Source organism: Corella eumyota, chromosome 5, assembly GCF_963082875.1.
Source record: "Corella eumyota chromosome 5, kaCorEumy4.1, whole genome shotgun sequence".
Classification (NCBI taxonomy): Eukaryota; Metazoa; Chordata; class Ascidiacea; order Phlebobranchia; family Corellidae; genus Corella; species Corella eumyota.
Genome location: NC_137494.1, coordinates 2,491,864 through 2,602,723, shown reverse-complemented (window position 1 = coordinate 2,602,723; position 110,860 = coordinate 2,491,864). Strand labels below are relative to the sequence as shown.

The window sequence follows — 110,860 nt, the reverse complement described above, 5'->3', positions numbered from 1 at the left end:
TTTTAAATTTTTTTAGAACTGTTTTGGTATAACTAATGCTCAAGATAAAGAAATTTTCGAAAATAATTAAAAGAACAAAAAAACATTTTTTTATTTCGCGTACATTGAATTGTTCGCGTGACCTTTTGACCAAATTAAACCCAAAATAAAAATTACCTCAAACTTTTGTTTTACTGAAAATTTTCGCGAAATGTTTTATCTTAAAAGTTAGTTAGGCCAATGCGCGTCTAATAAAGTACAAAATTTTAGGTTTTAAGATTTCATAAATTTTTAATAAAAGTTTCATAACTTTTATGAATATTAATATTTTCGAAAAATATTTTGTAAACACGGTAATTGGACCTGTGCGGTTCTAACACAACAATTATTTTTCAATTTAAAATTTTTTATTTTTTTAAAAAAATTTGTATGCAATATCATTTGGCCAAAAATATCACGTGACCTAATTAAACCCAAAATAAAAATTACCTCAAACTTTTGTTCTACTTAAAATTTTTGCAAAATGTTTTATCTTGAATGTTAGTTAGGCCAATGCGCGCCTAATTAAATATAAAATTTCGGATTTTGAGATTTTATAAATTTTTAATAAAAGTTTCATAACTTTTATGAATATTAATATTTTCGAAAAATATTTTGTAAACACGGTAATTGGACCTATGCGGTTCTAACACAACAATTATTTTTCGATTTAAAATTTTTTTCAAAAAATTTGTATGCAATAATATCATTGGCCAAAAATATCACGTGACCTAATTAAACCCGAAATAAAAATTACCTCAAACTTTTGTTTTACTAAAAATTTTCGCAAAATGTTTTATCTTGAATGTTAGTTAGGCCAATGCGCGCCTAATTAAAAATAAAATTTCAGATTTCGAGATTTCATAAATTTTTAATAAAAGTTTTATAACTTTTATGAATATTAATATTTTCTATAAATATTTTGTAAACACGGTAATTGGACCTGTGCGGTTCTAACACAAAAAAAAATATTTTGTAAACACGGTAATTGGACCTGTGTGGTTCTAACACAACAATTATTTTTTGATTTAAAATTTTTTATTTTTTTTCAAAAAATTTGTATGCAATATCATTGGCCAAAAATATCACGTGACCTAATTAAACCCGAAATAAAAATTACCTCAAACTTTTGTTTTACTAAAATTTTTTGCGAAATGTTTTATCTTGAATGTTAGTTAGGCCAATGCGCGTCTAATAAAATACAAAATTTTAGGTTTTAAAATTTCATAAATTTTTAATAAAAGTTTCATAACTTTTATGAATATTAATATTTTTGAAAAATATTTTGTAAACACGGTAATTGGACCTGTGCGGTTCTAACACAACAATTATTTTTCGATTTAAAATTTTTTATTTTTTTTCAAAAAATTTGTATGCAATATCATTGGCCAAAAATATCACGTGACCTAATAAAAACCAAAATAAAAATTACCTCAAACTTTTGTTTTACTCAAAGTTTTCGCGAAATGTTTTATCTTGAAAGTTAGTTAGGCCAATGCGCGTCTAATAAAATACAAAATTTTAGGTTTTGAGATTTCTAAATTTTTAATTAAAGTGTCATAACTTTTATGAATATTAATATTTTCGAAAAATATTTTGTAAACACGGTAATTGGACCTGTGCAGTTCTAACACAACAATTATTTTTTGATTTAAAATTTTTTATTTTTTTTCAAAAAATTTGTATGCAATATCATTGGCCAAAAATATCACGTGACCTAATTAAACCCGAAATAAAAATTACCTCAAACTTTTGTTCTACTAAAAATTTTTGCAAAATGTTTCATCTTGAATGTTAGTTAGGCCAATGCGCGTCTAATAAAATACAAAATTTTAGGTTTGGAGATTTCATAAATTTTTAATAAAAGTGTCATAACTTTTATGAATATTAATATTTTTGAAAAATATTATGTAAACACGGTAATTGGACCTGTGCGGTTCTAACACAACAATTAGTTTTCGATTTAAAATTTTTTATTTTTTTTCAAAAAATTTGTATGCAATATCATTGGCCAAAAATATCACGTGACCTAATTAAACCCGAAATAAAAATTACCTCAAACTTTTGTTTTACTAAAAATTTTCGCGAAATGTTTTATCTTGAATGTTAGTTAGGCCAATGCGCGTCTAATAAAATACAAAATTTTAGGTTTTGAGATTTCATAAATTTTTAATAAAAGTGTCATAACTTTTATGAATATTAATATTTTTGAAAAATATTTTGTAAACACGGTAATTGGACCTGTGCGGTTCTAACAGAACAATTATTTTTCGATTTAAAATTTTTTAATTTTTTTCAAAAAATTTGTATGCAATATCATTGGCCAAAAATATCACGTGACCTAATTAAACCCAAAATAAAAATTATCTCAAACTTTTGTTCTACTCAAAATTTTTGCAAAATGTTTTATCTTGAATGTTAGTTAGGCCAATGCGCGCCTAATTTAATACAAAATTTTAGGTTTTGAGATTTCATAAATTTTTAATAAAAGTGTCATAACTTTTATGAATATTAATATTTTTGAAAAATATTATGTAAACACGGTAATTGGACCTGTGCGGTTCTAACACAACAATTATTTTTCGATTTAAAATTTTTTATTTTTTTTTAAAATTTGTATGCAATATCATTGGCCAAAAATATCACGTGACCTAATTAAACCCAAAATAAAAATTACCTCAAACTTTTGTTTTACTGAAAATTTTTGCGAAATGTTTTATCTTGAATGTTAGTTAGGCCAATGCGCGTCTAATAAAATACAAAATTTTAGGTTTTAAGATTTCATAAATTTTTAATAAAAGTTTCATAACTTTTATGAATATTAATATTTTCGAAAAATATTTTGTAAACACGGTAATTGGACTTGTGCAGCTCTAACACAACAATTATTTTTCGATTTAAAATTTTTTATTTTTTTTTTAAATTTGTATACAATATCATTGGCCAAAAATATCACGTGACCTAATTAAACCCAAAATAAAAATTACCTCAAACTTTTGTTTTACTGAAAATTTTCGCGAAATGTTTTATCTTGAATGTTAGTTAGGCCAATGCGCTTCTAATAAAATACAAAATTTTAGGTTTTGAGATTTCTAAATTTTTAATTAAAGTTTCATAACTTTTATGAATATTAATATTTTCGAAAAATATTTTGTAAACACGGTAATTGAACCTGTGCGGTTCTAACAGAACAATTATTTTTCGATTTAAAATTTTTTAATTTTTTTCAAAAAATTTGTATGCAATATCATTGGCCAAAAATATCACGTGACCTAATTAAACCCAAAATAAAAATTATCTCAAACTTTTGTTCTACTCAAAATTTTTGCAAAATGTTTTATCTTGAATGTTAGTTAGGCCAATGCGCGCCTAATTTAATACAAAATTTTAGGTTTTGAGATTTCATAAATTTTTAATAAAAGTGTCATAACTTTTATGAATATTAATATTTTTGAAAAATATTATGTAAACACGGTAATTGGACCTGTGCGGTTCTAACACAACAATTATTTTTCGATTTAAAATTTTTTATTTTTTTTTAAAATTTGTATGCAATATCATTGGCCAAAAATATCACGTGACCTAATTAAACCCAAAATAAAAATTACCTCAAACTTTTGTTTTACTGAAAATTTTTGCGAAATGTTTTATCTTGAATGTTAGTTAGGCCAATGCGCGTCTAATAAAATACAAAATTTTAGGTTTTAAGATTTCATAAATTTTTAATAAAAGTTTCATAACTTTTATGAATATTAATATTTTCGAAAAATATTTTGTAAACACGGTAATTGGACTTGTGCAGCTCTAACACAACAATTATTTTTCGATTTAAAATTTTTTATTTTTTTTTTAAATTTGTATACAATATCATTGGCCAAAAATATCACGTGACCTAATTAAACCCGAAATAAAAATTACCTCAAACTTTTGTTTTACTGAAAATTTTCGCGAAATGTTTTATCTTGAATGTTAGTTAGGCCAATGCGCTTCTAATAAAATACAAAATTTTAGGTTTTGAGATTTCTAAATTTTTAATTAAAGTTTCATAACTTTTATGAATATTAATATTTTCGAAAAATATTTTGTAAACACGGTAATTGAACCTGTGCGGTTCTAACACAACAATTATTTTTTGATTTAAAATTTTTTATTTTTTTTCAAAAAATTTGTATGCAATATCATTGGCCAAAAATATCACGTGACCTAATTAAACCCGAAATAAAAATTACCTCAAACTTTTGTTTTACTAAAAATTTTCGCGAAATGTTTTATCTTGAATGTTAGTTAGGCCAATGCGCGTCTAATAAAATACAAAATTTTAGGTTTTGAGATTTCATAAATTTTTAATAAAAGTGTCATAACTTTTATAAATATTAATATTTTTGAAAAATATTTTGTAAACACGGTAATTGGACCTGTGCGGTTCTAACAGAACACTTATTTTTCGATTTAAAATTTTTTAATTTTTTTCGAAAAATTTGTATGCAATATCATTGGCCAAAAATATCACGTGACCTAATTAAACCCAAAATAAAAATTATCTCAAACTTTTGTTCTACTCAAAATTTTTGCAAAATGTTTTATCTTGAACGTTAGTTAGGCCAATGCGCGCCTAATTTAATACAAAATTTTAGGTTTTGAGATTTCATAAATTTTTAATAAAAGTGTCATAACTTTTATGAATATTAATATTTTTGAAAAATATTATGTAAACACGGTAATTGGACCTGTGCGGTTCTAACACAACAATTATTTTTCGATTTAAAATTTTTTATTTTTTTTTTTAAATTTGTATGCAATATAATTGGCCAAAAATATCACATGACCTAATTAAACCCAAAATAAAAATTACCTCAAACTTTTGTTTTACTGAAAATTTTTGCGAAATGTTTTATCTTGAATGTTAGTTAGGCCAATGTGCGTCTAATAAAATACAAAATTTTAGGTTTTGAGATTTCATAAATTTTTAATAAAAGTTTCATAACTTTTATGAATATTAATATTTTCGAAAAATATTTTGTAAACACGGTAATTGGACCTGTGCAGTTCTAACACAACAATTATTTTCCGATTTAAAATTTTTTATTTTTTTTTTAAATTTGTATGCAATATCATTGGCCAAAAATATCACGTGACCTAATTAAACCCAAAATAAAAATTATCTCAAACTTTTGTTCTACTAAGAATTTTCGCGAAATGTTTTATCTTGAATGTTAGTTAGGCCAATGCGCGTCTAATAAAATACAAAATTTTAGGTTTTGAGATTTCATAAATTTTTAATAAAAGTGTCATAACTTTTATGAATATTAATATTTTTGAAAAATATTTTGTAAACACGGTAATTGGACCTGTGCGGTTCTAACAGAACAATTATTTTTCGATTTAAAATTTTTTAATTTTTTTCAAAAAATTTGTATGCAATATCATTGGCCAAAAATATCACGTGACCTAATTAAACCCAAAATAAAAATTATCTCAAACTTTTGTTCTACTCAAAATTTTTGCAAAATGTTTTATCTTGAATGTTAGTTAGGCCAATGCGCGCCTTATTTAATACAAAATTTTAGGTTTTGAGATTTCATAAATTTTTAATAAAAGTGTCATAACTTTTATGAATATTAATATTTTTGAAAAATATTATGTAAACACGGTAATTGGACCTGTGCGGTTCTAACACAACAATTATTTTTCGATTTAAAATTTTTTATTTTTTTTTTAAATTTGTATGCAATATCATTGGCCAAAAATATCACGTGACCTAATTAAACCCAAAATAAAAATTACCTCAAACTTTTGTTTTACTGAAAATTTTTGCGAAATGTTTTATCTTGAATGTTAGTTAGGCCAATGCGCGTCTAATAAAATACAAAATTTTAGGTTTTGAGATTTCATAAATTTTTAATAAAAGTTTCATAACTTTTATGAATATTAATATTTTTGAAAAATATTTTGTAAACACGGTAATTGGACCTGTGCGGTTCTAACACAACAATTATTTTTCGATTTAAAATTTTTTATTTTTTTTCAAAAAATTTGTATGCAATATCATTGGCCAAAAATATCACGTGACCTAATAAAAACCAAAATAAAAATTACCTCAAACTTTTGTTTTACTGAAAGTTTTCGCGAAATGTTTTATCTTGTAAGTTAGTTAGGCCAATGCGCGTCTAATAAAATACAAAATTTTAGGTTTTAAGATTTCATAAATTTTTAATAAAAGTTTCATAACTTTTATGAATATTAATATTTTCGAAAAATATTTTGTAAACACGGTAATTGGACTTGTGCAGCTCTAACACAACAATTATTTTTCGATTTAAAATTTTTTATTTTTTTTTAAAATTTGTATACAATATCATTGGCCAAAAATATCACGTGACCTAATTAAACCCAAAATAAAAATTACCTCAAACTTTTGTTTTACTGAAAATTTTCGCGAAATGTTTTATCTTGAATGTTAGTTAGGCCAATGCGCTTCTAATAAAATACAAAATTTTAGGTTTTGAGATTTCTAAATTTTTAATTAAAGTTTCATAACTTTTATGAATATTAATATTTTCGAAAAATATTTTGTAAACACGGTAATTGGACCTGTGCAGTTCTAACACAACAATTATTTTCCGATTTAAAATTTTTTATTTTTTTTTTAAATTTGTATGCAATATCATTGGCCAAAAATATCACGTGACCTAATTAAACCCAAAATAAAAATTATCTCAAACTTTTGTTCTACTAAGAATTTTCGCGAAATGTTTTATCTTGAATGTTAGTTAGGCCAATGCGCGTCTAATAAAATACAAAATTTTAGGTTTTGAGATTTCATAAATTTTTAATAAAAGTGTCATAACTTTTATGAATATTAATATTTTTGAAAAATATTTTGTAAACACGGTAATTGGACCTGTGCGGTTCTAACAGAACAATTATTTTTCGATTTAAAATTTTTTAATTTTTTTCAAAAAATTTGTATGCAATATCATTGGCCAAAAATATCACGTGACCTAATTAAACCCAAAATAAAAATTATCTCAAACTTTTGTTCTACTCAAAATTTTTGCAAAATGTTTTATCTTGAATGTTAGTTAGGCCAATGCGCGCCTAATTTAATACAAAATTTTAGGTTTTGAGATTTCATAAATTTTTAATAAAAGTGTCATAACTTTTATGAATATTAATATTTTTGAAAAATATTATGTAAACACGGTAATTGGACCTGTGCGGTTCTAACACAACAATTATTTTCCGATTTAAAATTTTTTATTTTTTTTTTAAATTTGTATGCAATATCATTGGCCAAAAATATCACGTGACCTAATTAAACCCAAAATAAAAATTATCTCAAACTTTTGTTCTACTAAGAATTTTCGCGAAATGTTTTATCTTGAATGTTAGTTAGGCCAATGCGCGTCTAATAAAATACAAAATTTTAGGTTTTGAGATTTCATAAATTTTTAATAAAAGTGTCATAACTTTTATGAATATTAATATTTTTGAAAAATATTTTGTAAACACGGTAATTGGACCTGTGCGGTTCTAACAGAACAATTATTTTTCGATTTAAAATTTTTTAATTTTTTTCAAAAAATTTGTATGCAATATCATTGGCCAAAAATATCACGTGACCTAATTAAACCCAAAATAAAAATTATCTCAAACTTTTGTTCTACTCAAAATTTTTGCAAAATGTTTTATCTTGAATGTTAGTTAGGCCAATGCGCGCCTAATTTAATACAAAATTTTAGGTTTTGAGATTTCATAAATTTTTAATAAAAGTGTCATAACTTTTATGAATATTAATATTTTTGAAAAATATTATGTAAACACGGTAATTGGACCTGTGCGGTTCTAACACAACAATTATTTTTCGATTTAAAATTTTTTATTTTTTTTTTAAATTTGTATGCAATATCATTGGCCAAAAATATCACGTGACCTAATAAAAACCAAAATAAAAATTACCTCAAACTTTTGTTTTACTGAAAGTTTTCGCGAAATGTTTTATCTTGTAAGTTAGTTAGGCCAATGCGCGTCTAATAAAATACAAAATTTTAGGTTTTAAGATTTCATAAATTTTTAATAAAAGTTTCATAACTTTTATGAATATTAATATTTTCGAAAAATATTTTGTAAACACGGTAATTGGACTTGTGCAGCTCTAACACAACAATTATTTTTCGATTTAAAATTTTTTATTTTTTTTTAAATTTGTATACAATATCATTGGCCAAAAATATCACGTGACCTAATTAAACCCAAAATAAAAATTACCTCAAACTTTTGTTTTACTGAAAATTTTCGCGAAATGTTTTATCTTGAATGTTAGTTAGGCCAATGCGCTTCTAATAAAATACAAAATTTTAGGTTTTGAGATTTCTAAATTTTTAATTAAAGTTTCATAACTTTTATGAATATTAATATTTTCGAAAAATATTTTGTAAACACGGTAATTGAACCTGTGCGGTTCTAACACAACAATTATTTTTTGATTTAAAATTTTTTATTTTTTTTCAAAAAATTTGTATGCAATATCATTGGCCAAAAATATCACGTGACCTAATTAAACCCGAAATAAAAATTACCTCAAACTTTTGTTTTACTAAAAATTTTCGCGAAATGTTTTATCTTGAATGTTAGTTAGGCCAATGCGCGTCTAATAAAATACAAAATTTTAGGTTTTGAGATTTCATAAATTTTTAATAAAAGTGTCATAACTTTTATAAATATTAATATTTTTGAAAAATATTTTGTAAACACCGTAATTGGACCTGTGCGGTTCTAACAGAACACTTATTTTTCGATTTAAAATTTTTTAATTTTTTTCGAAAAATTTGTATGCAATATCATTGGCCAAAAATATCACGTGACCTAATTAAACCCAAAATAAAAATTATCTCAAACTTTTGTTCTACTCAAAATTTTTGCAAAATGTTTTATCTTGAACGTTAGTTAGGCCAATGCGCGCCTAATTTAATACAAAATTTTAGGTTTTGAGATTTCATAAATTTTTAATAAAAGTGTCATAACTTTTATGAATATTAATATTTTTGAAAAATATTATGTAAACACGGTAATTGGACCTGTGCGGTTCTAACACAACAATTATTTTTCGATTTAAAATTTTTTATTTTTTTTTTTAAATTTGTATGCAATATCATTGGCCAAAAATATCACATGACCTAATTAAACCCAAAATAAAAATTACCTCAAACTTTTGTTTTACTGAAAATTTTTGCGAAATGTTTTATCTTGAATGTTAGTTAGGACAATGTGCGTCTAATAAAATACAAAATTTTAGGTTTTGAGATTTCATAAATTTTTAATAAAAGTTTCATAACTTTTATGAATATTAATATTTTCGAAAAATATTTTGTAAACACGGTAATTGGACCTGTGCAGTTCTAACACAACAATTATTTTCCGATTTAAAATTTTTTATTTTTTTTTAAAATTTGTATGCAATATCATTGGCCAAAAATATCACGTGACCTAATTAAACCCAAAATAAAAATTATCTCAAACTTTTGTTCTACTAAGAATTTTCGCGAAATGTTTTATCTTGAATGTTAGTTAGGCCAATGCGCGTCTAATAAAATACAAAATTTTAGGTTTTGAGATTTCATAAATTTTTAATAAAAGTTTCATAACTTTTATGAATATTAATATTTTTGAAAAATTTTCTGTAAACACGGTAATTGGACCTGTGCGGTTCTAACACAACAATTATTTTTCGATTTAAAATTTTTTATTTTTTTTAAAAAAATTTGTATGCAATATAATTGGCCAAAAATATCACGTGACCTAATTAAACCCAAAATAAAAATTATCTCAAACTTTTGTTCTATTCAAAATTTTTGCGAAATGTTTTATCTTGAATGTTAGTTAGGCCAATGCGCGCCTAATTAAAAATAAAATTTCAGATTTTGAGATTTCATAAATTTTTAATCAAAGTTTCATAACTTTTATGAATATTAATATTTTCGAAAAATATTTTGTAAACACGGTAATTGGACCTGTCCGGTTCTAACACAACAATTATTTTTCGATTTAAAATTTTTTATTTTAAATTTGTATGCAATATCATTGGCCAAAAATATCACGTGACCTAATTAAACCCAAAATAAAAATTACCTCAAACTTTTGTTTTACTGAAAATTTTCGCGAAATGTTTCATCTTGAATGTTAGTTAGGCCAATGCGCGTCTAATAAAATACAAAATTTTAGGTTTTAAGATTTCATAAATTTTTAATAAAAGTTTCATAACTTTTATAAATATTAATATTTTCGAAAAATATTTTGTAAACACGGTAATTGGACCTGTGCGGTTCTAACACAACAATTATTTTTCGATTTAAAATTTTTAATTTTTTTTCAAAAAATTTGTATGCAATATTATTGGCCAAAAATATCACGTGACCTAATTAAACCCAAAATAAAAATTACCTCAAACTTTTGTTTTACTGAAAATTTTCGCGAAATGTTTTATCTTGAATGTTAGTTAGGCCAATGTGCGTCTAATAAAATACAAAATTTTAGGTTTTGAGATTTCATAAATTTTTAATAAAAGTTTCATAACTTTTATGAATATTAATATTTTTGAAAAATATTTTGTAAACACGGTAATTGGACCTGTGCGGTTTTAACACAATAATTATTTTTCGATTTAAAATTTTTTATTTTTTTTCAAAAAATTTGTATGCAATATCATTGGCCAAAAATATCACGTGACCTAATTAAACCCAAAATAAAAATTACCTCAAACTTTTGTTTTACTGAAAATTTTCGCGAAATGTTTTATCTTGAATGTTAGTTAAGCCAATGCGCGCCTAATTAAAAATAAAATTTCAGATTTTGAAATTTCATAAATTTTTAATCAAAGTTTCATAACTTTTATGAATATTAATATTTTCGAAAAATATTTTGTAAACACGGTAATTGGACCTGTCCGGTTCTAACACAACAATTATTTTTCGATTTAAAATTTTTTATTTTAAATTTATATGCAATATCATTGGCCAAAAATATCACGTGACCTAATTAAACCCAAAATAAAAATTACCTCAAACTTTTGTTTTACTGAAAATTTTCGCGAAATGTTTTATCTTGAATGTTAGTTAGGCCAATGCGCGTCTAATAAAATACAAAATTTTAGGTTTTAAGATTTCATAAATTTTTAATAAAAGTTTCATAACTTTTATAAATATTAATATTTTCGAAAAATATTTTGTAAACACGGTAATTGGACCTGTGCGGTTCTAACACAACAATTATTTTTCGATTTAAAATTTTTAATTTTTTTTCAAAAAATTTGTATGCAATATTATTGGCCAAAAATATCACGTGACCTAATTAAACCCAAAATAAAAATTACCTCAAACTTTTGTTTTACTGAAAATTTTCGCGAAATGTTTTATCTTGAATGTTAGTTAGGCCAATGTGCGTCTAATAAAATACAAAATTTTAGGTTTTGAGATTTCATAAATTTTTAATAAAAGTTTCATAACTTTTATGAATATTAATATTTTTGAAAAATATTTTGTAAACACGGTAATTGGACCTGTGCGGTTCTAACACAATAATTATTTTTCGATTTAAAATTTTTTATTTTTTTTCAAAAAATTTGTATGCAATATCATTGGCCAAAAATATCACGTGACCTAATTAAACCCAAAATAAAAATTACCTCAAACTTTTGTTTTACTGAAAATTTTCGCGAAATGTTTTATCTTGAATGTTAGTTAAGCCAATGCGCGCCTAATTAAAAATAAAATTTCAGATTTTGAAATTTCATAAATTTTTAATCAAAGTTTCATAACTTTTATGAATATTAATATTTTCGAAAAATATTTTGTAAACACGGTAATTGGACCTGTCTGGTTCTAACACAACAATTATTTTTCGATTTAAAATTTTTTATTTTAAATTTGTATGCAATATCATTGGCCAAAAATATCACGTGACCTAATTAAACCCAAAATAAAAATTACCTCAAACTTTTGTTTTACTGAAAATTTTCGCGAAATGTTTTATCTTGAATGTTAGTTAGGCCAATGCGCGTCTAATAAAATACAAAATTTTAGGTTTTAAGATTTCATAAATTTTTAATAAAAGTTTCATAACTTTTATAAATATTAATATTTTCGAAAAATATTTTGTAAACACGGTAATTGGACCTGTGCGGTTCTAACACAACAATTATTTTTCGATTTAAAATTTTTAATTTTTTTTCAAAAAATTTGTATGCAATATTATTGGCCAAAAATATCACGTGACCTAATTAAACCCAAAATAAAAATTACCTCAAACTTTTGTTTTACTGAAAATTTTCGCGAAATGTTTTATCTTGAATGTTAGTTAGGCCAATGTGCGTCTAATAAAATACAAAATTTTAGGTTTTGAGATTTCATAAATTTTTAATAAAAGTTTCATAACTTTTATGAATATTAATATTTTTGAAAAATATTTTGTAAACACGGTAATTGGACCTGTGCGGTTCTAACACAATAATTATTTTTCGATTTAAAATTTTTTATTTTTTTTCAAAAAATTTGTATGCAATATCATTGGCCAAAAATATCACGTGACCTAATTAAACCCAAAATAAAAATTACCTCAAACTTTTGTTTTACTAAAAATTTTCGCGAAATGTTTTATCTTGAATGTTAGTTAGGCCAATGCGCTTCTAATAAAATACAAAATTTTAGGTTTTGAGATTTCATAAATTTTTAATAAAAGTTTCATAACTTTTATGAATATTAATATTTTCGAAAAATATTTTGTAAACACGGTAATTGGACCTGTGCGGTTCTAACACAACAATTATTTTTCGATTTAAAATTTTTTATTTTTTTTTAAAATTTATATGCAATATCATTGGCCAAAAATATCACGTGACCTAATTAAACCCAAAATAAAAATTACCTCAAACTTTTGTTTTACTGAAAATTTTCGCGAAATGTTTTATCTTGAATGTTAGTTAGGCCAATGTGCGTCTAATAAAATACAAAAATTTAGGTTTTGAGATTTCATAAATTTTTAATAAAAGTTTCATAACTTTTATAAATATTAATATTTTTGAAAAATATTTTGTAAACACGGTAATTGGACCTGTGCGGTTCTAACACAACAATTATTTTTCGATTTAAAATTTTTTATTTTTTTTTTTAAATTTATATGCAATATCATTGGCCAAAAATATCACGTGACCTAATTAAACCCAAAATAAAAATTACCTCAAACTTTTGTTTTACTAAAAATTTTCGCGAAATGTTTTATCTTGAATGTTAGTTAGGCCAATGTGCGTCTAATAAAATACAAAATTTTAGGTTTTGAGATTTCATAAATTTTTAATAAAAGTATCATAACTTTTATGAACATTAATATTTTCGAAAAATATTATGTAAACTCGGTAATCGGGCCTGTGCGGTTCTAACACAACAATTATTTTTCGATTTAAATTTTTTTATTTTTTTTCAAAAAATTTGTATGCAATATCATTGGCCAAAAATATCACGTGACCTAATTAAACCCAAAATAAAAATTACCTCAAACTTTTGTATAACTGAAAATATTTGCGAAATGTTTAATCTTGAATTTTAGTTAGGCCAATGCGCGTCCAATTAAATATAAAATTTTAAGTTTTGAGATTTTGTCAATTTTTAATAAAAGTGTCATAACTTTTATGAATATTAATATTTTCTAAAAATATTATGTAAACATTATAATAAGACCTACGGTTCTAACAGAACAATTATTTTTTTATTTAAAATTTTTTTTTTTTTAATTTGTATGCAATATTATTGGCCAAAAATATCACGTGACCTAATTAAACCCAAAATAAAAATTACCTCAAACTTTTGTTTTACTGAAAATTTTCGCGAAATGTTTTATCTTGAATGTTAGTTAGGCCAATGCGCTTCTAATAAAATACAAAATTTTAGGTTTTGAGATTTCATAAATTTTTAATAAAAGTTTCATAACTTTTATGAATATTAATATTTTCGAAAAATATTTTGTAAACACGGTAATTGGACCTGTGCGGTTCTAACACAACAATTATTTTTCGATTTAAAATTTTTTATTTTTTTTTAAAATTTATATGCAATATCATTGGCCAAAAATATCACGTGACCTAATTAAACCCAAAATAAAAATTACCTCAAACTTTTGTATAACTGAAAATATTTGCGAAATGTTTAATCTTGAATTTTAGTTAGGCCAATGCGCGTCCAATTAAATATAAAATTTTAAGTTTTGAGATTTTGTCAATTTTTAATAAAAGTGTCATAACTTTTATGAATATTAATATTTTCTAAAAATATTATGTAAACATTATAATAAGACCTACGGTTCTAACAGAACAATTATTTTTTTATTTAAAATTTTTTTTTTTTTAATTTGTATGCAATATTATTGGCCAAAAATATCACGTGACCTAATTAAACCCAAGAAATTTACGAAAATTTAAAAAACAAAAATAAGAACATTTTTTTATTTCACGTACATAGAATCGTTCGCGTGACCTTTTGACCTATCAAAACTGTATACTTAGCTCGACCAATGATCATACAAGGGTTGTATGATCATTGGCTCGACCAAAAAGAATTTTTTGTCGCAAAACTTAAAATTTTATAGTTAATTAGAATTGTAATGACTTTACTAAGATTCAAGATAAAGAAAGTTTTTCAAAAAGTCAAAAGAACAAAAATTTGAGCACTTTTTTTTGCGTATTCATAACATAAATTTTTTTTTATATTACAGGTCGTGACTATAGCTATGCGTGAAAAAAAAAAAAAAAAAAAAAATTTTCAATGGGGAAGCTGGGTTTCGAACCTTAGATTTTGCTACTTACAACGTATAGCATTATGCGTTGAGCTACCGGACTCAATATATAAGCGTTACTTATTTATATACATATGTTTGCAAGAGACTTTCGATAATAAAAAAATATTATGATCAATTTTATTAAACAAAAATGATTTGATAAAGTTGAACAACCGATGTTGTTATGTGTTGTAATGATCAATACTGCCTGTAAAACAAAAAATATATTTAATAAAATATTACAACGTAATTTGAAAACTTAAATTACACGCGATATATGAATATAAACTGTATACGTAATATAAAAATGATGTAATTTTTGTTCTGTTCAATATTTTTTGAATTTTTTTTATTTTAGGTGTTGTTTTGAGTGTTTTAACATAAATATAATCTCAAGTTAAAGTAACGACATCCAACTATTTTGAAGTACTTTAAAAATAAAATTTAACTATGATTGTTTAAGCCAAACACATTTTAAAAGTTAAAGCAAACGAGCCTAAAACCTAAAAGTAATCAACAAATTAAATTTATTTAAACTTGATAAACGCAGAATTGAAGTTTTGTAATCGTCAGTAGAGATATAACAATATTAGAGATATAACAAGACACTTTGGCACGAAGAAATACTTTTGTAAACAGTTAATATTAATAACATGTTAAACTATGAATTTAACTTCGTCATTTTTAGGTTGCACTTGATGAACTTCTTTTGTTAACCTTCCAACTATTTACGCGAAAGCGAGAAAAACCTAATCAAAAAGAAAAAAAAAATTACAATTTTCTTCAAGACGCTTCGGGGAACTCCCCGATTTCTGTTTTTATTTATGATGTAAATTGCTTTATCCTCGATTATATAATATTTCATGTTAATTAATATTTTACATTTTTAAATATAAATTGAATCACAATGTATGTAACAAATTTTTTTTCTTAATAAGTTATTATTTTTTTGTCTTAATCAAAAAATTTTAACTGTAAAACAATTTTAATTTAACTGTAAAACAATTTTTTAATTTAATTATTTTTTTATTTTAATTTACTATTGAACCCTTATTATGGTTCGAAATCTTAGATTTTGAAACATATTGTTATTGTCATTATCATTATTATTAATATTATTAATCTTTTCCAGTGTCTTGTAAGCTGTAAATTTTGAGTTAACATAACTTTTGTTTGTAAACATTTACAGTTTTAAAATTTTAGTATGTTGTTTATTATCAGATTGTGTTATCATTCTCCTATTTACAACATTTAATTATCACTAATTACTAATCAATAGGTGTTTATTTATTAAAATTTGAAGTTTGTTATTTATTTTTTAAATCTTGGCCAATTGTATATCATGATATTGGTAACTCAAAAATAAATAAAAATTTTAATTTTTTGCACTAATTACTAATTAATAGGTGTTTATTAAATAAAATTTAAAGATTGTTATTTATTTTTTAAATCTTGATCCATTGTATATCATGATATTGGTAACTCAAAAATAGTTAAAAAATTTAATTTTTGTTTGTTTATTATATTTAAATTATTGTTTATTTATTTAAAATTAAAGTTTGACATTAAGTACTCAAAATTTAATATAATGTATTTTATAACATAAGTAGCTAAAAAACATATTTGAAAAATAATTTTCGTTTATTTATCATATTTAAATGCTTGTTTATTTAATAAAAATCAAAAATCAATTTTGGGAATTTAAAATTTACTATAATTTATATTCTAATATTACCAACTTAAAACTTGGTTAAAATATTAGTTTTTGTTTGCATAATATATATAAATGCTTGTTTGTTTATTAAAAATCAAAGGTATGTAATATACTTACTCTTAGTTAATGTTTATGCATCTGTTTTTATTTATAAAAATTTATGTTAAAAGTAATCAAATAATTTCGAACCATATTTTATTTAACAAATAAATCTAGTTATTATTATGGTTCGAAATCTTAGATTTCGAAACATATTGTTATTGTCAGTGTATTTATTATTATTATTATGGTTCGAAATCTTGGATTTTGAAACATATTGTTATTGTCATTATACTTATTATTATTATTTTTATTATTTTTATTCTTTCTAGTCCCAATTTTGAAAGAAGATATCTTTAGTTCCTTAGAAGTTAAAAATCTGAAATTTCAGTATGTTGTTTATTATCAGATTATGTTTTCATTCTCCTATTTACAACATTTAATTATCACTAATTACTAATTAATAAGTGTTTATTTATTAAAATTTAAAGGTTGTTATTAATTTTTCAAATCTTTGTCAATTGTATATCATGATATTAGTAACTCAAAGATGAATTAAAATTTTAATTTTTATCACTAATTACTAATTAAAGGGTGTTTCTTTATTAAAATTTAAAGGTTGTTATAAATTTTTCAAATCTTGGTCAATTGTATATCATGATATTAGTAACTCAAAACTGAATTAAAATTTTAATTTTTAATTACTAAATACTAATTAATAAGTGTTTGTTTATTTAAATTTAAAGGTTGTTGTTAATTTTTTAAATTTTTGTCAATTGTATATTATGATATTAGTAACTCAAAAATAAATTAAAATTTTAATTTTTGACACTAATTACTAATAAATAGGTGTTTGTTTATTTAAATTTAATGATTGTTATTAGGTTTTTAAATTTTGGTCAGTTATATGCTAGAATATTTATAACTTGAAAATGAAATAAAAATTAATTCTTGTTTGTTTATTATATTTAAATGCTTGTTTGTTGATTAAAAGTTAAAGTCCGATATTAAGCATTAAAAATTTGGTATGATGTATTTTAAAATATAAATAGTTAAAAAACATATTTGAAAAATAAGTTTCAATTGTTTATCATATTTAAATGCTTGTTTATTTAATTTAAATCAAAAATCAATTTTAGAAATTTAAAATTTGGTATAATCTATATCCTGATATAAACAACTTAAAACTGCGTTAAATATTAGTTTTTCAATTTTAGGAATTTAAAATTTGGTACAATCTATATCCTGATATAAACAACTTAAAACTGCGTTAAATATTAGTTTTTGTGTGTATAGTATATATAAATGCTTGTTTGTTTATCATATTTAAATGCTTGTTTATTTAATTTAAATCAAAAATCAATTTTAGGAATTTAAAATTTGGTATAATCTATATCCTGATATAAACAACTTAAAACTGCGTTAAATATTAGTTTTTGTGTGTATAGTATATATAAATGCTTGTTTGTTTATTCGAAAATATGTAATATTCTTAGTTAATGTTTATGCATTTTTTTTTTATTTATAAAAATTTATGTTAAAAATAATCAAATAATTTCGAACCATATTTTATTTATCAAATAAAACTAGTTATTATGGTTCAAAATCTTAGATTTCGAAACATATTGTTATTGTCATTATACTTTTTAAAATTTTAGTATGTTGTTTATTATTATATTGTGTTTCAATCCTCCTATTTTGATAATTTAAATATTATTAATTAGTAATTAATAAGTGTTTGTTTATTAAAATTTAGAGATCGTTATTAAGTTTTCAAATTTTGGTCAGTTATATATCATAATATTAAAAACTCGAAAATGGATTAAAAATTTAATTTTTGTTTGTTTATTGTATTTAAATTCTTGTTTGTTTATTAAAAATAAAAGTTTGATAATAGGGATTTAAAATTTAAGAAAATGTATTTTATAATATTTGTGATTAAATTACATGTTTAAAAAATAATTTTTAGTTGTTTATTTTATTTAAATGCTTGTTTATTTATTAAAAATCAAAAATCAATTTTAGGAATTTAAAATTTAGTATAGTGTATATCCTGATATTAACAACATAAAACTGGGTTGAAAAATTAATTTTATTTGTATAATATATTTAAATGCTTGTTTGTTCATTAAAAATCAAAGATATGTACTATTCTTAGTTAAGGTGTATGCATCTTTTTTTTTATTAATAAAAATTCATGCTAAACATAATCAAATAATTTCGAACCATATTTTATTTATCAAATAAATCTAGTTATTATTAATCTTTTCCAGTGTCTTATAAGCTGTAAATTTTGAGTTAACATAACTTTTGTTTGTGAACATTTACAGTTTTGAAATTTTAGTATGTTGTTTATTATCAGATTGTGTTTTCATTCTCCTATTTACAACATTTAATTATCACTAATTACTAATCAATAGGTGTTTATTTATTAAAATTTAAAGTTTGTTATTTATTTTTTCAATCTTGGCCATTTGTATATCATGATATTAGTAACTCAAAAATAAATTAAAATTTTAATTTTTATCACTAATTAATAAATAATAGGTGTTTATTTATTAAAATTTAAAGATTGTTTTTACTTTTTTAAATCTTAGTCTATTATATTTCATGATAGCAGTAGCTCAAAAATAGATAAAAAATTTAATTTTTGTTTGTTTATTTTATTTAAATTATTGTTTATTTATTTAAAATTAAATTTTGACATTAGGTATTTAAAATTTAATATAATGTATTTTATAATACAAGTAGTTAAAAAACATATTTGCAATTTTTTTTTGATGTTTATCATATTTAAATGCTTGTTTATTTTTTATAAATTAAAAATCAATTTTAGGAATTCAAAATTTAGTTATTGTATATCCTGATATTAACAACTTGAAAAATTTAAATATTACTAACTACTAATTAATAGGTGTTTGTTTATTGAAATTTAGAAATCGTGTTTAGGTCTTCAAATTTTGGTCAGTTATATATTATAATATTAATAACTCAAAAATGGATTAAAAATTTAATTTTTGTTTGTTTATTATACTTAAATTCTTGTTTGTTTATTAAAAATTAAAGTTTGATATTAAGCATTTAAAATTCAATATAATGTATTTTATAATATTAGTAATTAAAATACATGTTTAAAAATAATTTCTTTTTTTGTTTATTTTATTTAAATGCTTGTTTATTTATTAAAAATCAAAAATCAATTTTAGGAATTTAAAATTTAATATAATGTATATCCTGATATTACCAACAAAGAACTGGGTTGAAAAATAAATTTTATTTGTATAATATATTTAAATGCTTGTTTGTTTATTAAAAATCAAAGATAAGTAATATTCTTAGTTAAGGTGTATGCATATTTTTTTTTATTTATAAAAATTTATGCTAAAGATAATCAAATAGTTTCGAACCATATTTTATTTATCAAATAAATCTAGTTTACTTTTATATTACAATCAATGAATGCGTGTTTGTTTGTTAAAATTAGGTTTAAATATAAAAAAGTTCATATTTAAATTTATAATTTAATTAATAAACTTACTAAAGAAATTATATTTATAAAAAAGAATCAAATGATTTCGAACCATATTTTATTTATCAAATAAATCTAGTTATCGGATTGTTTTTCAAACCTTATATTTTTTAAAATTTTAAATCACTTATTATTAATTAATGAGTGTTTGTTGATTAAAACTTAAAGATTGTTATAAGGCTTTCAAAAATTGGTCAGTTATATATCATGATATTAATAACTCAAAAACGCATTAAAATTTTCATTTTTGTTTGTTTATTATAGTAAAATGCTTGTTTATATATTAAAAATTAAAATCAATTTTAAAAATTAAAAATTCAGTAAAATGTATATCATGAAATAAGTAATTTAAAATCCTATTTTAAAATATTTTTTGATTATTTTATAAAATTTTGAATAAATAATTTTTTTTTTCTTTTCAAGATTGCGTTTATTGTTTTAACATTTGTTTTAATTTAAATGTATCATATTAAAAAAACAATTAGCGTTTTGTAATAAAATAAATATACACCAAACCAAAAAAAATTCTTCATGCCTAAAATATTTATATTAACAATTTTATATGAAATATCAAAACCTACAACTTTGAATTAATACTAATTAAACAATACAGAATTGTATTATAATACAATAACATTTGTGCTTATGCATATTTAACAAAACAGTAAAAGTTTGGCGAAATCAAAAAAATATATTAGTTCATTTTAAAAGTAAACAATATAATTGCACTCTGTAAGCTGAACAACAGCAAAATAAACAATCTTTTGTAAATAAAATTCTACTTTAAGTATCGAATTATAACAAACACTAATTGCTTTAGAATAAATAGTTTAAATTAAATGTATATATGAAGTTTAAATAAGGCAACTGGGCAAGTTTAACACTAAGCTTTAAAAAAGAAACTTTTTTTTACACAACTAAAACAATCTAGCACCAACTTCTTTACATTTATAGAAAATCTAAATCATTTATCAATTTGAAGTTATTTTGAAAATTCTTAAAAAAAAAAATTAATTCTTAACCAATATATTAAACAAATTGAGTTTTTATAAAAATACGGATTAAAAAATTTAACTACCAATAAAAATTCAAAGTTTAAATTATTTAATAGAACTTCGATTTAAAATAGAGATAATCACAAAAAATTAATGATCTACTTTGGTGTTCACCAATGATCCCATGGTGGTTGATTAACAAAGGAGTCTCGAGTATAATTAACTGGAATATTTATGATAGCTGCTCTGCTGTGATGGTTTCTAACACTATCACGAATCATTCGACTAAATATAAAAATAAGTTAAATTTAGTAGATTGCATAAATAAGTTAATCAATGAATTTAAGTCAAATTGAAAAACATTTTAAATTAGATATTCAATGTTTAGTAACGCTTATACTACGAAAATATTTTGAAAACTTTATTTAAAAGCAATAACAGTTACATTGCTACAAATAATTTTAGTTTAACCTAAAATAACTATATAAATTTTATTTCTAGTAAATTTATTAGTTTCACAATGACTAAAACCTAATAAAATGGCTATCAATAGTTTAAAAGAGTTTTAAAACATTTTTTAATCTATAAAAATTTCTGTAAAAAAATTTAAAAAAAGTTCCTACCCATCTTTGCCAAGCATAAACACAGCTGGAATTCCAACCAATCGGTTTCTTCCACTCTCATCACCTACCATCTCCACCCAGTGGCTAATATCATCCTCTAAATTATCGGTAATAATTACGGCAAGAGCTCCACATAATTCTGCATTAATTGATTTTGTCAAAAATGAGCAGCCACTAAATATATTGAAACAGTTGAAGTGTCATTCACAAAACCAGTTAAAAAGGTTCTTTCAAAAATTGCTTACTTATAAAAATAGTTTTAAACCTTTTAAAAAAATTTTTAGTCCAAAAAAAAATTCTGGTCGAAAAATTTTTTCTATATATACAGGATTTTAATTAATTAGTTACAGATATTATATTTATCTAGTTGAACTTGTTAACAAAAAAACAAACATACCCTCGTTTAACTAATGCAACTTGTCCGCGAATTTCTTTGGCATTGTTAATAACACCACATCCTTCTTCTGGTTCAGCAAACACCAGACCAACGTGGTGAAATGTACTGGTGAATAAACTACCAAAATCTCGAGCTTGTCGGATCTTATAAGAGTATGCTACCTCTTCAGGGTAGACTACTTCAAACCAGAGTTGATCATTTACACCATAACCTTAACAAATTCATATTTAATTTATCATTACTATTATCGAGTACATCTGGTAATTTAAAATTTTAAATAACATTTTTTTTCATTTAAGTAGGTAAAAAAAATACTTTAATGTCTTACCTGTTATTACTTCAATAAAAGAAAGAAATAATCCAAACCAAATACCAAGAAACATTGATCAAGAAGAATAAGTTGATGACTTGGTATTCCAAATTCAAAACTTTTACAAAAAATTTAATTTAAATTTTAAAAAATCAATTTTTTTCCTAAAAAATTAACATAATCGTTAATTAATATTCTAGTAAAGACCACAACAATACCAGATCTTAAAAATTATACAATTGAATGAATAAAATATCAACCTTAAAAATACAAGAGTAGCAATCACGTTTACAGATAACAAAATACTAAAAGACAATTTTAGCCAGCACTAAATAAATAAAATGCACATCATGGCTTTGTTCTCGTGTTTAAAATGCTATAAATTAACCTATATATCATACATAATGCCACTAACCAATTATAAGTATTGAAATTAAATCGAAAAATATAACCTTATGCACAAATTTGATATTTTTATAATCAAAATAAATTTTAAAGAATAAATAATACAGAAAGTATAATTTAAATGTTAAGTTTAAAAAATTAGAATAAAAAGCACCATATTTAAATAAATGCCCAAAAGAGTTGTTGTTTGTGATATCAACATACATTAAGACAGCAAAAACAATACCACATTAACAAAAAGCAGCACTAGTGTTTTTCTGAATAAATAAAAGTTTACATTTTGACATAACCCGATTTTACCCAAGTTTTATTCTTAGCAAAAACTCTTGTTGGAGCTGGGTATTTGGGTTTGCGGGACATAAACCTCGATCTGTAACTTATCATTGGGTAAGATGGGTAAAAAGCTCTTGGTCTGTATGTAATTGGTTTGGTGGTAGCAGATTGGTCGTCTTTTTTACTGACTTTTATGATTCTTGTACAGAATGGTGTACTGTCCAGTGCCAATGCCATATCAATGGAGTTAGCTTCTTCAAATTCCAAGTACGCAAAACTAAAAATTTAATAAGATTTTAAGTTTTCAATTAAGGATCATATCTATGTTATTGTGTCATTATTAATATAAATATATATAATTAACTATATATAAATCTAAAAATTAAAACTATAACTTTAAAGAGATTTAAATTTAAAAAAAAATGTGAAAAATTGAACTTACCCTTTTGATATTCCAGTAAATGCATCTTTAATAATTGTAGTTCTAAGCACTTTTCCACAAACACTAAAATGTTCCGACAATTGTTTTTCAGTCGCAGAAAAATGAACATTGGCGACATGAATTGACTTGGTTTCAGTCTTTTGTTCATTTATGGCTGATATTGCTGCAGATTTTTTCTGGAGAACAACGAGTTGAGCTTCTTGGATTGACTTTAATTTTCTAGCTTCTTCCTGCATTTTTATCAGCTTTTCTCTCATTTGTGACAACTCTGTGTCAGCTGATTCTAATTCTTCTGCTACATTTTCAACTGTAGAATTTGAAATTAATTTTTCAGGTTGAAATGTTTGATGAGATGAGTTAGATTGTGGTGCTTCGATTTTCACTGGCACAAAAGTTTTCTTTTTATTTTCAATCCCATTTTTATCAAAATTTTTGTTTTTTGAACTTGAAACTTCGCCATCTAAAGTTACAACAAAGCAAGGGCTTACAGATCTCTCTCTTAATTTTAATTTTTTCTTTTCCGGGGTATTTACAACTATGCCAGGATTCAAGTTGCCAATATTTTTAGAGTCAATTGTGGTTTGCAGTTTTCGAGAATCAAACTGAACTTTGTTGATTTGGTTAGGCAAATTTCGGACCAATTTTCGTCTATCTTTTTCGGTATTATTTTTCATTTCCTGATCCTTACAAATTATTCTCCGACTATCACATTGGTAAATTTCAGGTTCTTTTTTATCTTGATCTGAATTCTCAGCTATGGTCTCAAATTCTTTTGACTCAGATTTAGTTTTGGGAATTTTCTCAACAGTACGTTCCATGTTTAAATGCGTTCGGATAGCACCAAGAGCTACATTTTTCGTACTTCTTTTAGAAACATTTTCTTTAAGTTTAACCCTCGATCTTTCAACTTCATGTTTGGATTCTTGTGGTTGAGAACTTTGTGTTGGATTTCGATGGAAAAGTCGGCTTTTTCTTACGCTTTTTTCAGCTTCCGAAACAGCTTTCATAAGTAGAAATTTGCTTGCTTGTTTGTTTGGTGGTAGTCGAGAATTTTGACGAATTTTGGCAACTTTACTGACAACCGACTTTGAAGGCAACTCAGTTTCACTTGCACTATCATCACTAATATAGATTGATTCCTTGTAAGGTTTAGGTAATGTGATAGTGCTACTAAGTTTTCTATGCACCACTGGTTGATGGTTGTCACTTTCACTTTGTTTTCTTTTTCGCTGGATTTTATGGCTACTTTCTTTAGGCAATGGTTGTTCTTTTTCCTTGTCACTTATAATAATTGGTTCTATTTCCTTTTTTTCACTTTTCTCTATGTCTTGTTTCCGACGTTTCAGTTTTTTCTTGTGTTTTGTTTTCGGTTCTTCCAGAGTGCTTTTTGTTTCTTCCTTAAAATTACTTTTTCTTTGGGTTAATTTGTATCCAAAAGGAACACTTTCTGTTACATTTTCATTTTCAACTTTTCTTTTTCTTGAATGTTTCTTTGATTTTTTAGTAGTTGAAGCTTCATCCGATGTTGAAACTTTTCTTACTTTTTCATTTTCTTGCGTTTTCCTTACAACATTCTCTGTATTTTTTAAATTCTTTTTAGGCTTGGTGGATACACTTTCACACTCCAAAATTTCTTGATCAAAAAAGTCATCGGTCTCATTTAAGATTTCAATTACTGCTTCATTGGAAGTTGATTTTCTAGAAACTTTTTCAATTTTTTTTGAAGTTGTTGGCTCATCAATAGATTTTTGTTTATTTTTTACATCCCATCTAGATGACTTTTTGCTCTCCAAATTTTCAGGTAGTTTCATTGAATCATCTTTTACAGGTTGTTTGGGTTTTAAAGAGTCTTTAACGATTTTCTCCTTATTATCCCCCTCTTTTAAAGACTTTAAAAGTTCATACAACCATTTTGTAAAGTCGCTAGCTTGGTCGGATAAGAACAAAGACAGAGCCTCATACATTTGTTCCTCTGGTTTTTTGTTTGCAATCATGATCATAATATAATCAGGTAATTCATCATCCACATAAGCATTCAACTCAATTAACTTGGATTTGATTGCAGCTTGAATTTTCTTGCTGATATTTGATCCAATATCCATTTTATTCACTGGTAAATTTTACAACCTATGAGCAATGATTATAAAAACCCTAAAACATGAAAAATTAAATTAACTTAATGAAGCATAATAAAGAAAAAAATGATGTACAGATATAGGCCTATTTATGACGAAATACATATATTAGGAAAAAACAAAATTAAAAAAAATTACAAATTATGATATTTCTTCATCCTTTAAAATTTTAACAGTATCTTTCTGATAAATATAGTTAATTCCAGATGCTACTGTAGTGGTTGCAGTCAAGGCCCATAGTGATTTTAAAAATAAATGATCAACAAATCCAAAAACAGGAGCAGCAATGGAAAAACAAACAAGTGAAATTTGCAAGGCTGTGTTAACCTTACTTAACATCGTGGGTGCTAGTTTCGTGTTCACCAAAGTCGGGTCAAAAAATCTTTTTAAAGTCACAGGTCTTGGGCAGGTTTTATAGCGAAGATAAAATACTCCAACAATCAAGAGCATATCTCTTGCAATAAATAACAATGTTAATGGCAACGGAATTATGTTCATGTATGTTAATGAGAGTGATATGACAGCCACCAAAATTTTGTCTGCAAGTGGGTCAAGAGCAGACCCCGCAGCTGACTGCTGTGATGGCCAAGTTCGGGCAATATAACCATCAAGTAAATCTGTAAATCCAGCAAAAAGAAATAATCCCAGAGCTAAATTATAGTTGCTGTTGACAATAAGATAACCTATGTAGGGCGTAAATGCAATTCGACTGCATGTTATAAGGTTTGGGATTGTGTAAACGTTTTCTTTTTTCACAGGAATGGATTCAATATTTTCACGCTTTTCTTTGTTGTTTAATATATCTTCCCATTTTTCGCTTTCGTTGTCATCTTTTTTGCAAATGGAACTCATTGATATCATTCTGTACTGAAAATCTGCTATTTTATCGCAGTTAACAGAATTAGCAAATAAATGAAAATTCGTAAAAATCCAGGGTTTGAAAATGAAATTTTCCTGCCGTATACACTTTCGTTTGTACACATTGTAAGTGTTATCGCACAACTTGTTTTGTAAAGCACCATTGCTGTTTCTGTGGCAAAGAAAAACGCTAATTCTTTGATATAATGATTGAGTGAAAATAGGTTTGTGGCGCAAAACGTAACCGGAAAACAACATCATTTTTTAGTTATCAACATCCTGTTCTATAGCACAATATACATTTATACTAAGACTACGTCTAAACAACACAATACGTGAACTAGTAAGACTGCATTACCATTTTATTGAACTAGTAAGACTGCATTACCATTTTTTAAAAATACAAAATAATTTGTTCACGTTGCAAGACTTGATCTTGAATGAAATGCAAGCCTCATATGGGACGAAGTCATGCGAAACCTAACGTCATAAAGTTATCCTCGATTTTCAAAACACAAAAAATCTATTTTTAATTTCTGTAATTTTTAATTACTGCTTTTAAAAAACTTATCTTATCGTTTTATTTTTATACTGGTAAAATTAATGAATTTGAATTTGTCATGTGACCGGTTTAGTATTGTTATAAGGGGCTGCCCCTATTGTTTAACAAAAACAAAGAAAACGCCCGCTTGTATAACAAATATAGAAAACTATTTTTATCACTTATGAGTATGACGTAGTCTGAATATTTGTGTCAACGTTTGTAGGTCTGATAGTTAGTCAGCAGTTGCGAAATGACCAGATAGTTATAGCTTAATATGTTCATATTAGATTGTTAAAAAAAATGTCAATACATACATACACAAAATTAAAAAAAATGATAACGTAATATATATTATTTTAATATTTTGTTTTTTTAAATTTTGTTTTAGAATGTGCTGAAAAGGTATTTTGTTAATATTAAAACCTACAATGAACAAAGCACATGGGGAACTAAATAAAGAAGAAACTTTATCACACCAAGAACTTTTAAATACAAAAACGTTAACATGTCAATGTGATACCGAAACAGTAGATAAAGAAAAATACATTCCAAAACTAAAATACAACATTTTTTACATTGTTGCTGCCATAATAATAAACGAGAATGGTGAATTCCTTTTAATTCAAGAAGCTAAATCTTCTTGTTGTGGAAAATGGTATCTTCCAGCTGGAAGAGTGGAGGAGAATGAGACTCTAATTGATGCAGCCAAAAGAGAGGTTTTAGAAGAGGCCGGGCTTATTTTTGACCCGATAAGTTTACTGTGTGTGGAAATTAGAGCCTGTTCTTGGATTCGGTTTACATTTATTGGAAATACAATTGGTGGAAAGCTTAAAACATTGGAGAACTCTGATTCTGAATCGTTACAGGCTTCATGGTTTAGCTGGCCTTTTGAAAATGTAAATTTTAGAAGCACTGATGTTTTTCATTTAATAGATAAAGGACAAAAGTTTGGGAAAATAAACCAAAAATTAAAAATACTACCAGTTGAGATACAACATCACTGTTTGGTTGTGCGGCTTATTCTTACATGTATATACAATGAAAATGAATTTGTTTTAAAAGTAAAGAGTAATGAAAATGGCATTGTATATTTACCAAGCTTTTCTTTGGTTCCAAATGGGTATATGTTAGGTAATGTTAAAAGTTTAATATCGGAATATTGCAAATGTGATATTAATAATTTAAATGTAGAAATTTGTGGTTTGATTGGTCTTGAGCATACTGGTGACAGTGAAAACTGTAAAGATGGTGTTATGTTTAGCGTTCTTGCAAAATGTGATTCTGAACAAAGTTTGCCTGAATTAAATGAGAAAGCTTTTTGGCAAACTTGTAATAGCTTTTGTTTAAACTCTGGTTCTGTGGATTATAATGTCGTTCCTTTGGGAGAATTGTAATGCACACTGTTAGACCTTATTCTCTAACAAAAAGTGCTATAATTTTCGCCTTGGTGGTTATATCATTAAAAACATTCCTTAAAATTTTCTCAAAAAATTTTAAGAATATGCAAATGTACTCCCATTTTACATATACTGTAGTTATATATTTATTAGCCTTACCTAATTCTGTATTAATGTAAGTGTAGTTTAATATATTAGAGTTATATTGGTAATTTTATTTCATTAGAAAATTTATTTGTTGCTTTTTTTTCTAGATTTACTTTATTTAAAACCTATATTTATTTAAATCTTGTGGACAAGAAAAACAATAATCATGTGTATACCTTGTCTTGTAGGCCAGGTAATAGAAAATGATATTTATTTAAAATAATAATTTAAAAAATAGCAAAAGCTGTAACCTTGTAACATATAAATATATAAAAGTTATAAATCCATACTGTTAAAGTTTTAATTCTATAAGTTTAACATTGGCTTCATGATTTATTCGTAGATTGCCTCAACAAAAATAAAATACAATTTCTAAATGACCAAAAATGTTTATTTTTAGCTTGCTTGTTGCTGTGGTTCAGCAGCTTGTTCATTATGCTGCTCATGTTTACCAAGTATTAAGACATCTACAGGTACAAGGCTAATGTACATGTTCTTCTTGGTGTTATCTACTGCTGTGAGCTGCGTAATGCTGTCAGAAACTGTTCAGCAAAGCCTGCAAAGTGTAAGAAAAAATTAATGCAAAAAAATATGTTTAAACAAATGTAATAATGGATTTAAAAAATACCTTTCTGTTTTTTAGCTTTGGTTTTACAGCGACCTATGTCAAGCTATAAATGCCCAAGCAAACTGTTCCAGAATAGTTGGGGCAGAAGCAGTTTATAAATTAAACTTTGGTACTGCTTGTTTTTATTTTTTGTTAATGATTTTAACCATCGGGGTTAACAGCACTCAAGACTGCAGAGCTGGAATTCAAAATGGGTAAAAACATTTCTTAAAAATTTAAATCAACAAAATAATCTTAACACTTTAATTTTGTAAAAAAAAGAGCACTATTTGAACTATATATATTGATTTTTTTTTTAATTTTTAATCCGTTTTTAGATTTTGGTTCTTAAAGTTTTTAGCTTTAGCAGGGTTGTGTACGGGAGCATTTTTTATTCCAGACTCAACCACTTTCGTTCAGGTAAATTTTATAATAAATAAAGATAAATTTTTGGCACCCCTAATAATATTTTATTTAAAAAAAAATATATTAAATTGCTTTTAAACAGCTATCAACATAAGGAAGTGTAAAAATAAAATTTAAATAAAATAGATATTGTAGAATACAGTTTCAGTTTTGTTTTTAGTTTTTGTTAATAATAATTTGTATTACTTATTAGGTTTGGTTATATTTTGGGATGGCTGGAGGAATATTGTTTATTATTCTTCAGTTAATTTTATTGATTGATTTTGCCCATACATGGAATGCTAATTGGTTATCAGGGGTAGAGGGTAATAAGGGGTGGTTAGTGGGTAAGTGTAAAAAAAAACTTAAATTTCGAAAAATTTTAAATTAATGACTGGGGTTTGCACTGAAAAAATTGTTATGCCTATATTTCATGTTAATTTAATCTATAACTAAAATAACCAAAATAAAGTTAAGCACTTTTAAAATGTATTTATAACAACAATTTCCTTTATATTATACTAACTGGGTCAATGTGATTTTTTCACACGAAATTTTTTAGAAAGCTAATATTTAGTTATTTTACAGCATTAGGTACATGTACTTTGCTCATGTTTTCAGCAACAATAGCTGGGTTTGTTCTTATGATGGTTTTTTACACTGATTCAGATGGTTGTACCTTAAACAAGGTGTTTATTGGGGTAAACTTTTGCCTTATTGTATTGGTGTCTGCATTGGCCATTTCACCAAAAGTACAAAAGCGTAAGTCCAATGGAATTAAACAAGAGTGTTCCTTTTAAATTTTACTAGCCATAAGCCCTATAGTATGCATTTTAATTTTCATAATGTGGTTTCAATTCTCAACTGATAATTGCCTTTGTTAATTTACCCCCACACCACAAGCGACATACATAATTGTAGTGTATTATTATTAAAAAACAATTAAATAATAATTCTAATTTAGGGCAAAAACTGTAATGCGATTAGAAAAATAACTACAAAAAATATTTTACCTTTTTTTTATTTGTTATTAGATCAACCTCGTTCAGGATTGTTACAGTCATCAGTCGTAGCTCTTTATGTTTGTTTTTTGACCTACTCGGCAATTGCTAGCAGCCCTCCTGAAACAAGTAAATAAAAACATGTTTATTTATATTAATTTGTCATTTAATATATACAAAAACAGAATTACATTTGTATATTTAAAATACAACTTGTTTGGTAAGTCACATTATATATATATGTACTTTTTTATATATATTTTTACAGGAATTGTAACTGTGAATGGAGTAGCAATGGCTAGAGGAGTTTCTTGTTTCCAAGGGCAACAGGACAGTACTTCAGACACAATTGCAATTGTTTCTGGACTGATATTTGTGTTCATTGTGGTCATTTATGTATCGTAAGTTAATTTAAAGATTCAAATTTTGTGCATTTTTTTCATGCTTGTTTACAAATATATTTTTTACTGTAAATTGTTCTTCGTATATATAGAAAATGTATTCGTAACAAAAACAACTAGGGGTATTTTAAAATGAAATTTTAACTCACAGTTTACGAACAACATCATCATCAGAACAAGATAGGTTAACAGTCCGAGCAGCTAATGTTGAACCAGATGAACCAAATTGTTGTTGTTGCTGTATGGCTGGTGGAGAAGATTTTGGGGAAGGTAAACTTTTAACATGACTTTAGATGTAACACTGAAGTTATGTTATAAGTAGGTTTTTGTACCCTGTTTTCTAGACTTAGTTTTATTTTACCATTTGAAATCATTATAGTTGGTCATTTACACATAATCAACATTAGTGGACAGTATGTATTTACATATATGTATGTCCAATGTATTGATTGGTCTTTAAAATAAATAAAACTGCCATTTGTGGTAGGTGAGTTTAATTATCACAGGCAAATATTAGTTTCGTGTTGCTACCCTATTTTAAAAGCTAAAAAGCTGATCGTTGGGTGGGCTATCAACTAGTTACTAATAATGCTCATTAACCCCATCGTGACTGTTAACTCCTTTATTAAGCCTTTTTTTATGCTTTGATATTTTTATTTACATGTGTTACCTGACTGTACAGTTTCGTTTTATTAATGCACATTTTTACTTCACATTTTGTTGGTATAGCATGGGTATAAATCTTCTTTTTATAAAACAAAGCACAAATAGTTTTGCATTTCACTTTCACTTGATAAGTTTAAGTTGCCATGACTATTTATTTTTTGCTAGCTTTATTTGATGGTGTCATTAAATGTTTAGTTTATTATACACAGCATGATTGCATGTAGCTTCAGTTATATTCTCGCTATTATAATTCAAAGTTGTAGGTGACGGGAAAGACCAAGGACAGAATGTGGTTGATGACGAGCAGGAATCTTGCTCGTATTCTTACGCTTTCTTTCACTTTATTTTCTTTCTTACTACCTTGTATGTTATGATGACACTCACCAACTGGTTCTCGTAAGTTTAAGACTTTCAAGTTAATTTTTTTCTAGGTAAATTAAAACTGATTTTAAATATATTTTTTGTTAATAAATCTACTGTAAAACAAATTTGAATACCTGTACTACAAATAGCTTATATACATTTCGCCGCTTGGTTAAAAGTTACAAATATTATTTAACTAAATGTTTTTATTAATAAAAAAAGTGAAATTAATTCAAAACTTACACATTTTTGCAGTCCGGTCAACGCTGTTTCTCTTGAAAGCTCATTTGTGAGTGGAAACAATGCCACAAGATGGGTGAAAATAAGTACATCATGGGCAGCATTGATTATTTACTTGTGGACCCTTATAGCTCCTGCTTGCTTTCCGAATAGAGAATTTGGTTAAAAATATAAAAATTGTACAAATAGTACACCCAAAATGATATTGCAATTTTTTTTTTGTACTTAATGCTATTTTTTTATTGAATAATTGTAATTAATCAAAAACTATTAAATGTAATAATTAATGATATTAAAAGCTTAACCATAAAATTAATTTTTTATTTTATCATATTAAAAGTATTTAAAAAGCATAAAAATTAACAAAATAACAATTTTTATATACTACATTAGGTTGGATAACTACATAAATCATATCCATTTTGTGGTTATTGTGTATGTTGAGTTTATATACATAACGTAAATAAAAGTTACATTTTTAAAATCAATTTTTTATTTCAAAAAAATCATGTTTATATTTCAAATTTCAACAATGCATCAAACTTGAATGTTAAACTTTCTTATGAATTTTAGAAACAAAATCTGCCTTTTTATGTAAAAAAAAATTAAAATTATTATTGATGTGCAGTGCCTATGTTATATAACAACCTCTTTTTATATTGTACGATATTACTCCTACTTGCATGTTATTCTATTTTACTTGTAAAACTATGTGAAATAAAAACTTAATATTATATATATACAAAAATGTTTTATTTACTTTACACAAAAAAGCAGTAGAATATCAGCAGACCCAGACAAAATGTAAATTAAATATCAAATAAATAAATATCCCCAAATTATTAAAATATTACATGCTTCGCTAGGTTAAGGGTATACACCCTGTTTGTGTTTATGTACAAGTCTGTTTTTTTTTGCACAAAAACGATTTTTGTTATGATTTTGATGATCCAGCAGCATCTTTAGCTTTTTGTTCCTCTTTGGCTTTTTGTTTTTGCCGCATTATTTCAGCGTCACTTAAAAATAATTTATGACAAACTTAACTAATTGTTTAAATTATTAAACTTATTTTAAGGATATTTTTATCAATAAAAACAAATAATTGGGAAAAGTGTTCCAGTATACGATTATTATATTCTTTATTATTATATTTAATGTAAAACTAACACGAGTGACAAAATTAACCAAATTAGGTGCTCCTACTATATATTTTTAGGGTTTGATTCCCTACTGTCCTACTAATTACCACACAGGGCCATAAAGAACAACACATTACCACACCAGGAAAAAAATAAAATGCGGAAATCGCATGGACTGTTTTTTGTATTTAGGGCAACTAAGGGCATTTTCCAGAAAAGGGTTAGGGCTGGGGTTAATAAAAAATGTCCCAGTGTCAGTATTTGCTTTTTTAATTAAATGACAGTATATATTTATAAATTACCAGTCAACGCGTCATTGGTCCGGGCGGTAAATATTCACTTTTTTGTGTGGTTCTGTGCAGCCTTATGTGGTCCTGTGTGGTAATTAGTAGGACCCCTTGAGTGGTTAAGTTAGCTGTTAAAGGGGCTTTTCTTTACCCAAAAATTCAAGTTATAGTCGAAGTCACCAATATACAATGTCAATAATATCCAAAACTGGCGAATGCAAATCAAGAACAATTATTAGTAATAAAAGTTGATTTACATTAAGCTGCGAAAACACCCTATAAGTAATTTAAATTATTATAAAAAAGGTAATTTAGAAATCAGGCCAGACTGTCAGAAATTTAAAATGATTACTAATCAGACCTTGAACAGTTAAAAACATCCAGACAAGACAAAATAATTAAATGGCAAAACAATAAAAATGTTAACAATTTTAAGCAACATTGAACTACAAATACCTTTCCATTCTCTTAGTTTTAGAAGTTCCACTTTCTTTATTCTTGTTTTTATTTTGAGCTGCCAACTTCTTTTGATTTTTCGCACGGGCTAATTCACGCTGATTTCCCCCTTTTAATGTTAATAACAATCTTATTTTAACATACATTTACACAAATAAAATATTAGTAACTTAATATTACTTACTTGTCATTGTTTTTTAGCTAAATTTTCTGATTTAAACGAAAAATACCAGCAAAATTTGGGTTTTTTAACTAAACCTCGAAATCGTAATTTAACGTGGTGTAAGAAGTTAAATATTTTACACCACGATTCCATTTGAAATGACGTCATATTATAAACTATACTGTATTTTATTGACATTTTCATCCTAAAAATAAGATGCAGTGTATATAAATACATTGCTTAATATAATATTTGGTGTTTAAGAAAACCTATTCTAACAAAAAATAAAAAAGTGAAAAAATTTGCCCCGACCCGGGATTGAACCAGGGACCTTCAGATCTTCAGTCTGACGCTCTCCCAACTGAGCTATCGAGGCAGACGAAAATTCTTGCAATTATTGCGTAGCTATGGGAAGAAGCAATTTTTAAAATTTCGATAAAACGTCATCTTTATTATTTGCGCTCCAAACGCTATTAATATCGCTTACAATTAAAAAACTTTACTATTTTTCGACATGTTTTTAAACTAAAGTTATATTTTTTGTTTTAGTTTTTTAAATTTGATTACTTTGCAATTTTAATTAAAATTTCCCCTTTCCAAATTTAACGAAACAACAAATTTTTTTTTTAAATTACACAGCAAAAATAACATCAAAAATCATGACAAGCTAAAATAAGAACAAACCCACTTGCCCATATTTAATTATAACTAATCACTGATTCGTTAAGGTCACTTCTTACCACTTATTAAGGAGATTAATGTGTTATTAGGTAGGTTATATTTAATATAAAATGTCCGCGTGTCGTGACAAAAATTAGGTGGATAACTATAATTAACAATTACTAAGTTATTATTAAAAGAACTAACATTTTATACAAATTAATACCTATAATACCTTAACGAAATTGATACTTTATCATGTTAATTAAATTGTAAAATATTTCTTCATTTTTTTTAAATATTGTTTTTTTACAAAATTAAAATTAGTATATAAAAAATAACCTATTTTTTATCGATATTTTAAGTAACAGCTGTGAATTATAAATACAAAGAAAATTGTTGTTTAAATATACAAAAACACATTTTTTAAAAAACATGATGACTCAGGAAATATAGATAAAGATAAAGCAACTATTACCTCATTTTAAAAAGATAAAATATGTAAATAAGAGGGGAGAATAATACCTAAAAAATGTTGTACTTTGTACATTTACTGAACCTTGCGTGACTTTGAATCGATTGATATTTTTTTGTGTCAGGCGTGTCACTTAAGTCGTTGTTTTCCTCATAATATCGCGTGGATTATGCCAAAACGATCATAACCACATCCTAGAATGCGAGTTCATCTGCGCACAATTTATTGCATTTATTTCGGATTGTAGCGTGACCAAAATTCACCGAAATAGGTTCTTCATTATTACGGACATTTCATTGAAACTGATTCTTGCTGGCAATAACCTCGGAGCAACCTGGCCCCAGGGCTTGCGGTTAATTTAAGAGTTATTCTCGGTAGACCAAGTAACCTCGGTCAAACACGTTTTATTTCTGAACAGACTTAAATTTAGACACTTCAGATTTCTAAATTTGAGCGGCTAAAATTAGTTTGAAATAACCAAAATATTTCGCGCATAGCAACCTGCAGGATTTCGTGCAAAATTTTGCGTATTTTTAAACTAATTGTTTAGGGGTCGAAGCATATTTCAAACAAATTGCAAAACCTTGCGTGTCAAAGGTTTAAGAATAGATTAAAATGAAATGCCGGTAATTTTGCTGCAATTAAGGCATGTTAGTGCAAAATGCTTTTATACAATAATTTTAAATATAAAGCACCTTGTAGATATATTATTTGTCGAGTAATTAAATCGCCTTTCCTGACATTTAGCTTGGACTTACCATAAAGTTACGCTTTTGGGTTTTACTTAGACTTAATTTTTTATCGCCTTGGAAAACACGCAAGATCAAACGTAAGATCAACTTTGGCTGGTACGGAACAAAAATAAAATCTGCGTGCTTTTTCCTATTGACTTTATCAGCAGTATTTGTAAAAAATTATTGTGGTTTATCAAATAAAAACAAACAATTTTTTAATTTCCGAAAAAAATTTCAAAACTTAATTGATATCTGCAAAAAATAATAACAAAAAAAAATTTTTTTGAAACAAAATTGAAAAACATTTTCACACAAAGTTTCTCAAAAACTTTCGTAATCTAAACCGTTCCACTTCAAGGGAAAGTAAAAATAAAAGCATTACGTTATAGTCTGTTTATCATTTTAAAAAGAAAAATACCCGTATATTATATTACATTTTCATCTTGATAATTCTGTATGTTCTACTTTTTAAATAAGGTTAAAATAGAAAATTTTAAGTAAAGTTATGGTCCACTGGGCAGTAATAATTGAGTAAGTTGACTAAAATTGGTATTTTGCATAACGTACGTTAGAAAAATTTAACGTTAAGGAATTTTTGCGTATGCCCTTTCCAAACGAAATTCTCCACAAAACCCATTCTTAAATTTCTTTTAAAAAAATATTATTTTACACTCTACCCACTAAGTTTAAATAAAATTTTCTATTTTAAGAAAATTACGTTTTGGGGGGTGATAAATTAGTAATTACCAATAAAACAAGAGTCCCAAAAATGTAATTTTGGTTTTACAGTATTTTTAAACTGCCCACGTGAATTTATAAATAGTAACTTTATTATTTATTAATAGTAAAAATCGCTATTTTTTGTTAATTAATCCAAAAATATAACAACACGTTAAGTCGTAAATACTTTTGTGATCTACAAATAAATTAATTTTCTATTTTATTACGAACAAAAATTCACGTTAATAATAACAAGCGTCGCAAAAAAATGTGCTATAATTATATTTTACATAGACCTTACATCACGGCTCGATAGCCATTGTTGTAAAATTATTTGGTTATATTATCATTTAAATTGCAAAAAATGTCGGTAAATTCCTTATTTGCAACATCTTTTTGTTAACTTTGAAAATGATCGTTGATGCAATTGCAATAAGCGGTCTAAATTTACCCGCAGCAGCTAACTAACATACCACGCTACAAATAGAACTTAGTGAGAAATGCTGGTTTGAAGCTAAACGCTTTTTTTTGAGAAAAATTTCGTAACGACCGGCCTATAAAAAGAGACTTGCTTCAACATGATGGCATCATTCACCAGAATTCAATTCAAGTAACTATCTCTTAAAAAAACAAAAACTTCAAGATGATGAAATTTACTTTGTGCCTATTTTTGTTGTGTGTTTTATATATATCGACTTGCGAGGGAAGATCAATTAGCAGACGAAGATTATTGCAATCCTTAAAATTCAAAAACAACAAAAATTTTGGGCTAAGGTAAATCATATATTATCTAAATATAAAACATTTAACAAAATAAATTTTGTAAGACAACTGTTAATGTATATAAAAATTTGAAATTTTTTTAAGATTATTTTGTCTATTAAATATATAAAAACAATTTTTTAGTCAAAGTTTTAACCTAAATATTTAATTCTTTGTAGAAAGTCAAATGGTTCAAACAAATGTGGTTCATTTCTTACCCTAGCTTGTCAAATTATGAGAGCGAATTGTGAAGTTCCCCTTATTGCGAAAAGAAGTATAACTGACGAAGGTAAATTACATTTTAAATTATTTATAAAATGGAGAAACTCTTTTTTTGGTCATTTCAATTAAACAGTATTTAATAAAACAGATGGCTTTTTTATTAAAAAAAAATTTATCTAATAACGTTTTCTTTGAAAACGCCTAAATTACGACTTATAAAATTTGCCCTTTCAGTTTCTAAGAATTATCATTACCTAAAACACATTTTTTCAAAGAAAAAAACGTATTAAGCACCAGTTAACAATTATTTAAAAAATATCGCGTGTGAAAAACTTTTAAAAAACAGAATTTAACTTTTTCTGTTTTTTCTAGATTTGAACATGCCAATAAAACAAAAAAATTCCCGTAAACGTCGGCGAGTTTACAGACGACATACCCGGTTAAGCTGTGATTTATGTGCACAAAGATGTTGGTAAAAAGAAAACCCTTAATACAACGTTGTAATATTCAACAAGGCTAAATTACATGATGGGTCTACTTGAACTAAGAGTTTCTAATAGTAAAGTGAACGGGGGAATTACAGAAAAATAAATGTGCTATTTAAATGGCTTTGATTTCTTTTAAATTTCTTTTTTCGAGTCCTTAAACTCTTGTTTTAAAATTTTAACTTATTTTTTATTTTTGTGTTTAATGGTGCCTTTTTTTCTATTTTACTTGATATTTTTCAATTGTTTATTATTCCGAATGGTGTTATACAATAGTGAATAAATTTATTTTTAAAGTCAAATTGTTTAGATCATGTAAAATAGACATATTGTAGTAAAAAAACATTGCATGCATGTTAAATACAAATACTACTCCTAAAAAATAGTTTTTATGGTGATTTGAACTATTGGAAGAAATGAAAAAATAATCACCTAAAAAAAGTTGCTAAATTGAAACAACTAGAAATTAATTTTTGACACTAAATGGCGATATGGAGCTAATGCCATATAGAAATAATGACAACGCTAAGCATGATAAAATATGCTTTAACAAACAAAAATATTTTGTTAAACAAACAATATCTTACGTCGTTATTATAGCTGAAATGTATTTATTTCAATTTAAAAAAAATTTTCTATGTAAAGTTACATCTAGACAATCGAGAAATTATTACCATAAGAACTAAGGTTAAAGCAAACTTGTACAGAAAACGTGCAAAATATAAGAAATTTGTTAACGACAATAAAACTCGAATTTTGAATAATAATTAACCAAACCACACCACTCGTGATACCTGTAACTCTCGTACCCATATTATAAGGTTTATTTAACGACTTGTCGTAGACAAAACGTTACATGAGCTGCAATGTCATACTAGAGACTGTATTTTTAAAAACGAAATATTAGATTTTAAACATTTTTTTAAATAAGAAGTATTTTTAATAACAGAGAATTGATAGGTTTATATGAATGAAATATATTTCTTGGTTATGAGATTTTTATCAATCAAGAATGCTTTAGGCCGAGATAACTCATAAATTTACATATATTTTTATAGAATAATATCTAAAATTGTCTAAATAAGGTTCAAGTTTTTATTTAAGTTTCAAAATGCAGACCCAAGTATATAACCCGGTAAGTTAACAAATGTAACTTAAACCCAATAATTCTCATTACGTGTAAATAAATCATTTTATCTACGTAAGGTTTCGATACTATTTAAACGTATTATATTGACGTTTTTATTAAATATTGACGTTTTTATATTGACGTTTTTATTAAATTAAGGCCCTTTTTTATTTAAATTATGGTATTTATTTCATACATATTTTTTTAGTCGATCCCGTATGAGATTCCTTTGCATAGCGTTCGCCCTAGCATGATGTTTACAATTAATGGGAGGCCGACTGGAAACAGGTCATCTACACTAAGTTTAAAAATATTTGACGTTTTATACAAAATTTAAACTATTTTGTTGTTTTTGCGCGCAAATTATTGGTATACAAACATCATGTTTTGAAAAAAAAAATTTAAAGAAAGTTTTTATTTTAGATTCGGAATTAATTTGAAATGCGGATCCGGTCCGCTCGCGGATCACGCGCTTCACTTTAACGTCCGCTTCGACGAACACGCGGTTGTGAGGAACAGTCGAGTAGGGAATGCGTGGCACACAGAAGAACGCGGATCACCGCAGGGTTTCCCGTTTGTTATGAATCAACCATTTCAAGCTATTGTTCTACTTGAACAAAACTCAATCAAGGTAAAAATATTAATACCGCTTTAATTTTATTTTTCTTTTAAAATAATTTGATTTAACATATAAAATAACACAGTTGAAATAAAAATTTTACTTCCAGTTTAACTAAAGTCATCGAAAAAAAACAGTTTAATTGGTGCCTAAAACAAAAATTCCTAATTTAAACTAAAAAGTAAAATACAACCTCATGTAGAAGTTTTTTAAACTCTGTTTAGACCAATGCTCCCATACAAAACACCAAAAACTAATTAACGGAACAGTCATATTAAACAATATTAAAACTGCGAGGTCTAAAAATTTAGCATTTTTTCAAGGTTGCGGTTAATGGAAAACACTTTGTCGAGTTTTTTCACCGGGTTCCACTTTCTCGCATATCGATGTTCCACATTGGTGGCAATGTGGCAATCGATCAGTTCGTGATAGGATATGAGGTAATTAAAAAAATGAGTTAACTTTTACAAAATGACCGGCAGCGTGATGTAGTGGTAAGAACACTTGCTACACCACCATGAGGTCGTGGGTTCAATCTTCACTGCTTTCATGCTGTAGCGCCCTTAAGTAAGGTGCTATAACGGTACAAACTTCTGTTGAGCCAACACCTAATCAGCAGCATAATTACCGGGCAATTATAGTCTCTATAATAACTGCCACAGGCGACTCGAGACTGGGTCGGGGTAACAAATGTTACTCTATGTTTAGGTCGCGCATTCGACCTTCCCACATCGAGGATAAAGATATATACAAAAAAAATCTGGTTGCGTAAATTAATAATGTGATAAGGTTGACTACAGGCTATACCTTAACACATATGGTTTAGACGACTTGATAACGCATAGAGTCTTTGTAAGTTTAAGATATGAATAAACTTATAATCGAGTTTGTTTTTACAGGTATCAACAATCAATAACCCGGTAAGTACTAGTTTTAATATTTTAACACAGTTCAAAAAAAAAATTATTTTAAGAAATAAAAGTGCAATTAATGATAATATTTGCTGTTCTGTTTTACTGATTTTTTTTTAACTTTAAAAGATTTTTTTTTTTTGATTTTTTTTTTACTGTTTTTTTTTTAACTTTGAAGGTAAATGATTCGCCCATTCAAATTCCAATTGGAAACATTAAAGGGCATACTATTACTGTAAATGGAACACCACAAGCCAGACCACCCAACAAGTAAAATATCATTTATTATAAACATATGTCCCTTAATCTGCATTTGTACTAATTATAAAATAAAAAAAAATATCGTAAACATATTTAATGTACAAATACACTTTAAACATACATACAGCACATAAATATAATAATTGCAAATAAAAACAAACATACATTTACACAACAACAATAACAGAAAATTTAAAGACCAATTCATACAAGCAGACTGACAAACGTGCAAAACAGGCATGAGCGATCCCACATTAACCGCTATGTAATACAATATTCACAGTGGTGAAAAGATTAAAATGTCTAACTTATAATCCTGTATTTTATTTAATGACAGATTTAACATTCAATTCTTGTGCGGTGCTCATCCTAACGCTGACATTGCCCTTATCTTATCATGCCGTTTAAATGAGGGTGTGGTTGTGCGAAATGTGAAAGCCAACAACCAATGGCAGGCTGAGGAAAGGCAACTTAACATGGGTTTCCCGTTTCAGTATAACGTGCCTTTTCAAGTAAGATAATTAAAGTAAATTTTTTAGTGTATTTAACCTAGGTTTTTAATATGTCGCATTGCGCGGATAGAGAGCTATTTTAACCGTATTATATGGCTTTTTTCTATTTTATGACTAATTCATAAGTTATAAGGTAATAAGGATTGTATAAAAATATTATTCGTTTTAAAACATTGCTTTAAATATTTATTTTTTTATCGTTTTAACTGTTATTAGTAATATGTTGATTAAGCGTTCTATAAAACGCAAAACATTGTTTGTTTTTCAGCTGACGATCGCGGTTGACCAACGTTGCTTTAGTATGAAACTCAACGGAACTCACTTATGTGAGTTTTTGCACCGTAAGCGACCACTCAATCAAATCACTCACATGAAATTTGGAGGGGCTGCACATTTTTCATCAGCTACGTTCCAATAAATAAAATACAGAATCGCAAAAAAAACGTAATTTGTAATTTGATTTGTAAACACTTTTTTTTGGGTAAACGTAATTTTTGTAAAATTAATTATTTTCTGTTAAAGAAATGTTCGTAAAGTCGTAAAAATGTGAAACTACTTTCTCGCCATTAGCTAATTATTAATTTTAATCTTGAGGTTTAGTTTCCAAGAAAAGATGTTTTAAAACAATTAAGCTAACAAATAAAAATGTGATTTATATACCGGGTTGTACAATAAAATATCATCGTCAAAGGAAAAGTGATTTTAAAATGCCAATAAATATACAATACAAAAACTCCTACTTACATTTTGTTTATCTTATAAAAGTTTAATTTGTTTTCATTTAATTACGCTTTAGACTTGCGGTTGCAACCTTATTGCTTCCATTACAACGAAAACAAGAAATATCACTGTACAACATAATGTCAAATTCAAAATAGACATCTCTGTATTTAAAATTACTTTGTTTCACAAATATGCCGCGCGCGCAAGTTTTACAATTCCAGCGTTTTTATTTTGTGCAAAGGCATGCTTAGTTTAGGCTTGCCGAGAGTTTAGGTTTTTAGCCTTTTTATTAGTTTAAATAGTTAAATAACTTGTCGTTTAGTTAAGTTTTAATAAAACACCCCAAAATTAAGACAAAATTAAATCATGGCATTAAATTTAATGTAAAAAAGGTTTTTATTCTCCCGAAAATATCTATTGTTTGCTTGGTAAGCAAAGTGAAAATAATATCATGTGTCAAGCGATACTTTAGTATCGACCTAAGAATAATTAACTAAGATACTAAATAAATACAACTCACTAGACTACGTACACATTAGGTCACTATAACAAGCATACATGTCTATTCTTGATTGATAATAAACTTTAGAATGTTTGTTAACAAAATATTTACTTTTTTAGCTTTGTTTTATGTGTTGTAAATATAAAATAAAATCGAAGTCCAGTTTGATTTTCAAGGCCTTTAATTAAAAATCAACCTTAATTTTAGATTAATTAATAGTAATAAAAAGTTGTCGAACTTTATAAATTGTGAACAATTTATTATTCTTTTGTACAGGACCACACATACATAAATTAAGTTTATTATTCTTTTGTACAGGACCACACATATATAAATTACCGTAATCAATCTTACTTAAGATCGGTTAACTTAAAGAGATAATTATAGCCAATGTGGTCAGCCTTTACGTAAGTAGTTTAATAAGCAATGATTAATCTTTGAAATAAATGTTAAAAAGATTATTGGTTTAATGATTTATCTGGGCTAACTTTTAAATTTATTAATGTTTTAGATGTATTTGTTTATGGCAAAATATTTTATTTGTTTTGCAGCAAACGAAGCAAGACGGGCAAATAAGTACGTGTTTATAAATGCAATAAATAAATACGAAAACGTTTAACAAAAAATACATATGCAGATAAAACTACCACTAGCAATATTTTGAAGAAAAAGGGGGGAGACAATAGAATAAGTTAAGTAGAATATCAAACCACATAATACTGGAAGAAGTAAAAAGGGTAATTTAAAAGAAAAATGGGCAATTTAAAAGAAAAATGGGCAAGTTTAAATATGAAGCAAATTAATATAAATGCAATTCCGATTCGTTTTCAATCCAATCGTTCGTCGTTGATTTTAATTCTTTTGGTGTACAACCGCAATTCCACGATATCTCACTACCGTCTTGAGATAAAACACAATTCGTAGATCCCGCCATGAAGCGAACACCACTATTTTGAGAAGCTTTAAAGGCCTGTACGGCCATTGGGTTGCCACCAAGTCTGAGACAAGATAAGCGCGCAAATACTACCCTGGAAAAATTTAAACCAATTTTAGTTTAAATTCTTTTCACCAGAATAAGTTTAAAGAGAACATAAACAAGAACAAAAGTAACAGATAATAAAGCAAAAGACAGATATTTTTATATCACTTTTTTGTTTTAAGAAATATCATTTAGAAATATCACCAAGTACAATTTTTAAACACAAACCTTAACTTACTTGTTCAGTCCGTCATGAAGGGCTCGAACACTTAAACTCTCTTCTGCCCCGTCGTGGCTGTCGCTAGCCCAAACTCTAACATCAAATTCCGAATTTCTGTTTTTTGTAAAGTACCCCATTGTTTCAACTTTGAATAAATTGTCGCGAAGATCAAGATATCTTAAATTAATGTTGCTTGATATGGTTGCTGGTTCCCATATATGAAGAAGATTGCCACTTAGGTCTAACGCAGTCAGACGACCGTTGCCAAGAAACTGGTATTCGCTCAGAGATTCTAAGCTGTTGTGAGCCAAAGATAAAGCCTGTAATACACAAAACATATCATTATTGACAACTTCATTTCAACATTGTTTTGTGTGTTGTTACCAGTTAAACCTTATCTAGTTTTGAGTCATAAAAAACATTAACAAGATTTAGCTTAATTCATAAACATTTACTTCATTAAAAAAATAATTTTGGACTCTTACTCATACAAATATTTATTTGAACAAAACCAGATAATAAGATTCTTAAGTTGCTTACTCAGAAATCAAGTGTATACTAAATAATAAGTTAAGTACCAAATTGTACTTGAGTTACATATTATTTATTATGTTCGTCTATAATTATAGGTATTTTTTGATTGTTCTGCTCTTGTGTGGCTAACTTCTGGGTAACATACACTTGAATGTAAGTACTTAAGAGTGCTTTAATGGATTTAACCTTTTTTATAACATAAAAAAAATTTCCATTTTTGGAGGTATTTTTAGACGGTATATAAAGGAGAATGCATGGAAACTTTCATAAATATATTTTATTGTTATTTGTGAAAAGCCGAACTTCACTATTAGTAGACCAAATGGAATGCCTTTATTTAAATTAAACTTATTGTTATTTTCTTATGTTAATTTATATATGAATAATCCTACGCAAATTACCTGCAAGTTTTTCAAATTTCGAAACAGATTAACTGGCAAAGTTGTCAGTCTATTTCCACTTAAGTCCAACACTTGAAGATTTGCCAGATAAGTGAATGCCAATGAGTCAATCTGAAACCAAAAAATAACAAAATATCACCTAAAAATCTTACATTTTTAATCAAAATAATATTAAAAAAATATGCAAAAAAATTTAAAAAATAAAGTAAAAATTTGATATATTATACTTTATTATACGGCCAAAAAAAAATTAACAAAAAATAAAGAACACATTAAGTAAATAAAGGTTTTTTAAGTTATTTTACTCTATCCATTTTATTAAAACAGTTTAAAATTCAATATTTACCGTTTGAATTTGGTTATATGAAAGGTTGAGATGAAGTAGTTGATTATTTCTAAAAATATCGTAAGGGCCAATCGACGAAATACGATTGTATGAAACATCTAAATGTTCCAATGCAGTACATTCAACAACATTCAACTCCGTTAAACTCGATAATCTGAAAAAATAAAAACCTGATAAAAAATGTTGTTTTAAAATGACTATAAACTTTATTTTCATTTATTTGACCTGTTGCATGAAAGTCTAGTAGAATATATTAAATAAAAATGGGAGATATATATTTATTTTCGGTAAGTAAATGAAGTCTAAAAATAAATTAGATAAAGTTTGGTTCTTGAAAGGTACGTACAAAGCGTTTTTGTCATATTTAAAAATATCACAGGCCGGTTTTATATCAAACTCTTTGGTTTCGTATGATCTGATAAGAAACATACCAACATACCAATACAACCTATTGACTTTTTGAAACTTAATGTAAAAGGGAGAAACTAAAACGTAGTCATGTTATGTGGGTTTTTTTACCCTGACACAATTATTCTTACATCAAACATGAATCATTTTCTTGAAGTAATTTTAGAAAAATCACATTTCAAGTAAAACAGGTAATTAAAAATTTTATTACTTCACTACATCAATCATTTAAATGTTTTATGTAGCTTAATAAGGTGAAAGAGCGTATATAAGGTGTGTGGATTGGAATTAATATGACGTAATGTCTTGTGATTGATTACTCTGGTTTGATTGCTAATAAAATTTTATGATTTTCGAAGGATTAGTAAAATTTCATAGGCCAACGTAATAACGTAACGTAAAGAGAATAAAAATTCAGTGAAAATTTTATTTTACTAACTGGTATAAAATGTGTAATTTTTAAATTTAGCTTTTAACAAAAAAAATCTATTTTTGTAATCGGACAACCCAGAATTTTGCAAAAAAGTAAAATTGGATAAACCCGTGAGATTTTCAAAATTTGATCATTTCCCAAAATTCTCCTTTTATTCCGGAAATTTAAAAATAAATTTCGCCAGAGAAATATTCATTTATGATCAACGGTAACAATTGTTGCGCAACTACAGCAGGTAAAAGAGAAAGAATAATTGTCACCGCGATTTCGACCTATTATTAACTCTTTTTTATATGACAAAAAATTGGCGTTGCTTTATAAATTTCAAAATCGAAAACCTTAAAGAGAAAATACACAATAAAAAAAATCACACCTACGACCTTACACAGGTTTATAAATAAAAATAAACCAATTATAAAACAGGGATTGTATCTTACATGCCCAATATTCAATACAAAGTTGATTTAAAGTTAACTTACTTATTATTGCTCATGTAGAGAGCTAAGAGTTTACGATTATTGGTTAGATCCAAGTGGTCGTTGCTTCCCATAAATCCGATTGCATTATCACATAAATCCAAGTTTGTTAACTCTCTGTAAAAAACATAGTTCTATGTAAATTAAATCCAAGAATTTAACTTATAAGGAAAAACAAGATTTAGTTGAATAATAAATAGAACAATTATAATATTAATTTTTATACGTTGGTTTTCTAATACTTTAAATTCGTACAAAAACATGACACCAAATTTAATTGATGCACTCAAATTGTTTTGCAGACGCGGTTTTCATCTTAGGAGGTAATTTGATTGATAATATCTTAATAAAGGGCAATAGAGATTCAAATATTTCCGAACGCCATTCCTTAGTTTTATATCTGAAATCAGTCTGCACACTCATTTTACAGACGATTTTAAAATCGATAATCAATTTTGCCATCTAATTACACTGTTTTAAACCTAATGAACTCACAGAAATTAACTTAATCTACCGTGTCTTAGACTTTATTCGTTTTTTTTTTGTTAAAAAATCAAGATATTCATAATCGGTAAAAAATGATTTCCGATTTTTATCAATTTTTTTAAATGATATCAAGATTTTCCTTTTCAACTATAACCAATGTAAGGTATACTTACGGATTTTGTTTAAAAGCGTTCATGTGGACGAAAGTGATATTATTCTGATGAATATAAAGACGCTTCAGATTCCTCAAGTAAGAGAATGTTTTCGAACCAATTGTTTTTAGTCTGTTATCAGCGAGATTTAACTGAGTGAGCTGATTATCAACCTTATTCGCAAACGAACATGACAGCCTTGTAATGCCGTTGTTTCTGTTGAAATAATCATGATGGATTATATGGCTGGTTGTGGTGTTTTGAGGTAAACATTGCAATGTCTTGAGGAGATTTACAAAACATGAGTTGATTTTTTAAATCAGTAACAAAAATGAGTAAATATCAAAAATGTATGGCACATACATTAATTATTAAATAGTAACTATTACTTGATATATTTATACAATAAAGCCAAAAATATCGCCCTAAAGTTTAAACAATGTTTTTTAATATATTTTAAACAATTTTTTTCAAGCTAAGCAAATTCTTTTTGGAATTAGTATAGCTTGATAAAAACATATCCTAACGAAACAAACCTTTTTTTAATTGAGTAATTTACCTTAAACTGGCTACTCCAAGCTTCGTATTTTTCTTAAACATATTCTTAAGTGATCCACGATATCTTCTGTCTGTTCCCAACATATTATGATCCGCTTGTAAGAATGTAAGTTCCGGGTTACCCGACAGAGGCAAACTTTTTATTTTATTATCGTGAAGATCCAAGACTTTCTAAATATAAAAAAATTGAAATTTTAAATAAAAAAATAAAACAAAAATTATAAATTCATTATATGCGGTTACAAAGTATAAAGATGCGCTTTAAAATCCAACTAGATAATAACAAATATTTATGTTAAAAAAAAATTATGATAAAATTAAGCAATATAACTTTAGTTTACTATTTATAAATGCTTGACAACGTTAATATATCTGAAAGAATCTCATTGTATTCGATAATATTTACATATAAGCGTTTTTAAGATGTTCAGAATTTCCCACTTACTAGTTTTTGGAATTGTTTCATCAGCCACGACGGAAGTTCCTCGATGTTGTTGTTTTGAATCGACATATATTCGACATTGACTCCGACTAAGTTTAAACTGAAGTGACCAACACTAGGACAGATGACGTAATTTAAAGTGTAGTCACATCTGCAAAACAAAGCCGTATAGATTACAATACAACGCAAGCATGACGTAGTAAAAATGCTAGAAATATTCTAGAAAATGTGACGTAGCGATGTTGAAAATAGTTTAGAATGTGATGTCATAGTAAAAACACACGTTTTTGTGGCGTCACCGTTATCTATGACTATCATTTTGCTATTTGATATTTTTGTTTTTGTGGCCAAAAATAAATATTTTGTTTTTCGAATTTTTATAAAAAATTTTGGGTTGAAAGCCTACGATAATTTCACAACATGGTTATTCAATTATAAACTTGAAATTATGAAGAATTTCCTTTACTTTAAGGGTCATTAGAACCTACGCAGCTTATATAATACAATTCTTAGAAAGATGGCAGAAACCAGACAAACATGTGACGTTTTTATTGAAAAAATATTAACAAACAACTTTTTAAACATTTAAAAAAATTATTTTAATCAACATTAAAAAAAAATTTATCTAATATTTATAAATTCGTATTTCTATTTTCTTTTAAAATCGTTTAAATTTATAAACCTTTTTTAATAGTTGAAAGATTTCTGAGTTACTTACATTTGTCGTGTGCTGCTTTTTAACATTGCTGGAATAACTTGACTTTCCATACTTTCATGTCCACTTACGACACAGTTTATTACCAACAAAGTTGTAACAATTATTTTATACATTTTTTACAATTTTAACGTATTTTACTTCGTAGTTTTCTGCAAAAACACAAATATTTCATGTTTTTGAATTTTATAATAGTTGTTAAAATTTCGACATATTATCGACAATTTAAAACAAAATGCGGAAACAATTTGTCAAATCAACGTCCAAAAAATATGATTTTAATCAATCAAAACCACATTTTAAATAAAATCAAAAATAAAGTTTATTGGCTAGAACTTTTGCTAATCTTGCAAGCCTATGTTCTAGGAATCTATAGCGTAAGCTTCTGGTTTATAACAGCTCGGTCCTTGCTTTATATAAGCGAGCTAGTCACACATTTTTAGAGATGTCGTCATCCGATTTTTAAATCCACGTAGAACTCTTGTTATTTTTAAACCTTATTGATATGAAAATAAACGCAAATTTACGTATAAGAAAGGCGATTACGGTTAGCACTGATGCATGATAATCTAATATATCTATTACTAAATTCATTCTGATCTTTCCAACTTAAATTTAATGTTATTTTTATCTATTTACAAACACTAACATCTACGTAGTTGTGCACATTCTCAATACCATGTAAATGGCATTCTACATGTAATGTTAAACAACTAGCAATGAATCTGTAGGCACGTGCTGGTTGCACACCCTCAGCGGAATAATCGGCAAGAAATTCCTCGTATTTAATGAAGTGTAAAACGTGTAAAGTTCAAAAAAATCAAAATTTTTTACTAATGGATTTTTCATTGAATAAAAATATCTACGTGCGTGTAAATGCATGTTCATGTATTTCTTAGTTGTTGTACCCACCTACTATGCTTCACTATTAAAAAAATCCAGCGAAAGTTTGTATGTTTTTAATATATTTATATGACATATGTCGTTTTGTTTTTAACAGTACGAAATGTGGAAAGGGTTACATGTTGTTAGACATACACCAAAAACAGTTCCAAAAATAAATGTTGTTTTGTTATTTTGATTTAAACATTCACCAAAAACACGAACTTGTAAAATTTTACAAGCGTTCCTGGTAGAAAATTCGGCGAATGTCGTTCCCAGGACCTCCCAAAATGTCAAAAGTCATCAACGTTTGCACTCCAATTCCGGTTTGTTTATTGCTTGTCGCCTTGCCCTCTAATTAATGAGAGTATTTATGACATCACTTGTAGAAAATGTCTCTTTATCAGTCAAATAGTTTGCATTCAAACCACAAATATGTACTCGGTCTGTTATTTGTTGACAAGGCAGCAGATGGTTTCGTGATATATATATAGAAAGCGCCAAATAGACGATGTAATTAACCGCTTTGGGCGTACGAAAAGGCGCCCTGCAATTTCTAGATGTTTCCATTACCAAATGATTTGTTTACGAAAAAAATGCAATTTTGATTTATTCAACCATGAAACGCAATTTGTAGGTGACGTAATTTACCTTCAACAGAATTTTAAGAGAAAATCAAGTTACATTTTCGCATTCGAATTAATCCCAGTCCAAACAGAGCGTTTTTTCACATACAAAACCTGTTGGTATAAAACATTTAAGATGGTATGTTTAATGCTTACCAAAAACTTGTTGATATTACCGGGTATTAAACCTCGAATCAGAAATTTCCTCATGTATTTTAAACGTGAAAACTTGCTCTGTTAGCCTTTGAGGCGCACCCAACCGCTATGAAAACAAGTCGGACAAGGAAACTCCTTAAAAATAATATTATTGTCATGAATTTTGAAATTAATATAATTCCTTTATTGTGTATTAAATTTTAATGTCGTGTGAAAGCATGACAACGTATCAAAATATATTTTTTACCATATCACTTCAAGGTGATGAGTTTTTGTATTTTTATTGTAAAAAGGGTGTGTTGTTGTGACGTGTTGGAGCCATCCGTGAAACGCCATCCGTGGTAATGTGGCATCAGTGTGGCTTGAACTCCAAACCTCTTTACTCAAAGTCCGATTCTATGACCACTATACCACACTACCTAACTCTTCTTGGTACTATTTGGCAAACTACCAAAAAATTTCTTGTGGTAATGTTTATTTTCTTTTAATAAACTTCAACCTACATAGACGGAAATTTTACGAATTAAATTCGAATTAAATCCATAGACACGTTTTTCTTGTTATAGTTTATGCGGTTTTGATAACACATTCAAATTTACTTTTAATAAGAATTTAGTAATTTCAGTGCTTCTTTTTATGTGTAACTTAATATGTTAATAAGAAAATGTAATTTTTAAAGTTAATTTTAATTAATAATTTTTAAGTTAAATCACTTATTGAAATAAAAAAAATTTCAAGTTTTATTAATAATTCAAATAATTAAATCAAGTTTTTCTCACGTGTTATGTATAATTTTATAAAAAAAATTTTTATTATTTTTAAAAGAAAATTTAAAATAATTTTTAAAAAGAAAATTATAAATTACAAAAGTCGGGTCAAACCAAAGTTGCCAAAAATTGTGGCAATTTTTATTAAATTGATACAAAATTAAATAAAAATTTACGAATAAGATAATAAATTATTTTTTTTTAAATAAAGATATAGTTTTTTTTTTAAACAATAAAGTCCCAAATATTATTTTTGATATAGTAATTAATAAAAAGATTTTAATTACTCAAAAACTATTTTACCCAAAAAAATCTTTCTGTTATAAAGGTTTTACTAAAATAGCTATTTTAAAATACCTTATGTCTTTTTACGAAAAGCAATTTAAAAACAATTACTTTTTATCAGTATAATTAGATTAGTGAACAGGTAGATAGGCACCGATAGCATTTTTGGTATGCATGCATAAACAACACGATAACAGTTTGAAAAATCACTACCTGCAAAAAAAAGAAATAGTTAGCGAAAATCTTGTAAACTCAGTACTATTTAAAGTGAATGTTCACTTAAAAATGTTATTGTGTTTGGTTGAAAAACCAAAGTCTTTGTATTATAGATTATAGATACTTAAAATGACGTTAAACGTAGTAGGTGTGGTATTGATTGCAATATTTTTTGTGGCAATGTTTTTATTTGGAATCCTGGTGTCTTGGAAAACAAGAAAATTTCTCAAGACCTCTAAAGCTATCATGATTGGGAATAAAGATATTGGTCTCGTGGTTGGAACGATAACAATGTCAGGTAGGTATTTTATCAACTTGGTGTACATAAAATCAAAGCAAGAAAGAGGGCTATAGATTGCCAAAAAGTGCTTTTTATATTTAAAATAATGTTAAATATCAAAGTGTATTTAAAACAAATTCACACAAAAACGCATAAAAAAGTTACTGTCTTTTGGGTATAAAAAGTTAAATAGCCTTAATTAGTAATTTAAGTTCGTAGCAGACAACATTAATAAGGATTTGTGCCAATCCTATGTTAGGTGCTCAGATAGTTTTACAGAAATATAAAACACATTTTAAATGTTTACCAAGAGTCAATGTTGTTGAACAAATTTTAAGTCGACACGGACCAAAAGTTTTTGCGTTTTTACCAAACCAATTATGGGGTATCAATAAACATAGTTTAAAAAACCCAAAAATATTTTAAAGCTACTAGTTCACTGAGTTCATGAAATTAATTTTTAGCCACTTTTATTGGAAGCCCATTAATATTTGGAATCGCTGAGGAGATTTTTACCCCGGGCTTGGGATTAGTTCAATGCCAATTGCCTTACGTTTTTCTTATCTCCAGCATAGTTTCAGCCTTGATTTTTATTCCAAAGCTCTACGATAAGGTTACTTATTAAATATTACATATAGAAACATGCTATAAAAATATTATAACTAATAGAAACGAAACACCTAGGCATTACTTTAATTACTTAAAGTTTTCTAAAAACTCTATTTCATCAAAACTGTTTTTTTTTAACTAAGCGAAATAATTTGACATTTTTTTCTTAATTGGCAGGGATTTGTAACAGTTTTGGACCCAATTCAAAATAAACTGGGAAAAGAAATAACAATTTTCTTTTACATAATTGTATTGGCTGGAGATGTTTTTTGGACAGCGGCTATTTTAATTACCTTAAGTAAGTAAAACCTTAACATTTAAATCCATATTATATTTACGTTAACTTTAAGATCTATTTTCTATTACATTTTTCACAAATTTAAAGCAATAACTAATAGGTCTAATGCATAACATTTTTTAGTACAACTTAAAAATACTTTAAAATAAATTTTCAAGGTGGCGGTATAACAGTTATAACCGGCTTGTCAAATCCTCCAGTCGTTGTTACAGTCTCTGCATGTTTCGTGGCAGTGTACACCATGCTAGGAGGCCTGTATGCTGTTGCTTATACTGATGTCCTACAATTAGTATTTCTATTATTTGGCCTGGTAAGATGTGCATTAATTATGTACTATAAGATTCTATCTAACTGTTAAACAACGCTTGTAAAATATATAAACTACCAACATAATATTTCATTCAATATGTTTTAAGTTAGTTTTTTTATTTAAAGGTACTGATAACACCTTTTGTTTTGACCAATGATGCAGTTTATGGCCTTGTAGGATCAAGTTTTAACTTAACCAACACAACTTCGGATTGGCTTGGGACATGGTATAATCAACAGACAGGATATTGGATTGACCATTTTTTGCTAATGGTAAGTAATTTGTTAGTTGACTCTGCCAAGTAATAAGTGGTTATAGGCGACATTTGGTCTACACTTGATGTTTCAATATAAAACAAAACATTTAATCTGCTTTAAAAAATTTGCAGGTTTTAGGTTTTAGTGTTACCCAGGGTTTAATGCAGCGAGTTTTTGCAATGAAAACTTTAAGAGACTCACAGATCGCATCTGTAGTTTCCAATGTAATCTTAAGTGGTGTATGCATACTTCCTATTTTGATTGGAGCTGCTGCAACTAACACAAGTAAGATATGTTTTCAACAAAGGTTTAAATGTAATGTCAATTTCCTCAACAAATGGATAAGTTAAAATATATATGACAATACACATAACTAATCATATTATATCCTTTATTTTAATTTTTGCTACTATATTTACTAGTTAACTTTATAGATTGTATGCTGTTTATCTTGCTTAAAATACCAAATCCTATCTTGCAACAACGTAATTTTTACACTTTTATAACAGATTGGACAGTGGCGGGCTACATAGACAGAACATTTAACAATAATACACCATCAGAAAACCACCAAGCCTATATGATATTTCCAATCGCCGTTAAATACTTAACACCGACTGCTGTTGGGTTCATTGGGTTGGCTGCAATTACTTCGGCTGCAATGTCAACTGCAGACTCAGCCATTCTTGCGTCTTCTAGCATGTTTACTCAAAACATCTACAAACCAATAATCAGAAAAAAGGTAATTTTAGAATTTCAAATTTTACAATAAAAATTTAATTTGTTGGAAAACTTAAAAACTTTCTACGAGGATATCACAAGAAAATACCTTTTTTTTGTTTTTGCAGGCTTCTGATAAGGAACTAATGTGGGTAACAAGGATTGCAATGTTGGTAATCACCACTGTTGGCGCTATTTTAGCATTACTGTCACCATCAATTTATGTGTTATTAATAATGTCAGGAGATATGTTATACATTATGTGTTTTCCGCAGGTAAATTTCTCTTAAAAACTGTAGCGCGTTTGTGTGCTCAAAAAATGTACACATGCAGTCAAAAGTTTACACAGCTACTTTCCATTTACAGATTGTTGCCGTTTTATTTCTTGATCCAAACAGTTATGGATCTATTATTTCCATCTTCTTGACTACCTTATTAAGAGTGCTAGCTGGAGAACCACTTCTTAACTTTCCTGGAGTTATTCAGTTTCCAGGGAACGATTATCCTAACGCCCAATTTCCAACAAAAACATTTATTATGTTGTTTGGTTTAGCTACGTTGACCTTGTTCTCTTATGTGTTTAAATACTTATTCAAAGCAGGTCTTATCCCCAAACGATACGATTTTCTTAAATGTAAGTTAGCTGATGGTGGTCGTAGTTATATGTACGCAATCAAAAAACGTGGTGTATCATATGGTGGAGATATACTGCTACCTAGCGAGCAAAAACAACTAAACAATTCTAAAGATTAAATCCGTTAAACAACGTTAATGTAAAAATACATCTCAAACAAAATGATCATGTTTAGATTAACAACGTAACTTACATTTATTAATAAATACCTAATAGTTTTTTAATTTGTTTCTGTATTCAGCTTATTATTTAATATGCATATAAGATATTTATTTATTATTTAATATGCATACAAAAGATGCAATGAAATAAACAAATAAAAAAGAATTTGCAACGGTTATAGTTCCGATTATATATGTTAGAAGTATTTTTACAAGAATAGGTAATATACGCTAAATGGTGTTTACTAACTATAATAATATAGGTAAGTCGTTTAAATAGCAATGCTGTTTGGAATACTTTTTGGGTTTAAATATATGTAGGGTATATTCATCTCCTTGTTTCGAGCATTGATTTCTACTTGCAATACTTTCAACTCTTCCTTGAAAGATTGTTGAATTTCAATCAATTCCGCTTCGTGGAAAAATCTCTCGGGAAATTGGGCCAAGAACACCTAAAAAATAAAAGTTTTTGATGTTGGTTTATTACTGAACATAAAATAAAGATGTAAGAAATAAATTTGATGTAAGAAATAAAGATGTAAGAATGTAATAAAATAAATGTAATTTATATTTAATAAATGTAAGAATGTAAGATGTAATAAAGATGTAAGAAACAAGTATGTATTTGTAAGAAAAAATTTGATTGAAGCTGAAGTATAAAAGCACCTCGTCTATCGTAAAGATAGACAGTAGAGAAATGGTCGAAATTGCTGTTACAGACATCTGGAAATCCGGCAAAGTGTTCATAATCCTTTCAAGCGTTGCCTTAAATCGAAAATCAAAATATATAATGATATTAAAATCAGTTGTTGTTTTTTTTTAGGTATTTTTAAGTTTAAGTTTAAAGTTTAACAGACTACAGTTTAACAGATACACCAATCAATAAACTTTAAATTCAATCTACACTTTAAATAAAACAACGACTTACTTCTCCTTTCTTGTGTGGTGGTAATCTAGCAGCAAACGGACAGTTTGGTACGAACTTGTAAGTATCAAACTGACCAAAGTTAACTGCTGCATGTTGTGCAGTGCTTGTAAAAATTAACCCAGTACATATTTCGATCTAGAGAAATAAATTTATTAAAAAATAAATCATTAAATTGACAATTTACTGATTTTAAGGTACCAATTGATCAATGGTGTCTAATTTTGTTGGCAATCCCTTGGTATCTCCATCCTGCCATCCGAATCCTTGTAAGGCCGTATCATTTATCCAATCTTGTAACTCAAAGTCATCAACAATATCCTTTAAAAATAATAGCTATACTGTTATTTAACTTCAATAATATATATTTTTATAAATGAAAATTAAAAAAATATACTAATTTTATTAGTCTGGGTGAAAAAATGAGTTCAGTTCCCCTTTAAAGCTTTTGAATGCAGCGAATTGTTAAGGACAAAAAATATATGGTTATTGCGATTCAAACTCGTTACTATTAGAAACGCAACCTGACTTAGCTAAAATAAAGGTTTTATGCTTCTTAATATATCATCATAATCTTTACCTTGTTTGACTTATAAAAGTAAGTTAATATGCCTGTAACGTATTTTTCGATTGCAGACCATACACGAAGAGCATCATGTCGGTAATGAAAATTGGGCAGCAAGCTCAAGTCATCAATACCTAAACACAATTATTGTTTAAAATCTCTGTTACAAATTAGCAATTTATTTGTCATAACGGTAAATTAGTGTTGTAGTTTTTCTTGCCTCTCATTTTCAATGCTTTTGGCAACATCATTTCGTCAATAGTCAAAGTCTTGTACCATTTTTTAGCAAGGGGCGCAGCAGCTAAAAATAAGCTTAAATTTTTAACAGATAAAAAGTTTCAAATATTATTGAAAAGTAGCAAAATTCTCATTATATTCCCTATATGTTTTTAATTAAAAAAAACAACCTAAAATATATTAAAATATAAGTAATTTAGTCAAGCATTTTTTTACATTAAAAACATTTTTTTGACAATATTCTTATAGATCTGGCAATACAATGTTTTCACTTTTATTTACTTACAAATCGCCATAGCAGTAGCAGCATCGGCATCAGGGGTAATCAGAGTGTTTCTTGCATCGGTGTTTATAGCAGGAATAGTTTGTAAATGAGGCCTCAACATTTTAAACACTGGATGACAAAGCGGAAAGCATCTGAACACTGACACAGAGAATGGTTCGCAGATATTATGCGTCAGCAAGAAATGGTAAATCCACTAAAATCCAAACAATTCGTATAGTAAATTTATATACAAGTAAGTGTTGAAAATTATGCAATTACAAATATACTTTAAATATAAAATCTACTTAACATACCTCGTGTGTATTGGCTTGAGCGATTCGGTAAAACATTTTTGCCAGTAACCAATCTAGTTTGTTTTCCTCCTTAGCGGTAAACAAATATTCCCTATTCCCAGGTACAAGTTGTATTACGATCGGTACAAAGTTGTCCTCAGCATTAACATAAAATAAAGCAACAGAATTCGGGCAAATGAGATCGTTCGAACGAGGCATGTCTTTCAAAAGCTCGTAGTAGTCACTGATGTATACTCGTCCGTTCTATAATAACAAAAATAAATTGATTTTTTTTAAATATAAATTAAAATCATTTTTGTTTTAGATTTTAGCTGTTTTGAAATAATTGTTGAATAAAACTTAACAAATACTATTGCATTACAACATTATCAAAACATTTTCCTACGAGTCTAGCAAATTTACTATTTTAAGAACACTTCAGTTTATTTACCAACATTTCTTCTTGCAATGTTTTTCCTTGTCTTAAAATGCCAGCAACATCTGAGTCAAAGATGTTAAAGTGATCCGGAATTCGTGTGCACTTCTCAAAACAATTTGTGGCAATTCCATTTAAAGTTTGCCAGCCCATAGTCTCATCGCTTCTCCAACTTTAATCAAAAATTATTTTTAGACCAGGCAAGTACTAAAGCGATTAAGTTATATTTAAATTTATTTTTTGTGCCTAAATCACCTACTAATTAAACTTGTGATAACGTAGCAGAAGTAAAACATTTAAATACACAGAATAAACGTTAAAGTATTGGTTTGGTTTACATGTTCTGACATTTTTTATAAGTTTACTGGCTTAAGGGGTAGAGAAAATCCAAAGTAAGGTAAAATGTAGGCCTAATGTGTTTACAACAATATTTTACTCCAAATCGACAACTTTTGAATTAATTACAAAATTATAAACAATAACATTGGTTTAAAATCCTACAGTGCTTACTTGTCTAAAAAGCGTGGCGTGTTTCTATGCATTTCCTCCCGTTCAAAGTTTTGGTAAATATCGTGATACGAGTTCAGATCAACCAACGGAAATGCACTGTCTAAAAATTTTTTTTTATTATCATAGTACATACACGTTTTTTAAAACACTTTAAAGTGTTTATTGTTTGAAAGGTGTAAGACATTATACTTAGCTTAAATGAGACATTTAACACACCAATATTGGAGCAATACTTACTGACTAATTTGTCGTGAACCTCAGATATTTTATTAGCAACGCCGATGGCCAACAAATTGACAGTCCTTCCTGTTTTACGTTGGAAAATTTTCGGCAATTCGGCCGAAGAAGTAGCGTTAACAAATCGTGGAAGACCGTAAGCTAGATCACCAGGTTTTTGTTTTGGAATCCAAACAAATCGGATGCGATGATCATTTACTTCCTGCGCTCTTGCTAACTTAACACTTTCGTCTGTTACATGCTGCGGTAGAACTGAACAAAAACAGAAGATGTGTTTAATATTAGCTTCGTACGAAATTGAAAAAAAATAGTTCAAACTGTATTACTTGTTACTAAAGGATATATTAAGTGATAGATTAATTATTAAAGTTATATTCTTACTGCATTCAGATGTGACAATTAATTGAGTTTCCACCCAATCAAAAATATAGAATCTAACTTCTTCCTGGTCACGTTTGATAGTCAGCCAATTACAATACCACAAATCAGTACCGTCCAACTCTAAAAAATTGTGATAACAAAATAATATACAAAAACATTATATTTAAAATTAAAAACACAAGTTAAAGACTATTAAATTGGAGATTTAAATTGTAAAATCAATTACAATGGTTTCAAAAAAGTACATAAATTTTAAATACTCTTAGAATTTAACAAAAATAAAAATAAAAACTTCAGCTTATATTTAAAAAAAAATAGTCTTACTTATTTCCAATATGGTTGGTATTCCAACGTCAAGAGCCACTACATCGAAAGTATCTCTTGCCCCGTTTTGAAAATCGTCTCCTAATTCGTCCAAGATAAGCCAATCAGTAGTTTTGTTGTTCCCTGAAAATCGAATTGAGATTGTGTCGTTGGTCCCCGCATCGATGCTGTAGTTGGATGTCTGTTATATCAATGAATAAATTTTCAGCAAAACAAATTCGAACTTCACCATATGTTCTTTTGGATATATCTTTGTCCCCTATATGGGAAGGTCAAATGCGTGACCTAAACATAGAGTAACATCATTTACTCTGACCCGCAGTCTCGAATTGTCTTTAGCAGTTTGGGATATTATATAGATTATATTTTCCCGGTAATAATGCTGCTAATTAAGTGCTTGCTCAGCAGAAGTTTATATCGTTTATAGCGCTTTACTCAAGGGCGCTACAGCATGGAAGCAGTGGGGGTTAAACCCATGACCTTATGGTGATGTAGCAAGTGTTCTTACCACTACACCACGCTGTCTGTAAATGTTCTATTCGTATTGTTTTTAGATTAAGTTTTTTGCAAAAATTTAGACATTTTAATTCCAGCAACTTCATTATCTTATATCAAATGAACTTAGTGTAAAACCTTCAGAAAAGTACATATATATTGGCATAACTTAATTACAATTTCAATAAACAAAAAGTTCGCGATATATAAACTACCTTCGATACAATCTTATATTTTACTTCTCCCTCTCCCGGTGTAGCTAGAGCATTTCCCATTTTGATAATTTACCTTTTTAACAAAATAAATTATATTTAATGTTAATCATATGATTACTACCTAAAATACAAGTAGGAATTTCGAATATTTTTGTAAAATTTGTATTAGCTTGTGGCTATTGTGAAGCAGTAATTATAAGCATTACCTAAAAATTTTAATTTGTATCTACTTAAAATTTAAATTTTCTGATGCAAAACTATTCTTAACATCAACGAAATTTCTCTTGTGCATGCGTTATGTGTTTACACTTACTTAAAACGTGTCTTTAATATTGCAAAGTTTCGGAATAAAAAATTGATATTGTATCCGGTATAAACAAAACAATTTTATGATTTAAGTTGCGGTATTTTTCTAGGCGGATGTCATTAATTTGTCAACTTATTTATAACGATATATATTCAATAAAAATCAGAATTAAAATTTTAACACATTTTTCTCTTAATGGTATTGTGTGTTTTTCGGTTACTATTATAACTCTTTTGACCTCTTGTTTTTGTAATGATGTACACATTAATATTTTTTTAAAAAGTATTTTTTTTATGTTTATTAAATTGATTCACTTTCGCTTATCGTAAAAAATATGATTAATTTTCCATTTTAACAGCTTATATAGCATTGGAGAATGATAATAACGACAATCAAACTATGTGTTGAAATGGAAGATCATAATAATATGAAGATAAATATTATAATTCTAAACTGCGTACCGTAAAAAAAAAAAGTTTTAAAAATTTTAAATTTAAATTTTCTGCTTGTTTTTTAACCTAGATTTCTAAAATGTTTGACATAGTTTTTGTTTTATTTGTTTCAGCACAACTAAGACGCCCAAAAAAACAATCTAAAATAGATTTCTAAAATCCTAGATTTCTAAAACGTTTGACATATTTTTTGTTGTATTTGTTTGTACTTAAGACGCCCAAACAACCTAAAATAGGTCAGCTATTCCTTTAAAATGAAACCGATTTAAGTAAAAATGTTTATATGGTATTTACTTCTTATTTTACCTTACTTGTAAGTTGAAAATGAAGTTTTTAGTTTGTTTTCTCTTTTTGCTGCAATTCGTATACGTGAATTGTCAAACAATTTACTATGGTAAGTGTAAGATTTGAAAGATAAAGCAACATTCTTTTAATATTCTAAAAAAATTGCACAGGTATTTTTACTTTACGTTAGGATAAAAGCTTTACGTTGTACTTTACAGCAAGATATAACAACTTGGGATGTTGGAATGACAAATCAACAAGAGCTATACCGACGCTTGAGGGTTCGAGTCCAATCTTAGACGGTTCTTACCAATCCAGGGCAAACTCTATTTTGAAATGTGCGCGAGTTTCAAATACAAACGGTTACGAAGTTTTTGCGATCCAGGTAAAGTTAAATTCCTAAAATTTTTAATAAAAATAGACATAATCGTTATTAACCTTGCATTTTACGTTATTAAATTACCTTTAAAACTTGCTAGCACGGGGGTTGGTGTGCTAGTTCAGTAGCGGCAGAATCAACTTACGAACAATATGGAAAATCGTCTAAATGCTCTTCTGATGGAAAGGGCGGTCCTTATGCAAATCAAGTCTACGAGCTCACGTATTTAGCTAAAGGTATTTTTTAAATAATTTTATTAAACCAACAAACGCTTTTATTTAAATTTTTAATTCAACTGTTAAATTTGCTTTACATTTAGTTGTCATTCTTTTCGAAATATTTTTTTAAAACATAATTTTTATTTTTATTTATCTGTTTAAATTGCTTAAACACACTGTAATATACTTAGCCATTTTTAACCAATATTTTGCAAATAACAGTTTAATTTTGTTCCTCGCAGTTTATTTTTGTTCCTAACAATTCAACTTTTTTATTTACAGTTTAACTTTGTTCCTAACACTTTAATTTTTATATTAACAGTTTAATTTTGTTTCTAACAGTTTAATTTTGTTATTAACAGTTTAATTTTGATTTTAAGAATTCAATTTTGTTATTAACAGTAACTCTGCAGTCGTTGGGTTGCTGGACAGACATAAGCAACCGCGCTGTTCGTACTTTGGAAGGACTTGACAGTATTTTAGATGGCAACTACCAAACTCGTGCAAACGCCATCGAGAAATGTGCAAGGGCTGCGTTAGCAAGGAGTTATAAGGTTATTGCTATACAGGATGGTGGATGGTGTGCTGGATCAAGATATGCTGTGAATACTTACAAGAAATATGGACCTTCCTCGTCATGTAACCCAGGTGGAAAAGGTGGTCCTTGGGCAAACAATGTTTACAGATTAAACACAGTCTGGGAAAAGTAAGTTTTTTTTATTTAAATGTGTGGTGATAGTTTTTAAAGATAGTAAAAAAATAAATTAATAAAAAGCAAGGTTGACCTTTACGCTATAGCTTTTTTTAACTTTAGTAAACAGATTTAACAAAATTTTCTTTTTTCAGAAAATTTCCAACACCTTAAATGAAAACCTAACTTGATCAACAAAAAACAAATCCCAGTAATTAATCAAACTTTCAGAAAAAAAAACATTTTAAATAAATGTAACCTCGATATAATTGTATTTATCAGTTTTGCATTTTAATAACTAAATTTGGGTTGAAATGTATATAGAAAATAAAAATCGAAAAGTCAAAATTTGCATTTGTTTTTATCATTTTTTAACTTTTAATCTCAAAAAGATAGGCGATAAATTTAGACATAGTTATAGCAGTCTACCGACATTAACCAATTTCAACCAAGGGACTTTCCCGGCCTTGGTTGCCGCCAAATCTAAAATATAGTTTCGATCAGTACGATCATAAACTTAACAAAGTAAATAGGTATATACTGAAAAAAACATATTTTTCAATGAGAATTGATAGTAAAATTACAACTATGAGCAGACATAAAGATCAAAATGATATAGTTTACTATCTGTTTTTTTAAAATACAATTATCCAACCATCTTTTTCTAGGTAACGATTTAGATAATTTTTCTTTAAATTAACTTGATTTTATGATTGATTGTGTTCCTAACACAAAATGGAATCTTTTCACCATAAAGAAATTAAACGATTTTTAAAACTCTCTGCCCGTGCTCACGAGAAAAATAATCTTAAAGAAGAATCCGAGTATTGCAATGCCCTTGGCAATGAATATTTACAACTAGGTGAATACGAAGAAGCTTTATCAATGCATCAAAAAGAGCTTGCGTTATGTAAAGCTCTTAATGATAAAATTGGCCAAGCTGTTGCAAATAGAAAAATAGGTGACGTTTATGGTGCGATGGATAATTATACAAATGCATTAAAACATCACTACAAGTATTTAGATTTGGCTGAAAATGATGATGTTGAACTGCAAAGAGCAACTACATCACTCGGTAAAACATTCCTAGATTATTCTAGAACAATTGAAGATCATATTCAAATTAAACAAACTTTAATTAAATCGATTGAGTTTTTAAATAAAAGCTTAAAACTGACGGAAATGATTAAAGGAAAAGTTCAAGAAAGAGAAACTTATGAGATGAAAATTCGAAGTCTTATAAACCTAGGTTTATGTCATCACCAACTTTCAGGAATTTCTGCTTCAAACGAAGAAAGATCTAAAAGCGAAACCTACTTTCAAAAAGCAATTTACCTTTCACAAAAACACAACTTTAAAGAGGACTTATTCCTTGCCTATTATGTAATTACCAGTGTCAATTTAGAACAAAAACAATACACCAGTGCACTTCGCAACTGTCAATCAGCTTTATCATTAGCAGAAAAGATTAACAACAAAAAATCAATTATCGAAGCCTTAATATTACAAGGACAAGTTGATTTATTAATGGGCAATACCCAAGGTGCAAAATCCTGTTTTTTAAGGGCTTTTAAAATGAAAAACAAACAGGATCGTGGTGTAATTGAAGAACAACTTAAATTAATTATAAAACTATGTCAATTGCAGGAACAAATAAAACTCATTACCGACAAATATATGGAATTCCGTATGCATGAAACAATGGCAGATATATTATGTAAGCTACAATGTTTCAGCCTTGCTGTAGAACATTATAAACATCAAGAAAATTTAATGAGTAATTTTGATGCAGACACGTTAAATGAAAAACAAAAACGCTCTGTATATTTTTCAATAGCCACAACCTTATTTGATATTGGGGAGTACAAAGAATCCAAAGATTATCATTTTAAGGAACTGGAAGTTACAGAAGATAAGGCAGAATGCTCTAAAACTTGGTCTTATATTGCTGCTTGTTATGAGAAATCGGGTGAAAGTTTTAATGAAATAGAAAGTGCTTACAAAAATGCAATTGAATGTGCAACCGATGCAAATGATAAGCGCCTGCAATTAAAAACCTTATCTGTATTTAACTCCGCACAATCGCGAAACCTATCCAGCAAAGAAGAGATTTCTGCGACTAGAGAAAAGATTAACAATCTTGAAAATGAGCTTGGTGTGCTGGCAGAAGACAGTGAAGATGATGAAGAAGAATTATGTGAGAATAGTTGCCCAATGGAGGATGATATTGAACTTTTACTTCAACAAGAATTAGAGAACTTTGAGATTGAAGAAAAACCCGAAGACAATGTTCAAAGGGGCTCAAGACGCAACCCAAAACTTAACAAGAAAAATGATAAAGGTGAAACATTGCTGCATAGAGCTTGTATTGAAGGGGATTTAAAAAAGGCTGAATCTTTAATAACCCAGGGTCATGAATTGAGTCCCAGAGATTATTGTGGTTGGACCCCATTACATGAAGCTTGTAATTATGGGCACTTCGATATTATTAAACTACTTGTTAACAAAGGAGCGAGGGTGAATGACAGGGGTGGTGATCTATGTCAGTCTATAACTCCGATTAATGATGCTGCAACCAACGGCCATTTTGAGATTGTTAATTTCTTATTGGACAAAGGTGCTAACCCTAACATCGCAAGCTCACAAGGAGCTACAGTTTTATCCTCTTTAAAGAATTTTTATCGCTTACATGATGATGACATGGATTTAGAAAGTAAACAAAATTACACAACGTTATGTGAGCGGCTTAAATCGTCATTTAAACAACAAGACACACCTGAAATTGGTGTATTTGAACAAGAATTACTTGAAGAAAAAAATGATCATGATTTTTCTGATATTCCCAATTTAGACGAACCAGTTTTACCAACTTTAACAAGTCGGGTTAAGGAAAATCGAAATAAAAATTCACTTATAGATTATAAAAGTCATAATTCATTATCAGATGATGTTTTGGAGTACAAACACTCTATTGCAAGTTTAGGAGGTTCAACTGCTAGATCAAATATCGATGAAACTCAAAATGTTCGCAGCCCTGCAGTTAAGCGTAGATCAAACACTGCCTTGATTCCGGAGGATCAAAACCCTGTAAATGATTGGTTAATTCCAATTGAAGATGACATTTCTCAGCCAATCAAAAAACAGCGCGTCCAAGACAAAAAGGTTAGTCAATCTACAACTAAACAAAGTACTAAAAAACGTAGAAGTTCAAAAATAACAGATTATTGCAGTACATCAAGTGAGGTTATTGATCTTGAATGCTTCAATGATGATTTTTATGTTGAGAATGATGTTGAAACAACTAAGACCAAACCAATAATGCCAACTCCCATTACAACCCAGATAATAACACAACCTGCAAATACAACTTTCAGATTAAAAGTAAAAATAGAAGAGATTACCTTTATGGTTGCTGTGACGAATAAAGGTGAAACGATCGGTGAATTAACACTTAGAGCAGCATCAAAATATGAAAAGGTCAAATCAAGGCAGCCTAATTTGTCCTTGTATACAACTGATGATTGTTTATTGTCAGATGAAGATTTAATCGTTGATGTTTTGTCCAATAATGATATGGTGATAGGGAAAGTTAATAACTGGCATGTTGTTAAGTTTTCTGAAATGTATACAAATGCATGTAAAAAGAGCAATTCTCTAGTTATACCAAGAGTCCTGCAGGCATGCCAAGATTGTGAATGCACAAAAACCCTTGAAATTAAAAACATATTTACCTACGATCTTCACCTTAAACCATTGTTTAGTATTATAGGTTTGCAAGACATACAAAAAGTTATTTTATATGGGAATAGGATTGGTCTTGAAGGTTTAAAAGCTTTTTGTACAGCAATAAGCAACTGTATAAAAACAGATTCAATTCTAAATGAGTTAAATATGGGACTAACTGATATACCAGAGGACTCTATTTCGCATTTGTCAAATTGTTCAATACTTAGAACATTAACCCATCTTAACTTATCATTTAATCCTTTAAACAACAGCAATAAACTTCTTTCAATGATTTTAAACAACTGTGGAAAATTGAAGAGTTTAAACATAAGTCATTGCGGTTTAACCTTTTTTAATTCAACATTATTACCAACTTTATCGAAATTTGATCATTTAGAAATATTGGATATTTCTGACAATTTATTTGGTTGGCAAGGTATACAATTATGGTTTAAACTTCTTAATCGTGAAGTTATAAAACATATAAACATTGGTGCAGTGTCAAATAAAAATACCAACTCAAAACTTTTAAATGCTATCCATGAATTTGTAATAACAAGCGAAACTGTTATCCATTATTTGGGTATAGAAGAAAACAGTTTAACTGCTGATCATTTAAACCAATTTACTTTATCTTCCAATTATTTCGAACAAATAAATATATCAAATAATAATCTGACATTATCTGATTTAAAATTATTTGTAAACCAATTGCCGTACTGTAGCACTAAATGGTTATATTAAATGTTTGGTTGCTTTTCTGTATCTTAAAAATATAAAAAGCAATATTGTTTATTTAACTGTAATTATCTTTAAAATTGCAAAACAATATAAATCGATTACTAAATACAACATGTTTTCTCTTCACTCAGAAATGCATTGGCATGTTGCAGCAAAAGGTTGTTGAACCCTGTTTAATAAAAATATATACAATTATTTTATTTTAAAAACAAAATGAATATTTATTACTTACCTATTATCTGTGATACACTTCATAATTCGACATTACCAAAAGGATTTTTGGTTGAGTATTTTTGTTCAACTACATTTTTCCAATTGCTAATCCATCTTTTGTGGAAGTATTCAATGTTTTTTTAAATTACAAAATTTTAATTCAGAATATCTAAGAAACACACAAATATATCATTTTAGAACACATTTAAGAAAAGAACTTTTAGTCAAATTTGTAACCAAATTAAATACTAATTAATTTATATCAGTTTATATCATACACAATAAAATTTTGAGATATCAATAAATAAAGTCAGAAATTTTGAAATTAATTTTCGGTTCTCTTCTTATAAGTTGCCGTGTTAGGATCCAAATAAATTTCCGATATTTTTCCAGAAATAGTTTCTTCGCCGGGGTAGACTGGACCTCTTTCCATAATACATGCATTTGGAATATCACGCTCTTTATTCATGTGCTTTAAGTAATAAACTATTGGAATTGCTGGTAAGAGCCCTACAAAAGCCAACCTTATTGCTCTCTGCACCTTGAATAGAAACAACTTTGGAATTTCTCTATAATCTTTTCCAGCGTAAAAATAATCCACAATATCTTTTCTTTTGAACTGCCTGCTCCAGAAGTTGGCCTCTTTTTCACGAAAACTTGACAATAAGTTGTACTTTTTGGGTGGTAACAAAGGTTCACGTTCTGTAAGACATTGATCCTTGAGCCACAGACGTCGAAGTCTTCGGAGTTGGTGATCCCGTAGTCGTTGCTCGTCCAACATATTCAGCCTTTCGCCTTTAGATCGTATTTCAGCTAGTCTGTCTAAGTCGCTACGAAGGCCCTCGGCCTCGACAAACTTAGACATGATTAACTAAGTAACAAAACTGCAGAAAAAAACAAAACCAAAAACAGTTTTTTTGCATGTAAATAACCTCAGTTTTGTCTTAACCCCTTGACCCTAGTCATAGGCATCTAAGTTTCCTCCACGCTTCATTAAATGCAATTGCCTGAAATTCTAGTTTGTTCTCATTTATTAAAATTTTAAATGTACAAAGATATAGTTTGTTATTTCCCTATAGATATCGAACTTTACTTAAGAAATGGTTGAACTATAAAATAATATCAAAAAGTCACGGCAGCGTGGTTCAATTGTCAGAACACGTCAAACTAAATAAGGTCGTGAGTTTGATCTCCATCAATTTCATGCTTTAGCGCTCTTTGCTTTAAACCGTATAAATTCCCGCTGAGAAAGCACTTTATTAGTAGCGTAATTACCGGCAATTATATTCTATAATATTCCAAACTGCCAAAGGCAGTTTGAGACTGGGTCAGGGTAACTGATATTACTCTATGTTTGGGTCGTGAAGACGACCTTTCCACATTGAGGAGAAAGGTATATATAAAAAAATGCATAAAATTTTGTAATTTTTTCGGTGACTTGAACTACAATTTTTTTAAATGCCCCAATTCAAAGAAGCAACCAACATCTCAATATTTTTAGAAAAAAAATGCTAAAAAAACACAACTTCATTTTAGAAAGCATCTTTATTTACAAGAAAACAGGAACCATTACTTTTTGGATGGTTTGAAAAATTTAAATGCAGACCAAAATTTTGTTATTAGGCACCAGATATTTAAGTAAGTTGTTGCAAATAGAGCATTTTATAACGTTAACAAAGTGCACCTGTTACTTAACATAACGTTATTTAAACAGTCGAATAATTTCATTGAATAGAAGAAGAAATAATCAAAAAACTGCATTTTAAAATTTCGAAACATTTTCCTGAAAAATCACGTGACAAAGGGCGAAATTCACAACTGCTTCACTACTCCAACGAGAGATCACTGCATTTGAATTCTCGTAAGAATTAGATAGCATAAAAGAGCGCGCTCACAAAAAAACAAACACACAAAAAAAAAACAATTTAACAATAATCACAAAACACAACAAGGAAATGCCGGGACGGCACAAAACAAGAATAAAATCCAAATAAAGGCACTGAAATAAATTTTAAGAGAACTACAATATTTTCCCTAAAATATATATCTATGTTTGGAATACTGGTTTTAAGTGTGCAAGAGTAGAAGAGCAAGGCTCTTAACGAGACACTCTTTATATGAGTAACACAACACAATAAAATCAAAGGAGAGTGCGTTATTTAAATCATATTTTAAAACAAAAACAAATTTAAAAATCTGAAAACGGTAAGTAGCAAATGTGATAACACATATACTACGTTAAAAGTTTTTTAGAATCACACATAACATTCAAACAAGAAAAATAAGAGAATCTGTGATATTTACAACGATTTATAACGGGCAACATCTAGAGACGAAACGTGTACAATGAATTAAACAAAGCGCACGCTCATTACGAAAACAAAAATAAGATTTTTTTTCTTTAAAAATTTGATCACTTAAAAAAATAAAAACAGCAATAATTTTTTTTCTCGCTGTTAAACGTTAGAAATAAGAACAGCTTTTTTTAACAAATACGTTTCTTGCACAGTAGGCGAGAAAATTTTAACTCTTTTTCTTTTAAAGTTAAAAAACGAAGCATAAATGAAAAAAAAATAAAAAATAACAAAGCGTTGTTGTCAACTAAAATAAAGATATTTAAAAATCAAAAACGCATAGCGCATTAAAATCAATTTGACATAAAAAATCAAATAAATTGTCAAATTTTGGACAACTATAATTGTATATTTTGATTTAGTATAAAATTTAAAAAGTCATGTAAACGCTTTGAAATTTAAATTTGGCATTATCATTAAGCCATAGTTCAGTTGAATAAAGTTATATCAAGCAGTGTAATAAACATCAGGTTTGGGTTAACAACAAAAATAAACAATTTTTAATTTGAACACAGTGGGAAAACAAATATATATTAGATTTCTATTTGATATTTAGAACAAACACAGAAAATTTAAAACCCGTAAATCTTTGGATTGCACAATAAGCTTAAAAAAGTCCTGCGCAATCTTGAATAAAATCTTGATTTAAAGCGACATAGAAATCTGAAAAAAAAGGCGACGAAAAACAGCAAATTGTGTAAACTTTTTTCACTTGACTGAAGCTCTGTTTTTCTCTTTCTAAGCATCACAAGAAGCAAAATCACGATAAAAACGCCATCGTCACGAAAAATACTCGACAAAATTCATAAAAAAATAAAAGTGACGTCATATCTACGTGTGACGTCATCACATAGAAGAAGGAAGATTCAGGAAGTTTTGGAGGGAATCAAAATCGTCTGCATGATTGTGCATAATATTTCTTTTAAAGGAAGACTTTATTGGGGGAATTTTTTTAAGTATTTATCTTTGTTCAGTTTTAAAGGTTTTTCTGATTTCCAATCAAAGGCGGTGATTTGTGTAAAAATCTAAAAAAAATAAACATTTTTAAAACTAGATACTTTAAATAAAATATAATTTGAAATAAAGCTATAATGCAAACCTGGAATTTATTGTTCATTGGTGGCTGGCTCTGTAGCGCTCACTGGCGGAGGCTGTTCAACGGTCACAGGTACTTCCTGCTGCATAGTGACGGTTGGTGCAGAAGTGTATTGAGGTACAAACGGTGGAGCTACGGCACTGGACACAAACTAAAATACAGATAAAGTAATGTAAGCTTAAATTTAGAGTTAAAAACTTGATGAATAAATGTTAAGGTTTTAATTAACATTCCATACACTTCACGAAAAAATTTAATTTACTAATCAGTTAAAACATCTGTGTTTACGTTTAAAGATAAGCTTGTTTAGTGTTTATTTATTTACCCTTGAATAAGCTGACTTCTATCTATTTGTTTACTTTTAGATAAGCTTGTTTAGTTTATAATTCTAAAACTATTTGCTTACCTTTATCTTTTCTGGGCCGCAATATTTATGACTCACTTACAAACTAACTAAACTTTGTCGCCCCTAACTTTTACTGTAACAAATTTTATTAAATAAAACAAATTTCATTTGAACAAAAAATTAACTGAAAAATTAACTAAAAAAACAATAAATATTTTGTGTATCAAAAATAAAGTTGGATAAATATAAAAAAAAAACTAAATTTCATTTAATTAAAAAAACAACAAAACTCAACTAAAAATAAACAACTCTCTCGGCTTGAAACTAAATCTTCAACAACCTATTTTACTTCTAATTTCATCTTGCTTAATTAGCTTGATAAGCCAAGGGTGGTGCTTGGTTTACTACCATTGCTGTGTTACATTGAGCTGACATCAGTGAACAACAGCTTAGGCAGTTGGGATCCATGTTACAAAGAAAAGGCTGGACACTTTGCTCTATAGGCTGCTGGTAAGGCTCAACTGCTGGGCAACTACAACAAGCTATACATGCATTCTGCTGGTTATTAACTGGAAAATAATTATAGCCTACAACTTGACCTGTGGTGCTATCAACAACCTGCATTGGATTTTCAACTTGGTTCTGAACCACATAACTTGTGTTTGGTGACATATCTGTGGAACTAATATCTGCTGAGCTAAACCCACTATCGACTAAGCTGTTCTGTTCATTCTGAGATCCGAGGCTACTGTCCAATTCAGTTGTATTTACCGGCATGGTAGAAGGCTGTTGTTGTTGCTGGGGTGGCTGGGCAAGATGCAATTGGTTCATTTGTGCAGCAAGTTGGCCGATTTGTGGAATAAGGCCAGGGTGAACATGGTGCATGTTGTTGTGATCAACTGTAGTAGGAATAACTCCCTAAAACAAAGCGTAAAAATTAATAAGTGGGTACTTACAGAAAGAACAGTTTACAAACCACAAATTTTTTTTTTTGATTTAAAACTTTTTCAGAAATAGTTAAACTGTATAAACAAATATAAATCTTATTTTTACTGGTGTAATAGGGGGTTGGACAACATAGCTCGGGGGTTGCACCCACATTGGGGCTCCGGGAACTTGATAAGCAGCTGGGTTGGGAATGGATTGAACCATTAATCGATTTGGGGGGACACTGTAATAATAGAGAGTTAGTAAAAATGATTTTATAATATAGTTGGTTGAATTTTTTATGTTTGTGCTTGGTATTTAAAATCCTAATAAGTTTTTTTTTAATACCTTAAAAGTGTGCCTAAAATTGACAAGATCTTTTAAGTTTTGGTACAAAGTGTTTTTTAAACTTCTTACGTTTATTTAAATATTAAAGGGTTGTTTTTTTTCCTTGCATGGGCCAGTTAAAAAACATCTTTTGCAGCTAACTGTTACATAATTTACTATTTTTAACGACCAGTAAGATCTTAAATTATAAAATAAAATGCAATTCCTGTATGCAAGGATTACCAACATTCCTAACCAGTAAATGCAAATTTGGGCGTTAAAAAAGCACCTAATCGAGGGGGTTAGGTGGAATTTCTTACATTTAAAACAACCCGCCTAAAATCGCAAACCTACCCGGCATGAAATGAAGGTACGTCATACGAAAAAGGGAGATCCCCGTCTCTCCACGTGCGACCGTTGTTCATAAACTTTTGGTGTTGTTTGTTCTTCTTGGGGCCTCCGTCGGCGAATTTGCATAAAAGGGGTTCCATTGGTGAACCTGTGTCAAATAACAATTAGGTTACAATGGTTGCTCGACAACATGAATAACAAATATGATATTGTTAACTTACAATGACAATTCTAACGAGTTAACCAAGCCCAAAAGCTTCTTATTTGTTTAAATAATTACATGATATATATATGTATATGTTTGTGTATAAAAACTCCAATGTTTAGGTTTTACTAGAATGTCAGTTTTCCTATGATAGACCATGTTGAAAACGAATATGACATTTCAATGCAATAAACAACGGTAAATTTTTAAAGGAATTAAAAAAATATTTGGACCATAAAAGCGTCGGTGTCGAAGTATTTTGTGTTCGTGGTATTTATTTGTTTAACTTTTAAATATACGAAACTTAGACGCTCGAATTAACTTCAAACTTTAACATTTCTTTTGTTCAACTTTTATGGCCGCTACGGGCATCGTTAAAAGGTCAACTTCTGGTTTGAAATACAAAGAAGTTTTAAATGGTTTCGAATGAGTGTAACGACCTTTGTTAATATTACAATCCGCCAGTGGCCTTTAAAATTCACTACAAGAGTAATGTGGGAATCGTTAAGCCAGGTAACCCTATCATGAACTTTGTTTATGTCCTTAAACTAATTAAAAATATCAAGTTTTAAACTTCACGCATTTTAAGCTGTAGACTAGCGCTCACGTAATCTATCTTCACGTTGGTAAAACATAGCGTTTTATATAGGCGTTTAAAACAACGTTTTATTATTTTAAAAACTGATTTTGTACGTCAATGACATACTAGCAGTGTTAACATCAAATTTCTATGTCTTATACTACGCAGATTCGTCTGGTTTTATCAGAGTAAACATAAAATTTTAAATCGAAAACGCTTTTTCCACACAATAAACTTTAACATTTGTTAACCTCTTAAAAAAGCAAACATTATTGGGCGGTGTTATATTTACTTGGCGGTTAGGTGTGTTTCTTATCTTTCAACTTATTAAGAGTATTATATGAATAGGATTATTTAAGAATAATACTAACGGGGAATATGGTTTTCTAAAGCGTTAGTCCAATGCACGTAAAAAGAATACGAAAATTAAAATCAGCCTAACCCATTTTAGTAGTTATTTAATAATAGTAATTCCTATACAAAATATGTTCTTTTTAGGTAAGAATATTACAAGCCTTATATAGGTTTAACAATGACACTATACTTTTAATGAGTTATTTTTGAAGTTTAGCACGGCTTTAAGTCTATATTTGTTCTTAAATATTGACAAAAAATTTCGGTTTTAAAATTCTCATTCATTTATGCGACAATATCCCATCCTTTCAAAATACAAGTGATACAACCCTTCAACGGAATTATTAATTTTAAAGGCTAAATTTCACCGGAAAAATTTTTGAATCGTGGGTTAAGAGTTACTGTATTGTTTCTGGGCGAACGATTATAGAGCCCACTCTTAATAGGAAAACCGAAAACGGAAAAACAACAAAGTTTAACTGACCAATACCAACTAGCTAGGTTTTTCAATTTCGTTTAAATTTTTGTCATAAAGTAGCCATAAAATTTACACCACTGCTCTTATAAATGTAGCGTAAACCATAAAAGTTGTTATGTTATAAATTTTCTTTAAATGGTGTCATAGTATTTACAATGACGTAATTAAAATATTTGATGACGTAATCTGTTTATTCTTACCTCCTCCGATCACGTTGTGAAGATATTTGCCGTTAAATTTCGCGATAATTTGCTCGCATTTTTCTTTGGATTCCATTCTAAAAAAAACAAAAAAAAATTATAATTTGACATAAAAAAATTAAAATTTAAAAAGTGCTGTCGGTAGGGTTCGAACCAAGTGCCACTTACCTTGCAAATCCCACCCCCTTGCTCACACCGGCATTATCACGCAAAATACGTGTTGAAATAACTTGTCCATAAGGTGAAAGCATATTCTCTAATTCATGTTCATTTACAACCCTTGGTAGATTGGATATGTATAGGTTTGTGGGGTCTTGTTCTTGTTGCTGTGAAAGAGTTAAAAATAAGGTTAAGTTAACAAGGAAAATTTAACCCTTTAAAGAATAAAGGCACATTTTTTAAATATTAATTTAGATGATAATTAAGACTGTCATTTTTTGAATATTTCGTGTTTATAAATTTTAAATTTATTTTTGAAGGCATGTTTATTATATTATTTGTCACGTACTTTAAAAGAATTTTAAAGCATCATGTGCTTGCTAAGTATTGTTGACCTACTGCATTTTTTCAATATTACTTGATACAATAAACCCGCAACAACAAGGCATTTAAATACTTATTACACTGCATACATTCGGTCTTATGCAAAGAAACCTGGGCATTTAAAACTGTTCCAAAACCACTATACATACAATGCATTAACATAAAGCAAATAAATTGGCAAGGACAGACTGAACTTTATACCGCAGCAAAAAAATGATTAATAATTATTCGTCCGCTTTTGCCTTATATAGATATACAGACAAAACGTTTTTATGCAATAAATATTATGATGTGTTAGTTGGACAATATTTTATGTGTTAAAAATTCCAGTTGTTTTGGTAAAATATCACATCAAAAATTCGTATATTTTCTCCTATATATATATGGCATTTAATATATTTTTAACTGTATGGCTACGCAATTGCATTCAAGCATTTAAAGCGTTTCTAACGCAATGTATTGAAGCATTTTTGCTTCACAAAGTATCGGGGTTTAAATTTACAGAACAGGTGCCATTGTTAGTATTGTTACGTTTACGTTTTGACAATAAAGACACCAATTCAAGTGTGACGTAATTGTCAATCGCTTGTGACAAATTACTGTAATACGCCAGCGCCAATTTCACGCAAGAGTCAGTAAGCTTTGTGCCAGTTACCTTTGCCATTTGGGCTTGAATTCCCTTGTGTTTAAGCTGCTGTACGGCAATATGTGCAGACTCAAAACGATCAAAATCAACGAATCCGTAACCTAAATAAACAAAAGTTTTTTTGTTATTAGTAGGATTGGAAATTTCGGGACCAAAACCTAAAATACCACATTATAAACAAAAAAAATGCCAGTGCTAAATAATATAAACAATAAAGTTGGTATCAAAATTGTATAAAATCCACATCACAAGAGTTAAAATAAAACTTACATAAACAAAACATATGTAAAACGGTTATACATACATCTCTAATTATAACTTATGTAAAGTAAGTATAAAAAATAAGACTGCATATTTTAAATATAACACAGAATTTTTAGCCCTTTAAACACTGGGTTTTTGTTATTTTTATATGTTCTAATTCAAATATTGCGGTCTAAGATTTAAGGAATGGTTGATAAACAAGAAGTGGAAATAAGATTTAAAGTTTGAGTTAATACAGGCACTAGAACTGACAGCCTAATAGTTAAGTATTGTTTTGATAATATCGTTAAAAGGATTTTGTGTTTTTTATCAACCAATTAGTACAAATCAAATGTAAATAACAAATCAACTAACGTTAACTTAAATATTTAACATAAATCACTGTTTGCAAAAATAAAAATGTGTTTAAAAATTTTCATAAATATTTAAAAAAAAAGAAAACGTGTTTTAGAGTCAAATGACAACAAAGCAGGCTAGACTATGAGACATGTTGCATAAGAATAAAAATTGAATTTAAATTCGTTGAAATTCTTACCTTTGCATAGATTAGTAGCCGGGTCGATAATGGCCTTTGTAGACACAATCTTGCCGTATCTAAAACAAGAAATGACGTCATTAAAAACTTTAAAACTTGACGTCATCGGCCATTATGTTTATAGGTTTTATAATGTCAACAACTATAAAATTCCAAATTGAGAGAGAATGAAAAATTTTGTTAGGAAAATAAACACGTTAAAAAGCTTTAAATGTAAAGTCAATAATATAAAGAACTCCCAATTCAATTCAAACCACATTTAATGGCAAACTTTGGTGAAGTATTTTTTAAAATTAAACAAATTCCTTTGACAGCACGGCATTTTATTTGTTTAGTTTATTTTTAACAAAATAAGCATAAATTCAAGAGGGGTTTAAATATAAATTGCAACACGGATTGTGCAATACTTATTAAAAACTCAGGTTAAAATTTTTTTTAAAGAAATTTCGAAATTTTTGAATGGGCACTTGGTATTACGTCATATTATATTGTCCAATCACAACGCCGGAAAGGAGCACAATGCACCACTAATCACGCAACGTGTCAACTTTTTTAAGCCAGACAAATGCAAGATTGCCTTTTATGGTTATGTATATGCACAAGAGGTAGTGAAAAAGAGAAAGGGCAAATCTCCTACGCGCCGGCGGAACAGTTACTCAACCTTTAACCAATAGTAAATCGCGCAGTTAAAACTACAACATCCCTCTGGGCTATATATATTGACGTTTGCTAAGCTAGCCACTAAGCCAGATTAAAATATATTGATCATGGCCAAATTACGAAATGCAAGGCGAAATCCTGCAGAAATAGGCCACTTAAGAATACAAATTAAGTGCTTAGCAAACTGGTTTAACGAAAAGATCGCGCAATTTAAAAAAAAAGCCTATTTCGATCATTTTCCAAACTTATAAACACATATTACCGGGTCATTTTAATTATATGGTTTATTTATAGACAAACTGCAGTTTTGTAATACTTGTGCTTACTTATTATCCGCTTTTAAATCAATATAAATCTCCCAAAATGACAGGAAAAATTCCAATCTAATAAATCTTGACAGTTTGATTACTTTTTTTGAACATCGATATTAATTTTAATAAACTCATGTAAACTTTGTTATTGTATTTATAATTGCTTAAATAAGTTTCTGCATATTAACTTTTCTAAACAATTTAATACTAATTATTCAAGCGTCCATTTGTCAGAATATCTATTAGTGTTTTAGCGTAAATATAAACTACATTTTTTCGTTATTTAACAAGTTTATTTATAATTTAAAATTAAAAAAAATATTTGAATTACAAAATCAATACCGTTTAATTAGGCTTTTCTTTTTAATTCGTTTTAATCTCAATTATTTTTGTGCAAAGCAATTTAAAGAAATGTTAAACATTTGGTAACCGTCACATGGGCCAATCGAGTGCATTTGAAGTAAAGTTAATTAGGAATTTGATTTTAATTTTAACTTTGTTGACAGATTGAGAATATCGAACCGCTAGTGGAATTAACACCGAGTATAATTAATTAGAAAGTGTTGTAACATATTTATTAAAAAAGCGTAGGGCTAAAGGACGAAAAAACGTGTTAAAAATCTATTTATATAAATTATATAACCCAAGCCTTTTTAAAATGCAATTTAAATTTGAGTTCAGAACCCAAAGCCTTTTAAAATGCAGCCTGTATTTAAATAAATACAACAATATCACTTTAACGCAGTTTAAAATTTAAATGCACCAATTTTTTGTTATGTTTTTCCTTTTACATTTTTGCTAATGCTTCCGCCGTCTATAGTCTGTTATAAAAACCTAACGTAATATCCGCTACTTTAAGCCTATATCCTGTTTATAGACCTATAACCAACACAAAACGTGGGCAGCTATCGTGTGAGTCTTGCTTATGCTTTTAACCCATTCCAATTGCGTAACTTGGATCATTTGATATCATAATAATAAGAATTTGAAAGTTGGGTCAGTTAAATTCGACAATTTCCGGCAATTTTGTTGCTATTTGAAGCAAAGTTACAAGAATCATTTGATATTTATTTTTATACCCTAATATCGGGATTTAACTTAAGAAAATGTTTTTTTAGGTTTCATGTAAGACTATAAGCATGTAATTGTCCGCGTTGCTATATTTATAAACTAAAAATAAAGCAGATCCACTTTGTCTAATTAGCCGTATACACACCGCGCACACCGTGTTTGCGTTTTTCGTTCAAAAACACACAACGTCGGTTGCTATGACGACCAGTTTTAAATCTAAACATTTCGCGGTCGACCTGCCTTGCGGCAATTTTTCTCAGAATTTCGGCGAAAAACGGCGAAGTTCCGTCATATTTTCCAACCAATATGCGCTCTTGTATATTTTAACGCAACGACCGGTCACGGCGATTGGTTATGTTTGTTTACATTAGCAGCATACAAAAACAATGCAATGTGTAACGAGATGTTGACCGGTATTATGCACAAAATGGTCACGATGTACATTTATTTACATATGTATATTAGGTATCTAGTATTTTGAAAAGTTACCAAAATAAACATGCCAAAAAATCCGATTTTTTGTTTATATGCAAATATTTAAAAGGTTTAGATTTGAATCTGAATAACTCTTTATTTTTTAAAGTATGAACTTACTGTTTACACAATTCGTGTAAATCTTGATCATTGGTTGTTGCAGAAAGACCTCTAATATAAAGATTGGTTCTGCTAAGTTGGTCGTTACTACCACCATTCATGTGACCATTTAAACCAGCGGTCGGGATAATTTGAGCGCCCTGCATATTAAAATAAATGTTCCTTTATTTAGAGTGTAAAATTTTCTGGGGGTTTTGATATATATCACTGTGTGATGTGAATTATGTAGGATTTAATTTACTGTGTATTTAGTGGTGATACTAAAAGGTTTTAGAAACATAAAACAGCAACAACTCTTATTTAAATTAAGTTTAACAAAAAGTATATTCATTCATACAGATTGACCACATAAATATATAACATCTATCTCTTTACACACAGCGCGAGATTTTTCAATCTAAAACCACAACTTTCTTAAATGACATGGTTTTGTACTTGACAGTAAAGTGTTTGGTCAACTTGCCAACATGTAGTACTTGGTACCGACACGACGGTGTAATTAAAATTTGTAATAAACAACAAGTAAATATGAAATATTAATAAGCTCATAGTAGAATGGATATTGGTTAGCTGATTAACTATAAGCTTGGACAAGAAAATTAATTAAAAAACTTTGGTAATATTAATAACTTTAGTTTATTAATTGTTCGACCAGGATTAGTATGATTTTATTAATTAATAAAATGTATAAAAACAATTAAAAATTAACAATCTGTATCGACCTAGTCTTAAGATATCTAACATGTAAATCCAAAAAAGCAAAAATGATTTTAAATTAAAAAAAAAATTAATTATTTTTTTAAACAAATAACTGACCTGGGATATGATGTGGTTGGGTGGCATCATCGGGATAATTGGAATATTTGGCGGACTTCCGCTTCCACTTTCACCGGCACTGTTGCTCTGATTCGACGATGAAGTGTTGCTGGCTGATGAAGGGCTGGGGGGAGGGAGACTACATTGCTGGGGAGGAGCGGTGGATGCGGGGTGTGCATAGGGCTAAAAATAAAAAAATAAATAAATTATTCAACTACAAATATAATGTAAAATGCTAAAATAAATATGCATACCGGATCTTTAAAAAAATCGTAGTTTTTTTAATAAAAACAGTACACTTAGAATAAGGAGAGTTTTACTGCTGCAGTAGATGTGCTTTCAAATATATATTAATAGCTAGGTCTGTCTGGGAATTCGTTTTCGTGGTGAGTTTAAAATATCAAAATCAAAATAAGTTGTTTTGTTTAAATCAAGTTGAACCGATCCTTATTTCTCGAAAGCCATTTCTAAAATCACTTTTATTTATAAGCGGGGATTAACGTTTTACTCACAACCTTTACCGTATTAGGTTTATTGTTTTAACCTACCACGACCAACGTAAGTAAAAGCACGTGATAATGATGACTGGCCCAAAATAAAACCAAGTCCTTGGCTTATAAATAAAACAAATCAGTTCCTGTGTATAAGTAAGTGGAATGAGTTTGCAAATTGACGAAGCGGTATAACTCGGAGAACGAAAAAAACAAAGTTGCAAGGGTACGAAAACTGCCGCGACGCTAAATTTGGAAAATTCCATTCCGGTCAAACGAATGATCGACGACGCAAAATGCAAAACGCACAAAAGTCACGAGAGTAATGACGTCATTATAGACTGTAGCTAGTAACGTCCAAATCTTGACCTTTTAAACGTCTGAATGTGGTTGTGTTGTTGTGAGATCGATAGCTTTTATGGCACATTAGAGCCGTGCAAAAGTTCAAGGAACAGATAGAGTACGTGCATTTCTGCGGTATTCGTATACGTGGGTTTGTATACTAAACTTTAAACGTGGGTTTGTATACTAAACTTTGTAGTCTCATTTAAAGCGAGAAAGTGTGGGTAAAAATATCACGCGAAACATCAATTACTTTAGGCAGAAACTCATCTAAAATGCCTGGCAGTTTTTTAAAAATATTTTTTTTTAAATTAATTGAGATTCTTTTGTTTGAGTAGAACTTGTGCTTGCTTTCACATGCTTAATAAACCTTTTATAATCTGTGGTATTTACGCCCACGCAAATACCATTTAAACACAAACACTTGACTTACCCAGTAAGGCAGAGGGTTGGTTGCCCAGATATACATGTTGTGTAGTTACAAAAGCGGGGAATATACAAGATAATTAGATCTCCAAGCTATAGGTTATATACACTATCAATTACGAGTAACTGATTTGGTTAGGTATATAATATTAGGAATTATTTTTTAAATACGGTTAAATACAAAGATACACGAATATAGGATATAGAGATATACTGCAAAATAAAACACGAACTATTACGTAACTTCCTGTTAAGATAATTATACATCAACATGTTTTAACACTGCCTTAACACATATTATATTATTCTATAGCGTACAGTTATTTTTAATATCGTCCAAACATATTTCATTCGTCGGCCTTTATTAACTAGGCGCGCCGTAAAATCTCAACTTTATTAAAAAACTCTTTGCGCTAATACTAGTGCGGTCTCTAAGTAAACAAAGAAAAGAACTCATCCATATAAAATATAGCTGTATACACGATGTAATTTTACGACCGCTGCCTTTTAGAATGTAAGCCTAAAAACCTGACTAGATTACATAAAGCTGTATATTGTACGCTACTGCATTTCGTACGTGATTCACTAACTCTCCGTTTCGTAAAAACTCGTTTTTTTGAACCAACGTACTGAACTAACCGTCGCTATGTCTATGTGATTAATAAACACATGAATTATTGTTATGGCGATCTACACTTAATGTGTGCGCTCAATACAATCACATAGATATTAAGTTACGTCGGTTTTTACTACTACAACTCGAGCAACCAACAGACGAAATTGCGAAGTGCTACGTCGGTTGAAAACTACGTTTACAAAACTTCATCGGAGAAGAACGTTTTCTGCAGACAAGAAACACCGCAACAGAAGAGAGATCTTTACGTCACCAAATGCCGGTTGCTTGCCTTTTTTTAACGAAACATTGATCTCTCTCGTTTTCTTTCAAAGAAATTCGACGCGGCGCTAACCATGTAACACACATATCGTAATCCGTATATCTACGATTCAAATCAACGAATATTTAAATTCGAGCACACATTTTTAACTTGCAAACGCACCGCCAACTTAAGCAAAAAAATAGAACAAAAATTGGCCAAAAATAGCAACCGGATGTCAATCGTATTACGTCAGCACGAAATATTGTTAATTCATCATTAGCAATTCAAATGAACAGGCCTCTGGATTAATTAAGGTTCTGGTGCGAGTTTGTTTGTATTTAAATGGAAACAGAAATGAAGTCTTCCTGTAGGCCTGCATTTAAAATCTCAAACTTAACAAATATTTAAAAAACGCGAAAAAAAATCATGGGCGCCACATCGAAAGCGGGCAAAAATTAACATTACTATATTAAAACTTTGAAAACGTAAAAAATGTTACAAACTAGCTTATTAATTTGATTTTTACTTTAATAAACCAATAAAAAAATTATAAATATGCAGCTACTCCTATCTTAAAAACTTTAAAAAATCCAACTGTACTAAATGTACTGGTATGCACATTAACCCGTACCAAGTCACTAAATGATCAAATTTTAACAAATTTTTATTGACCGTCAACTCATATGTGTCAACGTTGGTGCACCATCATTTAATCAACACCGATATTTGTTAATCATCGACTTAATAAGCTTGAAACGAAATATAGCAAATCAAAGCACACGCAACCTGTATATAAAAACCACGCGAAACTCCGAGTAGACACAAGACGATTTTTTTGAACATTACTTTTTTTAAAATTGGGTTTTATATTTTTTTAATAAGGAAATTTACCAAGGGATAAACGCGTAATAGAAAATACCAGCTTTTCACAAAACGTCTGACTACAAAAACTAAAAACTTCTATTTAGCGAATTACAACAACTACATAAAGATGGTGGTTTAAATAATGATAGTTCAATATAAAAAATAACATTTTTACACGTTTATTTTCCTTAACATCGCACCTATAAATACAAATTTTAAACATCTCTTTTTTCAAACAGCACAAATTCTCGTCATATTACTTTGTATATCTGACTAATCGCAAAAGTAGCGATGTCGAAGCTTATCTTAACATCTTCACGCTTTTACTCCACGTTCTTAATATTAAATATACACAACAAATACCATACCAACCTATCCAGTATTACTGGTTCTTACAAGCCTAAGAAATACAGATAAAGAATAAAATGTGGCACGGAAGCTTATGAATGCGTTTCGGCGCTTATTAAACGGGCTTACAATTGGCAAAATATCACTACATGTCAGTACACCACTGGTAAACGGAAAATCATTTCCGGGTGTCGCACGCCACTTTATTCTACCTACGTAGAGCAAAAAATAAAACAGCTATGGAAAATAAGAACTGTTTTATTAAATAATGTTTTATATATGTCCTGCTTTCGAAATTCTATGTTACCGTTTTTCTACACAAAACAATTTTTTAGTTCATACGTTTGTATATCTTTCTATATAACAATAGTTAAGCTGTCTATATTGTACTACATAACAATATACTGGGTAGAAATCCAAACATATTTCTTTATATATATTTTTATGTGTGTATATATAAAGTATCTTTAGTATAAATTTGAATAGATAACTTTTTTGCGTTATTTTATAGTGCGAATATAAAAAATATTAGAAAAACGCATTTTATACCATTTTAGCCGATTTGTTCAATTCTAAGTACAACAATTAAACACTAACGCCGGAACATAGTCCGAATAAATTAATGGCCATCGCATAATATCCGTAAAAATGACTGTACATACGTAACCTATATTAATAGTAAACAACACAACGTAGAATTTGCTGTATAGGTAACTTAATGGGTCAAATGATATATACTTGAGTTATCTTAGTTACCCTTTTTAGGGCTAAATTAACCCTAGTTGTTGTAAAAAAAGGCTTTTATTTCATATTTGATTTATAAATTTTTATAAATTCTACAAATTAAAAAAACTATTATATTTAAATTTTTGGAATTTTTTAAAATATAATTTAAATTTAAAAGTTATAACAATTTCCTCACAATTTAAAAAAATATTATTACGTCATTTAGCATGTTGATAAAACCTAATATTTCATAATCACGGGATTTTAGAAGAATTGAAATTTTAATATTACGAAATAAAAAATAAAAGTCGTATTTGAAATAAGTTTCTGTTATCAGTTAAATTCATCGACATTGTCGCAATAATAGGAGAAAATGACGACAAACAAACCACGAAATGATAAAATAAACTCCACATGAGTATATAAGATAACTTTAAAGTACAACGCTACAGTCAGCTATTTCCGAAAATTATTAAACTTCTTTTTTATATTTAAAAAATATTTTTAATTTAAACAAAAAAATAATTTCAATAAATTATATTTTATATTTTTAATTAACTTGATCGTGTATATAGATGTACCATGTTAATTTATTATTGACCTCGTGACAGTACGCGTTTGTTGTTATATTGGTTTTTAGTACAAACAAAATTTAGTTTCGTTACAAAACCATCAAATAAATTTATTAAGTCGACCAATTTAAATGAAATAAACTGTCTATCATTACGCCAATTTAAACCAAAACATTTTTAAATAAAAAGCACAGTCAAAGAGCTTTTAAAATGACGTTTCATTTACGCTGGCCTAACTTTTTCGACGCCTATGTTTAACCAACGGCCATTACACAAACCTTAAAAATACCATCGTACGCCCACTAAGCAAACTCTGATAAAAAACAACCCAAAAAATATCCACTCAAAATTTTCTCCATTGAAAACTTGTGCGAAATGTAAACAGTAAGAAAATTTGGCGAGGGAAACGTCAGAAATTTTATCATTTCCGGAGCCATAGGACCGTACAATGCAACACCATAGCACGCCAATTAAAAAGGACGAAGTATTGCGGAAAAAATTAAACTGCTGATTAAATTAATTACTCCAATAACCCGATCATAATATTACACAATACTGAAAGTGCCAGAGTGGTATTAACAACGCCCAGAGTCAATTTAAAAACACGTTTATACGCTTTTCAATCATAACGTAATCGAAAGTTGTTGATAATCAAGGGCGTACTAAATATACACAAACTATATATTTATAAACAGTTGTTGACACCATTTCAGATTGGTAAATAAAGACGATAAATTCGAAGTATATCTCATCATAATATGATCACATTTACGTAAATGTCGAACCGTGTGGTTAAAAAAACTTGAAATCGTCCCATGGTTAACCATGCGAATAAAGACTGAGTGCAAACTTGGAAATTTCCAAGCGAAGATAAAGCTAAAACCCTGATGGATATTATTGGATTTTCCCGTTTATATTAATAAAGTTGGATATCATTTCCGTTATTATGTTAAAAAGACTTTAACAAATTGGATTAGGATAAGACAAATTAGCATTAACTGGATCACTAAGAATAAGTACACCTTTTTTTACAAAAATTCAGTCTTTCCAAAAAATAATTAATTTTCTTTTTAATTGCAATTTTGAAATACAAATGCCTTTAAAAGGTGTAAAATTTGTCAGAACGTTACCTTTTGATGGTAGAGATGGGACGGAGCGGCGTAGTAATAAGTACCGGGCATTGAACCTTCAGATCTGATCGCTAGAGTTGCCATTATTTGGAAAACTCGATTTTCGTCAAAAATATTCAAGATAGCCTTTTTCTTTTGTGGGGTGATAATTACTCGAGTGTGACACAAGAACAATGAATATGTGTGACGTAATACTTTAGTTTTAATTTAGCGACTGTTGGAATTTTTGTAATTTAATATCACAGTTTATCACTTAAGCTAAAAAAATTCTATTTAAAACAAATAACAAAAAAGTTAAAGTTGACCCATTTTTTTACTATAGCTAACTACAACCTAATTTAACAATTTTTCCTAAATAACTTTAATTTTATTCTAAAACTTTATATTATCTCAAATCCTCTTTTTTAAATACATGATTTTTGTATGTACAACTTTGATGTTTCTACATGCTTATATCTAACAATTTACTTTCTACTTAAACAATATAACCCACCATACTACTTCACTGAATAAACAACGAAACAAAAACTATATAAACTTGGCATGTCATAAATTAAAAAGGGCGCAAGTACAGAACTTGTTTTTTGTTTAACTTTCCCTTTCGCTTGACCCGACACCGAACCAAAAAATCGCAACAAATATTCTGGTGGTTGGACTGACTAACAAATATATAAATCAACTGAAACAATAGCCGCTTAAAATAACAAAATAGGGAAATGGTTAGGCGTTTTTTACCGTACATTATACAGGTATTTTCTTTATAAAGCCAACTTTACAGTTTCCTATTATGCGAAGGCTTTAAAAAATTACAAATTATAAAACACTAAAAGAGCGCTATGAGATATACAACCGAACTAATATTATTTTAACAATATCTAAGCGACAAATTAATAAAATTTACATTTTTTATGTGATTTTAACTGGTTTACTCTCCTTAAAACCGCGTTTAAACCGTTGTGAAAAGAGTGTAGGTGCTACGCAGTTTTTCCGGTGCATACATTTTGTAATTTCCGCATTTATAGAGTGAACAGGGAATCGATGAATGACTCAAACACGGTAGAGTTATGCGAGCAAGGTTCACGAATGATTTAATGTTGTCGTCTGGTTAAAAGTCGAATTCACGAACGAACGGTTGAGTAATCTAATCCAAAATTTATTTTTTTCGTTTTTTATCAGCGTCCAAACCATGATTTTTAAACATTCCTCTATTTGCCATAATGGTAACTAAATAAAATTTATATCTTTAAAAAATCGAATTTATACTGTATTATCTAATATTAAAACGACTGAATCTATGTTAAAGTATTTTTACATTTTTCACTATTACAACGCACTAGTAATAACGCTTAATAAACGTAACTAACAACTATATGGTAATACTGAGTTTATGGCCGCCTTTTCAAGTATATTTATACAAAGAACAAAGGAGAAAATTATATAAAACAAACACCGAAACCTAACATCAAAGGGTTAACATAGGTTTCGGGACTTTATTTTAACGAAAATACAATTAAAAAAACACCTTAAACAATAACTTGAAATTTTTATACAAAAACTTAAAAATTTTCACAACGCGTTTGGGTAACGGGTATTACCGACGCGTAGGGCGTAAAGTTTGTAAAAATACCGGTAAATTGTTTCGGGTTTTAAACTTATTTTCCAATTTGTAACAATCAAAAATAAACTCGAAATAGAAAAGAATAATTTCCTGCTTTCAAAAGCACGCAATTAAAAAGTGTGGGCGTTAAGATAAAAGAAATTAAGACGAACAGCATGATGTGACTAAATATAATCCGGCATGTCAAACGATCAACTTTAAACTTTTAAGCTTTCGAAAGAATGGCAATTAAAATTAACTCAGTGTGAGTATTCTGTTTTTCAACTAGACTTTCTTTTTTTTATACGCTTACAATTACCCTTAACTTTTTACTTTTGATATATTGCCTTTACAGGTTTACTTTATATCTAAAAAGTATTTTTTATTAGGCTAACCACGATTTCTAATTAAGTCAAAGTGAAATTACTCCTTTTTTATTTAATATTAACTAACTTAGAAGAATTATGCACATTGTCTAACTTATTAAAAAGCCTTTGGTCACCGAGCAACTATCTCATTCTACTCTACAAACACATCACTGGAATATTTGCGAGGAATATTAAACTGAAAAACTCTGTCCAATATTTGATTGTTTTCGACGTAAACGGTCAACCCAACCCAACGTTCAAAAATCCGTTCAAAGCAAATCGAAGATTTTTGTTTGTATGGGTCTAAATTGATGGGCTATTGAACTAAGAATTCTTTCACTGACCTAAATCTGAAAGTTTTACGACTTGGACTAAAGTGAAACTGATAGTAACACTAACCGAAGCGCATACGGCTTCATAAACGTTACATGACGCTGATAGAGCGACTGTAATATAAACAACAAAGTTGCCGTTGTTTGTCGGTTTCAGTATAGAAAATGACTGAACGCATAATAACTATACACAAACTGACGTAATTTACCATAGACGAAACACGGCATTTTCACGTGTCTAAAAGTAACATACTTCGCTTAGATACACTTTACTGAATACAGATAGTCATTTATAACTTAGAAGCAACGTGGATTCTTTAGTAACCATGCACCTGTTTCTATAGAAAAGCCTGTTTAACGAATTATGGCACGGAAATACTTGGTGTCATAGGTTTATTTTATTAATAAATTGCTACCAAGGAATTTAAAGATACTTACAAAACAAAGACACAATTTAAACAATTCAGTTTCCTTATAATTAAACCTTATGGAGAAATATAATGACAATCTAAATCGAAAAACCAGCTTAAATAAATCGAAATAAAGCTGCATTAATTTTTAGAATAATACCATAACAATTTCTTAGTAAAAAATCCACATAATTTTTCTATGTACTAGCACTGTCTTAATTCCAGCATGTTTTAGTTGCTCAGTATATGCGTAATTAAAATACTTGGGTTTAAAACCCATTTTAAAATCCCTTAATTTGTTGAAAATAACAATTTAAAGTTTACCGTTTGCAAATTACCCTTTAAAAATTTGACCCTGTGGTTTAAAACTTAATCTCATAATGGTAACGTGTTCTTTTTTACGTTCATAATACTTCGCTAAGAACAAAACGCATCAGCATTGATATTAATAAGCGGCTTTCAAATTGAAATCCATCTTTGGAGTTCATACATGAACAAAGCCAACAATTATATTTGTTTCAATGGTAATTATTCCAAAAATGTATATAACTTATAGTTTTATATGAGCCAGTAGCATTTTTATTACATTATGTGGGAACAGTCAATATTGTTATAATGAACTTTGTTCATCCATTTCTCATAACGCTAAATAATTAAATTGTCGTTAATATTTCATCTGTTAATCATATATTAAATTAAAACACGTCAGATTTGGTGTCCATGTGTTTGTGGTGTATGGTGAAATAAGCATTATTTACTCTAAATATAGGTCAATAAAAATCATAATTTGGTTTTGATTTCAGACTAATAGAAAAAAACGTTTGTTAACTTGCATTGGTAATTTTTATAAAAATGAGTTTTGTAAAAAATTATTTAAAAAAAATAGATTTCTGGCAACAGGCTATCTTCAATAAACAATAATTTTACCAAAAAAATGCAACACCACCCTATTATAATACACATTACTAAGAAAAAAAGCCATATCTCAACAGATTGACAGGTAGATAGTTCACGTAAAACTGCGATATACGAAAGCCTGTGACATTTTTTCGCGAATAAGCGTAAAACCACAAAGATGATGATAAAGTTTTTTATACTTTTCATAATATATAAACACTGGATCATCAGTAATTTAGCTTTTTAATCAAAAATTTCGTATGCGTTTGCAATTTTTAGCTACCGCATAATCTTGAATTTTATTAAAAAAGGGATTTCGTTCCGCAAATATTACTAATTTTTTACTTGATTTTTTTAAGGCATTTATGCAAATTATGTAATTATATGTTTAGCTTTATAGTTTTAGGATAAGAAAATCGCTGAAGGCAAGGAGTTTACGCTAGTAATATACAAGGGTATATTTAGATTTATTGTGCCACTATAATGCAGAGAATAAAAATTATGCTATTTTTTAATTATATGTATATATACAATAAATAAAACACCTACACTATAATTTTTCAATAGTTTCCGAATATTTTTTTTTCTTAGTAAAGCTAAGTCAAAGGTATTTTTTTTGTAACTGACATTATTTAAAAAAGACAATTTCCATAAAAGTAGCACAAGGGCACAATCTAGCGGCCAAATGTAACTTAATGGCAGTGACTAAACCACAAAAATTGGAAAAATGTGTTAAAATTATAAGTTAAATTAAGTTTTTTAGAATATCTAATAAATTAAAATGTAAGTTTATTATCCCCCAAAAAAAATTTCAATAAAAAAAAACTTCTAAAAAAACAATAAAACATTACTTACATTAAAATGTTGAGCTACCATTGTAGTTGGCATATTAAAGTTGCTGGGTAGAAAAGCTGGCTGAAGAGTAACCTTGGGAACAAACTGTTGTTGCGTTGTAAAAATTTGATTTTGTACAGAGTCGACTTGTCCCAGTTCTGAGCTTGCTTGTAAACTTGGCATTTCGGTCGAATTTTAGTCAAAATAAGTTACAGATTCTATTTTATCTACAAACTATAAGAACTAAAAATAAAACACAATTTTAATTATTTCTCTAATTTTTTTAAATTAATATCCTATAGAATAATTTTAAATAATTCTCAATTTTTGAAATATTGTATTAACTGTCTGTGATATTTCCTGCAGTTTTCCTACTAACAATGTAATTCTAGAAGACCAATAAAACTAAAATTTTAAATATGAGCAAATGCTAAACAGCTTATAATAGAACAAAGCAAAAAATATAATACTAAAAAGCTATGTATCTGATAATTATCGTTATTTACTATTTTTTATCAATCTTTACTATGATTAGAACGGTGTCAAAAGTTTATATTTCTAAAAAATTTAATTTTCTGATATTTTAAATTATTTTTGGTATAAACATGCACACAGGAACAGACAAACAGGAAATTAATAATATTTCCTAATTCATTAAATGTTGACAGTAAGGCTGAAAGCGAAACTAACCGGCCCATATTATGTTTGTGTTTTACTGCCACAAAAACCACGAATAACTTTAAATTTTAAATTAACTGTGGTTGGTGGTATTAAGTTTATTTTATGTTTACACTTTCTAAACTGACTGTCAAAGTTAAATTTAAGTTTTTTTCTGACAGTCAGTCTGTAATGTTAGGTATACAGCTTTAAATAAAACAAATTAACTTTCCTTTTGCAATTTCTTCTTTTAGTCTGTCGTTATTTTTAAAATATAAAAAAGGTTTTAAATATTAGCCTGTCTATTTTACTCTAAATATGGTCGAATATTTAAGCCCAAGCCCTTTTAAGCATAATTTTAAACCTATTTAACTAACAATATTCACTAATTATCACGTTAAAGGTGTTTAGCTTTGTGGAGAAAGTTTTTAAATCGCCTTGTTTACTTTTTGTGCCGGCAACGCAACGGGAAATTCCAACGGTTTTTACACACACTCCAATTCAATGTTTTTAATTTGTCATTTGTTTAGACCGGTAACGTCACAACGTAGTACGGAACCGTATCCGCAACGCTTGGCAAATTAAATCGTTTATCCTCAATAGCTAAACAGTTAGAAGTAAACGAAGACATTTTTAAAAACTAATTAGACACACACCTTTGCTGCAAAATTAAATAAATAATAGCCTTAATGACAAGTTTCACTTTAAAGTTAGTAGCTGGAATTAGCCTTTTTTATTATTTTATTAAATCATAAAAAATAAAGTGAAACATGTCTAACAATATATCAATATTTTACGTCAAAATTACTTCATTTTCACTTTGAAAATACATAAATCATTTAAATATAATGTATACTTAAATACGTCGTTGTATAATGGGCATAAACACAATCCCAGACAATATAAATGAACTTTTTGTCTAATTAAAATTAGGCTAAGCACAAAATTGAGCAATAAATACAGCATACATTTAAAAAATAAACATGCAAATACACCAATTAAAAGAAACTCATAATATTGCACAAATAATATTTTAAATTAATAAATTCTACATTTTACACAGTATTTTAACAACGTTTTTAAAAAGTTTCTCTAACATTTAGAGATAGGTATATTAACCAACAATATGCATTAGCTACAATAGCTAATAAAAAATAGAAAAAATATTGAAACTCAGAAGGAAATTGTGGTTGTTGTTGTTTAATTTTCGTTATCTTCTTGGTTCAATTTTGATAGAAAGTTCGTTAAGTCTTTTTTGGTTGGTAATAACTTGAAAGTTTCGAACATAACTTCGCGTAGTATCCATCGTTTTTGTTGACTCTAGTATGTGATCTACTTCTATAATGAAAGATATTTATATTAGTTTAAAGTTAAGTTAAATCATCTTCTACAGAATTTGTGACCTACAGAATAAAATTTTAAATCTGTTCACTGTTAATAAATCGGCTTACCTATATTTTTACTACATCCTTGTACAACTGTTCGCGTACTGTTGCTTAGCATGTGCTAAAAAAAGAAAAATAACAATTATTATTAGGCTATAATAGCTTGAAATATTCCAATCAAAAAATAAAATATTTATATAAAATAGTTCCTACCATTTTTTCGAAATTAACCAGACCGTTCTTAATGGTATCATTGCCCTCATGCTGAAATGTCATATCTTTCATAACAAGAGGCAAATAAGGTATCATTGGCGGTTGTAAAGTACTTGCATGGAGTCGGTAGTTGCGATGGTTTCGAGAAGGATCCTAAACAAAAAAGTTACATATTTTAAGAATTAAATTAGGCAAAGTTTTAGTGAAGAATAAGAAAGCTTATATATAACATGTTTGTTCATATTAGAAAATTGATATATAAATTGATTTTTTACTTACCAAAATTCCTTCAAACTGTTCAACTAGTTTCTTGTATTTCGCTGGTAACTTATCCCAGGTTGTTGATAACCGACTAACAGCTTGATTGCCAATTCCAATCATAATAGCCATAAAGGCGTTCATATTTTGATACATTTTTAAGCTAAAAAAAAACAATAAAAAATACTTTTAAGCACCTTACTTGATAGTCTATTACATTGGGTCAAATTATTAAATGGTACAGATTATTATTGACTTACTGCTGAGCGATTTTGATAAATTTCCTTAAGATTTGCACTCTCTTGTTGAGATTACAACATTGAAGTATTTCGGTGGGAGCCCAATAAGCTAACTGGTTAAATCTTCGAGTCAGCATATCAAGATTTGATGTAACTTGGTTGAACTTATGAGCACCACAAATTTTGTAGAAAAATTCCATCTAAAACAAACACATGTTTTAATCATTAAAAGAATAATATAACACTTTTTGAATAATAATATAATGCCTAATCATGTTACATACTAAATCACTTTTTTTACTTTTTTCTTAAGATAGATTTTTAGTAATACTTGAAAATAAATGAAGCTATATTTACCACATGTACATTGTTGACCAACTGCCAATCATATTTGGTTACAAAATAAGCTATCTCCATCGAACTAACAAGTTCTAAATGGCTGCAACATTGCCCGACGTCTGGTAAAGGAACAGCACTCTAAAACAAAACAATAAATTTACTTTTTTATAATCACCATTACAAAGCGGATCGTACCTTTTAAAATTTCCCCTGCGCTTATATACAAAGTTATAAAAGTTTTAATTTGATTTAAGTAAATATCTTACCAATTCCTCGTGTTCTTCAGGTGTGCATATAAAAAGGCGACTGTTTAACTTAATGTGGGTAGCAACTGATGTTTGTTTCTTTGATATTGGAAAATAATCTAAAACAAAAAATAAAAAATTATTATATTCACAATATTAAACATCTTATAGGTTTTGTAGGTAGATTATTTACCTCCTGTTTCAAGTAACTCCATTAACGTTAACGAACTTGGTGACTTGTTTACTTTTTCTGCAACGTGGTTAATTATTTCGTCCACCTAAAATATAAACAGAAATTAATTTTAATTTTACTTTTATACAGAAATATTTAATTGACTATGTTTAAAATAACTTACACTAGAGGCGATAGGGAGTTTTACAGTGGTGTATGTCTTCTGTAGGTTGAAGACCTTGAGCAAGGCTTTGTCGCTTGCTTTGATCGGTTGTTGTCGATGGTCTGTAGATTGAAGTCTTTCTACAGCTTCGTTGATGTTAAGGAGGCAGTGCGAGTTTGAATCCCCGTTCGTAAAACTTTTAGTAAAAATATTATAGTTAAAGTCCATGTTTAGGTTCAAACTGTTAATTTATTTAGCGAATTATGTTTAGTATTAAATATGATTATACCAAAATAATTTTACCATATGATATTTTATAAATTCTTACATTGAATCTTCGGTGTAAAGAGAATCAAAATCATCTTTAAGTTGAGAAAAAGATTCGTTGTCCAGTGCATCTAGATGTACATCGTCCTTTAAGTCCTATAGATAATAAATTTCAAATTTATTTGAACTTGAAAAGGATCTTGTCTTTAAATAGTTATCGTTTAACTAATTTAAAAAACATTAAACAAAAAGCTAACAGACGTGTACAAAGCCAGCTTAAGTAAGCTTCTCAAGCCACAATTTAATTAAATTTGTCTAAAATCGATAACTTCACCACCAAAATATTTACCTTAACAAATTGCGTGATATGTAGATCGCCAGCGAACAAATATGTAAAAATATGGCTCCATCTTACGACAAAAAACACAACTTTTCGTTTTATAGATCGCGCAAACTCCGCAGTAGCAACTTCTTCTGATCGATAATGTTGCAATAAAAGGTCGCATAGTCTCTGTGACGTCATAAATAACACGTGACTTAAGATAAACTCTTCCATCGCTTCTTCGCGGCGACCTATGTTCCAAGGCTGAATATATTCAAGTATGTGTTCTAGAATTTTTTCTGGGGTCCCTATAAACGAAAAAAATTTTAAAAATTATAATTTAAATAAATAACATCGTAAAAGGGTTTAAATTAATATATTCTCAAGAGTAATGTGTGCGTAATTGTTTACCTGCTGAGATTGCGTATCTGTGCGATTGTCTTTTAGGCGTTGCGGCTGCGGGAAGATGTGAAATGGGTTCGATCAAAGTGTTGTTGTTCTTGATGTGTTCCTGTGTGGGTCGGGCGTGGATTTTTTGAAGAATTAAAACGTCTTCCCCATGTTCTTTTAAGCGAACCGTATTCGCTTCGACATCCTAAAAGTTACAACTGTTAATTGTGACGTCATACAACTTTTCCTTGTGACGTAATAGAAAAAATGTTCAACGTAGATTTTCAAAGACTTTAATTTTTTTAGTACCTTTAAAATTCGAACGAAATCGAATTTTTCGACTTTGAGAAAATGACAATTCTTTTCCGCGAGAACAATACTAGCTGCTCTTGGTGCATCGTTTATAATAGCAAGATTTCCAAAGTCGTCTCCTTCGCCAAGCGTGCATACGACACCCTGCAAAACAACAAATACATTTTATAAAGTCTAGGAGTACTAAATTTCGTTAGATTGCTTGGTTAAAAACTGGTAACATTTTTACATAATCTACACCGGCAGTTTAGATCCAGACCTAACTTAAATATAACGAGTTTTAAATTTCTGTTGTTTGAAGTAAATATACCTTAACTTGCTGTAGCATTTTGGGATGACACTCGCTTTTAATTAATTTTCTTCTTGGCAATGATTTTGAGCGTCTTAATTTCAAGGGTAAAATACCAGAAGTTTCGACTAACATTCTAAGCTTTCTAGTCGGCGTATTAGGCCTGGTTAAGGTCGCACATGCAACTGACACTACCATAATTTCTTTAAATATGAAACAGTGTAACGCACGCAACATATACCTAGTATTCCTAAATGCGGTTTTAACTATTATATGTAATGTGGTTTGATAGAAAAAGGTTTTTTTTAGGCGTAAGCCACATGCGTTATCGACGTGTCTTCAATTAGCATCACAGTTATTTTTAATGATCTTCCCGTAGCCACCCGTAAATTAAACGATACCGACACAGCGGCATACGTTTACTAATGATATCTAACTATCAATAAAAGGCGGCATAATTAGATTACAACAAATTGTTTTTGCAACTTATCTTTTTCAAAGCATATTCAAAGTTAATATTATTATTGCAAAGTGTGCTTTGGAGTTTTATCTTTTCTTAAAAGCGTGTACAAACAAATACCTTCAGACTACTTTTAAAAGTTTGATAATTATCGCTCAGATAGAAAATACGCTTTTCTTGTAAGTGTCGTTATTTCAAATATGGAAAACTACCACACATATTAGAAGCCGATATAAAGTTCGCGGTAACATTATGTTTGATACCTGTTTTCCTTTTTTTAAAAACACATCCAAAATTTGGATATTTTTTAATTCTTACTACAAGTGATATGCGGTATTAATATTAGCTCTATTTCAATCGTGTATGCGTAATTAGATTATAAAAGCATAGACAGTTATTAATATCTGATTCCGCAAATGTACTACGATGTAAATTTATATTTTACAAATAAATTATTATTTTTGGTTTATCACTCTTATCCATATTTATCAGAAAAAAATAACTGTTTAGCGAAATGCATTTTAATGAATATTAAAATAAATATTTTATCATTTACCTTTCCATGTATACAAACTTGAACTGAACCTCTAAAGATAATATACCAGGACCTTCCCTCGTCTCCTTGGTGGAATACTAAAAAAATAAAGTTGTTATTTTATGAGAATTGATATAATGAATAATCAACCACTTGGGCTTGTTATAAAAAAATAAACTTTTAATTTTATGGCGTTATTAGAGATTTATATTGTTTTAAAATAAAATGAATTAAAATGCGAAAATAAATACACCAAAAGATTAAATTACAAAATGATTTATTTTTTGTAGTTATAAATAAATTGATTGGTTTTGCGACGAATTTATCAAAAATCACAGGTGTTTAATTTGTTTAATATGAATAGAATTTCTAGTAGTCACGTGACTTACATGTTTTTCCCGCCTCCTTGTGGTTTTCAAATTGTAAAACTCCAGCTAATTCTCGCTTTACCTTGAATTAAAATAAAAAATTTAATGGTTTAAATTTTATATTTTTATTTAAATTAAAAAAAAGAAGATTTTCTGTGTAGTGTATATGCTTACGAACAAAAGCAAATGGTTAAAAAATCATATTTATGATTAAATCTTAACAATAATTTTCTTATAATAAACTCAATTTACTGAATCTGAGAGATTAGCCAGTGCTTTTATGTGAAGAATTTCTTTGTAAATCATCAATAGCTCTTCAGCTGTTCTGTCTTCATGTCTATAATATATAATAAATATAAACATCATCATAATGGGCAAACATTTATATTATCTAAACTAAAATTAAATTTTAGTAAAACATTCACATTATCAAAACTTACTTACATTTTAGTGAACATAATGACGCTGTTTTTTTATTAATATTTTGACTTTTATTATTGGAAAGACATTTAATAATTATATTTGTATGTTAATAAATTGCATATCAAATTAAAAGTATTTTTTTTATTGTTTACCTTTTTCTGAGAGCTTTACGAAACAATGCGTCTGGTGATCCATGTTGCAAATACGTCATCGCCTCTGCTACGTTAGTGTCCAAGCGTGACGTCATTGAATTGATGACGTCAGGATTAAGTCGAATGTTGGACACGATAGAAGAAGATCTAGAACTAATAGCGGATTCCTCTTCGCTTGTAAAATCGTTTCCCTAAAAAGAAATTATTTTTATAAAAATATTTTTAAAAAATTTTCTTTTGAACTTTTTTAAATTTTTTATTTACTGCTCCAATTCCAGAATCCACGCTGCTCATTGTGCTTTTACAATCGCTGTCAGGAGTGTTCGCGGTCGGTTCTTCAGCTCTCTGTGACGTCACATCTTCGTGAAATCGATAAAGATCGTTGGAATCTTCGAAGTGACGTTCATGCCGAACTAGAACAACAAAAACGAAAATGTTTAAATTCACGAGCAAATTAACATAGAAATTTTTACAGAATTTGCCCTGTAGGTTTAAAAAAGTTAGTTGTACATGGTTTTAAATGGCCACTAGTGGACGTAAGGTACACATAGAGTAGTTTGACAATATTCTGCATTGAGAGGTGGGTTAAATGTTAAGTTGGACGAATTTATTCAAGCCAAATCTAATTCGGGTTTAAGAAAGATTTTATTTTCACAAAAAGTTCAAATTTTAGGTCAGATTTGCGATTATTAAAACACATCAACGTCGCCAACACCAAAATTTCTGCCAAAATTTGACAGCATATATTTAATTTATTGGTTTACAATTTCCTGTTTATCGTATATTGCCGAAATTTGATATTCCTAGCGCTTTCCGCTCTTAAAATAAATTTCTAATTTTGCTTATGTTTGCAAATGTAAAAATAGCTTGACAAGCTATAATATGTCGTTTTAATTGTCAACAAAAACTCTCAATTGTAATTTAAATTTATGATTTTGTTATTTCAGGTGCGATTTGATATTTTAAGTTACCTAATACAGTATTCAAATCATAAACAGTCATTACGTAAATAAATTATCACCGACAAAGTTAATTAAATTTAGATAAGCTTATCCTTCCTAAATTTAAAACCCAACAGGTAAAGGATTTCCCAACTTTTTACACAAACCACCAAAAACAGGTGTACTCTAGTGTAGGGTTATGATTCTTTGTTATCAGTAGTTTGGCACGAGTTTAATTGTCTTTATGGCGCCATACTTTGACTAGCTTTTGCACCACAGAAAGGGGGCCTTATATGCACACAAAAATAAATAAAGCCATTTTTTAAAGTACAATAAAAATTAAACTCGACTTACGTTTTTTAAATACCTTATGCTTAAAAATGATCAATTGAAATTTTATCTTATTTATAAAATGCTTTAATTTTAAGCACTCGCTTAACCTTTGTTATGTTGATAATTGCTGAATGTATCATTAATATTTTAAAGGATATGATTAACCAACGCCTTCTGCTTACGTATATACAAGTCATTTTATTACAGACATTCATTTAAATGTTGTAGGAATATAAGAATTAAGTCATGTTATAATGACATTCCCCCCGAAATATTTAAACCAGCGACAAATAAATAAACCCAATGCTTTTAATTAGGTAAAAACCACAAGTTAATTAGCAATAGCAAGTTTGTTTTATATGCTGTAAGTTGCTCTTTATATTTATTAAGTTAAGTTCTTGGCCAAAGTCATTGTTACATTTGTAGACCAATTGTCGCCATTGTATATTACAACAAATGCAAATATTAGTATGCGCCCTTAAACCCACATTGCTATGTATAAAAAGTCTTAAAATCGTGTATAGAAACATAACAGAATATTTCAAATTTATACTGCTTTGTATGGAAACGATTTTAGTGAGTATGGGAATATCTTAAATAAATACGGATACTGTAATATTATGTAGACTGTTATACTTAAACACGGACATCTTGCCATAAAACAATAAATCTACTCAACTACTTACCGTGGTACAGCAATCCTTCCTCAATTAACACCTCCAACATTCCCACAATATGCAACCTGGAGTGTGGTGACGTCTGCGGTGACGTCACGTCTACGTTTTCGCCGACAAAGTGTTTGGCATGTAGTTGCGAATGAAGCCACGTGACCAGTTCGTGTCCGAAAGCACATTCTTGATAAGTTGTTCCGGCAGAAAGCTTTTCTTCTCCGTCTGTGACGTAGAGTGGCGAAATTATTACGTTAATCACAACAATTATTAAAAAAGAAATAAATATACCAAAAACCAGTTTTAAACATTCTTTGATTAATATGATTTTGTTTTAGATAATTTGGGGATAAACTTTAATAAATATAAAATGTTGTCCGATTTCTAATGCATTGTGGTTACCTAAAAACAATAACAAACCTGCACGTGTTGTTTATTTCACTTAAACTTAGCTTTTTTTGCTTGTTGAGTATAGTTTAGCTTTTGTTTAATTGATTAAAATTTGCTGCAATGAATTGCTTTTTGCATTTGTGAAATTTACTACTTTTGATTTTAAAGAAAAAGTCGTGAAAACTCCTACTTTGGCATGCAAATCAAGTAAGTACATTTTTATGTTTCAAAGTTTGACAATTAACCTAATAAATTGTCTTAATCTGTGATTAATAAACGTGTATGTTTGGTAATAAAATAACCTGTTAATTAGGTTTTACTACCGGTAGTATTTGATAAATTCCCAGCTTAGTTTATTGTTAAAAAAAGTTAGCCAAAACGTGAACCAATTTTCATATTTTCCACTTACTTTCTTCATATATTTGGTCATTTTTTTCTTCATTGGCTGCTATGTCTCTGAGTAAAGTCGGTTGTGTTTGTTGTAAGTGTTGAAATAGTATTCGTGCTACTGATAAACTACGTGCAGATGGCTCCTACAAATAATAATAATACGAAAATATGTTAAAAATGTAATCTTTTTGGTCTGTTATTTTAACTCGGAGCAAAACACAAGTTGCTTAAAAATTGAAAAAATGGCCCTTTTTGAAAAGTTGCTTTACGAATTATGCTATAATAATAGATAAATACCAGTTATATCATCAATAACGGTGCAAAAAAACAAATTAACGTCAATTTTTTTATACATTATCAGACATAATTTTCCGCCAAGTTTTGGTATGATAAACAACAGTGCTTCCGTTTAACCCTATTCTCCTTACCATATAACATTTAACACCCGATCTACTTTTCGCTTAAAATAAACTTGGATTTGGATCAAGAGTTTGACATCATAATTTATTAGGTGGTTAAGTTTAGGTTTTTTTTGAGTATTTACAGTTCTATCATTCGCAACGGATATACGTGAGATTAGTGTTAAGTTTTTAAAATGCGTAATAATGCTGTGTCTATATAGAAAATGAATACATTTCGCTTAACCATTTAACATAAAAAAATACTAAACGTCCAACTGTAAAAATCATGAATTAAAATATAACAAACTATGCAAATAAAATGTATGCATAATACATGATGTGAATACGTCACATAAGTCAGAATACAATCTAAGTTTCGGTTAATGAATTGTCATCATTCTTACCTCATAAAGCGGGACAACTTTTTGACGAACTTTGGGTCTGATGGGCGCCTGTAAACAATAAAACAATTGTTACAACACGTTTTTAATGTAATAATAAACAACGTTAATGTTAACGCGAAGAGTCTAAATAAGTACTTATAATATAAACATAATATTTTTATATATAAATTTACAATAAAATATAGACACAACATTCAACATTTTTATATCTTGAATTTTTACTTAAAAACACTGTTTATTTTTAAAACGAATGGCGGTTTACAACTACGCACGGAATTGTTATTTTTCCTTTCTCACCAATAGTAAATTTGAATCTGATGACCTTCTGGGTAAGGTATGATAATGTTCGTGTATTTGAACAGGTTGACTGACTTTACGTTTACGACCCAACGTACTCCATTCCCGTTTTAATTGCTTAATACGGAACGACATTATAAAATATTTAATACACCTTCCACTGAATATTTTCGGTAATAATTTCGCTCGGCCTAAATTCGCTGATTTGTAAAAAATACTCGACTTAAAATTAAGTCGTCTTTTGTGCAGAAATAATAATTTTCGCTGCCTGGGTAATAACTAAAGATTGTGTTTTTAACAACAATTGAAAGTTGTCAAATTGTCTTCGCTTCGAAATTTAATAAAAAAAAATAATCGAGAGCTTTCGTGGGGACAGGAATTCTGCGAACGACTTCCGTTCGTGACGTCACCTGATTGACTGACGTCACGATTAATAATTTGTAACTGTCATTTGATCGAGAAAAGAACCTCGAGTTGCAACCCTTTTAAGTTAAAATATGCGGTAGATTTAAAAGATCGAAACCACAAAATTAAAAATTTTTAAAACTTGTTTCTCATGAAACTGAAATTTAATACAATTTTACGATTTTTTTTGTACTTGTTACGCTATTAAAACGAAATTTCGATTTTTTTTATGTTTTCCATTCCCCATACTTTTAAAAGATGTCGATTTATTTTAATTTAGACATTATTTTGCACATAAAAGTGGTTTAGAAATACTTAAAATCACAGATTTGTTTGTTTACTTTGCCCTGCTCAACACACTTTAACCACGATTTTTCAAAACACGATTTTTGACGCAATTTTTGACACGATGTTTCAAGTTAATTAACAGAATGATGACGTCAAAATTACTATTTTGTTAATTTTTGCGTTGTTTCTAATTACTAATGGAAAAGAAATTGTTATTTTTCGGTTTCGAAATTCAGTGAATTTTTGGTAAAAAATAAAATTTTTAAATATTTTTTTCATATCCACTTAAGGGGATAGTTTTTTGATTTTTTTATCGGGTATGGGTGTGCTATTAGGTGTTTAAGCTATTCGTAAACGCCGGGCTCAAGGGCGAACAGTGTGGCCTTGGTGAGACTCGAACATGAAACCTTTGGGTTCGTAGGTTGTTCCCATACCCGGTCCACCACACTACAGGACATATTTTATAAATGTTAATAATATGTATTATATTACATGTGTTATAAAAACTAAAAACGCTCTTTTTAGTTGAACATTACTTAGTTTTTATTGTAAATAATTAACTGCGGTTAGGCATAGACTTGAAAATTGTCTTTGTAATAATCGATAACTTAAATTACTTGTTTGAACAATTTAAGCACTTGTTTATTTAAGAATATAAATTGATTATTTAGCATTTTCTAGAAAAAATTAGGAAGTAAAACAGTTTTTTGTGTATTTTTTACGTTCTTAAATTAGCAACGTTTTTTAAATATCTTATCCATTTAAAACTAGCCACACATTTAAATTTTTGTAATTTAATTTTTAAACATGTAAATTATAAGTAACTTACCCATTTTAACCCTTCAACTGAATCGCTTATTCCGGGTAAAAATGTTTCGTTTTTGGGAGTAAAATAATCACCCACGAATCGAGCAAACCGCGTCACCAACATTACCATGACGTCACAATAATTAATTATCCTCAAAATTTACAAAATTTTAAGTTCAAATATTCATTTTTATCCAAACACTTTACTTAAACTGTATAATTGTTAAAAAGTATAAGAAACACCACATAATACATTTTTCAATTCTTTCTGTTTTTGTTTTTGTGCAAAAGTTGCATATTGAACCCAATGCTAAACCACTTCGGTTAAAAATCTGTGCTTGTTCCAACTAAATGCATGCCAACTTGAGGTCAAAGCATCCCTTAAATGTCGCCTAACTATATTTGGATAGCTTCGCAAACGTAAATGACATTTAGGAAAAATAGAATCTGTTACAACTTTGCAAAAAATAATTAATGACTCTTATGCAAGTCAACTTACTAGCAGTACTTTGGCATACTAATTGGCAAACAAGTTTTAGTTGACATGTGTGCCAAGGACTAATATTTAGCCTTGATTGAAAATTGATTTTATCTAAGTACAATCTTTATTTCTTCACCTTAATATAGGGTTTTATCTTGTCTTACGCTTGGATCGGTACTGTATTAAACCCTTAATCCGTTTGACATTAACTTGGATCTAAATTAATCTTGTTTAAGTCTTCCTGTAAGGTTATTGCTTTCTTTTTCGCGAGTTTTAGACTATAGTTGTTAAGATTATAAACCAATTGCTTATACGGCTAGGGTTACATTTTATACTAAAGAGAAAATCAGATTTAAACTCTTAGTTACAAAACATTTTAACTTAGTATATAGTTGCGCTGTTTAACTGACCTTATTTCGCCGTCTGCTCGGTTTTTTTTACGATTTATTTGCCTTGCTAACTTGTCAAGTTTAAACAAATAAACTAATCGTAAAAAAGGAAACGCAAACTTAAACCCTAAATCAAAATTTACGAACTCTAGACATTTGAACTGCGAGTTATGCTTCCATGTATTTCTTATAAAAAGTAACATAAGTAACCGACTCTACTCTTTTCTAACTGCTATTGTTTAAGTGTTATAACACTATTTTAACCCGCTTATTAATCCCGTTTTTATTGATCCTTATACGACGTAATACTAGTATATTTTGTAGAACTATCGTGCTAGAATATGTATTTGATAATTTACTCAGAAATTCGATTATTTTAGTTAATATTTGACTTTAGCATAACCGCTATTCAACATAAAGTCGCAATAATATACGCCTATATTAACTTCAATTTGAGTTTAATGTTATATGTTGACTCCTAGGTTAAATAAATATTTTAAAACACGATATTTTAAAACAATGACGTAGTTAGGTCTAAATTTCGCTAAAAAACATGGCTTTTAACAAGTAAAGTACAATAAAGAAGGTATAGCATTACCCGTACGGTATATCATATTTGCAGGGACTGACGTAATGTTATGACGTCACGACAAGGTGTCTATGTCGGAAAAGCTATTTTTGTGGGAAAAGTCGATTTAAATTTAATAGAGTTGTTAAATAAATCGCCACGGAATTAATACGGTTATAAAAAGTGATTGGGGAATAATAAATAGCGGTGTTAAATGTTGTAAAGTAATTGTCTTTTTATAAGATTTTATTATGTTATTGATTTTATATGAGCTGTGTTATAAATTTGCATTTAATTTAATTAAGTAGATGTTTTATTATTCTTAATTTTATGGATGTAAATAGAAATGTTATACGAGTTCATTTTATTTCAATAGTATTTTTTCTAAACCGCAGTAAATATATATGCGGGACGTCAGACATTGTAGTTCGAATTATTTAAGATGGTGATGGTAATAATATTGTGCTTTAAACAACCAAAAATAATTGCTTTACTCCTACGCGCCATCTAGTTTATAACATTTCCTGTTTTTTTAGGATGTCAACCATAGCAAAACACACACAATATTAATTTTTAAACAATTTAACACACTTGTACTAGTTGTTACTATTATTTTAGGTTAAAATACTGTTAACCAATGGTTATATTTTTATATACACGCACATTATTATTGGATATTTTAATATAGAACTTAAAAACAAAGTTAATATTTATTTAAACTTACCGGCGGTGATGGTTTTGAAGATATTGACAAATCACCGTTCGCTACTTCCAACTTTTCTACAAATAAAAATAATAAAATTAAATTTTCTTGCAAAGAAATTAAATGCCAGTTAAAATTTGATATTTTTATAATTAATTTTACGTTTCCTATGCATAGTCATACAATTGGTTAAAACATATTGTTAAATAAGGAATTTTCATATGCAAATTGAGTTTTGCATAAAAACACTATTTAAAAATAAATAAACAAATTCAAAGTAAGCCAAAAGACCTGACGACACTGCTTTGTACATAGACCTTCTTGAAATTTTTTTTATACTACCACGAAACGGTTTCGGGCGCTTTTTTACGCTCCCGTACACTGGTTCCGGGCTCCCCGTGACCTGGATTTGGGGACAGGATAATTTCGAAGTCAACAAGTTTTCGCTCGACTCACTACCGGACGAATATCCACTGATTGTTGCATATTTGTTTTCTATTGATCGTCGTTTTAAAGTAGGCGTTTTCTTGCCTCCTATTACAGTGAATTCAGGTGATTCAAGCTCTGTATCGTTACCATGAACTTTCATTGCAAGACCGTGCGCAAAATCAACCTCTCCAAAATATCGCTGTGCACTAAAGATTGGGTTTTTAGAAAACACGTTAAGTTTCGAGCCATCGGTTATGTCGTTTGCTATGAAATGGCTGTCAGTAATTCTTGGCTTACGACTTTCTCTGTTAATTTTACTGAACAGTCGGCCCAAGGTACTGGACTTCGAGATCGAGAAATTGGATCGCGAGGATCGGCGGGAATTATTCCCGTCACTTTTTAAACTTTCCGTGAACGAACTGGTCCTTGAACCCAAGGTACCGTCTATATCGATTCTGTGACCATCCGGGGTAAAGTTTCGGTCCAGAGTTTTAGTCGTTCTGTTGTTCCCGTTGTTGTAATGGATTTCGTTATGATCGTTACTTGCAGATGTCGTTCTTGTTCGAAAGCTCCGCGATTTAGGCCCGTTAATAGGGGAAACACCTAAGGGGGATTTTATGGTTGGCATTCTTGATATCGGCTCAGTAAGATCGATGTCAACTTGATTCGACTTTCCTTCATATTTCAAGTTCCCCCCAGGGGGTTTCCCGGCTGCGATATTGTTTTTCATTTTTAGGCTTTTTCGTGATTCCTTCTTATCGGCCACTTTCTTTTTGTTTGGTGATTTATTTTTATCTTTTTTCTTCTCTTTCTGTTGGTCTTCGTAGAATGCCTGCGCTATATCAGCAAATTCAACTACATTTACAGGAGTCTTTTTGGTCGGAGTTTTTAAAGTTTTAGCTCGTTTCATCGTCTTAATTTGTTTCTTTTTCGCTTTTTCAATTTCTTTGGGACTTAAAATCACTTCAGTTTTGCTACTTTCAGGTTGGCAGTAAACCTCAGCGTAAGTACTTAGTGATATAAAGGGAATTGGTTGGTCACCACTTGATTGTTTTTGTTGGTTCATTTTAGCAACACCGTCTGTAAACTTTTTAAATTCTTCCTCGTCATTTGAATCGTTGATTTCAGCTTCGGAATCAGATTCAGAACCCCATCTTGAAGGTTTGTCGATTGCTTTAAACTTTGTACGCGAAATCGACATTGATTTTAGTTGATCAACCGACATTGTGATATTTTTATCAGAGTTTGATACACTCGTGTTACGTGATGCAAACGGGGATGTTTTTGCTAGCCATTCTAAGTAATTAGCATCCAAACTTCTAGCTTTGTTTCCATTGTGCAATATCTTAATTAATTCTGAACCGTCCGAGTCTCGCTCTTGTTTTTCGTCTGCGTTAAAAGTCGGTTCGCTGCTTTGAAATTTATCTTCTTCGGCTGCAAAACTATCTTCGGAAGTTGCACTCATTGTTTGACTTCGTTGTTTTGGGCTAGTTAGAGGGCTTACTGGTACATTTGGTGCTACAGAATGATTGTAATTTGTATCGTTAATACTATCATACAAATCCTGTTGATCTTCTTGAGTGTGGTTTGATATAGTTTTCACCGACTGATTTCTTTGGACTTTACCAAGTCGTACATTGACGCCTCCCATCTTACCAGCGCGGGATTTTGACCTTACTATCCCAGCAGAATGAGTTTTCCGAATATTGGGCACAGCCGGAGCCTCAGCGACTGGTTTAGGTGATTTAATTTGTAAGTATTTTCTAGCAGCACGTCCAGCGTCGGTCGAAGCTGGGTTATTGTAGTGCTGAAGAGTTTGCGCATTTCTGTTATTATAACCCTGCATGTCATTATCATAAGACTCGTACATCTTTTTAGGGATTGGTGGTGATGCTTGATGACTTGTTTTAATTATAGGCATACTTGGTAATCTATTCAACGTAGGATTTGGTGAAAATGGAACCATATCATAGTCATCGTCGTCATCTTTATCATGGGAACCCTCACGAATGTTGAAGTCGTGTTTGATTTGCGTTCTTAGACTGTGTGCTCCACTTCTTATATTGGTAGATGCGGCTCGTCGAGGGTCAATACTGCTCATATTTCTGCCAGATTGTAATGTCTTGCTTTGTAAAGCATTCATACTCCTACTTGAAGTGTTATGTCGTGATAAGCTTAATGTGTTGTTTGCAAAATTGTTTTTGCCAGACATATCAGCGTAATCACTGTCCTCTGTATCGAACACTGCATCATTACTTGGTGCGTTAATTCCGCTGGTAAATGTTGGAGTTACAGGCTGCTGAAAACCAACATATTCATCTTCTTGTTCAACTTTAGGAGGTTGATATCTCGATGAAAACATATTTGGTGACGATTTTGACTTCGTGCCTCCAATAAACCTTTGAGGAGGATGTTGCTGTTGTTGCAGATGTTGTTGTTGCATGAGAAGCATTTGTTGTTGCTGTTGCATATGCTGTTGATGTGTAATTTGTTGTTGCGAAGGTCCCTTGGATCTCATATCCATGTAATCATTTTCTTGTGAGCTCCACTGCGACTCAGGGTGTTGTATTGTTTGTCTCGAATAACCGGTAACCTCTTGTGGTGCATATCCTTGCCGGTCTGGCCTTCTATATCGCATTGATTGTGCCCTGTTGGGTGCATATGGATCCATATTATTATAACTTAAACTTGTTTCGCCTGATACTAATGTTGAACTTTGTATCATGGCAAAAAAATAAATCCAAAAATGTAATTCACATGACTTTGTTTTTTTTAAAGTTAGCTGCTACAATCTAAAACATTTGTTAACAAAAATAAAATCAATATTTTTATTAATACAAGCTTATAAAACAAACACCTATTTTGTTTTATTAATCTATGCCAAATAAACACGCGTATTATTATAAAGCATGACCTTAGTTGCTTATTTTCCGCCTATTTTGACTTGCTATTAATATCCCATTGTACTCAACTAATATACAAGGTATAAAAAGTTTGCTATATTAGAATATGCATAATAAAAACAGGCCAAAATGACAGGCTATGATTCAGCGGGATGATGATACGCTATACTTACATGTGGGATATAGTGACTGTTTGCTTGTTTATATTAGTTAATCGGAATTACCTTAATTGACTAATAACACTGGGTAAAACGTAATATAGAAATTAACAAAAGTTTAAAAGGCTGTCACTAATTAAGTTGATCTATACAAGCAAGTTACAGATAAGGTAAAGCCACTTGTTTAAAGGTCTATACCATTTTTTCTAAATCCTTTTCTAAATTAAACTTTGGTCTAATATTCTAAAATGACCACATGCTTTTTGTTAAACTTACATAAAACAACTCTTTTTGTTAAACTTACATAAGCTTCTACTATTTAACCAATTTTAAACTTAAAAAAAAATTGTCATACTAACTTAAAAAACGCTATAATCAAGCTAAAATTGCAAGTCACTTTTTGAACAGGATCCTCGCAATCACATCCTTTTATACCGGCCTTCCGTTATAACAGACAAACAAGTTTTTATATTAACTACCCTATTTGTGACACAATTTTTGTGCAATCTTAGTAAGGCAAATAGAGTATTGTTTTCTAACTCAGGTGATTTCACAGACATCCCGTTGCACCAAAGCGTCATACTATATTGAAACACTACTCGGATATTGTAGAATCTAATAAGTGACGTCATTTTTTTGAAATTAAATGAAATACTATGTTACTTTACAAACTACTTTTTTAATACAATACCTAAACTCCAAATTAAATAGATGCAAAAAATAAAACTTTTTGCTCCTATAAATTTAAGTAAAACGATTTTTAAAAATAACATATTTTAACTTTTTTTTAAGCAACTATTTCTTTCAGACACAATTAATCACTGTATTAACACAGCTTTTGTAAACAATTTGCCCCTATATGACATTTTCCATATCCATCTATGTTAAAACTGTATCCCTTTAAACTGCGTCATCACAACATTACGTCACGTGACCTAAACTGCACTTTACGTATTCCTAACCATCAACAAGTCCTTATTAACAAATTGGTTACCTATTATATAATACCTTGTCTAATATATACGTGAGAATGTTAAGTAATAGTATACGTGCTAACCTAGTTATAATTTCGTATATCTCCACTGTTTGAAAATAGACAGAACCACCTATTCAGTTTCTTTATTGTATTTACATTCACTCAATTCGTGCTTGATTTTTGGTGTAGAGACTATCCATTATAAATTACGTTTCGGATTGTATATGGCCACTTCAATTAAACACGTTTAATTAACGTTTTTCACATAATTAGGGTAAAACTACCACGCTTTTATACGTAGTAATATGCTAATACCAATATCTAACTTGTACTGTAAGCTTGACGTATATATACAAAAGTAAGCAAAAAAACACTTCTTTTAAATAACTTTTTTTTACAAAAAATAACACAAATTCGCATTAACTTTAATGCATTTTTAGGCAAAAGTAGACCCCATACAAAATATAATAAACTTTTTAAAACTTCATTTTTGGATATAATACACCTCTGCTATAATTATAATAATAAATGAGTATGACAAACGCACAGATAGCAATACTCAGTTGCTTATTATACCGGATGGGTGACGTCACCATTAGCTTAGAACAATAATCTCAAAAATAAAATCACAGTTACATAAGCCTTGTCCGATTTACTTTATAACACGCTATCCTATAATGCGTGTGTTATAGGTTGATGACGTTTAAAATAATATTCAGTCTGTTTCCGTGTGGTAAATATAAACCCACACCTTATGTATTTTGTTTAAATATTTTTATAAGTTTTAGAAAAATAATCAACGGCTAACTCGTCCTGTCCGGTTTCAATTACGTCATTTTTAAAATGACGTCGACGTTTTTGAAAGATCATTAATCAATTAATTTTTTCCTTAAAATATGCTAATAAGGTTTGTGTTGTGTGGTTTAAATGAAAAGGCTGTAAACAATATATTGTTTTATTATTTTAAATTTATTATTATTTAACGATTTTATCAGTTTTTGCCAATAAGGAAAACTAATATAGAAAATTACTTTTAAAGAAAAAATTAACTTAAAATCTTTATTTTACCGCCCAAGTTAGCTCCGAAAAACTTGAATTTAAAAAAATTAATTTTTTGTTTTAATTAAAAGCGTGACGTCATTGTTGAGATTTAATTTGCTATATCGTGACGTCAACTGCAAAACTATAATGTGTGTATCGTAACAATAACAAATATGGGTTGCAAAATTATTAAGTCTGAAAAATGTGATATTCGACCAGTAGTTTGATACGAGTATTAATTTTTATAGTATCCTGTACTATATAATCATATTTGACTTTAGTAATAGAAAATAACGTCATCAATAATGTTAAACCGAAAATTAACTTTATTAAATTTTTTTTGGAAAAATGAAAATCGAATAAATAAAGTTTTATTATTTATCAAAAAAATTATTTAATTTTTGTTTTAGATTTTTTTTTTATTCTTTGTTATAATTTACAAACTTTCCCAAAAAAATTTGTTTTATATATATTAATGCAAACTTAAAAAA

The 110,860-nt window shown here is 28.5% G+C and overlaps 15 protein-coding genes and 1 non-coding gene across 18 annotated transcripts; 6 read left to right on the top strand and 10 right to left on the bottom strand.

Annotated features, from left to right (window-relative positions):
• Nucleotides 1-20,800: 20,800 nt before the first annotated feature.
• LOC145751999 (protease-associated domain-containing protein 1-like) lies at nt 20,801-22,605 on the bottom strand. Its single transcript, XM_082568181.1, has 4 exons — nt 22,464-22,605; nt 22,136-22,346; nt 21,739-21,912; nt 20,801-21,400 (listed from the first exon to the last, which is right to left on the bottom strand). The coding sequence occupies exons 1-4, from the start codon at nt 22,516-22,518 to the stop codon at nt 21,286-21,288; spliced, it is 555 nt and encodes a 184-aa protein (XP_082424307.1). The 5' UTR covers nt 22,519-22,605; the 3' UTR covers nt 20,801-21,285.
• Nucleotides 22,606-22,608: 3 nt separating this feature from the next.
• Nucleotides 22,609-25,747, bottom strand: LOC145751997 (uncharacterized). The gene is made up of 2 exons (XM_082568179.1): nt 23,566-25,747; nt 22,609-23,400 (listed from the first exon to the last, which is right to left on the bottom strand). The coding sequence occupies exons 1-2, from the start codon at nt 25,665-25,667 to the stop codon at nt 23,124-23,126; spliced, it is 2,379 nt and encodes a 792-aa protein (XP_082424305.1). The 5' UTR covers nt 25,668-25,747; the 3' UTR covers nt 22,609-23,123.
• LOC145751998 (cardiolipin synthase (CMP-forming)-like) lies at nt 25,717-26,986 on the bottom strand. The gene has a single exon (XM_082568180.1). It carries the CDS (start codon nt 26,817-26,819, stop codon nt 25,842-25,844), a length of 978 nt encoding a protein of 325 aa, XP_082424306.1. The 5' UTR covers nt 26,820-26,986; the 3' UTR covers nt 25,717-25,841.
• Nucleotides 26,987-27,494: 508 nt separating this feature from the next.
• Nucleotides 27,495-28,754, top strand: LOC145752385 (8-oxo-dGDP phosphatase NUDT18-like). Its single transcript, XM_082568665.1, has one exon. The coding sequence runs from the start codon at nt 27,531-27,533 to the stop codon at nt 28,494-28,496; it is 966 nt and encodes a 321-aa protein (XP_082424791.1). The 5' UTR covers nt 27,495-27,530; the 3' UTR covers nt 28,497-28,754.
• On the top strand, nt 28,587-33,062 carry LOC145752384 (serine incorporator 5-like). 2 transcript variants are annotated; one of them, XM_082568663.1, is made up of 11 exons: nt 28,587-28,839; nt 29,047-29,211; nt 29,290-29,468; nt 29,592-29,673; nt 29,873-30,005; nt 30,247-30,420; nt 30,693-30,788; nt 30,928-31,060; nt 31,212-31,330; nt 31,984-32,122; nt 32,345-33,062. In XM_082568663.1, exons 1-11 carry the CDS (start codon nt 28,813-28,815, stop codon nt 32,493-32,495), a joined length of 1,398 nt encoding a protein of 465 aa, XP_082424789.1. In that variant the 5' UTR covers nt 28,587-28,812; the 3' UTR covers nt 32,496-33,062. The 2 variants fall into 2 exon arrangements, with proteins under 2 accessions (XP_082424789.1, XP_082424790.1); XM_082568664.1 differs by having other exon boundaries at nt 28,594-28,839; nt 31,990-32,122; nt 32,345-33,060.
• LOC145752386 (uncharacterized) lies at nt 32,728-34,507 on the bottom strand. Its single transcript, XM_082568666.1, has 3 exons — nt 34,396-34,507; nt 34,212-34,320; nt 32,728-33,345 (listed from the first exon to the last, which is right to left on the bottom strand). Exons 1-3 carry the CDS (start codon nt 34,400-34,402, stop codon nt 33,264-33,266), a joined length of 198 nt encoding a protein of 65 aa, XP_082424792.1. The 5' UTR covers nt 34,403-34,507; the 3' UTR covers nt 32,728-33,263.
• Nucleotides 34,508-34,677: 170 nt separating this feature from the next.
• On the bottom strand, nt 34,678-34,750 carry Trnaf-gaa (transfer RNA phenylalanine (anticodon GAA)). The gene has a single exon. It is a non-coding gene; the product is annotated as a tRNA-Phe (tRNA).
• A 4,742-nt stretch (nt 34,751-39,492) lies between these two features.
• Nucleotides 39,493-42,570, top strand: LOC145753076 (galectin-8-like). Its single transcript, XM_082569467.1, has 8 exons — nt 39,493-39,567; nt 39,770-39,849; nt 39,985-40,192; nt 40,504-40,620; nt 41,080-41,100; nt 41,270-41,361; nt 41,690-41,864; nt 42,133-42,570. Exons 1-8 carry the CDS (start codon nt 39,544-39,546, stop codon nt 42,280-42,282), a joined length of 867 nt encoding a protein of 288 aa, XP_082425593.1. The 5' UTR covers nt 39,493-39,543; the 3' UTR covers nt 42,283-42,570.
• A 1,023-nt stretch (nt 42,571-43,593) lies between these two features.
• Nucleotides 43,594-49,387, bottom strand: LOC145752943 (uncharacterized). 2 transcript variants are annotated; one of them, XM_082569320.1, is made up of 9 exons: nt 49,243-49,387; nt 48,528-48,675; nt 48,084-48,253; nt 47,546-47,740; nt 46,890-47,003; nt 45,570-45,723; nt 45,224-45,334; nt 44,307-44,608; nt 43,594-44,117 (listed from the first exon to the last, which is right to left on the bottom strand). In XM_082569320.1, exons 1-9 carry the CDS (start codon nt 49,353-49,355, stop codon nt 43,889-43,891), a joined length of 1,536 nt encoding a protein of 511 aa, XP_082425446.1. In that variant the 5' UTR covers nt 49,356-49,387; the 3' UTR covers nt 43,594-43,888. The 2 variants fall into 2 exon arrangements, with proteins under 2 accessions (XP_082425446.1, XP_082425447.1); XM_082569321.1 differs by having other exon boundaries at nt 43,979-44,117; nt 44,297-44,608.
• Nucleotides 49,388-52,264: 2,877 nt separating this feature from the next.
• On the top strand, nt 52,265-55,588 carry LOC145752989 (high-affinity choline transporter 1-like). Its single transcript, XM_082569368.1, has 9 exons — nt 52,265-52,469; nt 52,916-53,064; nt 53,238-53,358; nt 53,517-53,668; nt 53,794-53,940; nt 54,057-54,210; nt 54,435-54,667; nt 54,774-54,920; nt 55,012-55,588. The coding sequence occupies exons 1-9, from the start codon at nt 52,301-52,303 to the stop codon at nt 55,396-55,398; spliced, it is 1,659 nt and encodes a 552-aa protein (XP_082425494.1). The 5' UTR covers nt 52,265-52,300; the 3' UTR covers nt 55,399-55,588.
• Nucleotides 55,589-55,698: 110 nt separating this feature from the next.
• Nucleotides 55,699-60,422, bottom strand: LOC145752983 (allene oxide synthase-lipoxygenase protein-like). Its single transcript, XM_082569362.1, has 14 exons — nt 60,324-60,422; nt 59,614-59,794; nt 59,290-59,409; nt 58,909-59,160; nt 58,672-58,771; nt 58,177-58,333; nt 57,747-57,989; nt 57,454-57,646; nt 57,151-57,231; nt 56,946-57,064; nt 56,567-56,686; nt 56,369-56,503; nt 56,107-56,205; nt 55,699-55,892 (listed from the first exon to the last, which is right to left on the bottom strand). The coding sequence occupies exons 1-14, from the start codon at nt 60,381-60,383 to the stop codon at nt 55,713-55,715; spliced, it is 2,040 nt and encodes a 679-aa protein (XP_082425488.1). The 5' UTR covers nt 60,384-60,422; the 3' UTR covers nt 55,699-55,712.
• Nucleotides 60,423-61,377: 955 nt separating this feature from the next.
• LOC145753009 (uncharacterized) lies at nt 61,378-62,904 on the top strand. Its single transcript, XM_082569387.1, has 5 exons — nt 61,378-61,476; nt 61,586-61,752; nt 61,847-61,982; nt 62,367-62,670; nt 62,811-62,904. The coding sequence occupies exons 1-5, from the start codon at nt 61,407-61,409 to the stop codon at nt 62,827-62,829; spliced, it is 696 nt and encodes a 231-aa protein (XP_082425513.1). The 5' UTR covers nt 61,378-61,406; the 3' UTR covers nt 62,830-62,904.
• Nucleotides 62,905-63,390: 486 nt separating this feature from the next.
• On the top strand, nt 63,391-66,985 carry LOC145752591 (tonsoku-like protein). Its single transcript, XM_082568898.1, has 2 exons — nt 63,391-66,930; nt 66,974-66,985. The coding sequence occupies exons 1-2, from the start codon at nt 63,391-63,393 to the stop codon at nt 66,983-66,985; spliced, it is 3,552 nt and encodes a 1,183-aa protein (XP_082425024.1).
• A 518-nt stretch (nt 66,986-67,503) lies between these two features.
• On the bottom strand, nt 67,504-68,291 carry LOC145753740 (NADH dehydrogenase [ubiquinone] 1 beta subcomplex subunit 6-like). Its single transcript, XM_082570178.1, has one exon. The coding sequence runs from the start codon at nt 68,198-68,200 to the stop codon at nt 67,661-67,663; it is 540 nt and encodes a 179-aa protein (XP_082426304.1). The 5' UTR covers nt 68,201-68,291; the 3' UTR covers nt 67,504-67,660.
• A 580-nt stretch (nt 68,292-68,871) lies between these two features.
• LOC145753906 (RNA-binding motif, single-stranded-interacting protein 1-like) lies at nt 68,872-90,442 on the bottom strand. The gene is made up of 12 exons (XM_082570432.1): nt 90,230-90,442; nt 79,994-80,176; nt 79,178-79,317; nt 76,542-76,600; nt 75,752-75,843; nt 74,722-74,879; nt 74,554-74,630; nt 72,740-72,884; nt 72,185-72,302; nt 71,903-72,049; nt 70,789-70,936; nt 68,872-70,714 (listed from the first exon to the last, which is right to left on the bottom strand). The coding sequence occupies exons 1-11, from the start codon at nt 90,389-90,391 to the stop codon at nt 70,796-70,798; spliced, it is 1,422 nt and encodes a 473-aa protein (XP_082426558.1). The 5' UTR covers nt 90,392-90,442; the 3' UTR covers nt 68,872-70,714; nt 70,789-70,795.
• Nucleotides 90,443-91,586: 1,144 nt separating this feature from the next.
• Nucleotides 91,587-108,060, bottom strand: LOC145751850 (uncharacterized). Its single transcript, XM_082567972.1, has 23 exons — nt 105,154-108,060; nt 104,884-104,939; nt 100,925-100,972; nt 100,139-100,262; nt 99,358-99,564; nt 97,662-97,810; nt 97,398-97,588; nt 97,075-97,159; nt 96,844-96,904; nt 96,476-96,552; nt 95,168-95,314; nt 94,880-95,063; nt 94,496-94,776; nt 94,208-94,302; nt 93,901-94,075; nt 93,738-93,822; nt 93,566-93,663; nt 93,318-93,437; nt 92,982-93,160; nt 92,743-92,884; nt 92,464-92,616; nt 92,317-92,371; nt 91,587-92,203 (listed from the first exon to the last, which is right to left on the bottom strand). Exons 1-23 carry the CDS (start codon nt 108,014-108,016, stop codon nt 92,076-92,078), a joined length of 5,703 nt encoding a protein of 1,900 aa, XP_082424098.1. The 5' UTR covers nt 108,017-108,060; the 3' UTR covers nt 91,587-92,075.
• Nucleotides 108,061-110,860: the final 2,800 nt, after the last annotated feature.

What these genes read in the sequence shown, in the direction of transcription:
- LOC145751999 (XM_082568181.1), bottom strand. Translation starts at nt 22,518, where the DNA reads ATGTTTCTTGGTATTTGGTTTGGATTATTTCTTTCTTTTATTGAAGTA. An exon ending in TTTTATTGAAGTAATAACAG is followed by an intron (nt 22,347 to 22,463) that starts GTAAGACATTAA and finishes GAATTTGTTAAG; the next exon opens with GTTATGGTGTAAATGATCAA. An exon ending in TTTATGCTTGGCAAAGATGG is followed by an intron (nt 21,401 to 21,738) that starts GTAGGAACTTTT and finishes TTTTATATTTAG; the next exon opens with TCGAATGATTCGTGATAGTG.
- LOC145751997 (XM_082568179.1), bottom strand. Translation starts at nt 25,667, where the DNA reads ATGGATATTGGATCAAATATCAGCAAGAAAATTCAAGCTGCAATCAAA. An exon ending in TTTACTGGAATATCAAAAGG is followed by an intron (nt 23,401 to 23,565) that starts GTAAGTTCAATT and finishes TTAAATTTTTAG; the next exon opens with TTTTGCGTACTTGGAATTTG.
- LOC145751998 (XM_082568180.1), bottom strand. Translation starts at nt 26,819, where the DNA reads ATGATGTTGTTTTCCGGTTACGTTTTGCGCCACAAACCTATTTTCACT.
- LOC145752385 (XM_082568665.1), top strand. Translation starts at nt 27,531, where the DNA reads ATGAACAAAGCACATGGGGAACTAAATAAAGAAGAAACTTTATCACAC.
- LOC145752384 (XM_082568663.1), top strand. Translation starts at nt 28,813, where the DNA reads ATGTGTATACCTTGTCTTGTAGGCCAG. An exon ending in TACCTTGTCTTGTAGGCCAG is followed by an intron (nt 28,840 to 29,046) that starts GTAATAGAAAAT and finishes GTTTATTTTTAG; the next exon opens with CTTGCTTGTTGCTGTGGTTC. An exon ending in TTCACCAAAAGTACAAAAGC is followed by an intron (nt 30,421 to 30,692) that starts GTAAGTCCAATG and finishes ATTTGTTATTAG; the next exon opens with ATCAACCTCGTTCAGGATTG.
- LOC145752386 (XM_082568666.1), bottom strand. An exon ending in AAAACTAAGAGAATGGAAAG is followed by an intron (nt 33,346 to 34,211) that starts GTATTTGTAGTT and finishes ATTATTTTTAAG; the next exon opens with TGACGCTGAAATAATGCGGC.
- LOC145753076 (XM_082569467.1), top strand. Translation starts at nt 39,544, where the DNA reads ATGCAGACCCAAGTATATAACCCG. An exon ending in CAAGCCAGACCACCCAACAA is followed by an intron (nt 41,362 to 41,689) that starts GTAAAATATCAT and finishes ATTTAATGACAG; the next exon opens with ATTTAACATTCAATTCTTGT. An exon ending in AGTATAACGTGCCTTTTCAA is followed by an intron (nt 41,865 to 42,132) that starts GTAAGATAATTA and finishes TTTGTTTTTCAG; the next exon opens with CTGACGATCGCGGTTGACCA.
- LOC145752943 (XM_082569320.1), bottom strand. Translation starts at nt 49,355, where the DNA reads ATGTATAAAATAATTGTTACAACTTTGTTGGTAATAAACTGTGTCGTA. An exon ending in CTTGGAGTAGCCAGTTTAAG is followed by an intron (nt 47,741 to 48,083) that starts GTAAATTACTCA and finishes TTATTTCAACAG; the next exon opens with AAACAACGGCATTACAAGGC. An exon ending in CTTCATGACGGACTGAACAA is followed by an intron (nt 44,118 to 44,306) that starts GTAAGTTAAGGT and finishes AAATTTTTCCAG; the next exon opens with GGTAGTATTTGCGCGCTTAT.
- LOC145752989 (XM_082569368.1), top strand. Translation starts at nt 52,301, where the DNA reads ATGACGTTAAACGTAGTAGGTGTGGTATTGATTGCAATATTTTTTGTG. An exon ending in TTGACCATTTTTTGCTAATG is followed by an intron (nt 53,941 to 54,056) that starts GTAAGTAATTTG and finishes AAAAATTTGCAG; the next exon opens with GTTTTAGGTTTTAGTGTTAC. An exon ending in AGCTGCTGCAACTAACACAA is followed by an intron (nt 54,211 to 54,434) that starts GTAAGATATGTT and finishes CTTTTATAACAG; the next exon opens with ATTGGACAGTGGCGGGCTAC.
- LOC145752983 (XM_082569362.1), bottom strand. Translation starts at nt 60,383, where the DNA reads ATGGGAAATGCTCTAGCTACACCGGGAGAGGGAGAAGTAAAATATAAG. An exon ending in CTCAAGCCAATACACACGAG is followed by an intron (nt 57,647 to 57,746) that starts GTATGTTAAGTA and finishes TTTGGATTTTAG; the next exon opens with TGGATTTACCATTTCTTGCT. An exon ending in CACCACACAAGAAAGGAGAA is followed by an intron (nt 56,206 to 56,368) that starts GTAAGTCGTTGT and finishes TTTCGATTTAAG; the next exon opens with GCAACGCTTGAAAGGATTAT.
- LOC145753009 (XM_082569387.1), top strand. Translation starts at nt 61,407, where the DNA reads ATGAAGTTTTTAGTTTGTTTTCTCTTTTTGCTGCAATTCGTATACGTG. An exon ending in ACGAAGTTTTTGCGATCCAG is followed by an intron (nt 61,753 to 61,846) that starts GTAAAGTTAAAT and finishes AAAACTTGCTAG; the next exon opens with CACGGGGGTTGGTGTGCTAG. An exon ending in GCTCACGTATTTAGCTAAAG is followed by an intron (nt 61,983 to 62,366) that starts GTATTTTTTAAA and finishes TGTTATTAACAG; the next exon opens with TAACTCTGCAGTCGTTGGGT.
- LOC145752591 (XM_082568898.1), top strand. Translation starts at nt 63,391, where the DNA reads ATGGAATCTTTTCACCATAAAGAAATTAAACGATTTTTAAAACTCTCT.
- LOC145753740 (XM_082570178.1), bottom strand. Translation starts at nt 68,200, where the DNA reads ATGTCTAAGTTTGTCGAGGCCGAGGGCCTTCGTAGCGACTTAGACAGA.
- LOC145753906 (XM_082570432.1), bottom strand. Translation starts at nt 90,391, where the DNA reads ATGCCAAGTTTACAAGCAAGCTCAGAACTGGGACAAGTCGACTCTGTA. An exon ending in TCACAACGTGATCGGAGGAG is followed by an intron (nt 72,885 to 74,553) that starts GTAAGAATAAAC and finishes TATTTGACACAG; the next exon opens with GTTCACCAATGGAACCCCTT. An exon ending in TCCAACCCCCTATTACACCA is followed by an intron (nt 72,050 to 72,184) that starts GTAAAAATAAGA and finishes GCTTTGTTTTAG; the next exon opens with GGAGTTATTCCTACTACAGT.
- LOC145751850 (XM_082567972.1), bottom strand. Translation starts at nt 108,016, where the DNA reads ATGATACAAAGTTCAACATTAGTATCAGGCGAAACAAGTTTAAGTTAT. An exon ending in AACTCCCTATCGCCTCTAGT is followed by an intron (nt 93,823 to 93,900) that starts GTAAGTTATTTT and finishes TTTATATTTTAG; the next exon opens with GTGGACGAAATAATTAACCA. An exon ending in TTTATCAAAATCGCTCAGCA is followed by an intron (nt 92,885 to 92,981) that starts GTAAGTCAATAA and finishes GTTTTTTTTTAG; the next exon opens with CTTAAAAATGTATCAAAATA.